The 144,179-nt window shown below is 43.4% G+C and overlaps 1 protein-coding gene across 3 annotated transcripts; it reads right to left on the bottom strand.

Moving 5' to 3' along the window:
• Positions 1–30,704: 30,704 nt before the first annotated feature.
• Positions 30,705–109,431, bottom strand: CACUL1 (CDK2 associated cullin domain 1). 3 transcript variants are annotated; one of them, XM_090057745.1, is made up of 9 exons: positions 109,017–109,430; positions 101,605–101,731; positions 95,527–95,629; positions 78,322–78,417; positions 67,842–67,944; positions 53,289–53,378; positions 43,614–43,752; positions 35,338–35,381; positions 30,705–33,391 (listed from the first exon to the last, which is right to left on the bottom strand). In XM_090057745.1, exons 1-9 carry the CDS (start codon positions 109,279–109,281, stop codon positions 33,351–33,353), a joined length of 1,008 nt encoding a protein of 335 aa, XP_089913871.1. In that variant the 5' UTR covers positions 109,282–109,430; the 3' UTR covers positions 30,705–33,350. The 3 variants fall into 3 exon arrangements, with proteins under 3 accessions (XP_089913871.1, XP_089913873.1, XP_089913872.1); XM_090057747.1 differs by lacking the exon at positions 43,614–43,752 and having other exon boundaries at positions 109,017–109,431; XM_090057746.1 differs by lacking the exon at positions 78,322–78,417.
• Between the last annotated feature and the right edge of the window lie 34,748 nt (positions 109,432–144,179).

The raw sequence follows: 144,179 nt of genomic DNA, 5'->3' as shown, positions 1-144,179 counted from the left end.
ACCATTTCATCCCACCAGCAATTCAGTGGGTTGGAGCAGACTCATTTAAATTGCACATGCTATATATTGTTTAGATGCACGTTACAAAATGGCATGAAAAAAATCTCTGTCTCATTAGGTTAGTCACGTGTACAAATACACAGAGTATTTTTATCACGGTAGGTTTTGTCAAAGAAAAATCTTTGATCTCCCCCGATGGCAAAAGGTCAAAGGCTAATGCAACGTACTTTGTAATTATAGTTCTGCATCATTACAAACCCTCCCCCATAGCTTAAATGCAAAACACATGCGCAGTCGAGCTGGCATGAAACCTAAGCAGACAAGAATAGGCAATCCTTTAATTATTCATTTATTCATGCCTGGCGTGCGGTGATAGGCCACCCTGCAGACTATAACTTTGGAAAGATTTCCGCCTTCGGTGGAGAGCTCCGTACACACCCAAGAGGTTCAGTCAGTGACTTGGCCAGGTGCTGACCTCTCTCCGCCGCCGTTAAAAGTTTTCAGGTGCATTTGTTCTGCCGGCTCGTCTGTCCTTCTCGTAAAGAGGTCTCGGAGGTCTAAGGACCAAAGGGATCTGTATACTTTGCTTAAAATCTGCATCAAGCAGTTTTGTAATCTGAGCAGCAAAACCTCTGCATGCTGTGCTAAATAAATCAACCTCTCTTCCTACGCTGGGACCACAACTTCTTTTCCTGTGCCTCGACCACAACTTCCCTTCCTACGCTGCAACTATCTGTAGCATAAGTAAAATAAACTTTCTGTGTAACCAATACATTTTAAATCTCCTGACTCCGACTCGCCGCTACTACCCACCTGTCTGACCACCTATCCCACCCATGCCCAGCCGGTCATGCTGACCAAGGCTCACAGGTCAGGGGTACGTCGGTCATCGAGGCGCGACAGGTTTCAATTTATCATGACAAGTTAGACCACCTCCGACATGTTTTAGTTTTACTGTAGCCAATTGTTCCACCAAGTGTAATTTTTATCTTGATACTTCCATTACGTGTATTCTTGTACACAGCTAAAATAACCATTTTCCCAGTTCTGACACCATTTGTCCACCAGGTGCTGCTTGGATTCACTGTAAAATCCATGTAATTTTTGGTTTGGCTGGTAGCATTCTGGTGTAACAAGTGGTAGAAAGGATCACAGTTGTTCTGCCTACAGATCAGGCAGATCATCTCCTCAGTGCATGAATCAGGTTAATTAAAATTATTTTTTTGTCCTGAAACCATTTTTTGTTAGTACATGTACTGTACTTATAGGCTCAGTAATATGTGTTGGTGGCATGAAGAGTGGGCATCCCAAAGTATGCCAGGAACCAACTTTATCACAAGGCCCCCTGGTTTCTTATTTAAGTTCTCTTGTGGGAAAACAATTTACTTTGCTCAGCAAAACATTGTTATTGTCCACTGTGTTCTCCGTTTTTATGGAGCCATTTCTCCGGTGCTGTAGGTCAGGGGTTCTCAATGTTTTCACATTGTGGACTAGCAAATTGCAGACCAGAAGTGATGGCAGACAGGTTTGTGGACCAGAAGAGACCACGGACTGGCAAACTGCAGTCCAGAAGTGACTGGCATACTGTGGAGTGGCAGCCAACCACTCCACAGTGGTGGTTTTATACCGAGTATAAAAAAGCGTTGGCTGCTTGTCCACAGTATGCTGGTCACTTCCAGACTTCTGGTCCGGCAGCCAACCCTCCTGCGAACCAGCAGCCAACCCTTCATGGCCCCATACTGGACCATGGCTTGGGGGTTGGGAACCTCTGCTGTAGGTGGCCTCCCCAACCATATATCTATTTCTAGATACATCTAGGTCTCCCATCACCCCCTGTTCCTTAGGCATGCCAACATTTCAAGTCTTTATAAATTGTCCACTCATCAGAACACTTCTACATCTGCATCTCAAATTAAAGCTTTGTAAACCACAATCACAACCCCCACATCTGCCAACCACAAGGCATTTGCCAGTCCTTGAATTGACTGTGCGCACACACAAAAAGTGATAAGTTATTAGCCTTTACACTTTGAATGGAAACTTATATCCTTGTGGTCCCTCTGTCCAATGAATTATTTTCCTTCTCCTTACACCAGTATGCCCAGTAGTATTTTTCCAAACCATCTTAGAGAAAAACTCTGCACTGTTTTGCTGACAAGTAATCAGCATAGGGTTTTTGAGTATGTCTACTTTGAAGTCGATCACAGCTGGAGCTCAAATGTGAGAGACACACCGCCTGTAGCCTGACATCTTCATGCCTACACTCCCCTATTACCTGTTTTGCTAAACCTAGGACAGGCCAGTGACCGAGCCAAGCCCTGAAAGAAAAAAAAAAAAAAAGATTAGTTAGTTTTCTCCCAGTTGAGCAAGCCTGAGACAATTTTGATAAATTTAGGTTGCACTTCCTCGAGGAGGCATATCCACCAGGTAGAGAGTTGCCTTGCACCATCTGAGCTGGGGCTGGTCCTACTTATTAGGTCTGAATTGAATTGGAAGCCTCCAAATCGATTACAAAAAATATTCAGCACTGATTCGGAGATTTGGCCATAGACTGAACAGGCAGCAGTCCTCACCACGCTGGACACAGCTGCCTCCAGCTGGTAAGTCTGTTGTGGTGGGCAGAGCGGGTAGGAAAGGGGTGTGCGGAGGAGGGGCAGATCAATGCCCCCACAGTGAGGGAGAGATTGGGGCTGGGACAAGCTGCCCAGCTCAGACAGGGGGGCATGGGACTTGGGGAGAGGGACTCCCACTAGGGGCTAGCAGGAAGACTGCGTACCACCATGCACCACTGGTCTGGGAGGGCATGAGAGTGGGTGTGCACCCTCAGATCTGCACGGGGCAGGCTGGGCTGGGCTGGGCTGCACTCTGGACAGGCAGCAGAAGGCACTAGGAACAGGGGCTATGCCTTCTCACCACTTGCTTAGCCTCCTTGTACCTCCCAGACAAGCCATGACTTTGCCTTGGCTGGGTGAGCAGCACCAGGGCATGGTGGCAGGTGCGTGTACCCAGATCAGGGTGGCACCCTTGCTCCGTGAAAAGGTTGGGGACCATGGCCCCCACCCCTTGGCTACCCCGCACCACAGCTCTGGAGGAACCATGGGCTCCGATTGTCCCATGACCCAGCCGGGGTCTCACTCACCATGAATGGGGCCCTAGCTGGGCCGGGTTGTGGGGCAATCAGAGCCCAGTGGGTGGTCCAGGAATGTGCAATGGGGGAGCAGGGGGAGGGAATGAATGTGCCCCCTTTCCTGGCTCCCCTGCAGTGTGCATAGTAGCAGGAGCCACCCGCCCACACCCCTGGATGAGCTGCTGGGTTCCCAATGCTCCACAACACGGCTGGCTAGGGCTCCATTCCCCATGAATGGGGCCCCGGCCAGGCCAGGTCAGGTCATGGGACAATCCCCACAGTGCAGCAGGGAGCAGGGCAGGGGTAGGGGTGAATGATTCATCCCTGCTCCTACTCTACTCCCTCCTATACCGTGGGGGTCTCTGTCCGACTCCCCCAGGCCCAGGCAGTCAAAAGAAACTTACCAGCATGCTGCACTGGGCTGGCTGCGATCCCAGCACACCTTTCCCCTCTGCTGCAGCAGCGTACAGCTGGGCTCCCCTGGAGTTTGGGAGGGCTGAACCCAGTTAGCTTTCCCCTTCCACCGCCTATGCCCCAGCCCCAATCCCTCCCTCGCTGTCTACCCCCCACATGCCCCTTCTCTCCCCGCATCCGTCCACCGCAGACTTACCAGCTGGAGGCAGCTGTGTCCAGTATGGTGAGGACTGCTGTCTCTTTAGTCTATGGCCAAATCTCCAAATGGACGCCAAATCTTCGGATTCAAATCAGCCAAATAGAATCAGGACACAAACCGGCCGAATCCAAATCCAAAGCAAATGCTTGCCACTTTGCACAGGCCTGCATGCTTATTCCAGAGAGACCCCTATCATTCTGTGTGTCACGCACACACAAATCAAACATTCAAAACAAAACCCATAGATACCAGCCTGCACTGTGCTCAGTATATTTATTGCTATCGGCCTCCCACTGTATACGTTGTCTATGGAGGCAGATTCCATCTAAGTTAAAGTTCTTATCAACTGAAGAAAACCTGTCTCTATAGTGCACAGCAGACACTGAGCACTGAAAAAAAATCACGTAGAAAAGCCTACTCCTGTACTGGGGGATGACAGATATATTCCAATTGATTGGCCTCATGCAATTCCCCACCCCTACAGTTCACGTGAAGCAATATTTCTTCTTTTCTCAATCAATTAACTTTTTATTAAACTGTCTTTTTAAAAAAACTATTCCAAACCCTGTGGCATTTAGTATAGGCTGGAAGTGTTTGACAGCACATCTGGTGTTCTCATAGGCTTTATTTAAAAATTTTCCTAAGAATATATTACTGTCAGTCAACTGCATTTAGATTTCCAACAGGATTCAATGGATTTGATCAAAAGCACATTAAGATGAACATGGGCCGGCAGTGTGGAGAGGCAGTAAGGAAGGCCAACCACACCTTGTCATGCGTCCACAGATGCATCTCGAGCAGGTCCAAGGAGGTGATCCTCCCCTTCTGTGCAGCACTGGTCAGGCCGCAGCTGGAGTACTGCGTCCAGTTCTGGGCGCCGCACTTCAAGAGGGATGTCGACAGCATGGAGAGGGTCCAGAGGAGGCCACTCGCATGATCGTAGGGCCTGCCCTGCTGTCCCCTGAAGAGAGGCTATGGGACCTGAACCTATTCAGCCTCCACAAGAGAAGGCTGAGGGGGGATCTTGTGGCCTGTTACAAACTAGTCATGGGGGACCAGCAGGCACTGGGGGAGTACCTGTTCCCCCGAGCACCACCAGGAGTGACCAGGAATAACGGTCACAAGCTGGCAGAGGGTAGGTTTAGGTTAGATATCAGGAGGCGCTATTTCACAGTCAGGGCGGCTAGGGTCTGGAACCAGCTTCCAAGAGAGGTGGTGCAGGCTCCTACCCCGGGGGTGTTTAAGAGGAGGTTAGATGAACACCTTGCTGGGGTCATTTGACCCCAGTACTCTTTCCTGCCATGGCAGGGGGTCGGACTCGATAATCTGCTCAGGTCCCCTCCGACCCTAGAAACTATGAAACTATTAAAACAGCCTTTCTGCTGACTTGATTTGCTTCAGATCACATCCCTAGTGAATCCCCTGAAGATCCAGGCAGTGGAGGACGCCCGTAAGCAGAGATACCACGGCTGGACCCCGGAGCGATGAAGTCAGGCCAGGCAGGACCCTTCATCTGCAAAGAGGTGGGAAAGGGGGATGGGAAGAACCAGCGAGGTCAGCCTCCTAGCTGGGCAGGACTGCTCCTTGGGAGCTTAAAGAAAAAGTATATGATTTTTTTTTTTCCCCCTGTTATTTCCCATTTTCTCTGGAGGACTACTTTTTTTCTTTTTTCCATTTGTACTTACCTCCACTGAAAGCTTATGTTTGTGTTTGGAGTCTGCACCTAAACGGGCCAGGGTGACCCCAGAGGGGCTAGGAGGAGGACTGGGATCCAGGACTGTGGGTCTGTTAGAACCAGGCTTAACTAAGCCAGTCAGGAGAAGAGAGTTACCAGTGCTCGCCGTGTCAGATCCAACAACGAAGGTGTGGTTAGGCTGGGGTAAAGGGGAGGAAGGTGCCCCACTAACTGGTCCAGCCAAGGGCCCAAGGTGATTCTCCCACTGAGAACTATCGTCCCAATAATAATCTTAAGAAACACCAAAAATGCAGCAGGAAAAAATAAAACATTGGGGAAGGGCTGAAGGAGGTAGTTGGTACACCTCCTGGCTTGCTAAGAACAGGGAAGATGTCAACGCACCAAGGACCAAAGCCCTACAGCACCTAGCCTCAACATTACCCAACATCAATTCTTCTGTCTTATGTGAGTTGGAAGCAAGGCAGTTGAAATACATTCAGGTCTCATCCTGCCTACTATAGAAAGCCAAAACTATGCTAGCAGAATCCCAAAATGTGTTCAATTGAGTGTATAAACAGCCTCACACAGATGCAGGTGGATACAGTGCTCTTCTTACTGCATGGGACATTGCAGCAGGCTATTTCTCCTTTATGATGACAGAAGGGAACGGGGAATTGATAAAGATATTTTTAAAAATTCACAGCTTCCTTAAGAATAGCATTGGAAAAGCTGTAGCAGAGATATCCCAGGGCCATTTTCAAAAGCAAATAGCCAGCTTGAGAGGGGGAGGAAGAGGAAGAGGAATTAATTTTTAGGTGCTCAATCTGAGTTTTAAAAGCCCTGAGACTGCTTGCTAAAAGGAATTACTAGGCTGCTAAGGATTAATCTAAATCATTTCTATTAAATACAAAGTTGCTACTTGAAATGTTACTTTATGGAAAGATTTAAATCAAGCATACAAGTGACCTGACTGACAAAATAGAGAGAATACCCCATGTCAACATCTTCCTGTGCTATGGCACACCACGGTAATTATTATTACAGGGCACATTTCCAGAAGAGCCTTGGAGAAACAGCTAACAAACACATACTGTACAGATCATAGAAGGGGCTACTTAACGCTGTTACACAACTTCTTAAAGAGAAAAATCAAGTATATTCATGACACTCAAAAGCTGATGACCAAATGGAGAAGTTTGCTAATGTTAAGCATTTAAAAACTATATACTTCAAGAGAATTAATTAGAATTATATAGTGAAAGGAAGAGAAAAACTGCACATAAATTAAAGAGTCAGAAGTCTCATCTTTATAGGGTTTAAACTCTTAGAAAAATATTGCTAGCTCAAATGAACATGTAGAGGATCAACCTACAAAAGAAACCGAAGATTGCCCCATAGAAGTTTTATTCTCAACCTAAAAATATTTGTCAATTTAATATATGGCTGAACTCTGTTGTAGAGTTGTACTTATTAGGTGCTGCTGTCGTTTCCCAGGTCCCAGGTAAATAAGGTTCCCCAGCTGTAGCTACAAGGCCTGGTATTTCCAAAGATGGAAAACTGAGGCTTGTGCAGATAAGTTATCCCAGGACAGAGATAGGTCTGTTTCTTGGGACAAGCTGTGGGACAGCAGAAAAACTCAGGGCTCAGGGAATACTCCACAGACAGGTTTGTGACAGAGGCATTTGTTTAAAACCAGGCATCTGAAGAGGTTCCAAACAAATTACAGAAATGGTACTATATTTAAGGAGATATAATAGTTATATTTTTGCCCCACAGGGAGAGCCTTAGTAGAAAGTAGGGGTGTCCAAGAGGGCCCTATTCGATTTGGATTCAGCCCAAATCAGGGACAGCGATTCAATTTGACGACTCAGATCACTGTCCCTGACTCAATTAGGCCGAATCTGAATCTGAAGATTTGATACCGATTCAGGGAAACAGCAATTCGGACATAGACACAGCTTTCAGTGTTTTTTCTACATGCCTTAAGATACCAGCACAGCTCGTGAACACTGCAACGCTGGGGCGGATGCAGCGGCCCACATGAATGCAGAGGAACCCCCCCATGTACTCAGCGGTGAACCTGGAAGTACTTCCAGTCCACTTACAGGTCTGCCGGAGAGCATGTGGGGGGGGGGGTCCCCTGCACCTCCATTGTTCAGCAATTGGCTGCAGGGGGCCCCTAGGTGCCCCTCCAGACCCAGGAGGCACCAGTCACCATGCCAGGAGGGGCACAGGTCGTAGGGGAGAGGGGGCTCCCAACGGACCCAGAAGTGGACTGGAAGTGCTCCTGGTCCACTTCTGGGTCTGCTGCCAAGCGCGCTGGGGAGCCCCCTGCACTTCCACAGGACACTCCATGCGCCCCAGCATCGCAGCATTCATGAGCTGCCTGCTACCTAGAGGTATGCAGAAAAAACATTTAAAGCTGTGTCCGTGTCCGAATCGCCAAATCTTTCCGAATCTCTCCAAATCCACTGGGAAGGTTCCAATCTGATGCAGAGAGATTAAAGTGTCTTCCAAATTGAATCGGAGTCGGGGCAAACCAAATCCGGGACCGAAGCTTCGCACAGCCCTAGTAGAAAGCTCCTTTGACAAACCTTGTTGCAACAACAGGATGGGTTCAAAGGATGCCAATTGGGCAAGGAGTCTTCTACTCCTAGTCTATAGCTAAGACTTGGCCTAGAACATTTACGGGCACCTCAACCACCTCTGCAAAATTAGCTCCGGTAAATAACATGGTCCTTAGGCCTGGAAGTCAGGACCCTGAGTTCTCACTCTAGATTGGTCCTGAACACATAATTAAACCCCAGATAATTTCCCCGGTCTGGTATTGTAGAATTGAGAGCATTATACTTGCCCCTCTCTTTTTCAACATTAAATGGAAAAAACAATGGGCTAATTAGTTTTATTATTACTGTGCCTTCTTCAGACATGCCATCCCACGTGGCAATCTTCTCTTCATCAGCAGCGCAGGCAGGAAATCATGCTGTAGCGAGAATGGAAGCTGAGGATGATGGAGCAAGCCCCTGCTTCAATTATTTTATTGTCCGTGACGACATTAGTAAATATCTATCCGTTCATAGCCTGAGAAAAGCAAACCTGCTGAAGGATTAAAATGGAAAGGTCCCCTTCCTTAAGGAAACGTCTACAGAAGCACCACAATTTCCAGTTTTGATGGGGGGGGGGTTCGTTTTTTTGTTTTTCAGTATCATCCTAATATGTCACAGCTGTGACACCTTTTTTGTCCCTTTTCCTCAAACAGTTCAAAACCACCATGCACAGCCAAAGCTAGATGATCATTTGAGGTACATGAATGATTTTCTATGGAAAAATCAGAGCTACAGTGTTTTACACCTAGCAAGATTATATCCGCCCCCTCCCCCCCCCCTCCTATTTAGGAACCAAATTATTCTACAGTAAGGCTTGCCATGTGACAGGACTGCCAAGCCAGCAAAACCTGATATCAGATGTTGAGATTTCTCCAACACCTTCTTGCCAGAGGTCTGAAATTGGAGGAAGGAGGATGGCAAGTTCTCACAGCAGCTATTGGTCTGCTGTGAGGTTCCTCTTATCCTCCAACAAGAAAGTGCAAAGTCCCCCACATACTGTCTGCTACACGGGGCCTCCCCCTAGATGTGCCAAGTCAAATGCTATCAGCCCACCCCAAACTGCTGTCAACAGCCTGGATACTTGGTGTAGAGATTTAGATGTTCATTAAGTCATCTCATTCACCTACTATGTCATGCAGAGTGTTGAGAAAGCATCAGCTGTTGCTTTGAATATCCTCTTTTGTTGCTGAGTGACTGGTTTTGATTGCACTGAAATGAAACCTTCAGGCAACTGCCAGCAAACACCCAGCAATACGGAAGCATTGCCATCGAGGACACCACGATCGGACAACTCTGTGAACATGCCACAAGTTATAATCTTCACATTGGACAGTTGCTCTGCAAGGGAAAATGCAGGGTAAATGAGACCCACGAATCATTAAGGAATGTGCTTTATTAGAATTCAGACATGCTGAATAACTGTTCCTTTAAGCAAAATGTCTATGCAATGCTTAAACATAGCAACCCCCCCCCCATGAGAAGTATTAGCTGGAATAATTATTTGCACTATATTAGATGCATCCAGTTAAATCTGGACACTGTAAACACTTAGGAAGAGAGTTTTCTCAATTTAAAGAATATCCAAGACAGACTACCCGGTGAGTAGGGAATAGGAATTAGCAAAAGCAGAGTTGAACTACAAACTTCAAAAGAAGTTTGCGTAATGAAACAGCAGATGTTTTGGCTTCAGAGCAAATCATTTACCACGTCTGCCACATGTTCTAGAGGGCAGTATGCAGGCCTGAGTCACTAGAGATCAGGGATCTCAAACTTTTTAGACTCAAGGTACCCTTCAGAAAATGCCAGCTCTTGGCTTTCGTTAGCTTTCACTCATGTCTTGACTACAGAAAAACAATAAATAGTTTCTTCTGTTGCAAAGAACTCAGAAGTAGTCAGAAGGGTTTTGATACTATGGATTCCTATTTGAAGTATCTAGGTTTATCTTGTGAATCGTGTGTAGGTGTTTGCAAACCCAACTGTTGTTTTAAGGGCACCCTACTTCACCCTTAAATGGATCTCACCAAACCCAATTGAGAACCATTGAACTAGACCGAGGTTCCAACCTTCTGCTATTGACTAAATGTACAGCTTAAGTAAGTTACTTCACTGCTCTGTGCCTCAGTTTCCCCAGCTGTTAAATGGAGATAGGAGGCCTTTGAAATGTACTCAGAGGGGAAAAAAAATGCTACAAGGTTTTATTGTCATTATTTTATACCTCGTGCATACAAATCTGGAAGCCACATCAATAGGGTTTAAAAACAGGATGTTCTGCTCCAAAGAGCGGCGGTCCCTTTATTTGTTACTATTATATTTTTCTCTTTTGCACTAAGAGCACACAGCCGTATAGTGGAAGCCTCATGCCAAATAGATAATCCATCATTGCTCCAAGAAGCACCACAAGTGAGATGCACAAAATATATAGACGAGACATATGTGAGGTACCCATCAAGAACGTGCAATACTCTCTTCACCACAAACCCAGCCCTGCACTCATCCCCATCATAGTTGAGGAACAAAGGACAAGTGCAAGAACACAAGGAAAAGGCAGGTTGACAGAGAGGATAAGAAAACTTGGCAGGGGTGGAGGGGTGAGAATCTATAGAAAGAGCATGTACATAGATCACCATCATATTTGAACACCTCAATCTGATGCATGTATCCTCAGAAATACCCTTCAGTTCGAAATACGCATAGCATCTCTACTGGAAACAGCAAAATAAAGAAACTAAGGACAAGACTATTAAAGGGAGTTTGGCATCTGACAGTATCAAAAGACACCTACTGAGATTTTGAAAAGTGATTAGGCCTGGATCCTTGGAACTATATAGGCTTTTAATTTCCATTGGTATCACACACACACACACACACACAGAGCCTGGGTGCATAAAAGTCTCTTTAAACAAAAAGATGCAGAAGAAACGTGGGACAGAAAGCCCAGGACTCTAAATAATTCCAGATTAGTGTCTTCATCATTAATTGTCCTTCCTTTGAAGGAAGCTACAAATGAATGGCTGTAATTATAGGTAGGTAGGGAAAGCAGAGAAGTGAAAAGGATTAACTTGGATTGTTGGAGATCTCACAAAAGGACAGCAGAGAGGGAGAGAAAATGAGATAAGAAATCAAAAGAGCAGGGAAAAGTGCCTTGAAAGAAGGGGTAGGGAGAGATGAATTTGGTAGTGCCGTAGCACAGTGGGCAGTTGTGGTGAGGCTTATATTCCTTGTGGAGAGAGAATCTCATGTACCAAAGAGCTGCTATGTTACAATTCATAAGCCTTCAAGCAAGGATTAGACATGTGCTTAGCTTCATACACTTTGCATAGTCCTGCTGGCTGCACAGGATAGGAAGTAAATCTGCAAAATCAGAGCCAGAAGTACACATTTTATTCTGGAAGTTGCAAATATTAAAAGGGATTGTCATTCACTTCTAATATTTGCGTGAAGAAAAACAGATCTAGTTTTTTCCAAAGCGACATATTTGTTACAGAGAAATAGTAAGAGAAAAGTATTGTTAAATGTTCAGAAAATTGCATTACTTGATTGCTAATTTTATTTGGAAGCTAGTGAGTTATTGCGGTTTATGTATGTTTAATGAATTATACTGAATAAGATTTGATTTTCAAAGGAGGAACAGATAATTTGAGAGGAATATAAATGTCTACCTCATGTTCAGACAATAAAGTTTAAAACTTACATTTATCATCAAAAAGGATGGGTTTGTCGTCGTAAAGATTTGAAACTCAGAGCTTTGCATGCCCCACGTGTTCTAGTATTAATATGTTCACTACTAATGGTAGTAACATAATTTGTTTGCAATCTGGAGATGGCAATTTGAACAGACAACATTTTCATTACTTAACTGCATGTCAAGCCACCCACAAAACATTCTGATTCTAAACCAAATACAGGATGCTGAATAGGGCAAGCAGAGATCGGAGAGAAACTACTGCAGGTGTGGGGAAAAATAATTCGAAAAGGGAGCCATTGTCCCTTGACGAGGTAAAAAAAAATAAAGTAGCCCTCTGCCCATTTGTGTTACATTCACTGTAACCTGTCACACTCTTAAGCTGCCCCCCCCCGCAAAAAAAAAAAAAAAATCTTGACATTATTTTCAGTGAAGACAGAGGGTGTCCAAAAGCTGGAAAGTGGAGGGGACAGAAACACAGGCTAATTTGGAGACCAGGGTGAAGTTCCCCAGGGAAACAGAAGTTTGACAGCAGAGAACAAACAAAAGGTATAACAAAGGAGGTAAGATGAACATTATGGCATTATAAACTGTGAGTGCAGTATCAGAAACAGGACTTACGTAGGTATCGTGATGCTTATGATTTCTGCTAACTAGAGCAAAAGCAATAAAAAGTTGTGCCCATTACATAAAGCTACATCTCTCTCCAATAATAATGGTCAAAAGTATTCGCTGGGTTAAAGAATGAGAAAGTATGTGTGCATTACATTTAGAGAGGTTGTTAGCTATACACACACACACATTATACATACACAGCCACACACACACACACACACACACACACACACACACACACACAGAGTTATGACAGTGCTTGCCAGCAGTCACTCCCACAGGCTCAAATCGTACACCATGCTCCTATGCTAGATAACAATTCTCTTAGCAGACTTTTGTGCTATGCTGTGTTGCCAAGTAATCAACATTGCAAGTCACCGGCTTCCGCTACACTTTTCCTGAGAACAGATAGCTGTTACCTGATAAGGAAATCAATAAACCAGCAGATTGCGATGCCCAACAAGATTTGATAACCTTTGCTATTTCATCCCAAACCAATTATGCATTTACTCCATTCTTTCCTTTACCAGCTGCACTCGGCAGAAACTTGCAACAAACAGACCCCTTCCTCCCCACACCCTTCAATCACAGGCACTGTGTATTCTGCAGATATGGCACTATAATGCAGCCGGGCTGCTACATGATTGATTTTCCTTTAATCTTATTGGCATTTTCATTTTTCACAAACTAAGGTCCAAGAACAATTCCAAGTCATGTTCCTTTTAGGCAAGGTGAGCTCATTTGTCACTTCATAAAGCAAGCTATTGTCAAGGGGGGCGGGGAACAAAGCAAATCAAGATGAACTGGCATAGAAGCGGGACATGGAGAGAAAGTACAAAAGCCTCCCACAGCTCAGCTCTTGCATCTCAGGTCTTTCTTACTACCCACTCAATCTTTTATCACTTGATACTTCTCAAGACACCATCACTCATCTCACTTGTCTTTCATTAGCTAACCCCCTCCAAGTTCTGAAAGAAATACTGTCCCCGACATCAAAACATGTTTTTCTAGAGCTCTCCTAGCCTATAGCCAAATCCTCATCCAGCGCAGATCAGAGGAACTATACAGATATAAAAAGAACAGAAGATATGGCTATATTATCTTTTGATTTTCACTAATATTTTCTATTGACAAACGCTAGTCTACCAATCTTTGAGAATTTTGCTTTTCAACAGCCAAAGGGCCAGCCATTCTAGTAACAGATCTCTCCCTGAAAATGCCCTGCAAGCCACACACACACACCCCCCCATCTATCAGCACATATTAAACTTGAGTTATGCTTGATGAAAAAGTGGAAGGGCCTTAAGTACAGAGCATTAAAGTGGTACAAGGATCAAAAGCAGTCCGTCCTCTATGTTACAAACTGCATGGGGAATCATGGCATTGCAGTCTCAGACTTAACCGCAAGGAGCAATTAATTTGGACTGAAACGCAGGCACGTGTCCACAACACAAGTAAACTACTTAGGAGTGGGAACTATCCACGGGATGAAATGCAGGCTGCAGGGCAGCGTGTGGAGGATGGGCTAGGTAAGGGGAAGCAATCCCTGCACAATCCATTTTCATCACCACTGGTTTTGTAACATAACTGCATTGCCAGGCCTAAGCCCCATCCTGCCTTTAAGCCCTGCCTAGGGAGGGCTGTGTTACTTGACCTATAGACCAATGAATCTCAAGTCTCCCCCTTCCCCCCCCAAAACGTGCCGATTTTTCAACCGGGCACTGGTTGCACAGAGCTCCAGATTTATTACCGAGAAGAATTTTAATGGCTCCAAATTCCCTTAGCTGAGGGAAATTTTCTGGCTTGTGATAAGGCACCTGTGACCGTTCACACAGCAGCTCTGATCAGCTCTCGCATGCTGTCCCCATAGCCTGCTGCTGCACTTGACTGACAATAGCAGGTAGGAAGGATTCAGAGCTCCACAATTGCTCCGGCCGGCACAATAGCAACATTTGTCCGATCCCGGTGAACTGCCTCGTGTCTGGAGCCATTCCATCTTTTCTCCCTCCTGGCCATGGTCTAGCTTTCAAACCGCTGCTGTATAAACCTTGGAGTGATTCATGATAGCACTGACTGGAACGCCGTGTACGTTTCCTTTGTAAAAAGCCACCACCCTCTGACCGTAGCGCTCCTGGGGCAAGAAGGCACCGCCAAGGCAAAGGTCTCTACTTGGCTCCACCCTGCAGACAGGGAGCCACTGCCACCTTCCCACCCAGCAACAACAGGGAAGTCACCCGTGGCAAACTCAAACCAGTAGTCTCACATCAAGCCTACCTTCCTCCAGGGAGGTTTGGCAAGCAAGCAGAAGTCTCTCTAGCCAGTTGCTGGCCTCAGTGAAGCTTCTTGCACCAAGTAGTAGCTACAGGTTGCTCTGCACCTCCCAGCAGCACCCAGCTCCCTGGACTCTCCCCTTTCACCTGATCCTTCCAAGCCTGAGGTCTCACTCAGGCGCAGCAGGACTGATAGCCTGGAGAGGGTCCAGAGAAGGGCCACTCGTACGGTTAAAGGCTAGCCATTACTGGGACAGTTACCTGGCTTTCTTTGGGAGCGAAACAGTGGTAGAGGATGATTCAAAAGAAGTGGGGCGGGAAGTGTAATTCGGCATAAAAAACCAGGTATGTTGTAATAACCTCTTTGGAAACAAACCAGTGCAGTTTAAGTCACGTCTCACTGTCATGCCCAAGTGTTTGCAGGATTCAGGTCTATATTGTTAGGGTAAAAATATATGCTCCAAATGGGCCCAACTAATATAATCCAGAAAGCCCTGCTGATTATACCAAATAAAGATTTGGTCCTTTGTTTTTATTCCTTCCCTCTCTACTTCAGTGCAAATTGCAAAACCACGAAAATATTCACCAGTTTAATGCCACTTCCCCTTCAAGCAGTTGCTGGGGGAAATGTTTTTCTTCCAATCTGCCTGATTTCCCCAGAAATTTTCACTGAAACAATATATTAAATTTATCCTGTATTATACTTGCAAAAATAGTTCAAAAGGAAAATAAAGGAGCCAGAATGTAAATGCAGTCACTAGCATAATCCAAGGTAAAGCAGACCTATAATTTACATACTGGCATTAACAGCTCACTGAAGAATCCCATTACAAAAACAAACCTAGTATGACATGGTTGAATAAGAAACCACCAATGGTAAAATCCAAAACCTTGCGTTAGATACAAAGCCTCCCTGTACTACCGGCAAACAAGCAAGAAGAAGCACAGCTGTGTAGCCTAGTAGTAATACACATAGCTATAGAGAGTCCCTGCTCCCGAGATTAGTGTGGTTTTATCCCATGCCTAAAATATAGGGACCAGAATCTAGACCTTCCCCTCCCACTGGGGGCCCAGCTTGTAACCTAGTCAGGCTTCCTCTTCTTTATCCCATTTCTGGCCCCAGGAATCTGACATTTCTTTTCACACAGTGGGTGCATCTCCATGAGACATTTACTGCGGAGTTGCCCAATTAGCTACACAGTAAATATCTTGGCATCTACACATGCAGTTCTATTACGCCACAGGAAAATAATAAACTCCATAGCAGGTTAGTATTAGCTGGGGCACAGGTACTGTCCTGCTGTGGAGCTTTTTTTGTGAGCAGCTACACACATGTAGACACTGATCTGGCTGGCTGGGGCATGAGGGTACTTCAGTGTAAAATTGATGTGGTTAAGACATTCCTTTACTAAGCCTACATTGCTTGCTTGCTTGTTATGGTGTTCATGAATATACTGACCTACAGGCTGGGGGTGCACTCCAGCTTAAATGAAGGTCAAAGAAAGCATGTGTAAATGACTATTGGGCACAGGAGGGGGCAGAAACTGGTTCTGGGGTCCCAGTCAGCTGGACAGTAATGTCCTCTCCTCAGAAAGGCTGTCAGACAGAGTTTATGAGCCCAGAAGCGTACCCTAGTGTTGCAGGGGTCAATCCTGAGTGGACTCCCAGCCCCAACAGACTTGGAAGCAAGTGAGGTCTAGTGATATATAGCAGGGCATTGGGCCAGGTTGTTACACCATTCATTTGTAAGGATCACCTATGCCAAATTCCTTTTCCCCCATCCTGTGGTTAATAATCTACTTTCTCTCCCCAGTCATCCCATTTCTCAGAGAGCACAAGCCAACAGGTTTGTCTCATTGTCCAAAGAAATTCAACAGCTTCATTGATATTAACATATACATAATTCTGCAAAAAGTACAGGCAGAAAGCAACCTCATATTCAGAAATTTTGGGGCACTTTGTTCTTTACTACACTCTGGCTTGATTTGGTTAGACCTAATGAAAAAAGTTTTGCATCTGCAAATTGGTCCAACACTATCCCAATCATACAGTTACTCCAATACAAGATATCACCATTGCCTTTCATGGACTTTAGCCAGTTTTGAACAACTACCCTGCAATGAGCTGAGATGTGTCATAGTACCAGCAGCCCAGGAGATGAGTATGAAGTTCTACAGGTTCTGGGACTATGGGTCTGCTAATAACAATTTTAAAAAAACCAAACACTTCCTCTCAGAGGTACTGGACAACCCTTTTCCCATTTGAATGGCCAAGACTCAGCCATGGCTTAATACCAATTTGGGAAAGTATGAGGCTGGATTTTTTTTTGCAGATTATTTTTGTTCCTTCAGTTGGATTTACAAGTACAAGCAGAAAGCTCCCAAGGTACCCATATAAACATGAAGACCCGTTTGTTTGTTTCAAGCATATTTATGAAATGACGGGAAAGATTTAAGAAAATAGGACGCTGCTGGGCAACAGCACATTTTCAAATGAAGCCAGTTAAGAGCATAACCTAAGTAACCTTTTAAAAAAAATCTGATGGCCTATAAGCTTGGCTCCAGGATTTCAGCTGCTGGATGCAGTACCAGACATTAAGGAAGCAGAGCAGTACAATGATTCTGAATACTCACCTCCAACATGCAGCAGTAACTAAAAAGCTAGATGCTAACTCAAGGCTATGGATTCTGTTTTCTATGTCAGATGCCTAAACGCTACAGACTGCAGTGATAAGTGTCACCTTAACAAAGTCCCTATGTGGATCACATCCTCTCATGGGATGGAGATGTCTGACCCAACTATTTTAAGACCCAGGGGTTCAGTTTTGCCACAGCTATTTTAGAGATAAGTAGAGCTAATGCACTTGGACTCCAGCATGACAGCCATCATTTTCCCTTTCTTTCATAATAAGTTGTTCCACCAGCTTGTCTGACTTTATTAATAGAGACGGAAGGGAACAAAAGTATGCTTTCGTCGTAGAGTTCTACTTTCCAACCTAGGAGTTTTATGCTCAGTTTCATGGGCTACCACAGACTTCCCGGATGAGCTGGGACAAGGCTTGTGTGCATCTGGCCTCAATTCTCACTCTGTGAAAAGGAGACACTTCCCACAGGAGTGTTGTAAAGATGAATTCCATATTTACCTGAATCCAAGATGAGGATGAGGAAAATCCAATTGGCATAAGAAAAACACCTGTCATCTTGGATTTGAGTTCCAGCCTGGGCCAGGCAGCGACTCAGCTCCAGCTTTGGTCCCAGACTTGGGGCTGGACTAGTGCCTGCCCCAGGCCAGAATGGCTTGTTTGGCAGGGGAGGTGGGCACATAGCTGGGTAGACCACAAGGTGGTGGTGGGGAGGAAACCTGCAACCTTCCCCCGCAAGTCTCTACCTGCATCTCCCACCTGCTGCTGCTTTTCCCCCCCAGTTTTCCCCTCTTCCTTGCCCTCTGGTCCCTCCAGCCCCAACCTGACTTTAAGCTGCCACTTCTCCCTTGCAGGGCTGGGGCAGGGCCACTGCTGCTGCTGACTGCCCCAGAGGAGCCCAGCTACAGCAGAAAGTAGGGGACTTTGGGAGGGAGGAGGAGGCAGGCTGCAAAGTGGAGCAGCAGATGAGGGAGGAAGGCTGCAGGGGGCTGAGGGGGAGACAGAGTGAGGGGGCAGGCACAGAGGAGCAGATGGCATGGGAAGGAAATGTGGGGGACAGGCTGTATGAGGCAAAGGGTGCGAGGCAGACACAGGCATACAGGGGCAGGCAGAAGAGGGGACAGGCACAGAGATGCAAGCGGTAGGAGTCTGGCCCCTCCCCACTCCTTTCTCCATCAAAGTAATGGGGAGACGCCTTAAATTCCAAGTCATCTTTCATTTGGGCAGATATGGTATTTGGGAGACTGCTTTGCTGGACGTAAGGTAAAGAAATAAGAAAGAGGGACTAGCCAAGTAATAGAAAGCTTTTGGTTGTAAAGTTTTAAGTATTTGTTGTATGCAAAAGAATCAACTAAAAAGAATCTACTTCTTTTTCCCCCCTGATGAAAAGGTAATTAGTTAAATTAACTGCTTATTCAATGTAAAGTGTACTAGAACAGTGGCACAAGTGCCCAAGATACTTTTGCTTCCTTCAGTCGCTAGTCCTCTCTTGGAAGATAATTCATGCCTTTTTGACAGCTTATTTAAAGAGGTACTCAGAAACAGACATTTCCCTTTATCTAGCTATGTGAAGCACTCAGTATGTTGTCAAGTCTATCAGTCTATTTATATGGTCCGCTTTTCCACAAGGTCCGAGTGCCTTCTGGACATCTGTAAATTGGTCCTCACAGGAGCCCAACAGAGTATTTGCCTAAAGCAACTGACCATCCTGACATTTTGTAGGACGGTCCTTGTGTCCCCAAAGAGCCCCCGAAAGAAGACGCTTGTCCTGAATTTGAAAACTTGGTCCTGAATTGCCTGACACTTCCAAAAGTTCACACGGGGCTGGAAACTGCCCCAAATCATTATTATATGTTACTTCACTGTCACTTCTCCTATGCACAAAAGTTGTATCAGTTTAACTGTCTTAGTATGGCCTAAGCAGTACAACCTACAAACACAGATATAGTAATACCAGTGTAATTGTGCTTACATCAGCATAGCTTCAAATAAACTGGTGTAAGGTAATTTTATGCCAGCATAACGGCAGTTAACATTACCGCAGGTGGTATAACGATTTCAGCAAAAAAATTTCAGGAGCAGGGAGATGTAGTTAGTTAATCTGAAATCAAGTAGAAGGCAGGATACGTTTACACCTTACAGACGAAGCAAAAAATAGAGGGGGAGAGAGAGCACAAGCTTCAATGAGCTTCTGAAAGTTCATGTACTCACGCGCACAAGCACATGCACTTTGGTTAGTCTATCAAGGAACAAATTTAATCTAAACAACTCTAAAAACTTGCATACTGAAATCAACATTGTTAAACCAGTACAAGATGTATAACCAGGTCTAAGAAGCTCAAGTTTGTATGTCTGCCCTTGTTGTTAAGAGCCTGTGGAAGAGGGAAGAAGGGGTTATCTATTCACTTTATTGAAATAGTTTCTCTCATATCTTTTCATCATCTGTTACAATACTACAGTTGTGGCCAAAGGTTGCTGAACCCAACAATTTCCCTTTCAAATCTCATTTTTCAGTGATTTAGCACCCAAGAAAAGAGGCCCTATTAAAGTTTTAGCTGCTTTTCACAGCCAGAAGCAGCAGTGGGTTTGGATGGCGTTTGAGGAAATACAATTTAAAACAAAAAAGATAGAGCCATTTCATTTTGAATAAAAAAACCCACTGCCACTGGCCCTGTTTAGTTTCATCAGACGTGTATTACACTGAATAATAAAAAGACTGCTAGTGGAGGAATCTCATCTACTGTAAGAATCCTTGCATCACCAGCGTCTGATTGACAGAACAGCAACTCATAGTGAATAATAGACAAGCAGCAGCAGATTTTAATATATTCCAATTAATTCCCCACCCAACCTGAGAGAGTCATTAAGTCTACAGTTGAAGCACAATCCCTTTATTCTATTCTTGACACTTCAAGGTGTCAATATTTTAGTCTTTCCTGTTATAACATAACTAGCAATAATTAAATAAAGCATCTAGAAGTCGTGTCAGCAAGCTCTTGATATCAACCAAGGCAAGATAAAGAGATTAGGATTGTAGCTACCCCTTCCTTGTCTCACTCAGCAGTGGGCACGGATACAGTAACTTTTCAGCTACTGCCAAGGCAGGCAACTCAGAACAGTGATGCTCAGGTAGCTCTTATCCTTCTTAAACCACCCCCCTTCCTCCTCCTCTCACAGGAGTTAAGGCAACCAAATGGTGGACTAAGATAGCCAGACTAGTGTTATGGGATCTCGGGCCATGCTGCCTTCCTTGAATAATTCCCTTACTTCTGCACACACCACCTCCCTAGCCCTGTGCACTTGGCCAACGCAAGGGCATGATGGGGATTTGACACTCAATTCATTATGCCTGGGGATGTAGTCGAAGAGACATTTGTGATCCATGTGTTGAGGCCAGTAGTTTTACATTTGAATGGCTAATGATGACGGTAGCAGAATTTGCAGATGCTAAGTACCTCTCAGAGCAGGCTTTCAAAGGACTAGAGAAATGCCTAAAATTTGACCCCCCATGATGGAAAACTTTGGCTTCAGTGTCCTGGCATGGGGAAAGGCTGTGCTTTAATTCAACCAGCTGCTTGCGAGGAGGGCATAGAAATCACTATAGATCAGCTCATACATTTACAAAAGAGCATTAGTACTCCGAGTACACGATCAATGACAAGTCCCCCCCAAGGAGTGAGTGTTCCTTGTACATTAAATATCGAAAAGCAGCATGAATTCTCCTATGCAATGAGCCTGGGGTTTTAAATTATTCATAAGTTCTTCATAATGCTAAAAAATTAAAGTCTTCAACCCTACTATTGAGACCCAGTTCTTGCAATCCAGTTAGCTATCAGTCAGCCTGGAGAAAAAACGTTTTTCCTTAAAAATATCATTGTTTTGTCCATACTGCCATGAGGACAAAGATGAGTAAACAGCTATAGGTTAACAGCAAAATAATTAATCTAGAGAGACAGAAAAACTTCCCCAAGAAAAAGGAATAATGTTACCAATGATCAGGACATTTTGTATTCCACCCATGAGAAATTCCCCAAGTGACTTCACTGTACTGGAGTGGAGGGGCTGTTGCTCCAAGCAAGTCACTTTGATACAGAATTATATTTTCCATAGGCAAGTTGGCTCTAACAAGCAGAGCCAGCCTTAGGGATGGGTGACTGCCCAGGGCATCATCCCCCCACACTCCCACCCCTCTCCCCAGGGAGCCCTTGTGCCTCCTCCAGCTGTTGCCAAGCTGGGTAAGTGCCCCTCAGACAGGAAACGCACTGGGTGGTGGGGTGGAGGGAGGCCACCCCACTCCCTTCCTCCCTCCCACCCACCCACCCGTCTCTGCAGGCTGTGAGCCTCCCTTGCTCCCTTCTGACCCCAGCAGCTGCCATCAGTAATTAATCGCCTCCCAGCAGCAGCAGCAGCAGCAGCAGCAGCAGCAGCAGCAGCAGCAGGGTGTAGAAGCAGTAAGCATGGGTGGGTGGGTGGGTGGGGGAAAGGAGGTGGTGGTGAGCATGTGCGCAGTAGCACCCAACGTGGCCAGGCTTGGTTCACTGCAGCTGCCTGCAGAGCGATGGTGCTTCCTGAAAGCCTCTGGCACCCTGGCCACCGTGTGGGCAGGGCTGCTGCCGAGGAGGACACGGGAGGACGAGGAGAGGCTGGTGGGGGCGGCTGCTGGGAAAGTGGCAGACAATCAAGTGGAGCATCCAGGGAGCCTGTGCCATGCTCTCCAACTGCCTCCTGCTTGCCTGTGTCACCACCATAGGCCTCAAGTGCTTCTCACTGGGCTCCAAGCTGAAGGGGAGTCATTCTGCCTGGGCATCTGTGTCAGTCTCTTCTACTCAGGGCTGCTGCTCTCCACCAGGCCGGGGAGGCACCAAAATGCCAGTTTGCCCAGGGCACCATTTTCCCTAAGGCCAGTTCTGCTAACAAGGAGCTACATTTATCATCAGACAACAGTAAAATAAGCTAAAAATCTATAAAACTCTTGAACTGGAGAACAAACTGTGCTCTGAGCAAGACCCGGATGTATATAAGGACTTGCCTACATTATGTGGCTGCTGTCACCAAAGTTTTGCCAGCATCACCATGGTGGAAATGAAGCATCTGGTAACAGAAAGGATTCCACTGTCAACTTTGCAGTACCACCTCACCGGATGACACTCTAGAGTTGGCAGGAGCCCTTTTCTGTCAGTACAGCTGTATCCAAGCACTTTGTCACCCGGTAGGTATGATCTTTCCACACCAATGCCAGCAAAATTGTGGCAGCTATGCTATGTCATGTTGACCAGTCCTATCTATGCAAGAGATTGAGAGGAAAGGAGGCCTTGCTTCCTTGCTCACTGTAGTAAGTAGAGGTGCACCAATATATCGGTCCATATTGGATCAGCACTGATAAAAGGGAAATTGACATTATCAGCAATCGGGTTTTTTTGGCCAGTGTAGCCAATAAATGTCACCGATAAATGCCACAGGCATGCACAGAACAGCAGCATGCATGCAGTCAGGAATGCAGCCCGACAGCTTGGAGACAAGCGTCCAGCCGTAAGTCGGGGGGGGGGGGGCGGGAGAGGGGGTGAAAAAGTGGGGTAGGCGATTAAGCCTCCACGATGAGGGAGGAAGTGGGGCTGGGGCAGGGACAGGCACTGCCCAGAAAGGGCAGGGAAGGGCATGGGGAAGGGGGGCAGCTCCCTGTCCCTGAGTGCACCCCTGAGGGAGTCATGGGGGGCATGTGCCCCCCAGATTTGTGCACAGGGCTAGGGCAGGCTGCCAGCCATGGGTTTGGGGCCAGGGGATACACTGGCCTCTTCCTGGCAAGGGGGGCTAGTCTGGGACTGCACTCAGGACAGGCAGGTGGGTGGGCATGAGGCAGGCAGGTATGGGGCAGCCAGTGGTAGCACTGGGAGGGGCTACAGCAGTTATCCCAAAGCACCCCCTCCCAGTGCTGCCACTGCTCCCCTGCCCCGAGCACAGCCTCAGCCCAGCACCCACTGGGAAGTCTGGCGCAGCACATCTTAGCCCTGTGCACAAATTCAGGGGAATGCACCTCCCCTGGGGGTGCATATAGCAGCAGAGAGTCACCTCCCCCCAAACCCCCAGTACCTCCCCCCCCCGCCCTCAGACAAGCCACCTACAGGCTCTGTCCCATGCCCCACCCTGGCCTGGGCAGCTCCTGCCCCAGCCCCAGCCCCACTCTCTCCCTCATTGTGGGGTCCTTCATCTGCCCCCCACCCCACCTGCACCCGACCCCTTCCCCTCCACAGCCCTTCCCTACCCACCCCAGACTTACTGGGCCTGAAGCTGCTCTCCAAGCTGCTGGGCTGCATATTGACCATCAGACTCATATCGGACGATATAGCTGGTTAATAAAAATCAGCCATTGGTATCAGCCAAAAAAAAAATCTTTATCGGTGCAAGAAAAAGATATGGTAGCTTACAGAGAATTATTAAAATGATAATCCCACAGTGACTTCTTCAGTGCTATACAAGCATCAGTAGTAGAGAGCCATAATTTAGATATCCTTTGGAATAGCCCTCAAGTGGTACATACGGAGCCAACACAAAGTTCATTTTAGGATAGATAATGAGACAATTTCTAGAATTCAGAAGGAGGTAGTTAGCCACATTAGTCTAAAGTTACGAGGTTGCTATAACCACAATAGAGTACTAAAGAGTTAGTTTTTTTTTTTTTTTTTTTTAAGGTGCCACCCTGCCCTGCCTAGAATTCAGTCACTGGCTAGAACAGGTGGGTAAAATATTGCACACAGATCCAGCCCACCATGCCATTCCATCCGACCCACGGAGCCCCTAAAAAATTTAAAAATTATTATTTATTTGCTCCTGGCTGTCTGTCAAAGATGACAGGAGCTAGGGGAAGCCGGCAGCACCCAGGAACAAGGCCAGCTTGGCCCTGCCCCACTATCAGAAGCCCCTCCCATGCAGAATCCTCTGCTTGCTGCAACTTTCACTGGTTTCCTGCTGGCTCGCCCTTCCAGCACCACGTCCCCCACAAATGCATCGCTGGAATGTGGGACCGCACCAGTACCCCGGGCCTGGAGCGGGGGGGGGTTGGGGGGGTCCCGTCTGTCTGTGCAATATAAGAGAGAGATCATAGGGTGAAGGACTTCGGGTGGCAAAGGTCACGGGGGTTAGGGGGCAGGAATTCCAGTCCCAAGATTGCAACCTGCGGGTGAGACACCTGTCAAGGGGCGGGGCTACCCACGCAGCCATCAACAGCTTGCCAAAACTCAGTAAGCGTCCCTCCACCCAAAGTAATTGTCCACCCCTGGATTAGGATTACATGTTAAGAAAAGGAGTCAACCTTAACCAACCACAAAGAGAAATGTCAATGCATCATAATCATTATTTCATCTGAAGAAGAGAATTCTACAGTAATGGCTGCAGATGTAAGAGCTCAATTACAGCCACTCCAATTCTACTTTTATGCTTCATTAGTCTGTTCCATTTTGTTTGGGTTTTTAATTATGATTTTAAAAAGATGAGTGGTCAAATTGACAACATCACAAGCAGAACTAAAAAAAGCACGCTCATAACCCAGTATTCTCACACCAAGACCAGCAAGTCACTGTTCAGCTGCCAAGGATTTATTTTCCGTTTAAAGGAGAATAAAGGAAAACAATTAAGCATCATGTTAATTGCACTTCTTCATCAAACAGGAATTCATCACAGAAGTAACAACATTTTCATCTCTCTTCTTGCCAAGGAGATCTTATTCATCACATGTATGCCCCCTCTCTCTTCTCTTTGCTTTATATATTTTATTCTGCAGCATTTGCTTTTCTTTTGGGAAATCAGTTAGGTCCTCTGGAAACCAAAGATGGGCTTACCCAACTTGTTCCTGAAAGGCCAAGTGAGCCCTCCTTAAGCAAAGGAGTCTGGCCCAGATGTAAAAAAAACAGCTCTCCTGTTGGAAGTTCACTTACACAGCAAGACTCAAGGCTAAGTGCACTGGGAACGGTCACGGGCATCAACCTCATGGTGGGGGATCTCGAGTAGACTAGTTCACATCTCTGTGCTCCTCTACACATCTGTCTTTGTGTATTTTACACTGGAAGCTCTTCAGGAGATGGCTCCTGCCCTTATGCACTTGTGTGTTGCTAAGCACTGGCATATATTCTGCTAGACTAGGGGCAGGCAATTATTTCAGGCAGAGGACCGCTTACTGAGTTTTGCCAAGCAGTCAAGAGCCACATAGGTAGCTCCACCCCTTGACAGCTGCCCTGCCCCGCTGGTTGCCATCTTGAGAACTGGAAGTCCTGCCCCCCAACCCCAACCTTTGCCACCAGAAGTCCCTCCCATTGCCCCCAGAAATACTCCTTTCAGCAAGGGGTTTTACCATCTGAGGAACAGAAAAATATCAAATTATATTCTAAAAATCAAACACCTACAACTTTCATTAATTTGATTTCAAAAAATATTTTTGACCTGATTTGCATGAGTTAACATAGTGTATATAGAGGTGAATGCACAATAGCTTAACAAGAAGTCTTACTCTTGTATATTGTGGGGGATGGGGGGCATGGGGATACATGGGGTGTGGGTGCATGTGTATGGCGAGGTGCGTGTGTGTGGGACTTGCCCTATGAATACACACACTCCTCCCGCTCCTGGCCCTGGGATACCAGCATGAGCCCCGTGCTCCTGCTGTCCAGGGATGCAGCCAGGGGCCTATGTAGTGCTGGAGTAGCCTAAAAGTTGCGGCAGGCAGAGACTTCCAGTTGGGGGGCAGTAGGGAGAGGCTGGAGGTCGAGCAGGGCTGGCCTGGCCTTGCCAGTGAGTCTTGCTGGCTTCCCCTGGGTCCTACTAACCCCGGTTCCTGTCATCTTTGACAGGCAGCCAGGAGCAGATAAATATACATTTTCTAAATTTTTTAGAGAACCTGCAGGCCAGATAGAATAGGCTGGCGGGCTAGATCTGGCCTGCAGGCCATATTTTGCCCACCCCGTGCTAGACAATGCTACATCAATGAAAGCAAATTATTAGTAGGAAGATAATGAATTCATCCAAGTACTTAGACATGAAAAAGGCAAAGTACCTCATTTGGATGAGGCTCTTGCTTCATTTAACTTTTTCTATTGTTACTTTTGACCTGAGGGGTGAACCGGTACTTAAAGTCTTGCAGGTTCCTTCCTTCATGATCAAGACATGTTTGGTTATTTACCAAAACTGTTTCCATGAACACAGCAGGCATTAAATAGCAGGAGAGAGTTTCTCTGCTCACACCTGCAAGCTTTTCAGTCAGCCCACAATCTCTAGGGTCTCTCTCGGGTCCATATTCTCTTACACAGCAGTAATGAAACGCATCCCTCAACCCTGCATTTGTTGTGAAACCCCTTGAGAAACTTCCCAGAACACATGGCCCAGCCAAACCTCAAGCATGCATGCGGTACACTTTGGATGGTGGTTTTTCATTGTTCCAGCTATAATTAAAGAAAGGAGCATGCAACTGGTTCCATCATTCTGCCTGAATAAAAGGCAGTGATCCAGCCCATCAGATTTAATGAAATTATATGATTACCACTCACCAGCATAACAGTGTTACAGTTCATAACATACAAATCAAGGCTGAAACAAAGCAGAAGCTTATCGACGAAAGCAGAGCATTTTAACCCGCTGTGGCTCTTTCCAAAACCTTTTATATCATTTTCCAAAAAATCATTTGAGTTTTCATTCCAATTTAGGAGAAACGATGATTTTCAAAATACTAGAATTTCCCCCAGAAAGCAGATTCCACATTTCAATCAGCTATAATTAAACAAAAATTTAGATAAATAATATTACTAAAAGTTGAAATTGAGCATGATGAAGAGGTACTGACCACAGAAGCCTGATGCTCACAGTGACAGTTCCCCTTTACAAATCATCTTCAGTACCATACCTGGGATTCCCTGCAAGTCACAGCAGCTATCAATTAGCATACTATCTGCTTTCTGGTTGCTGTTCCACTGGCTAAAAGGCTCTCACAACAGTTGTAATTCTTGAAACAAATACCATAATACGTTTATTTGCATTATAAGGAGATGAAGCACTAGACCATTAATACATCCCTTGAATGGAAATGGATCACCAATGTGGGTGAAATTTTACCTGACTCAGATTCCAATACATTGAAGAGTGGCCATCATTAAAGGCAATTTTTCCCCTTAGTATCAACCTCCACAATAAAAGGCATGTAACCAGAAATGTGGACAGTCATGAACCCCGGTATACAAAACAAGGTATATGTTTTGAAGAATTGAAGGGTACAATATCTTCAGATGCACAAAGGCAGAGATAATTGGATAACTGACTGGATTCTAAAGGATTTGGATTTCACAAGCAGCTGGGAAGCAGCAGTTCAGTGGGGATTAAACATGAAGTTAGTGTTGGAGAAGGAAGTAGAAAGCATTGTCTTCTCCTGCTGCATAGACAGGCAAGTCCTTCCCTGCAAGTCCTACCTCCAGCTCCCTCTGGTGAGGAGGGTGCAGAAAGGCCTACAACTGTTCCCCTTGGCCAGCAATCCACAGGAACTCATGCTTCAGGCCACAGGAGTCTATACCCAGGAACCCAGTTCCACATTGCTCAAGTGAATGAATTGTTGCTATTGACTTTTTAGGAGCAAGATGTTGCTATCCCATTGATAGATGGCATAGACAAAACATAATGCTAGCAGTTCCCATCCATCTTAACAGAGCCAAGGAAGTTCTGGGAAATTCCCCACATACAGGTCCTCTCACATCAACTACCTATTTTCTGCTTACAAATGACAAGTAGAAGGCAGCATTATAGATAAAGTAATTGCCACCCTTAAATCCATTTTATCCATTGTTACAGGAATTGGCATTTCTCATTCTATGCTCCTGCTAGAGCTCAGGACCAGGGAGAAGGCGGATGCACCAGCAGAACTACAGGGGGCAAATCGGATGGAAAAAGGGCCCGAAGGGAGGCTGTAAGGGTCTGCACATCAGTTCTGAAATTCCTGAAGTCCCTTAAATCACACATTCAAATCCAGACAAGATAGAGAGAGCTTTGAATTCTCCTCTTTCCTGGTAGGCAGGGAACCTCACACCATGACCAGACTTTAGAGGGAGTTTTCAGAGGAGACCATGATCACATAAGCTTGCCTGGTCTGCCTCAGTGTTGAATCCCACAGGTTCTTCCTGCAATAGAAGCTAAGACTTTCCCTACAGAATTGACATAAAGCATCTGGCTAGCCTTGTTCACTTGAAGGCTGCTGCATTTTAGCATAGTTTAAATGTGGACCATAGATCTTAAACATTTTGGGGCACAGGCAGTGTCTAATTCATCAGGTAAGCAAGGTTATTGATGGTACTCTACAAACTATGGAAGTAATAAACAATCATTTGGAACAGAAGTGCAAATAATCCAGAATGTCCGGGACAGGGCATTAAAGCTAGCTGTCCAAATGGGTTACGAGAGCAGGATTTGCCACAATATGTATTTATGCTTAGTCACCAGTCTTTTTAGGATAACTTCAGAAATATTTATAGGAATTAAAGATGTACGCATCACCAACTTGGATGACTTGTGGTGGGAGATGGAGGCAAAGCTTGCCAAGGAAAATTGTGAAGCTATCACCCTCAGCCAAAATCAAGCCAAGGCAGCATCCTCCATAAACAGGAATGTTATTGGCACGTATCCTGGAAGTTCTTCGTTACGCTAAAAACTTTTCACCTATGGTAACAGAGATGGCAAGACAGTACTTACCATGCTTGAGATCTGCTACGTGCTTGTGCACCACTTCCTGACCAGGCCCATCCACAAACAAGTCCTCAGACAAGTCACCTAGGAGCATCTTTTACTTATCCACCTGTGTGGCATGATACTTGGCTTCCTGCTCTATGGTGTGCTTCTGAGAATCCACACCACTGCACCCTAGGGTCCTGTGGTGATGTCCCAGACCTTGCTCACCTACTCCCTCCAATCTACAGAAGGGCACATGAAATGGAAGAATTGAATCTTGCAGGCTCTTCTCCAGAAAGGGAGAAGGAAATTAGTGCAATGTGCTCAAGGGTTTTGAGGTGTGATAAAGAGTTTCACATGGCAAGCCTGAAGTAGATACATCTACTGTGATACAACAGCACAGCCATGACTACAAAATAAAGAACAACCTTATTTTGTTGGACCTTATGGCTGGACCGCCATAAGGTTGTTTCTGCACTATTCTTGAAATAAAAAACAACCTTAAAACTTGTGCAAGAGATCAACAGAGACTTACCTCTATAAATGGAAACCTAAGTAGGTGCTGCCACTCTTACGGCTGCTGCTAGAAGGAAAGTGCCAGGAGAATATTGGTGTGGAAAGTGCTGTGCTCCAAGACATCCCCAAGCAGCCTTTGGTGGCAGGTGCTGCTGCTACTATTAGAGTCCACAAGTGAAAATATCCCTGAAGCCATTATAAAAACTTATACTGAAAGCTGAATAGCTGCCACCAGGGCTTAGGTGTTTGTGTCATGAAAAGGTGGTGGAAAGGCATATGACTGAAGCCTATGCCAAGCACAAACAAAAACAAGTCCAGCAAGAGGCTGTGGTCACCAATCTTTAAAGATTATTTTACATGGTTCTCTAAATATCCATTCCCTTCATGGAAAATTCCACATTATATAGGACAAAACATTTTTTGGTTATTCAGAACTTAATTTTTGTAACTCAATGATCCCTGTAAAAGGCGAAAGATGATGAACTGTGCCTCAGATTTTAAGAGAGATACACAGCATCCTGCAAAGCCAGGCGTTTCATTTGATGTTTTATCTGATGTTTGCAAAAACTAAGTATTGGGCCAAATTCAGCCCTGGGTAACTCCAATGAACCCGGCCAACTGGATCTGCTTGGAAAAAAATCAACTGAGCACTCATGTGCGTTATGTTCCCCAGCCAGCCACAAAATAATGGCCCAAACCCAAAGTCTACAAAGCTGAGTACATTCAACATTATTCCACAAAATGTGATCCACTTATGACCCCATCTACTGTTTGATGCCAAGAACTGCCTTAATAATGTGTGAAGAACTTTCTAGCAAGTTAACTCTTAGCTAAATTTAACTCTTAAGCTAAAAATTTGAACTTCTAAAAGAAAAAATATAAATGAAACTCATCTAAAAATACTTTAATATAGCAAGTTTTCCTAAAGAACCAATGCAACATAGAAGAGAAGAGAACACCCAAAGTATAACCCACTTTACTGCTTAGTCTGAACAGAGTAAGCAACAGATGCAACGAATGTAAATTTATCACAATGGATTATTATTTGGTTAGAGCAACTACCGTAGCTAGGACCATGCTGCCTTGTAGTTGTGGCTTTACAGTACCAATACTCAAATTGACCAAGTTCGTTTTACTGCAAGTAAAATATAAATTTACAAAGAGACAAAATAATTTAGTATATAATGTCATATCCTATTCCATGCTTGGTTCACAATGATAAAACTTCAAGACAAGATGAACATTATTTCAGCATTAAGTTCATAATGCCAAAACATACAGAAATTTTTAATGCCAATTTACAACATAATACAAAGCTTTACAAGGAGATTTCTCATGTTTTGTTGACCAAATGAGAATGCTACATAGGGGCAAAAAGCTTTCAAGTACTGTTAGTGTGCATACATTGTCCACATTAGGAGGATTTGTTTTAACCTTAAGGAATTGCTGTTCTAAAAGGGATTATTGTTTGTAAGCATAACACAACAGAAAATGAGTAAGTTAAAACCATTGTCTCAAAACAGGAGGCATAATATGTCCTACACGTTATTTACAAACCCTAGATGAGTAAAAATCTTTTCAAAATACAGAAACAAATCATGACTGCTTGATAGAGCCGAGAGCTTGTGTACTGTATTATATAAAGTAGAATGGTAATGTTGTAGTAAACTTTAACCAGTTAATGTATATATTTTTAGCTCAAGAATATTTGCCATAACAACACACACTATAATTGTAAACATGAGGACACTGTCAAAGGTTTCATTTTGAAATCTGATTTTTTAAAAACTCCATTCTTGATCACACTTAAACGCCGGCAAAGTCAGAATCAACTGTATGTTCCTTATTACTGCTCGTTACTTCCTCCATTGTGTATACTCGGGTAGGATTTTCAAAAAGCTCTTAACGTTGGCTTACTTCTGCTTTTAAAATCACAGCTGACAATAGTACTGTTAACTTCTGAGGGAGTGGGGTTATGGCAAACTCTGAATATCTCACCCTGAGGGGTTTGCCTTTGCCAAATTGCTCGTGAAGGCTAGGTTGCTGGCATTATTCCAAAAACAGGCATGTGGGGAAGGAGACAGGACAGGACGGGACTCAAAACCCCATAACACTAAAAACATTTATTTTTAATTTAAAAAACTCCCAAGAATTAAACAGGCTTTGCAAACATGCAAAGAAATATATAGATAGGTCAGACTCTGGTCTGCCAATCTTGACAGTGTCCTTTCAGTTTTCCCTTCTTTGTCAATAAAGGTATCCCCTATATGGTAGATCTGGACTCATTTAGATACAAATCGGTCTACAGAGCAAAGTAGAAAGGAAAAGAACGTGTTGTCCCTGCCGCATGTCTATTTTTTTTTTCTACTGCAATCCGTAGAGAACTCATGCAAGCTTGGAGAAGTCTCTGAAGGTGAGAGAGTGGTATGTGACTGAACTGCAAATCTTCTTTTGCTTCAGCAGAGAAAGACCTGATATAACCAAGATAACAAGAAATCTGTGTAGCTAAATTGGTCTTTCAAGCACCTTTCTTTCAAATTAAAAAAAAAGAGTAAGATAGCCTACACTGCAAACAGAAACTCACCTCAATTATTTCGGATCCATACTACAGGTCCACATCTAGCGGACCAGTCCAGCTGAGCTCAACAAATCTGGAAGGGGTCTGTGTGCGTGCACGCACACGAGAGAGTTATCCCTGATCCTGAAGGCTGATATGCATCTTACTCTGCCTGATTAGGAGCAAGGGCTGAGGTCACTCCGGCCCCCATCATGCATATGCTGCTGTGGCTAACAGTCTTTTGTAGGTGCAGTCACCCACTGACCGATTAAGACCAATTTAAATCTGCTCAGTGCTGAAATAAAAGCACATAGCAGGAATAACAGACTGGAGAATCTTGCCCATAATCCATTCTAAAAAAATAAATAGAAGACTTAGCAGTGGCAGCTAAATGACACTTAACATAAAACATCTCAACATTGCATTCATTTTGGAGTACTCGCAGGAATCTATTGCAAATACTGTGGAAGCCAGTGGAGTCAAGGAAAGGTTAAAGGGGAGAAAGGTGGGTTTTCAAGAGTTGGTCCCAACATTAACACCAATATACAAGACAAAAAGGGACAGAAGATACCATTATTTGTAGCAACACTTAGAATAACCTCCTTCTTTCCTCCTTAAATTTATATCCTAGCTATACAAAAGAAACTTGTGACTTTGCAGCATGTTGTGAACAGATGTCACAAGTTTTTTTTCTTAAGAACACATTTTGCAGTCACAAAATATGGTCTATTAAGTTGCAAAGTGCACAAGCTGAAGGCACAGAGCACAACAGACACAGGGAAACAGGTCTCCTAAAACGTGGAAGCAGGAGACATTTTTTTAAAAAAGGATACAAATCTGGAATTCAAAACGCCCTGTCAGAAGTTACATTTGAATAGGACCAACTCTTAAAGGCGACGCCATTTTGTATTCAAAAACAAATACTGCAAAGTAATGAATCTTTATTCTTACCTTGAAGTTTTAAAACTAATACACTGACATGTCAGACTAGTTTAAAGAATGTCCATAATAAGAAAAGAGTGCAAAAGATCCTTCCATTCTAACCTTTTTGGAGGAAGCTGCTGATTTTGGCTGCCAATTTCCACTTAGAAAGGATCATTTCTCAAGGCGCATTCCTCAAAGAATCGCAGAGTAAGAACTTTGAGAGACTAGACCAAAGAGTAACATCTTTTGAAGTCATCCCAAGTGTAGCAGCAACTGACATTTTATTACATAAAGAAGAAAGTCCCAACTCCTCTTCCAGGCATAGTTTATGATAGAGCTCCTGAGTATCCGCAGTTGCCAGCAGAGGCTCTGGATACCATGTGCGCTCCTCCAGTGTCTGTTCTGGCTAGGAATAAAGGCTCATCCAGTACATTCACTATCTGTATCCTCTGGAGCTTGCACATGCTGATGAGCCATCTGAAACACAGACAGAAGAAAAACAGGTCAAAGAAAACTCATATTAATTTTACTTCCACTCTTACAGCACTGTCTTTTCCTGAGACACCCTAAAGCAATATGTTACCTGTAAAAACTGTGTACACAGAAATGGACACGGCAACTTATAAAAGAGTCATTTCAGGCAGCACGCCCTTCTGTGGCTGTGCCTGGCATGATGGGGCCGGCAGCTCCTCTTCCCCCAGCACCCTCTCCCACTCCCCGCCCTTTGCTCTCCTACACACAGGCGTGTGCCCCCAGCAGCCTGCAGGAGGATGCGTCAGAGCAGGCTGGACAGAGAGGAGTGGGGAGGAATCTGCTAGGCTTGCAGTGGGGTACAGCAAAAGCTGCAGAAGGGGCTCTTCCCCTATCCTTAGTGTGGGGATGCCCCCACTCACTGCAGGCAGTGAAGGTTATGTGGGGGGGCCCATGGGGGAGGGGGGAAGGGGAGTGTGTGGGAGGAGAAGTGTGCACCAGAGGAGGTCTCTCCTCCTCCCCCCAAATACATACCCTGTCCACCCTTGCTCCATACTTCCACCGCCACCCTGGGCACAAGCCCCAGGCCCTGGGCTCTGCACTCCCACAAGTCCCAGTCCCATGCTCCTGCCCAGCAGCAGCTCTCTGCCCTTCCCCACTACTACTTCAGCAGCTGCTCCGGGCAGCAGGCAGGGAAGGCCAGGGAAGACAAGCAGGTCCCCCAGCAGCTGCAACAGTGGCAGCAGCGGCCTCACCCAGAAGCTGTGTGCTGGCCAGGCTGGAGGTCTCCCACACACAAAGGTGGGAGTGAAGCACACAGATTGGGGGGTGTACAATTAATTGGTGGGCTCCCGTGGGCTGGATGAATTTGCCTGGTAGACCAGAGCCAGGCTGCAGGATGCATTTTGCCTGTCCCTGTGCTAACAATAACCAAAAGCCTCAAGGGATTTACTAACAGGAGATACAAACTTAAAAAAAAAAGATAAGGCCTGATTTCCTTCTGTACTAGAGCTCTATTCAGTACAAAAAAAGAAGGGTAACAAGCTGTCTCCAGAGTTATGTTTATTCCTATCTGAACAGCATAGAGACCGTTTGTCTTGGATGCAACTTTGGAGCCTTTAGTCAAGTTGGTCATGCTCTACTGGTCCTGGGCACGACCGTAAACTGCATCCAACAGAAGGATCTGGTAGCAACATGGTGGGGCAACTCGTGGCAGGGTAGCTCCTATAAAATCCCACAATGTTGCCACCTCCACAGTGAGGCGAGTATAGAGCCCCTCAAAACCCTGCTCCACACTGCCTTGTGGGTACTCCTTGACTGGAGAAAAACTAAGGGACATTACCCTAACGAACGCACCCTTGCTGTTGCAGGCAACAGCAGTTCTCATCTGTTGCTCTGGCAGAAGCTACAACCATCGAGGCACTGAGTGTCTGAACTCAGTCTGGCCTTTGGATTCTGTCTCAGCAGTCTAAAAGAGGGATGGTAGGTCCTGAGCAGCCACCACTTATCCATACTCTTGCCTAGGTGTACATGTCCAAGGTCTTGGTGTGATGATCACAAGACTCTGAATAAGTGGATTCACCAGGCCCTTGATTAAACCTCTTATGCATACACCACGATCTAGCGGACTGACAGTGGCCTTCTACTACATGCTCTACACTAAACAGCAGTTTTCCGCAGGCAGAACCAAGGGTTACATTACCAGTCATGACGTGGAAGATAGCCGTACACTGTGTATCATCTTTGATACTGTGACCAGCTATCCTGTTCTCTGTGTTTAAGGCATCAATCCCCTGCCCATAAAAGAGCTACATGGTTAGAAAGTGATATTCTCTCTCAGTTCACTGGTTTGAAGCATCCAAAATCCAAGCTGGGCCAGCACTGAAGCAGCTCAAAGGCCTTTACATTTTGACAAAATGTTATAAACAGCAATCAGTCACAGAATTACTTACTATAAGTTAACTCCTCTCCAGCTCGCTTTCGGGACTGGTCACCTCTGAGGAAAAAGGGAGGAAAAAAGAATCGTCACCAAATCAGAAAGAAAAGCTATATATCCTTGAAGCACAACGTTAGCATGGGGGTCATCAAATTCTATGGAAACTTTTAAAACCATATGCAAATATTTTAATGATAACAAATTAGAAATGTGAACGAGGAAATAATCCATACCAGAATCTATGGGCACCTACACATGCCTGATGCCTTCTCCAACACATGCTAATTAGTCAAACAAGCTTTAGCTAGTGTCCCTGCCACCATTTTGAAACAAGGGACAGTGAATACATGAGACACTGTAGGTACTTTAATTACAGCAGCTCCCAAGAACCGCTCTCATTAAAGCCCCCCCTACCACTCCAGAGCATGTGTAAAGATGCCTGTTATTATAAAGAATGATTCAACATGCCTGTTATTATAAAGAATGATTCAACTATTATGCAGTTTATTTACTTTATCTTTATTCTTAAACTTGATTTTAAAAAGTGGTTGAATTGTCAAAATAATAACACATCTGCTGTTAAAAGAAATTTCTCATCTATACTTTCATCATGTTGGAAACAGTTTCATTCACATCTGAACACTTCAAATCAGTTTTTACAAAACTACCTGAAAAGTTACCAGACCAAGAATTGCAGAAGTCTGGCGCTGGCTTTATTATTAGGTACAACTTGAGAATATTACCTCTTTAAACAGAAGTTTTAGCAAAACTCCCACTCATTTCAAAAGGTTCAGGATTGCATCCCATTTCATTTGTGTCATGGTAGTCCATATAGACAAGGAAATCTACCTAGTTTCTCATTTTATAAGTGCTTAAGATCTTGAAGCAGTCTCCTAATGATAAACAATGGTGTGGGATGTACATTAGTGGAGATGCCGACAGTTTGGCACACTTAGAAAATTGAGCAAGATGTGGTCCTAAACCACACACTTCCTTCCATAGAAGCATAGAGAAGTCAATATATTTTGTAGGACCCTCACCTGTAAGTTCTTGCTTCAACTTCCATGGAACCATGAGTCTCTCCCACTAGTTATTTAGGACCTTCCTGACTTGCTTTCTTATTGTAGTAATAAACAAAATAAGAGCTACATTTTGAACTACTACGTTTCAGAAACAATTGCAAAAGTTTACATAGCAAACCCACAGAGCTTATTTCAATATCTTTTGCCCATGTCATGTTAATAATTATAGCACAAATAATTTAAATTCTCTCAGTAAAACATTACATATATGCACAACAAAATATAACAGTATGTAAATTATGAATTTAAATATATTAATCCAAGATGAAATGGTACCAATTATCCAACCAATCATTCATATTATCCAAGCATTTTAAATTTAATAACTAAAAAGAAATCAAGTTACTCAATAAAAACAAATTGCATCAAAGCATATTCTAAATATAGATGCTTAATCTCATTCATGAAATAGGCATGGCACTTTGACTTCAGAGGCAGTTAGCAAAGTTTATAGCATGATAATCTACATTTTATAAAGGAACTAATCTTCAATTTAAAATATTAAGCAGCATTTAGTAAGCTTAGTCTTTAAACGTAGGAAATTACCTACAGTCTAATGCACATATGCCGAAGGAAACTTAACATTTATTTGACAGAATAACTGTCTCATCTGCCTGAATGTACATTACACAAGTCATGAGTACAATTAAATTATAAAGTCGCTAATATGGATTTTTGCAACTTCAATACCTAATCAAATTCAAGCCTGTAAGCCTCAAAGCCTAAGGCTTTAAGAATGCTAGTGCACTTGAACAGAAGATGGCAGATATTCCCACATGCAAAAAAAAAAACAAAACGCAACCAAAAAAAAAACCAAACCCTGTCAAGAACAACAGTGAGACTGTCTGAACTGTACCTCTGACCATTAAAATTAAGACAGTTTTCTGGATTTTTTTTCCCCTAAAAGAACAGGAATTGCCAAACTATAGTTCAAAGGATCACTAGGAACCTGGAGTGCTTGCTGGCAAGTCTGTGATGACAAGACGGTGGTAAGATGTTGTCCATAAAGGCCTCCTCTCTGGAAGGTACCCCCCTCCACTGGTCTGCCACAACATGGCTTGAGGAAACTTTCCAGTCATATTGCTAAGGAAGTCTTCTCTTAAAAGGGTTGATTATGTGCAGATTGTAAAATTGAGGAGGAGGAGGTTGTTATTAACAACCACCTAAACTTAATGTTAGTTGCATATCATAGTCAATTTTTTTATTGCTCATGAATTAAAGTTATTGATGGAGCAACCAGAAGCCATTGTTTGGCTGTTTTTAAAATATAAAAAAAGCAAGTAAATTATAGTTCATTTATAGATCAATTCCAGTGTTGACTACAGAGGCATAAGTCTTACTACAGGCTAGTACTTTCCTGTCAGACACAGTATGCATATAAGCCATCTTTTTTCCAAGCATATCCATCAGACCTTAGTTTTAATTATTTCTTCCCTACTGTATGTTAATATTTGCAAATTAAAAATTATTTATATTAGAAGTTATGACATAACCCAAAGGCTAAGCCTACTCAGTGTTCCCTGTTCAAAACGAATCACTTTTCTCCCCCACAAGTATTATTTGTTAAATCAATTAAAATTTCAGTTAAAAGAAAATTACTAGATTGAATGTGCTCAAGTCCCATTACGCAACACATTTGCAAGTGAAAAAACACACCTAAGCAACTTGTCCATGGCCACAAGTCTGTAGCAAACCCAAGAATAGTTGAGGAAAGTTATGCCAATAATTCTGAAGTCCTTTACAAACAGGTCTCCTTCCTGCAAACAAAATGCATGTCCTAGAAAGTATGTCCTAGCAACCACATGCATCTCATTATAGATCAGGGCCAGAGGGGTATGATCCACTCTAAACACAACAGATCTTTTCAGGTAAAGAAAAATATGCCAGCAGCATTCTCAGGACGAGCTATGAGAAGAAGTAGTAAGAGATGGGGAAAGGTGGAACAGGGTACAGACCTGAAAGTGATGCCAAGCAGTTAGAATCTGATGAGGAAGGCAAGGGAAAACCAGCGAAGGAATATAAAAGGAAAGAAGCAAGAAAGGTGGCCCCAACATCAGTCTTTGAGAGGAATGTGCAGGAGAACTGTGATAATATGGAGGCCTAAGAGAAAGACTGGTGTGGGCAAGATAAAGAGAGAGCTTTGAAAGATCTCAGAACCCTGATTAGCAATTAAGATGTTCCAGGTTTATATTCCATGCTCAACCTCCAGTCCAGATCTGGTCCCTGACACTGGGTCATCTGGCTTGCAGAGCTGTCCATGGATCTGTGGGGGAGCCCCATGGCTATGGCCCTGCCTCGGGGACCAGATCACACAGGGCCACACAGGACAGAGCAGGGCCCAATCCACACCATTCATCTGGCCCATAGAGCCAAACCCATGAGCACCACTGTACTAGACTAAAATTCTTATCAAATCACTCTGACAAAACCAACATCTTTCATTTTCTTGGAACATGCATTTATAAATATGAGCAGCCTGGTTAGATTTGGTGCACCTTTTCCGAGTTGACTAATCCTCTGGAGGTCCAGGGTGAGGCCAGAAACAATGCTGAAACAGCTGCATATACAAGCCTTTAAATGTTTTCCTTCCCTCAAACCACTGTCAGCATTACCTGAAGGGGAAGAGTTAAAATCTTTCCAATAAAACTATGAATCATTAATTATTGACCTATGCCATCATAAAAAAATAACTTTCAAATCTAGTTTATTAGCCCCTGGCATATTGCCAGCGTCTAGAAAGCTCAGCAAAAGCTTGCTTATGCATGGTCTCTGGAGAAAAAGAGTTTAACTTCTCAATTATATATTTTTAATCAGGTTTCCAGGTTTAAGTTATTAGATGTAATTGTATCATTTCAAATATTTTTACTGGCAAAAAAAAGAAGGAAAACTTAAATATCTAAAGTCATTTTGTGGATAAATGCCCTTAAAGCCCTTTTCAATCTCACTTTCTAAAATCTAGGGCAAACTTAATGAGGGTCTTATGAAAAGGGCCAATTCCACTTGTCTTTGCAAAAGCTAACTCCATAAGCACAACTGGTAACAATTCACTTTACATGCTCATTTTACATGGGCAATTATCAAATCAAATATAAGCCCTTCCCTCCCAAAGTAAGAGACCTCCCCATAATCCAGAACAGACCATAATTTGAGAGGCTGTTAGGGGCAGGGGGCATCTTAAATGACTTTTCCCTCAAAAACTGAACTTGGGTAATTCTGCTCCACATATGAACTTTGCAAATGTATCAACCTGAGAAATATAAGTTGGCTTGAATTAGCTTCCAAGTTTATATAAACATCATCTTCTCTTTCCTTGAAATGAGTAATTTACAAGCGTCCACACATGCAAGCACACGTGCTTGCAGCAGCTCAAATAGAAGCAGTACAAATTTGAGCTGGGGCTTTTTGCCTCCACGCACGTGCTCAGACGTGCACTTTGTTGTGGGGCGAATTGTGCACTTTGGGGCAAAATAAGCCTGCCTGGCTCCTCCCGGATCTGCAGCCAAGGGGAGCTAGAGCCCAGGGCCAGCACACGTACTGTCCCCAGCGGTATAAAAAGCTGCCCTGGCAAGTAGCTCAGGACTACTAGCTCTAAGGAGCTTCTGGGACCCAGCCAATTGGTACCTGGAGACACTACCCCTTGTGCCAGCTGGACTGCTGAAGCAGCCATGAGAGTTCCCTGCACCCTCTACCCACTGCAGCAGTCTGACAGTGGGGGCTGCTGCCTGGCTGTGACCTGTTGCACACCTGCCAGACCTGGATGGGGACTGCACAGCCAGTAGAGGCATCTGCCCCTCTGGGCCAGCTGCCAGTAGACTGTGGTTGCAGGGCTGGCCACTGAGCAGCACTATTGCCATGTGGGCCCCCTGACCAGTCATCTGGGCAGCTATTGCCCGGAAGATGTTCCAGGTGTGGCAGATAAAAAAAAATCCCAAAGTCACTCTATAAAATACCCCCAAATCCATGTTCCTCCACAAGTAAAACAAAAGACCACTATAAAGAGGGAGAGCGAGTGAAACAGAGACAGCAATCAGTTGGACAATGTTTTATTGATGCATCTTACAGTGTTAATGCAAGTCTCTTATCATAATAAAGTGAACTCTAAATACGTTTCATGAATTCATGAATACATATTTTGCTGCCCTCCCACAGGGGCAATGGCCCCCACACAGAGGTTACAGCCCCCCCCACAAGAGGTGCAGCCCCCCACCACAAGAGGGCCAAAAGGCCCCCACAAGGGCTACCACCACCCCCTGCAAGGCCCACATGCCCACACCCCAGCCCCCTGATTACCGTCCCACCTGCCCCCATCCCCCACCAGCTGCTGCAGCCACCCCAATCGCTACCCCACCCAGCCCCACCCCCCAACTTGCACCCCCATGGCTACCCCCACAACTCCAGGCACCATCACTTAAAAAAAACCAAACAAATAAAACGGAAAAAAAGCCTCTGCTTACCTTAGAAGCAGGGGTCGGGGGGGGCTCCAGGGCCTCCTGGCAGAGCCCCCCGCAGGCAGCACAGGACAGCGGGGGTGGTCAGCAGGGCCTGGGCTGGGGCTGTTACCCTGCCCGCACTGTGCGGGTGGGCCCCCAGTGAGCCAGATGACAGGCAAACTGCAGATAAGTGGCAGGGTAGGGGGGGTTGTTTGATTTGAAAAACTATGGGGGGGGGCAGGGATCAGGAACCACAGGGGGCTTGGGGAGATGAGGCCGGCCAGGGCAGGGGGAGGGCCCAGCCAGGGCAGGGGCCATCAAGGGTCCCCCTCATGGTCCCCTTCCTCCTCCTCCAGCCTCCCCGACTCCTTATTCACCGGCACTGGAGCCCTGGTGCTGAAACACACGGCCTGGCTAACTGCGTGTTTCAGCACCAAGGCGAGGGGCCAACCATAGAGACGCTCTGGCAGCCAGAGTGTCGCTATGGAGGACCCAGCCTCTGGTTTTTTAAACTTCGATTTTTTTAGACCCCTGGATATCCAGGGGTCTAAATATCCAGGGATCTAATTTTCTCCCTGCGCTGCACATTTTTTCATTTCCATGCATGCCTCTTGCCCCACCTCAAAGAGGTTTGAGATGGGGCAAGACAAGTGCGTGCTCGCCTGGATGGGCCCTGTGAGTCTTTGAAGTGTCACTTGAATACAAAGGCAATAGGCACCAAAAATACTTAAGTGTATCATTAGTACTTGGTCTTACTCCTCTTAACATTAAGATCAGGTGTAGCCCCTATACATAATTCAATATTAAATACTAAGTGCCAACTGCCCTAACAAGATAGGTAAATGAACACTCTTTGGCATTACCAGTTTGAATTTAAAAATTACCTGGATTTCTATTTCACCAGCCAGCACCCACATCAAGGATATTTAAAAGTAGCCCAGAAAGCTGTACATTGACATTTTGACATTTAGACAAAACTGGACCACTTCTGACTACAAACCACTTGAAGATACCCACATCTTAAGACAGAAACTTTGTTTTATAGCTATTTTGTATAACGGAAAACAGCTTCACACAATACACTACCCTGACAACCAATGCACAAGACAGCCTATTCTTTTAGTTGAGGAGAAATAATGAGTTTCTCAGAAATTGTGATAAACTGACATATTGCAGTATTATTTTGACTAATAATCAGCTGACTTGGAGGACCCTGGAACTATATAAAATAATTACATTTCTACAAGGAGATGTTCTATGTGCCACTGTTATATGTAACCTCTAGAATTATTATAATTGAGGAGTGGAGAAAAATAAAATTCATTATTGAGTGCATTTTCTTGCTGTATTTATACTCGTTTGCCTCTATTCGGATTTGTTTTGTTGACAGTCTCTTTCATTTCATGACTCATGCAACATCACCCACTTTCCTGACTCTCCACTGACTTGCCTCCACTGTGTTCTGCATGTCACAGTAACTGCAGTGCAAGAGCCATGCAGCGGTTATAAGACACAGGGAACACCGGGCACGTCAGTTTCAGTGGCACGGATACAGAAGTAATCCTGGTAAGTTTCTAATATAATAAAAGGCTTAGTCTGTCTGTCTGTCTGCAATGCTTTATTCGCAGTCTGACTGGTCATCTCAGCAGCCGACCACAATTATGACTGAAACAACCAATCGGAGTGCTCTGCACAGACAGACACACATGGCACAGCACCATGACAGCAGGGAACGAGGGGCCAAAGCCCCCTTGGAGGCAGAGGGGGACAGCAGGGATGGACTGGGACAGCAGAGCGCAGAACCGAGGGGTGGAAGGGATGCAAGCTTCCCTTCCTTCCCAACACCTGGCAAGTGGCGGCACTGTGGGGGGGGGAGAGGGGTGCACAGGGCCGGAGGCAGACCGGCAGCAGCACAGGGCAGTGGGTGGCAGCACTCCATCCCTGCCTGCCCCCTCCCCCCAATCATTCAACAGGCAACTGCCTAGTACCCTGAAGTAAACCTGAAATGCTCATCTCCTTGGTGCTTTTACTTTCATACAGTTCATGTACTGTTTACCACCAAGTAAAACATTCTCTTCCAAGTGCGGACTACCAAACCTCCTTTTCAAAGGAGCAAGATTTGCTAATTGTTATTTCTGACTCCTACAGATAAGCTTGGGGCAGTAGAGTCGGGAAATGCAGGGGTAGAAGTTGTATGCTTCAACCTTCCGAGTTCACCAAAAAAAAAAAACACAAAACACTGGTCGAGAGGCAGCCGTGAGCATGGACAGAAAAAAATGAGAAAGTGAAGGGTCAGGCGTTGCTGACACCAGCTTTCTGACTTGCTCAAATTTCCCTGCTTATAGTCCCTTATAGAAAACAATTCAAAATATCTACTTAAAATATTAAAACAGTATTGCCAATTGGCTGAGCAGTGGAAAAGGTTAAAAGCAATTTTTTAAGCATCATGTATAGACAACCACACAGCTATTTTTCCTGAATTGTCAAGATGCCGACATTCCAAGGATAGTGAAGATCTGCTTTATGTCAGGTATTAAAGCAATGCTGATTGCTGGGTAATTCCTATTACTTTCTGTGGGATATGCAAGTACTCAAATTTTCAGGGAGGGGGAGAGAAAGGAAGAAACTCACACTCACTCACCTTTTTTAAGCACTTGAACTAAATTAAGCAGCCTAATTTTAGACACCCAGACTTAAAGATTTTGGCTCAAGTCTAAAATATTAAGATACACGCAGTATAGTAGTGTCTACTGCAATAGCTGTTGAAGGCAGATTATTACCTGGTAAATCCATTCTGCATAAGCTCTCTTTGAAGTTTCTGGTCTTGGGCAGCATATTCCTGAAGCTCAGATTCCACAGCAGGGGGAAGAATGTTTGGGATGAATTTAGAAAATAAAGCTGGTGCCATCTGAACCCACTCTGTGAGGAAAGGGAAAGTACTAGTGAAACAAAGAATAAAGCTCTTGAGAGTTTATTTTCTTATTTCATCTTCAAGAAACAACTATCGAAAGGTGAAGCAGGGTTCTTAAAAAACATTATATAAATGGTCAAAGATCTTGAATACAATTCACACACATTTCTGGCTAAGACCCTGAGCCTTGGCCAACAGGAGTCGATGTTACATGGTCATCTAAACCTGTGCAAATAGCATGGGACCTATTTGCTTTTGCCCTTCATCTTATAAAGTTATTTACAGGAGTGCAACTAGGCTGTAAAATGCCATTAATTCTGACTGGAAGTGATCCATACTCCTTTTGTGTGGAGAATCTCACCTGTAATATTTACACAGCTTTAAGGGTTGCATGATGCTAGTCAAATCTTACTAAAGAAGAACAATCCTGGAAATCACACGTAGCAATGAAGTAAGGGACATTCACACTAAAGACTCAATTGTCTGTAGAGGTAACCCACGTAGATGGGCCACATGCGGCCAACTATGTGCATTACAAGAAGCAGTAGTGGCCAAAGAGAGACTGCCCAGCTGCCACGATCCTTCTTTGCACTAGTAGGTCCTCCCTACCATCATCTGAACTGGATTCTGTTTCTTACATAGAAGGTTGTTTTAAATGAATCTATATAATCCAAGATTTAGGGCCCTGCTCATAACCGTGAGCTCAATGTCTCTAGATGATAGCAGCATATGCCACTGCACAGGTCTGCCAGTCTGACCCCTCCCCACAACAGAAATGCTATAATTCTCAATATTGCAATTTGCCAAGGCTCCAGGGTGAAATAATGTGTTCGTTATATAATTCTCAAGCATATCAGTTCAACAATCACAGTTAGCAGGTTTAGAAAAAGAGACACGAGCTAAAACATTACTTAACAATGCAGCAACATCCAATGGCTACGATAACCTGGGTCCATGCAGCAAAACTGGCCAGATTCTCTTTTGCCCAATGTTATATTCCATACACAAATCAAAGACTAGGATCAAAGAACTAATGACAGCTTTCTAATTCTCAAGCCACCCTGATCAAGCATTTGATGCAAATTACTTCACTTGTAACTTGAGGCGCACTACTGAAAACTAGTACCAATCAATGCCGCACGCACACGCGTCAGTGCGGTGCAATATTTTCTTGCATACAACATGGCATAGAATAACACACATACACCTTGTTTTGAAAGGCAGAAGAAAGGAGAAAAAAAATTATTTGTTATAAAGTACCTGAGTAGCAATGTAACAGCAGGTAGGGAGACAGGCCTGCTCACTGTTCTGTTCCTTGCAAGTCTCTTGCAAATTTTACTTTTTCTTTTGTTGGTAACCAGCAAAAACTGCTCTTACTGTAGTTTTTAACTATATGATCATAAAAAGTAGGACTGAAAGGGTGCCCTGCCTAACTCCCTTCCTCCGTTCCTCCACCCCCCACCAGAATCACCTGCGGGAGCTGCTCTCCAGACTGCCTGGTGGCCAGGTGTATGTACATACCTACATGCAAATTATTACAGGCGCATTTATTTCAAATATCAGTGGTTTTGGACCCTTGTGTTTCAAATTTGCCCCTCATTTCCACATGCTCAGGGAAGGAAACAGATTCTGAGCAGGGTCTGAAGCGGGGGAGAAGGGACTACAGGCAACCCCCACTTAATGCTGTTTTGCTTAATGTTATTTGGCTATAACCCTCATTTTAAATTGATACCCGATTTCACTTAGCAAGTTTTGCTAGAACACGCGCGGGCCACCATCTTGGGTCAATAAAAACACTTGCAGTCAGAATCTTGGGTCAAATTCTTTCAGTTTCGCTTAACGCTCAGGTTTTCAGGAACCAATTAAGAGCCCTAAGCAGGGGTTGCCTGTACAAGGGAAGAAGCTGGGAGGCCAGAAGGCAAGGGGGGCACCTGATCCCCCCAGCCACTTCTTTCCCTGCTGTAGCAGTGGGAATGGGACAAACTCAAGACAAACCTCCAATAACTAGGTTCTATATCTGAAAAATTATAACAAACATATACATTTTCCATATATAGAATCAAATTGTTGGGGGGGAGGGTCATCTTGAATTCAGGATAGTCTTAGAATCAAGTAAATACAGTAATTCCTAACCTGGTCTGCCATTAAACAGTTTGTCTCCTTCCCTATCTCTGCTGTCAACTGCACATCAACTGGTAGCTGCCCCTATTTGTGAAAACCAAAGTAAAAAAAAAAGGCATTAAATACTTTTAACTTTCTTTGTATCATCTCTGATCAGACTGCTTTCCACATTCCACAAGACAACAGTTCTCAACCAGGGGTCTATGGCCTCCTGTGGGGCCACGAGCAGGTTTCAGAGAATCCGTGGGGACTGCAGATCTGGTGCAACCGTGATCTCCACGGTCCACTGGGGCGGCTCACACCCAGGCTAAACCTGCTGCCACCACCAGATTCATGGAAAAATACAGATTTTTCTCCTTTATAAAAAGATCATGGAGTCTTCTTTAAAGGAGAAATTCACAGGAAACTGCAAGCTTCCCCTTGCCGGCTGTCAGTGTTCCAGCCTGCAAGTGGCTGTTGGGGCCTGGGGGGAGTGGAAGAAGGCCGATAAGGCAGGAGGTGCCATGTGCATGAATGCACGTGCATACATACACGTGGCACCAGGCAGCAGTAGAGAGCAGCTCCCCCAGTACTCCTCAGATAAGTTGGTGGGGAGGGCATAGGCAACGCATCTGGGTAGTCTGGGATCCTCCAGGGGGGCATTTGCCTGCTTCCTATCCCCCAATTTCTGTGCCCACAGTGGGCATGGGGCTGCAGCCTGACCGGACCAACCAATGGGACCCAGCACAGGAGGGCAGAGTGGGGTGTGGCAAGACTTGTTGCCGCAGCCGCCACCAGGGCCACCTCGCCAGCCGCACTGCTAGCAATGGGAGGAATAACAGACCCTGGCAGGGGAGAAGGGCCATGCTGCCCTCACCTCCTCCCACTGATGGAGGGGAAGTGGGTCGGGGGCAGTAGAGTGGCCTGAAGGAAGTGGCAGTGGCTGGGCCATGTCCCCTTGCCATGGGTTGGGAGCGAGGGACACTGGCAGCGTCAGAAGGCCGCAGGATGGGAGCGAGGGGGGCCTTGAGTCCAAAAAGGTTGAGAACCACTGCGGTCAGATTCCATAGGTCTCTTGTCTTCCCCTTACTTTTGAAATACCTATAAAATCCCCTTCATGTCCCTTGCCAGCTGCATCATAAAATGTTCCTTGGCCTTCCTAACTTTCTCTTTGCGTGCCATCTGATACTCTTGTACCCTTCCCCTAGTACTATGAACAAATTTATACTTTCTGAAGGATTCCTATGAATTTCAACTTTTGAAGAGACTGCCGTCTAGCCAGACTGGTCCCCTGCTGCACTTCCTATTCTTCTCTCTCATTGAGATAGCTTCCTTCTGCATCCTTAAAAAGGTGTCCTTGAAAGTACAGCTAGCTCTCCTCAACTCTCCACCTCCTCCCCAGACTTGTCTCCCAAGGAATCATGCCCTCCAGGTCCCTCCATTAACTTTTCTGAAATCCAGTGTCCTTACTCTGGTGCTCTCCTTCCTTCCTTCCCTTAGGATCTTGAATTCTATCATCTCGTGGTCACTGTCACCGAAATTACCTTCCACCTTCATATTCTAAACCAATTCTGCCCTGTTTATGTGCAGTAAGTCAAGAAGAACTTCCCCCCTCATTGGCCTCTCTACCATCTGAATCAAAAAATTATCCCAAACACCCCCCAAGAACTTGCTGGACTGCTCGTGCACTTTAGTTATTGGGATGTCTAATGGGAGGGGAACATGAAGTGCCCCATGAGAAGTCCTGCAATTCGAAAGCTTTCATCGCTTGTTTAAAGGCCTCATCCACCTCCTCCTCTTGGTTTTGAGCCCTGAAGCAGATGCCCACCATACCATCCTCCCTGCTGCTCTCTCTTCTGAACTTTACCTAGAGGCTTTCAATTGACAAACCTTCTACTTCATACCACACCTCTGAGCGCATGCCCTTATATACAGGGCAACACCACCTCATTTTTTCCTCTGCCTATTTCTCCTGAATGAGAGTGTATTCCAATCATGAGAACTATCCCACAACATCTCCACAATCCCAATCCCATCATAATTCTGTGACTGTACTTGGACCCCCAATTCTTCCCTTTCTCCCCTCTATTTCTCACTGAACAAGTTAAGCTAAACTGTATTTCTTTATACAAGTTCTACTGACAAGCTCTTTTGTGCCACTGCAACAGTGGCATGGAATAGCTGACATGGAAATAGTTTACAGGCTTAAAAAATAAATCCTCTAATGAAAGCATTTAATAAAAAACAGATTAGTACTCCAGTTCTTTATCAGCAAGGGCAACTTCCAGGTAGCAGTCAAATGCACTGGGCGAACACCTACATATTCTTTTACAAAATATGCAGAGCAAAAGAATGCAACTGCCCCTACACCATGCAATATTGATAGCTCCCAACTTAGCTCACTTCAACACCAGACCTTGACAATTGCCTTTTCTTCTTTTTCAGTCCAAATTTTCCTCTCTCCCTCTCATTTTTTTCTCTCCGTCTGTAAACACTGTTTCATATTCCTGCTGGTAGTTCTCCTGCCTCTTTCACACATCCCCGGTACTTTGACCTTCCATGCTCTCCCTTCCCTTTGCCCTCTCCTCCTGTCCACATTTACTAGAGTGGATTTTGCTGCTGGAGAAATCTGCAGCATCTCCCACAGGAGTGATCCACATCAGGCAGCGAGCATAAAAAGAAATGATTTGTCCCCTTAAAAAGAGATACCAGCCATTTTCTGTTCCTTGGCTTCAGCCCACATTGAGAACATGCAAGAGCATGGCAAGTTTCTCCAGTAGCACCTTCCTTCTTTCTGTAAACCTTGCCTGCTATTCTGCCCACTACCCAAGTCTCACAGGTACATTCAAAGATAGAAAATTAGGGAAAAGGGCAGTTCTTGTAGCTCAGACCCCCCTTAATTTTTCCCTAGTGCAGACCATGTCTTTTTTGTTTTTGATCAGCCCCGGCCTGCTTTCGTGTTCTTTGTTCTGGTTGCTTATGGTAGCCATCTACAAGTGATACTGCTTTCAACATTTGAACCAAAGGTCTCAGTCTCCCAAAGCATCTGCTCTTTTAATATTTTCTTAATGCTTCTCATCAAGAATTGACTACACCAAAGAATCTCTTTTAATACAAAGAACCTGTCTTCCCTAACAACCTAAAGTACATCTTGTCTGGCAACTCTGTTATCTTCCTTTGTTCAACCTACTCTTAATTTTACTAGGAGATATAACGTATTATTCATAAAAGCTATGTTAAAGCTGTCTCTTTGACAAACAGAACTGAACAATTCTAAGTACTATATAGCACACACTTAATATTCTTTCCAGACTGCAAACCAAAGACAATCTGTTCTCTAAAAGATGAGTATTGTTCATAGCTTGGCTTTCAGTGGCATGTGGATCTTATAATTATCACCTGTTTATAAATGAAATCTCACTTTAAAAAAGGTTGTATGTATCCAAATACTTTATTTGTAATAAGCATCTAAACAATTACACATAGGACTATATACTACTAGTCAAGCCAATGGGAATGCAGATCAAAAATCCAAGTTCAGGATCAGGGTGGATAAAACTCAATGATCAAAAAAAACACAAAACAATTTTTTAATTTAAAATCAGCTTTTTTATTTAATTATATTTTCTGCTACAATGCTTTTAAAGAAAAAAACATATAAAGAAATTTAAAAGATGTTAACATGCAAAGATATCATCCTGGAATAAGGATTATAACTTCTAATTATATACTATTTGAGACAATATATTCATGTAACCTTTTTAGAAGTTTTATAAATAGGCCACAACAGGCCATAGGCTATATTAGGGGGCCAACTTTATGGAGTTCCCAGACGCTCCTCTATAGATTAGGAAAGATTACAGAAAACCACTGTACCCAAAGCTCAGTGCTCAGCTTCTCTCATTAAGCATCTCTGTGATGCTTAGTTTCAGTTCTCAAAACTGTGGATTTGTCTCTCCAGAGTTCACAGGCAGACAAGGTTCTTTGAGTAGACGCAATATCTTTTATTAGAACTACTAAATAATTGGAAAAATTGTTCTTTGCAAGCTTTTGGGCAAAAACGTCCTTCTTCAGGCATAGGGAGTTTGTTGTCTCCAGAGAGAACATCCTTGTTAACAACAGTACATGGAGATGAGAGATAACAGACCCGATTACCCACCCATCAGCCCTATTGTCTCTCTGTAAGTTTGTGTACACACAGTCAAGCCCTTGCCTTTCTCTAAGGGCATTTATACATGCACTTTTTGTCCTGCAACCTGCCAGAGATCTGCTGCTTTGGAGCAGATGCGATTACTCAAGTCTGCTCCGCACGTAAGCTGATGCAAATGGCACTGCACCGCATGCAGTTGTATAAGTGGCGAAGCACGTGTCAGCGCACAGAAAATGGCAGCAGCGTGTTTTGAACTAAAACACCTCTGATGCGTTTTAGTTCAAAAGCATGCCGCCGCTATTTTCTCAGTGGTGATGCACATTGTGCCACTTATACAACTATAAGTGACGCACACAGTGCTGTGGCGCTTGCATGTGTAGAAATGCCCTAAAAGTGCAAAGTTTCAAGAAGTTAAATGAATAAAGGATATCAAACAGCAGAACACACTTTTTGTAGAAAACAATGCTTAAATTGAGGCATCCTGATCAGTGATTTTAAATCAAAACCACCCCATTCAGGATTTAAAGTAAAACATTAAAACTTATCGTTACAGTGTTGTCAACAGATGATTATACTGAAAAATCTGGTTTGGAAATGTTTGGCACTGCTCTTAGAGCCCAGATCCTCAACTGGGAGAGTCTTAGTTTTCATCTTTGTAAAGAAAAGTTGAAATAGTTTACCTTTCATCATCATTAGGGCTCATATTTAATCTTTTTTTTTTTAAACCTTCATTCTTCTGCAATGATTAAATTATTCAGATCAGGAAAAACTGACAAAAGAAACAGGCCTGTGGTCAAACTGCTTATTGTGCACATGCACAAGCATGTGGACAGACACGCAGACAGGGCAGTTTGTGCAGAGGGGGAGGACAGAGGACAGCATGTTGGGGGGGGCACAGACGGAGCAGGGAGGAGACTGGATGGTGCGGAGGGAAGGATGGGGAAAAAAGCGAGCATGAGACAGTGCAATGTGTAGCCCAGGGGATGCACAGGGGAGACCATGTGGTACAGAGGGGAAGCAGAGGAGATTGCGTTATGGCACAAGAACTGCTGCAGCTCTGGCCCAGCCCCTGCCCTGAGTTTGGGGCTAAAGCTGGAGCCAGAGCTGCTATTGCTGCTAGCTGGCTGAGCCTGGGGCCAGGGTCCCCACACATTAAGCAGCTATAGGAGTTGAGCTACCTGTCCTCCTCCTGTGCCAGTGATGGAAAAATTTAAGAAAGCTCCTTAATAATTATAATTTTCAATGTATAAAAAGTCTTATTATTGGGTGGCTGTCTTAAATTTGAAGTTATCTTGGATTTGGGTACATACAATACATATATAAAAAATATCCATGTACAGAGCTCATGAATGTCTAGGCCACAACTCAATTTTTAAGCATCTGGCACTAGGAAGGTGACAGCCAGCCACTTAACACGAGTCTAGTTCTTTAGTTCATTTTTTCTGGTCAAATGATGGCATGATGGATGACTCCTGACAATCTAATCAGAGGAGGATTAAGGGAGGGGCTTGCCAAGTGTTCTGACCCAGGAGGTAGAAAAGATTACAATTAAAATCAAAATATTATTAGTAAGCTTTTTTCCTAAAGTAAGAGCTTAAATTCTGTGTAAACTGATGGTTTATGTCTTCCTATTGAACTGAAACGATGTTGTCAGAAGGAGTGAAAAGGCCATATTTCATTTGATACAGAAAAGTAAAAATATTCCTGTTTCAGACACAAGAATTTCTCAGCATCACCAACCCAAATTTTCTTCCATCCTTACAGTTAGATACAACTGATGGTAGGGATATGTAATATAAACCAATCATAAAAGCTTAACAAATATAATGTTGCTTCAACATTGCTAAAATTATACACTTTGTCATTAGATGGCAAATGGAAAGCACTAATTGGTGATAGCTACCTTAAATACCCCTTGCATTGTTAAATGGCATCTGAATACAAGCCCTAGATAAGGGTTCCTTTTAGCACTGCAAATTATATGTTAGAGATCTGTACCAATTAAGCTTAATGCATGAAAGATATTCCATACCATAATTGTCTTGGCTTGTTGATAAAAACTACTGCTGGACACAATGTCTGCACTCTAATACACTCTACCTTGCAAGAGTGAAATAAAGCTTTTGCATGTAATAATAAACTGCTTATTTCTTTGTTATACCAAAGCTGTCTCTGAAATCCCAGGATCAAAGAGAGAAGGGCCATTTGAACCATCTAATATGATCCCAGGTCTCTTGCAGAACTAACCTATATCGCTCCCACTAGTCCATCTATCCTACTTTGCAATAGTTTCCATAACTGACCACTGAATAGCTTCATCCCTTCTTATTAATACAAAAGCACTAACACGTGAAATCCTCTGCTTTTACTTTACACTTAAAGAACTGAGGGTTCTGATAAGGTGAGAAGACAACTTGCATCCATCTTCCTTGTGAAGCTAAACACAGATGACACTTTTACACATGCTCCAGAAGTGGGTGGGAGGGCACTTCAGAGTGGCTCCGAGAGCCACTTTAATTAAAAGCACCCACAGCATTTCATGTATCAATGTCCCCACGCTTCAATATGGTGGCAGGGGCACTTAATTAAAGCTCATCGAACATGTTTTAGTTAAAGCACCCCTGCTGCCATTTTGAAGCACCAGGATGCTGATACTCAAGATGCCAAGGCTGGCTGGAGCATGCTAATTAGCACATTCCAGCACACCAGATTAATCGAGTCTGCATCGACAGCGTATCAGAACAGCCTCCCAGCATGCCTACAGGCACCTAGAGATCTTCTGTAACTACAGCAATGATTTCAATGTGCCATTCCATAACCCAGCTAAATATTAACAGACTGGATCGTGACAGTCCAGGGGTAATGCATAGGTGGTGCATGTGCACCCTGTCAGGCCATGCTCCCTGTGTAGCCAGTGGGCAGGGGGGCAAGTGGGAGCACCAGTGCCCCCACTGCAAGCGCCAGCCAGGGAGCAGAGCTACCAGCAGAAGCGGCTGTGTTGCTTCTGGAAGTGGCTGTGGAGCTCCAGAAGCAGCGTGGCGGCTTCTACGGTGAATGAGACTGCCCCTCCCACCCCCCCCCGCCAGTGGGATCAGCCGTTGGGGGACCCCACCCCCCTAGTCACTGCCTGGTGTTGGTGGGGGGGAGGGTACGTGACCCCGCTGACTCAAGAGGCATCAGACACCAATGTGAGAGTCCATCAAAAAAATACAGAATATTTAGTTAACAACTGCATAAGCTGTTCTGACAGCACAACAGAATAGGAAATTCCAGAAAGCAGCAATGAATATTTACCTGGTCTTAGTGTATAGAGGCCTTTCACAATATTTGCCATGGTTGAAGGAGTGATTTGAAAAGGTGTTGACTGAGCTTCCAAAAGTAAAGCTGAAACAAAGAAAAATCTGATTAGGCATTTTCAAGGCAAATACGAGATGTAAGCATATATTTGACATTAAAAGAAAGTTTTCTACTGTCACCCAATGTTTCTAAAGAGGAAATCAAACAGACAACTGAATGACTTCATCCCCAAGTCTCCTAGAGCAGGGGTTTCCAACCTTTTTTTAATAAGTGCGTGGCCAGACATGGAGCAATGGCAACACAGGGTGGTGGGTGGCAGCGGCAGCCCCCACATGCGAGCTTCCTCCCACCCGCAGAGGAGCACTGCTGCCCTTGTCCCCTTGGCCCTATTCCTGGGGAGCAGCAGCGCTCCATCCCCACCCACCCATACATACCCCCTAGGGCATCCCTGCGTACCCCTGGTTGACAACCCCTGTCCTAGAGTATAATGCATAAAGTTGCACAATAAAAATGTAAAATACTTTATTTTTCTTCCTTCCAAACAAACATCCAGGACTTAAAACAGGCAACTGACAGAATTAAGTATTCAACACAGAACTGAAGTAGATACAACTTATTTTTAGCAGTACTATTTACCCTTGCTATGATAAACATCTCCAGTTCCACTAATTCTTTCTTTCAATTTTTATAAGTTGGCAACAAAATCTGCTCTGGCTCTGAAATCTGTACATGAACACTCGCTTGGAAACAATAAAAAAAGCTAGCTGTAAACATGCTTTAAAATGTTGTTTATTGTACATGGGAATGAACACTTACATTTAGTTTCTAATTGTTTTTGTGAGTTTATACGAAACTGGCAGACGTACCAGTAATCACATCTTCCTTTGGAGGTGCATGGTCTTAGCTGATTTACTGCTGTTAAAACCATTTTATAATTTAAGCATGAATTTGAACATGCACATTAAATGCAACCACAAATGAGTTATAAATGGTCCTCAAACTATACCTACCACTTGCCAATCTGTGTGCGTCTTACAACCTATTGGCCCAGTCCAGAACGGATGGCAGCCAGCTATATAAAACTCGTCTTTTTAACGCACTCTGGAGAAATGCATGATATTAGCTATAGAAGCTTCCCCAATTCAATGCTCAGTCATTACCTACAATGGCAGTGAACGTATTTGCTATTACGTTTTCTTTTCCTGTTCATGTGAAAGACTTTCACAAAGCAGAGCTAACTACAGAAATCTTTTTCTCTTGTGTTTCTTACATACATGGTATTATTCGCAGCTATTCTAAGGAAATGAGTTTCAGAAAGAAATACAGTCGGGGGAAAAAAACCCAGCATCGTTCACCTGTAGCTTTGTGATGTGTGTTCCAATGACACAATCAATCTCCTACAGACTGTTCTTGAAGCAGCCTCCACACCAGTCAAGAAAGCTGGATGCTTTGACATCACAAAAGGCTAAGGCTTTATTAGGAAGATATGCGCAAATACTGAAACACGCTCTATATGTGACCTGCATTCCTATGTTCAGCTGCTTAGACAAGCAATTTTAAAAGTGCTTCTTTAAATACTAGAGAGAGACCAAAATACAAACTAGATGTCCATTGAGGAGAAATAACTTTCAGTTACTCTTAAAAAGTTTTAAGAGAGAAAATGTATTTGTAACCCAAAACCAGAATTGTAAATGTGACACTTAAAAGCCGGAGAGTTCCTAGCTAAAGGCTCTATTTGAACATGTAAATGCATGACATTTTCAAGGCAGACAAGGTGTTTTGGGTAAATCCAATATTTTTTATTAGACCAACTCAAATAGTTGGAAGAATAGCCAGTTAAAGCAGCCTGACGCCAGTACGTATGCCAGAAGACCAGCCAGAAGCCGCGTGGGCAGGGCGCACTGGGATGGGGCCTGGGCAGAGCCGTGATCCACTCCCCACAGGCCCCTGCCCACACAACCCACCCGTGGCAGGGACGTGTGGGCAGCGGGCCGCAGCTGTGCCCTGGCCCATGTTCTCACCGCCGCACGCGTCTGGTCGTGGAGCTGCTCCCCACGCAGCTGCTGGATGGTCTCCATGGGACCAGGCTGGGTGCTGGCAGCTGCACAGGCAGGGGCTGCTGGAAAATGGAGTCTGCCACAGGCCTGATCTGGCCTGAGGGCGAGACTTTGCACATCCCAGGGTTAAAGCCTGTCGCTGGGCTGCGATGAAAAAAGGGAGATAAAATGTATGGTTCGTTCTCAATTTCTTTTTTCATCTCTCATGCAGCCATGTAAGGAAGAGAAGCTATCCTTTGCTATACTGTTCCCTTAGATGCTAGCAGAGCTGAACTCCTACATAGTTTCCTGAGGGTTTGTGCAACCTAGCAAGAAAGGAGGCAGTAGAGCAGCATAGCTAACAAAGGGGGCATACAACAGGGAAGAGACAGTGATGAGAGTGCTTCCAGTTCACATTAACCACACCTGGGGCTACTCCTGAACAGATGGTAGACCCGTGTATAGATGTTACCACCCTACTGCCTCCCCTGTACAAATAGGGCTAATTCAACCAATGCTAAAACAAAAACATAAATCACAAACCTGTCTGGTATAGCTTGCAAAATGCAACCATCTGAGGACAGCAAGTAGGTACATCCACCCCCCCAACCAAAGGCACGACAGCATTATTTAAGTATGGCAGCTCACAGCATAACCAACCTGCCAGACCTAACACAGTCGCACTTAAACTTGCTCAAGCAATTCCCTGAAGTGAACAGACTGAATCCTGCAGGTTTAGACTATTTGGATGAATAACAGTTTGTGGGCCTGGGCAACAGTTTGGCAATTTTTAAATTTGTCCACATTATTACAGCTGCTGACTACGTCCGTTTTCTTTCTTACACTAAAACCTTTTTTCCTAAATTGAGCTACAATCCTATTCTACAACATGCTACAATTCTGAAGGCTTAACCAGACGCATTTACAACATGGAGCAAATAAAAATGAGCAGCAATTTATTTCTCCACTGAGTTATTGATTACTCCACCTACCTTCATAAAACAATTTTATTTTAAAAACAGTGGGATAGTTCACTTGGATGCCAATCCTCTCATTAGCACAAATGTAAGAGTGCTTTCCTCTACTACCTTTATTTCAATTTGGCGCACAAATATTTTTCTTTTTACTATTTATTTGGCAGTCTGATTGTAACAGACGCTAACCTGAGTTTAGCCGAATCATTTGTGCATTAGTCAGGTACACTAGTGAATTCTTTTATGCTCAACATTTTGACAAAAAATGAATGGTATATTCAATACTGTTTTTCTTTACATATAAAGCCAGAAAGATGTTTTACATTGAGTCTTGATGCAGCTATAATTCAGGTTTTCTTTGGAACATACCCTTCCCCCACATTTCAGAAATGAAAGCCTAATAATGCTGCAACAGGAAGTTTCAAAGAAGGAACTAGTTCTAATAGAAGAGGTGTAGAAATCTCAAGAACTATGATGGTTTTTATAGCTAACAGGTTCGGCTACAGTTTCCTGACAAACAGCACATCATACTGCATTTAGACCCATGTTTCTAACGTTTGACAAACAACTGAAACCATGAGGGTTTAGAGTATGTGCAAAGAGGTTACGGCATAAATACAATGAGGTTAGCAAAACAGGCTAATGTAACTATTGAGTACTTGTAAGAGATCTTTTGTAATAAGCAAACATTAAGGCATTGCATTTTTTTAAATTAAATTACTCAGCATCTATTACAGAAGCTAAACAGGCCACTCTTGCCTACACTGGAACAGATTAACGCCCTCTAAAGCATGTATACAGCTAAAAATTATGGCGTGGGAGAACCTAATGGTAGAAAGCAAGTAAAGCTGTATTCTTTCCATTTATTTGCACATCACTGTAGTATTTGGATTACCTCAGCAACATTAATGACTCAACACATTTATGAAAGAGACATTATCCCTTAGGCGGCGAGTCCTTGGCGCAGTCATGAAGGAGACGTTGAGTTCCTGTCAAGGGGCTTGACTGCAAAAGCATCACTCCTCTGCCCTTATACTAATAAATCAAAAAATTCCAAGCTGCAAGGCAAAAATCTGCTCAAAAAATAATGGACATTAAAATATTCCTGTTAAATATTAGTGCACAAACACTGCAATATTTACTGTCAGGAATTACAGAGCCACAGACCGATCTGCTGCAGCTGCACTGCAGTAGCTCTATGGGAAGCCAGTAAAAAAATAAAAGACCCCACACAAAGCAACAGAAGCAGCCCCTATCAAAGGATTCAGCTAACTACAATATCTGCAGTCAGCTAGGGTCAGTACCAACTAACTTTGTAGCTTCAAATCCTACATCGCTCAGAGTCCTGGAGAGTAATGAAGATGAGTTTCTAATGGAACACATTCAAAAAGAAAAATTCCACTTAAAGTTACAAAATGGAGGTGCCCTTTACCATCAGTACAAACAATTAGTTCAGCTAACCAATATATCAAATCAGTGGTTCGCAACCATTTTTACTCCCGGGAATATGTCAGTTCTTCGCTTTCATTCATTTTTCACAAAAAAAAGTAACAGAGCAAGTCAACTGTTGCAAAGATCACAACAAGAGAAATATTTTGACACTATGGGTTCCTATTTGAAATCTCTGGCTACATACCATCTTGCAAATCACGTAGGTGTTTGCCCACCCAACAGTGCTAATATTATGTCACCTCATCGTACCCTTTAAAGGATCTCCCATCACACCAGGGTACTTCATCACCCTGTTTGAGACCCACAAGACTAGATGTTTCACATTTCTCCTGCTGATATTTTCACTCAGGCCTACTTCCACTGAAGTAAGTGGTGAAGCTTTCATGAAAGAAGAACTGGTAGATAATAATAAATACCTCCAAAACAGAAGAAGTTTAATGAAGAGGATAATTCCTTCCACCACAGCAGCTCTATCCTACTGGCTCTGTACCATTTAAATCTTGCATGGCAAATTTTATACCCCGAGTGCAATTCGATTGAATATAATGGAATTACATGTCATATGCAAGCAGGACTGAGCCCCAGTCCATATTTAACTGAAAGATTTACACATGCTTAACAAAAGCAACAGAACAGCAAATAAAATATTGGTTCATAAATTTAAGTGCACTTTGCAAGATCCGGGCTTTAATCTAATGCAGATATGCATTATGTGCAGAGATTTTAAGGGTCTATGAACTATGGCAAAATTTTCTCTAAAGACAAGTACACAAAAGTCACCTTCCTCACATGATTAAGCTTCAGTTTTACCATTACAGAATAATTAAAACCATGATAAAATTATTTGTTTTTTCTTTGGTTTCTGAACTAACTTGCCCTAGACTCAGGTAAATCCTCCAAAAGTTTAGAAAAGGAAGACTACAGGGTAGATTAAAAAAAAGAAAGAAAGAAAGAATTCCTATTTATTCCTGACCATTTGCCATTACACAAGCAGTAAAACCTACAAAAATACTCTTTATCACCCAAAATGCAGATAAAGTATCTAATAAAAATCCTAAAAAGCCTATAAAACATTAATATTTTAAAAACTAATAGCTAAGAAAAAGCCCAAAGGTAACTAAAAGGCAAGCATTTGGATTCCTGTAAAATGAAAGGATATTTTAATGTTAACATTTAAAATGTCATAATTCAGAATGAGATTTTTTTCACTTATTTCCCAAGTACCAAATTAAACATCTGAGTCATGATATTTGAACACACAGCCTCAGTAGGAGACTCGAGCTAGGGACAGACATCCAAAAAGCCAGAGCCTAACTTGATTCAATCTTCGCAGGTTAGTCTAACCTGACTAGGTTAAATCACTTTGTACCTGTATAGACATCCCAGACACACAGGCACATGCTTGCAGTGGCTCAGGCTAGAAGCCAAGGGGTGCTAAAGCAGCCCTCCCCTGCCTTGCACACTGCTGAGCTGAGGGGGCATGGCCATCAGGATTAGGGTGGGGTCCGCCCCCCCTTGATAACAGAGCATTTATCAGCTCTGAGTCTCACCAGAAGCAGCCCTCCTCCGAATTAGAGAGAAAGTGTGTGGACACAGATGCTTCTAAAGTAACACTAGCTAAAAAAAAAAAAGAAAAAGTGTAGTCATGACTTGATGTTAGTCATAACTATAGTTTTTAACATTCCTTTAACCATACCAGGACCAATAGTGTCCACACAACTTCATTGCAGTTTGAGAGAGGGCTTTAGAATGATTTTGGTTTATACCATTTTCAATGGCAGACAAAGTGGACTGCTACTGCTAAGGAATAAGACAGGTATTTTAAAATAAGATAAACTAGCTCTTGATCATAGAACTGCAAAAAAGAATGACTAGTTCTCCACCAGTTGCACAGTTCTTTTCACATCTCCTCCTCTGAGGAAAAAATGGAGTAATTTGCAACTAGACTGTGCTCTTACGAACAGTTTAACATTTCCTGGCAGTCGCACTGGGGTCTGCAGAGCTCTAGCCCAACTCGTTGCCGGTGGTGGGTGCATACATGCCTCAGGGAGGACAGTGGGGAAGGGGCCCAGGCTGCTCTGCTACAAAAAGGGTTGGGCCCCTTGCGGGTCCTCCATCATCCAACCCTGGCATGCCAACATCTTCAAATAGAGGTGATGGGTGTTTTTGGCCCAAAAACATAGCTGACCCTGCTCTACTGCCTAGTTTCATCTGCTGTAATGAACTAATATTCCTACTGGTGTCCTATGAGAGGTTTTTGGTGACTAAGGTTTCTGCTCTTGCTTCATCAGTTCAGACTTTCTTCTTGCTTGATGGAATTCCTCCTCCTTTGAGCATGAACTTCAGCTCTAGCTTTCAACCTGTAATTTGCAGTCTTCAGGTTTTTAAAAAACATTAAGTGATCTAATATAAACATCTATAGATTTAACAACGTAAAATATAGCAACCTGCAGCCTCATAGACGCAGTGTGTTATTCTTTTTTTGATATGGCACACTATCACACACAATGTCTAGGAACTCAGCAACATCCTATTTGTCATGTTAAAGAACAAGAGCTTGGAGTTATCAACCAGTATATCTTTTTAGATAGTAATCCTTCTGATAGAACAGCTAACTTGCTGCCCATGTCTTCCAAAGTGCAAGAGTGATTTCAGTTGTCCAAATCCTTCAGAAAAACCTTAAGCTGTAGTATTTGCAAGACGAGTGCTGCTCAACCTACGGCCTGCAAGCCAAACCTTGTCCACAAAGCCATGTCACATCCAGCTTGTGAAGTTCCCCATGGTTTGGGAAATTTGGCAAAAAGAGAGTGGTAGCAGTATTAACTGCCACTGTTCCACCTCTGCCAAATTTCCAGATCCATGGGAGGCCCTGGGGGCCAGACAGGCTGGACACCAGTGGGCACCACAGTGCAAGTGTTAGAAAGACTGGAATGCACTTTTTAAAGCTGCAAACCTCAGTACTTAGAGCTGGTGGTTATAACTGCAAACCTCACTGACAACATTTAGTTAGATCTTTAACCCAGAGGATTTCAGGGAAAAGCAGAGGTGCTTGGGTCAAGACACCTACATTACTAAATATTTCCTTATTGGGTAAAAAGCTAGAGGACTGAAACAGCAGACATCCATAAATATGGAAAGTTTGGCAGAGGCAGCTGAAAATCCAGAGGGTCTCTTCTCAGCGGACACCTTTTCAGACATGCTCTCCTGCGCCAGGGAACTGCAGGTTGCTTTCCGCCTGCCATCTCACCGAGGCAGAAACAGACATCACCAAACAGAAGTGGAACAGCTGTGGCAGGATGCTTCCTGCCATAGCTGATCTGCTTTACTGAATGAAAAGTCACCTGATGCAGGACAACAGTCCTGGCAACAATCCCCTTGCTGCCCTGCACCTCTTTGCAAAAACCTGTACCAGCTCATGCTTCATGTGCAAGCACAGGTCAGCACAGGGCCCAACATGAAGCAGCACAGAAGCTGGGGAACCCCCAGTACCCTGTGCCTCCAGGCCAAAACCTGCAATGAGCTGTGCTTCTCACAGATGCATGGGTCAGCACAGGTCCCTGCATAGAGGAAGGAAGCACCAGGAATTTCCTGGCTCCCAAGCTGCTGTGCCACCCCACCACACATGGATCCATGCTCACCCGGGCCTCCACATGAAGCACAGGTCAGTGCAGTACCTGGTGCAAGCCCCAGCATGGAAGCAGGGGCTTGCATGGGCCCCAGCGTGGAGACATGGGGCACTGGGGACTCCCCAGGTCCCTTGCTTCCATACCAGAACCCATGCGGGCTTTCCCCACTTGCAGAGATGCACCTCTATAAGTGGGGAACCTTGACTTTCCCCACTTGCAGGAGATGTGCTGCAAGATTCCCCAAGGCACATCTCAAGCCAGGCAGGTGCTCTTGAAGCTTGAGCGGCCTGATCCTACCAGGGTGTGCACAACCAGACTCCTCAGGCCCCTGAAATACCTGCCTGCAGTGGCTGGAGATTACAGGCAGCTCCAGACTACCCACACTCTTCCACAACACAGCAAATAAATGTCTGCCGCAACACGGCAGCACAATTTATTACTATTTTATTTTTTTAATTTTTAAAAATATTACCATTACTACTACTCTTGTGGGATGAGAAAGGGTAGGGACAGCTATTTGCTTGTCATTTATGCTGCCATAAAAATTCTTACGGCAACACAACTATGACGCCTGATAGCATCCATTTCTACCCTGAGAAATAAGAGTCATATCAGAAAATTCACTGGCAACATCTTTGGGCAGCAGCAATATCTTTCAATCTGATTTACCTTGGGAAGGGCAGACAATGGGAAAGGAAAGTAGCCTGCTGCTGCAACGGCACAGCCAGAAAATCTTGGCATTAAAACTGAACAGCTCTCAGTACTCTGTAGAGACCTCGCTAGATGGGGAATGTATTAGCGTAATGGCATTATGTCATATTATTGCATTGTCCTCTGGCCAATTGCTTAGAAATAAATCTGTGTATTCTGGTCCACTGAAGTTAACAAGCCAACTGATGTCAGGATAGGTCAACACGTCTGTTAATAATATACATGTGTCCGCATGAATCAGGCAACAAACCACTTCTGGATGTCAACTGAGCAAGTTATACATCAACGAATGAAGAGCCAAAAACCCTGGCAAAACTGAAAACTTCTCCTGCTACATGTACTGACCTTCAACTACCTCACCTTTTCTACATTTTTATATTATACCCAACTTTTTAATCTCCTGTCACATGTAATAAAGGATAATCTGAGTGGATTTCCTTGTCAATCTCTAACCTTTTTCAATGTTCAGGCCCATTTTCCCACTGCTTCCGAGAACACACAATAGTCAAAAGCCTTCCTTCTCCCTCTCTATCTTTATAAAAGGAGACCCTTCTGCAGCATACTGCGTTCTCTTATCTGATGATGAAAGAGCTGCACGTCTTCAAATGAAAAGGTGAATGGTGCCAGACTTACCCCCCAATGAATCTGAGGTGACATGACTGGAAAAATGGAGGAAAAAAAATGTAACAAAAGCTGTCACACAGAAAAGGAGCCTTTTACTAGACAGAAATGCTTAGCAAGTACGAGTCCTGAGACTAAGAGGAAGCATTCCCAGAGGCAGAAGAAAGGATCCATGCACATACAACAGACCACTGTCAATCTGTAGGCTTCAGACTTCAGAAAAGACAACAGTACAAATCCCTTACACAAATTAGGTTTGTAACAGGAAGTAAAAAGAAGACTAACTCCTGCTTCATTCTGGCCAACGTCAGGAATCTCTTCCAGACAACTATTTATCTTGATTTCACCATTAGCAAAATAAAAATTCATCTTAAATACTATAAAATATTTATAGTACTTAAGCAACAGTCTATAAACTTGCTATTTAGAATCAGTCAGCCTATAGATAACAAAACTGCTAGACCAAATGAGTAATCTTTAAATTAGCTAGTTCAATGACTGCATAGGGACATGTTAGGACTTGGAAAATGGGATATACTAAGAATAAAATATGGTACCAGCTAAAAAGAGAGGTTAAAGCTATATCAATGTTTGAATCTTCAGGAGTTGTGTATCTTTCTTTTCCAACCAAGAACCTGGTTTCAAATTTGGCTCGGTGTATTTCTTGTGGAAGCCTTTATTCAGAGGTTTCATTATTTTATGCCCGAAGAAGGATTTTATATGGGTAACAGATGCTGCAGCACAGTTCCTTTTCACATTACGGTACCTTCCTGGCATGCCTAGTAAATTCTACTACACATCTTTACCAACAAGCTGATGCCAGTTTTCCTGTCTCTAAACCAGACAACTCCTTCCCTCTGTCTGATCCATTACTGAGAAAGGGCAGGTGAGAAGTAAGAAAGTATGAATACTTAATCCCCTTCCAGCCAGCAAGGGGAAAGAAAGTAGGGTATTGAAAGCAGTGTAGAGGATATTAATTTTTTTTCCTAATGGAGAAAGTCTCTCTTTTTAATAGCTGCTAAATGACTCTGCTCAAGAGCGACTGAAAATGCCCTTCAGAACCATGTACAGGTTTCCCTCGCTTTGTGCTATACATGCCTTCCTGGAAAACTGCACATAACTTGAATTTGCATAAAGGGAACCTACTTTACAATGTAACAAATAGGGATATGTTCCAAGACTTCAGCTGTACTGACCCCCAGACCCATTTCTACAAGACAATTTTGGTACCCACCAACAGCAAACAGTGCACACAAGCACAGGGCACCGATATAATGGGGATGTCAACTACAGAAGCACATGTCACAGACAAAGAGCGAGGAGCGCAGATCCACACAGATCATATTTTGGCGCGCATCCGTCCCACAATGCACCGCACAAAGCAGCTGACTGCAGGCTTCCACCGCATCATGGCACAAGACTGAATTTACCTCGCATACAATGAATTTCTGGTATAAAAAGGTCATTGCATAGGAGCAAATTCGCACATACAGAACCCGCATAAAGCGAGGGAAACCTGTAGTTTAGATCCAGAGATCAATCTCTTTGTCTTTGGAAAGCTCCCCCCACTCGGCTGCACACACCACCCACCTTCAGCACAGGCCAGCTCTCCTCCTTGGCCACACGTGCAGTCCTAGCTATCACAGCAGGAGCAAGTGGGGAGGGAAAATGGGGTCACAAGTTAATGCTTTAGGAGCAGGATGTGACCTGCAGGCCACCAGTTGGACGGTCCTGCCTTTCAAGGTAATTTACAATATTCAGCTGTCTGTTTTTAATTTTATGCACCACATCTTTGTTAAAAAAAAGAAAATAAAAGAAAGACTAAAGTCTAACCATCAAAGAGAAGGGCAGTACTCCCCTGAAGGTGAAGAGCAACCCATTATTTAAAAAATGAAAGGGGACTTGTAACTTATGGCTTCTTTGCCAATAAGGAAGGTATCTAGAGTTTGCAAATTCCTTATCTGTGACAGACCACAGAATTTCAGGTTGCTATTATAAGCTCAGTCCACATCAAGGACATTGAACTTTTTTGTTTAAAAGGTTCTCTAGACGCACAATAGGGCCAAACAGCAAGACTTTTCAAATTCAACTATAAAAAGAGCTGGATTTCTGGATTACAGTCCACTAAAAGATATGACGACTGTAATGGGGGAGGACTCTTGTGCTCCGAGATCAGAAAGCACTTATGCCAAGACAAGAGTCTCTCCAGTTTTGAAGGAAAAAAAATCATTTTTCTCCTCTGTCTATTCCCAAGCATTCAAAACAGAACAGCTCAGCTCCTAAAACTAAGAGGACAGACCTGGAAGTTTGTATGCTGTTGTGTTGGGAAAGAATGACAACACGAAGCCTTCTGAAGAGGTACTTAGGTTAAGAAGCACTTAAGTGTGAAGATTGCAACTGCAGCCCAAATTAGGAACTATTCCTAATTTATTGTAAGCAGCAAAACTCAGAAAGCTCATACATAACTGCTATCCACAACAAAAGGAACATACTTTTTCTAAGTAAAGATGAGGAATTATCTGCATCACTTTATATTAATGAGGCTTTCCTGAAATAAGATGTTCCATCTCTGCTTGTTATACTCAGTTAAGCAGTTTTGCGCCAAGTAAGTGGCCTACTAACCACTTAAAACAGCTGCACTGAAGGCAGCCTTATCAGCTGCAGCCAGCTTCAGCCTGCATAAAAAAAATAATCTGGTTATGTTCACTTAGTTTAATGTATCCTCACTTTACGTTAAAGAACTCAGCCATGACAAATATCTGCTTTTGACAGAGATATTTATACACACATGCACAGATGGGTCTGTATACTATAGCACCATTTTTAATAAGTATCATAATATTATAACAGTTCAGAAAGCTTTCTGCACCAACAACCCAATTCTGTAGTAGACAATCCAGCTAAGTAGGTATAAATGTAGGCAAATTTTGACCAAACAAGCTCACTTATCTTATTCTTTTTCTGCAAAGAATGACTGTAAACCCCAACACCTTGCACTGATCACAAGAAACAATTAATTCTATTTGCAGATGTTCCCTTTCCTTCTGAAATCAGATATCATATATTCTCCAACCACAAACAACTCAACCATTTCCTTAAACCAGTCCTTTTGGATTGTACAATTTCTGCTAAAATTGGAAACGGGATTAGAGTCAATTTTGGTCAATGGGAACATCATTCAGGATCAGCTCAGAGGAGGAAATTTCCACTCTACTTCTATCAGTGCTATAGCTGAAGAAGAGCATTAAGTCAAATATACTTACTCTTCCTTTTGACATTTTTATTTCAACTGCCATTCACCTCTCGAGATACTATTAACGAAATGCATTAAAAGAGCAATTTAAAAAACTAGAGTTATTTATTTTCCTTTGTGTTGAACCTAGACTATATAAAAAGAACCAAATACTAGTGTAAGAATGAGTTTAAGATGTTAAAACCTAACAGCTGAATCTTTGATTCCTGTTTCCTTTAAAAAGCTACTTTGAACACATTTATTTTGATATCACCATCATACTGAACTAAGATAAACCTCATGGTTTACATTAATTCAGCTTATACACACATGACTACTTGCTAATATATTTTAAGAACATTCTAAACTCACAAAGGCATCACATTTAAATGCATTGAGTGAGCTTTTTTTCAAATCTATTAGACCTAGGACAAGATAGAATGCATGTCAGAAAGACAGATCACAGTAAGAAAAGCTTATTGAAGTTTTAAAAATATACCAAGAACTTAAAAGGTTTAGCTCTAATAAGACTAAGGGAAAACCTAACGAGGGCACTAATTTACAATACCCACTACATTTTTCTGCCACCTGCAGTTTATACTTTTTTAAACCTTTTACAATAATTTTTTTTTAATTTGATTTCTGCAGCTCACCACAAAACAGCAGAGGAGAGAAAGAGAGAGATAACCTGTTGTAATAAAAGGAAAGCTTCCCTGTGGGATAAATTCCATCTATATATAATCCTTGCATCACTTTTGATATTTTTATGAATTAATTGTAATAAATTATATGGTAAAAAAGTTCAGGAAGTACTTTTTTCCAGAAGATTTTAGAAAAATAACACGCTACAGGGCTTTACTCGCTCACAGAAGGTCATACTGAATTAACTTACATAATGTTTTCACTGTCTTGAATATGCACACAGTGCAAACTTGATATATATGTTAACCCCATGCTGAGTCCAACTATGCAGAAAGTAGAAATAATGGCAAAAATCAGAGTTGCTCTCATTACTCTGAGCCAATGACTGCTACAAGATCCCAAGCCTGCAACTGGCTGCGTTGACACCCACTAACTTCAATAAGTTTCTTTAGAAGAAACAAGAGTTCCACACATGTAGCATTAATTGCAGGAACAGGGTTAAAAAAATTAAATATGTCAACAAAAGTTCTGGGGAGCTGTCTGATCTTAAGAGTGTTAGGATACTATAGCCATTCTACTAGCATTAAGGAGCAAGCTCTATAAGAGTATATACCGTATACTGGTAACTACAGTCTTAATCTTGCCCCATCATCAATCTCATCTCAGGGCATGGGGACTGACCAGTTCTTGAGGTCGCTTCCAGCTCTACATATCTACAATTGTTGCTGGTGGGGCAGGAAGCGGGGCTGATGGCTGGGAGCAGTACATGACAAATGGTCCAGCTTGACCCCAATTCTGCCAGCTACACTACAGTCCTGTTTCACCTATCAACACTTGTCAATATGTCGACACCAAAGCTAGAAAACAAATTTAAAGTAGAACAATAAGATATTAACTGCATCATAATCATCAAGCCCAAAAGAAAGAGCAGCGTCCTTTCCCTCATGAGTGAAATACTTTGGCAACTAATTTCAACCATCATTATGTGGTGGGTACTAATACACCAGCTCTTCTTTCCAGAACATTACTACTTCTATATGTGTTCACAATTTTCTTACACTGTATTTTCTAATGGTAAACCAAATACACGGCGTGGCATCCACTCCTGTGCCTTTCAGTCGCGTTCTAAATTATACAGACCCTGAATCTGGTCTTAAAGCTAGTCATTTGCCATTTCGTTCCTACCTGCTCCACTTCTCCCTCCCCACCTGGTTCAAGCTGATCGCTCCCACTCTAAGTTCAATAAATTTACTTACGCATTAGGTTGTAAATGTGCTTTTCCGCAACATGTTCCGTAAACAGCTTTATAAGGTCATCTTTTAAGTCTCTGTTAAGCTTGGTTTCTATGTAAAATTTATTCTGGAAAACAAGACAGACAGAGGCTTTTATATTTTGGGTTACAGTAGCACACCAAGCAAAAAAAAGCTGAACTGCTTTTATTCAGAGCTAAAGCAAATTCTTCTTTTTTTAAAAAACTACAATTCTGATGTTTGAGCTCTAAAATACCTACTTGCTATTCCACTCATATTGCAAAACACCCTGGACCTACAAATGTGCATCTGCTTCAAGTGAAGCATGTGAATAATATCAATTTATGTGCATAGATGTAGCATACTTATTCCTGCCGCTCCCCGTCTCCACCTACCGGGCCAGTATTTATGGGGATGGGGCAGGAAAGGGAAGAAATTTACCTACATTTTATTTTAGAGCTTTTTACAGCCTATAATGAATACTTGGGTATTATGTTATTACAAAGATGAATTTCATCAGAATCTATCATTCTGCTATAAATTACTCACTTGCATAGAGTTGGGGGAGGGGAGAAGGGGGAAAGGGGCTTCCAAACACTAGCAAGTTAAAAGGCTTTCCAGCAGCTGCATCGCAAGGGTGGGGAAGCAGATTTTGCACCTGGGCTGATACAGTTTCAATAAGGATTCTGCATTAGAGATAATCAAGTTGTTTAAGGAACTAAACCAACTTCAAAATTACACTCAGGCTACAGAGACCATGTGGTTTCAGGTTTTTCCAGTGGGAGGAGGGATTTTTTAAAAACGGTTTTAACCCAAAAGAAGAGGTATCAGTTACAGAACAGTTACTGATTACACTTAACCCTATAATATTTGTCTTTGTTACAGCAATTAGCCAGCAAAAAGCACAAGTCAATACATCTTTATTCCTCAGGTGTATGTTTGGTTTAAACAAAACTGGGTAAGAGCATTCAGTATACTGTACTCCAAAAGAGAAGCTGTTGTCTTTTCACTGGAAAGAAAGGAGGGAGGGAAACATCAAAAAACAGCTTTTATTTCATAAACAGTAATTTTGTTTGGGGCTGTGCACTACTGAAACAGTAGTGAATATGAAAGAAACTTAGAAAAAAAAGGAAACCCACTACAAACTGTTTTGCTTCAATTTGCCATCTAAGAGTGTGGACACAGGTTTATAAAGGAACAAGCCACTCTTGCACAGACATAAGCAAGGAGTGGGCACAAAAAACATGATCTTATATCACGTAACTTACTAAGCTTGGGTGAATTCACCCCTGTAAAAAGCAGAGGTAATACATGTGATCTGAACTGGAAAGGCCAAGGAGTGAGAGCCAACACCTATGCTTGGAGTATGTGGCATGTGTCTGCTTCAATCCTAGGTTAGCTGTTTGATCAATGCAGCCAAGCTACTATTGGCCTCCATGTTACTCAATGGCAATGTACTGTAACTAGACCTACTGCAGCAGCTATCCACTCCAGAATACTGCTAAATTATACCAGATTAGCAAATCAATCCAAGTTATAGTAGCGTTAGTGTTGTGTTCATGTCCAAAGAGTAATTTGAAAGCAGCTTGTTCCTAGATCAAAAACTTTTGGGTGTTTTTGCAAAAGTTACCCAGGACTGACTTTGATAGAGTACAATAATATTTGTTCTCTATTCTAGATATCGACCTAGAATAAAAAATAAACATTTGTAATTACAAACAAGTATGCCTGCAGCATGTTAAAATTCACTGCCACTGAACTAGAGGCGTTTACTGGAGAACTCACTGGTGCAAGGGAAAGAATAAAGGTTTGAGTTTTCATGGCAACCATCAATCCTCTGGATCACGGTGTACACATTAAAGGTTTAGTCAGATGCCTGATGAATCAGCTTGTGGCTGACAAATCCAATCCAAGAACGACAGCTTGTTACAAGTTTTACAGACCCATGTGCTGTCTGAGCTGGAGTCCAAGTCTGCAGCACACTGCTTTCTTCTTTCTCACTTTACTTCTACCCTCTAGTTCAAAGCCACTTTATGCTGAGCTGCACCAAGTACCAGAAGGTCCCTCCAAATTGGATGGGACTCTGTGCACTCCTCCCAGCTTTCAACATTGATGTCGAATGACTTCATATTTGTTGCACACATTGTGGTACCGCCATAGAGGGCAACTCCACTTTCTAGAGCCATCTTGAATCTCACTGGACAAAATAGTCTTGAGAATATGATCTCCGGTTCTCCTGACATGGCCAAGCCATCACAACCCGCTCTTCTTGATGGTGGTTTCTAAGTGTCAGTCCTGCACGCTACAGCACCTCTATGTTTGGCATTTTGCCTTCCCCAATTATTTTCAGGATCTTGGGCACGCATCTCAAATGGAAGCCGTTCAGCGTCCTGATGTGCCCAATATATATAACCCACATTTCTGAACCATAAATGTAGAGTGGGTCCCCCTCCCCGCCCCCCTTTTAGAAACTTTTAGGACAACAGCTCTACATCAAATGCCCCCAATGGACACCAAACCTTTTGCTAATAAATGTGGCCTTTAGCACATGTAACTTAAGCCAGTTCCCCAAACATGGGCTTTGCCCTCAACTAGAGCCAAGATTCAGGGAGATACCAGGAGTGGGACTGGAGGTGATGCTATTTTTCCCTTCCTTACCCAGTACCAATCCACCACTAAGACAAGCGATTAAGGGTCCTTCTCCCACAGACCCTTCTCCTCTTTACAAGACACGAGCTGGGCATTTTAGCCAGAGTTGCTATTACAGAACTACAGTGAAGATCCCTTCCAAAAAGAAAATGCAAGTTTAAGAGAAGCATAATTTAACTTGAAAGATTTAAAATAACCTGGTAATAAGTTTTGAGGCACAAGGGCCTTGTAAGAGGTACAGCTTATTACTCCCCACTCCTAGCATCAGCTTCCCCAAGTCAGGTAGTAATACAAGTCTGATTATAAACAAAACTACTAAGCTTCCTGATTAAAATCTTAACACACAACCACTTCTGGTTTGATACCACCACAAATATGCACACAAAGGTACACAAAGAGTCTGTCCACATAAACCTGCCCTGCCAGTTTAGAGGTTTGTTTTCTTTAAATAAATATTTTTGTCCTTTATTTCCCTGGAGAAACTGCTGAAAGTATGTGGGGAAATTTTATTTATTTCTGTACCATAGGAAGGAGAAAATAATTCAATTAGGTCTCTCCAAGCAGATTCCCAGGCAAAAAGAAAGATACAGAATCCCTCTGAAAGCAGGCATATAAAATAACCTGCATTTACAGACATGAAACGTCTGGATGATTTAGTTGTTGTTCTTCAAGTGATGTCCCCAGAAGCCTGCTCTTTCAATATGACTTACAGTTCAGGAACAGCACTTCCTTGACCTGATGATCTGTCTTACTGCAGTGCATGTTGATAGGTTCAGCCACTTACCAGATATCAAAAACTAACTACCTATTTCTAATCAGCAACAATTTGAAATGTGAGTACCACAGCAATACCTAGAACATGCATAGTCCAGATAAATGGAATAAGACCCCACCTCCATATTAAATCATAAACAGGTTAACTCAACCTACATGGCATTATCAACAGGAAATTCTACCCTTCACTATTTCTATATTTACCCAGTCAAAGCTGCCTATTGAACACAGTGACACCAAGGAAAAGGGACATGATGTGGCCATTTTCAAATATCAAAAGAAAAGGGTCATTCTGACAATAGAGGGCTTAATTCCAGTATCCTTACAGGTAACAAGAAATACCTCACTGAAAACAGCCCATATGAAGTCAAGGTAGGACTGGGCAAAAATGAAAAAAGAATAGTAATAATAAAATAAAAGGAGGGAGGGCCAGGAGGGAGTTAAGGGTTCCCATACCAAAGCAATTTTTTTCATTTTTCCTTCTCTCCCCACAACAGTCACAGCAATATTTAATCCTAACAATTTCAAAAACAACATTAACTAAATTAGAGTAGTTTTTAAATGGTTTCTGAAATCTGTACTCTAGATAATTACTGAAACTGCTGAAAGACAATAATAAACCCACCATTCTGAAATAATCCCATTAGATTTAAAATGAAACATTCATATCAACTACATCTTAAAACAGAAATAAAAGAAAACAAATAGCAAAGCTATCATTAGTTGAACATGTACAAACTTGGAAACAAATCCTGCCTCTACTGCAATTAGAGTAATGATATCTACTACAATCATGGTCATTCTTGGCCAATGGCAATAAAACTTAGAACATTTTTTGGTTAAAAGAATAAAGAGTATACATAGTTTTCTTATCTTTACTGCCATTCTTCAATTTACTTCTATGCTGAACTTTTATTAAAAAAGGGGAAGACCCTCATGAGTGCAATGCATGAATCTACTTTATATAAACAGGTACATTTATGTTCTGAAAAACCTGGTGGCAGAACACTTCAGCCTCCCTAGACACTGAACTGCTGACCTCAGGACTGCTGCTCTCAAGCAAAAAAATTAAAAACCAGTTTGAACAGGAAACTGCAGAAAAAAAGTCATCCACAAATCAGACTACATTAAGTCTAGTTTAAACAGGGATGACTTCATTACCTGGATTAGTTTTTGGACCTCCTCCCCCCCGCCCCCACAAGGGTTTACTACTCCTTTGCTTGTCTTTCCCACTGTCCCTGTCCCCTCATCTCTCCCCACTTCCCTTGTCTTTTGTATTTTAATTTCTCTGTCCTTCTTATAATCTGCTTTCTAATGATGTAAGCCTGCTTTCACAAAAGCACCTTTTCTTATATTACAACCCCTCCCCAATTAGTCAGTCTAGATTGAACCTGTAACAAACTGCAGTGATGTTCAGTGTTTGGGTGACTAAGACAGGCAGAAGCTGGCACTGGCCCAGGCCAGATTCCTGGGGGTGCTCCCATGCACCAGGAGCCTGGGGGTGCTCATGTGCACCATCCCTCGTGGCCAGGCTGTCTAAGGCTGCTGAACCAGCAGCTCAGGCCTACTTGGCAGCCAGTGTCAGCAGGGGAAGGGGAACACCCACCACAGGTTGCCCCCTTCCACCCGCCCCAGCTCCCACCCAGGCTGAGATCAACCCTGTCCCACACCTTCCCCAGCTGTCAGCCTCTGAGAGGAGAGTCCAAGGGAAGGGAATATATTCACCCTCAATCTGCACTGATGCCCCCCCACCAGAATCAGCCTGGTGCAGGGGGAAAGCACCCACCTGGGCACTTTGTGTTCCCACAGCTCAGAGCTGGGATGGATTCATCCCAGACCCATCTACTCCTCTACCCCTTCCCCAGCTGGCACGGTTGAGCTGGAGGATCCCAGCCGGGCTTGAGCTCCTGGAGGGAAGGGGATGGGAGGAGGCATAGAAATCCCCCTGGTGGGTGCAGCAGCAGCAACAGGTGGGGGCGCACATGCCCAGCGGCGTGCAGCTCCGGCCAGCGCTGCACCTCACGGCGACGATCGCTTTTGTCACCGTCGCTCCCTGTCCTGCACGTGCAGCCCCCACACTTGCATAGCACTGGAGGGAAGCCCCACATGCAGAAGCCAGCTGCCTTCCTTGTCCCCTGCTGCACAGGTCCTAGGACTCTATAGGGAATCAGGGGCTGGGGCTCCCCTCCACTTTCGGCAGAGTCCCAGGACCTGCACAGCAGGGGGCAGGGAAGGCAGCAGGCTCCAGCGCATGGCGCTTCCCTCCAGCGCTGAGCAAGTGCAGAGGTGGCAGAGGTGACCCTAGGTGCAGCGCTGGCCAAAGCCGCACATCGCTGAACACCAGTGTCTGTGCCGAGCACAAGTGCCCCAAGTGCCCCTTGCCTGCTGGTGCTGCACCCCCCCTCACCCTCCCTCACACCCTGCCCACCTGAGCTCCATGCTGCTGCCACCCCCTGGGTGAGGGCTCTACATCGCTGCCAGCTCCAGCCCCAGCCCCATGCTCCTGCCCAGCTGCAGCTCCCCCTCCCCACACCCCTGCCGCTTTCCCTCCTGGTGCCCTGAGTGAGTGAGATGCCAGGGAAGCCAAGCAGGTCCTGCAGTGGCTCCAGCAGCCCTGCCCAGAAGCTGCGTACTGGCCGGGCTGGGCCCTTCCGCCCATGAGGGCAGGAGTGAGGCAAAACAGGGTTTGCTGGCAGGGTGGGGGTGTATACATGGGTAGCTCACTCCCACCCTGGTGGCAGAAGACCTGGGTGGGGTACAATTAGTTGGTGGGTGCCTCAGGCCAGATGAAAGAGGGAGGAATACTGACAGGTGGAAAGGACCAGATTGCTAACAAGCCTTTTGCATCTCTAATGCAGATAATTAATTGAGACAAGAGACATTTTACATGCATGGTAACAGATGATACTGTAGAATAAAAGCAGCATTTGTTTACTTGGAAGTGATTTTTTACTAGTTACAGTCACTGTGTTTCTCCAAGACACAGTTATGCTATAGTCAATAAGTGTTTCTGTGCCAATTTAAAAGTGCTAGAGGAGGGCTCCGCCCCATTGGGGAAGAAGCTGGCAGATTTTTCATAAAAGATAATCTCCAGCTAAAAGGTATTATTTGCCATTCCTTGAAATAAGCACAAGTGGCAAATCTGTTCAAGAGTCTGATAGATAGGTGGGAAGATGAACTGATATGCTGCCTATGGAATTCAGACACAGCTACTCATCTCCTATAACCCCACCCCCCCCTTCCAGAGCAACGTGATAAACTGATGCACATGAAGCTGTGCTCGCGCCAGTTGGGCGAAATCTAAGTGTGAAATTCAAGCACTGCATAAGAGTACTGACTATACTCCATGCTTTAAGTTTTCTAGTCGCTGTACATCAAGCTACGGAAGTATCAAAGTAAGAGACGGGGAACATTTGAGAAGAAGCCACAGTGATGTCCACAAGTGGACCAAAGATGCCTATTTCCTACACTTTCATTTTTCCCATGCACATAATGCGTCTTGAGCACACAATACTGAAATCAACATTTTACCATTTAATTAACGGATGCAGGATCATGCCCACAGAAAGATACAGACTCGTTCCCTTTCCAATACTGCTAAATCAAAACAGGAAAAGCATGTTCAAACTGTACCACATTTCTAGGAACACGCACATGAGTTGACTTCTTGGTTTTCTAAAATAAATAGTTATCCTTACTAATACAATACTTTGGTGCAACTTGATGCACAAAAAAAGAAAAAAAAAAATCAGTTTTATCAAACTGCATTTCAGTGCTCTAACTACCTAACAGCGATTGGAAAAATCTGTTGCCCTAGAACAAAAGCTTTTGCAACATCTTTTCAAGCTCATAATGGTGCAAAATAGATATAAAAAGGCTTGTATGTTTGCATTTTAATCAGATTACCTCTCAAAGATATATTTCAGCATGCATTTCTTTTTGGGAGTTGGGAAGAGGGAAGGCCTATCAAGAACTACTGGTAAACAAAACTTGAATATACATCGCCATGGGAGAAGCAATCCCAAAACATGAGAGAAACCATTACAAAACTGGATGAAAACATTGTCACATGCATAATTTTCCAAGTCAGTGGTTCTCAACCTTTGCAGACTTTGCAGACTTGCTATTAAACAGAACTACAGTTTAAATGAACCCTTTTAGACTAAAAAAAACAAAAAACCTTCCCTGTTGTGGTAGAATGACTAACCCACAAAGAGCTCATCTAGTCCATTTCACCTCTACGAGAACAAAGAGGGAAAATGATTCTGTAAAAAGTGCTTTTAAATCTATACAGTAAGACTTCAGAAAAAACAACTTCTCTCATCTCTTCCAGTTATGGCAATTTTCATGTTATTTGCAACACTAAAAAATAAACTGTTTTCAGAAAAATCTTGAACTTAATATTAGCTCCCAAATAGTTCTGCAAGGTCAGCCCATGACATTACCAGTACCACAGCAAAAGGGAGCGGGGGGGCAAGCGAGACAACCTTTCCAGGCACCAAAGCGAAGGGGCGCCAACAGGCGCTGCCCAGCCGGGGCGGGTGCAAGATGGAGCCATGAGTGGCTCGGTTAGAGAGGGGTGAAGGGATGGGGGAAGCATGGCTCCCACTGCTGCATGAGCTCCTGGGAAAGCATGGGAGACACACACACACACACACACACACACACACACACACCCCCCCCCCCACACACACACACACACACACCCGGATCTGTGCATGGGGTGAGGGGAGGTTGCCACTGCAGGTTTTGCCCCAGGTGCCAAACTTTGTTGCTACGCCACTGAATATTACATACTTCAATGCTGGAAAGCAGATACCTGTGCCACTTTGCTCATACTAGCAGTCCTATAAGTGTTAAGCTACACGTGCTTAAGTGCTGGCAAGAATGAGGTGCAGTGTCTGAACGATCTTACGCTGAGCTCTGCAGGAGTGTGTGGGGGCAGGGAGGGAAAAGGGGAGACGAGCACGCAACTTCCTGGGTTCCAGATCTGTGCAGAAACAGCAGCTCCAGCAGCCATGGGAATTAAAACACCACTGGCCACAGGGGCTCCAACAGCTCTGGCGACAAGTCCTATGGGCCACCCCATGAAAGGCTCCAGGGTCCGATGACCCACATCCAGAGGATGACACTGGCCCATGGGCTGCGTGTTTCACACCCTTGCAACAGACCATTACTTGTGTCCTAATGAGCAAGGCTGGGCAGAGGAGAGGTTGGGGCTCTTCATGTCGCTTTGTTGTCACTTCATGTCTTTTGTTCTTGAGGAACTGAATAATCATGCCATTTTTATCTATTTATGTACAGTAAAAGCTCCGTTATCCGGCATCCCCAGGGAATGGGGGATGCCAGATTACAAAACGTGCTGGTTAATGACCACTTCTCTTGCCGTGTCTGGGGCATCCCTCTGCCGCATTGCCGCCCTCCCACGGGCCCTGCGGGTCAGGAAGGAGGGCCCCGCACGGCCTGTTATGCCCCCGGGCCGCAAGGGCTCAGCAGTGCAGGCATCTTTTCCCCGGGCTGTGGGGGCTCAGAGAAACCAGAAGTGCCACGGTGGGCACTTCCGGTTTCACTTTATCTTACGAGCGGGCATGCCAGTCAGTGAAGCATGCCTGCTTGTAAGATGCCAGATAGCGCAGCTTTTACCGTATGTGTTTTTGGTAGAGCCCTACTGCTGTTTATGAACTCTTCCTTTGTTTTGACTATTTTGAGATTGTAACCGGTGTCTAAAGACAGAGAGGGTAGGGAAAGCTATACAAGAATCAGACCCGGTCTTACGGGAAAAGTTTTTGCCATTATTACCATTAGATAGCAGTAACTTTTGCCTGTTCTGCAATGCCTGAAATGTAACCCACTGAAGACAGATTTTGGCCAGGTTTTTCCACAATAGGTATGTCTTCTGGTGATAACACTCAAACATTTTTATCATTTATTTTAAAGAAATGGGTACTAAAATTCAGAGGATTGAGGAGCTCAAAGTATGATATGACTCTGATTGCAGGCAGTGAGCACTGCAGGCTTTTAAGGAGACCTAGCTAACTGCAAAGAAACATGTGGTTAATCAAGTGTAAGACTCACTCTCTCCTTACGGTTTTCACATTACTCTTCCTGGGATAGAATGAGATAGAAAATGGCCCAATTCCCTTCATAAACCTGGGAAATCTGTTTGATACAATCTTTTTAAGATGGAAACTATACACGCTGCTATACTCCCACTTCCAGATCCTGCCTCCACAAGCCCCTGGCTTACATGAGGGGGGCATGAAGAACACCAACTTCCTTTTATAATCTGCAGGATTAAAGAGTTTAGTAATGACTCCTTAGCTAAAACTGCAGCAGGTGAATAAGACTATCAGGGCCACACACATTTCTGAAGCAGTCAAAACAAAACCTGAATTATACATTCCAAAAAAATATCAGTCTTGGGACTTCAAAAGATCCCAACAGATTTAATATAAGCTTCTTCATGGTTATTAAGGAGCCTGTAACTTCTACAGGCAGGAATTTATGTAGTCTACAAGTCAGCTGACATTCAATGAATTTAGACCAGCTGCAAAACATATCTGGGAGAACTTAAAAGCTCTGTGAAGAAACTTGCTTTGGTCCAATTAATGTCCAAGTTTCCCGATCAAAAAGGCAGCTTACAATCCCTTGAAAACAGAGATAACGGATGTGCATGCATGTGTTGTAAACTTTGGAATTGCATGGTACACAGACTGCAAGGAATAGTTTCCTTCAAACTAGCAGACTAAGATGCAACAAGCCAACAACTATCCCAATATGTTTGAAGACTCGCATAATAGTTTCGGTGTTAAACACACAAAACAAGCTTTCCATAATGAAAATTAGCAAGCCAGAAAATTATGGCAAACAACCAGTATGCACCAGTTTTCTGTACTCCTCAATTGATTGCAACTGTGCTGCCAACAGCAAACGGGGGAAAAAAAAAATATATCATCCTAAATTCTGCAGGAAAAAAAATGACTGAACTTACAACTGCCCTATATTCAGTTCATATTTCATGTGCATGGAGGTGTTTTATGGGGAAGGAATGTTCTAAACTTACCATATATATGAAAAGAGGCACAATGCTCTGCAATGCTCCCATATATTGTCCAAGAGCTATGTTAAATCGTTCAATATAGAGATCTGGAGGGCTGGCCTGCAAGAAACCATAAAAGGCTGTAAAAATTTAACTAGAGAGAGACAGAAAGAGAGAGACAGAGAGGCAAAGAGACCACAAGCTACACTTTCAAGTTAAAACTCCTGCAGCTGAAAGTGGATTTGATGTTTCATCGAAGGGCAACCAAACATCTGAAAATTTACGTTTCCAATTACAAACCCCGCTAGCAAAAATACCAGCAAAAAACCCCCAGGCAAATAAACAAAAAATGTAGTCTACAGTATCCAATTTTCTCATAGGGGTCTGCATCATTGCCTAATATATGACATGTACAGCAATAAGTCTAGGAAGCCTAAAACAAACTAATATACAGCATAACCAAGTCAATTTACTTTGAAAAGTTCTGGCAAAAATAGACCCTGCAATTGGGTTTGTTCCTGCATGGATCCACTTGCAAAAAACAAAAATAAATCCTGGAGATAAATGGTGTCATTAAACTATGGCTCAGCAATCAAAGTGGTCGCAGGCGCACTGTCCCAGCTCTAGGAAGCACCATGCCACCATTCTCCCCCCCCCCCCCCAAAAAAAAAAAAACAACCCAGAGAAACACTTTGCTATTTTTAGATCTTGCAGAAGGAAGGAAACAAGAAAACAGACTTGGTCGTAGATGTTGGGCCATGCCTTTCTCAAACTTCCTGTGGTGCTTTAAGGAGTGTAGTTTTGCCTGGCCTAAGAGGCACAAATATTGCAGTTTGCTGTGTGAAGAAGTGGGAACCTGCCCTCTTTTACAACAGTGCTAAACCCAGGCAGCTCTTAAGGCTTTTAGTCAGGGAAACGCACAGAATGAAACATAAAGAGAGTAAAAGTTGATTGCCCAAATAGGATGCAGCACTATCTGATGTATACTACCCTGTCATAAATGCCCATGGTGAGATGGACAATTATTTAACTGCATTTCAGCCTCATCTCCACAAGTCAGAGGTTTTATCTCCTATAAAAGGTGATTTTTTTCACTGCTGAAGGATATTTGTAAAAGAAAGGTACTAACTCCACAACTAATATTGTATATGCATTTACTTACTGAAAAAAAATGCTTGCTTTTTATACTGTCCTAATTTTCTCTCCTAATATACTTAGTGAGTACAAAGAAAGCACTGGTTTTCACAGCAGGCTTCTAATGGCATGTAACAGAAGGAGGGTTAAAAGGTAACTCTAATGCCATAATGGAATAAAAGGGGTTTTCAATACATTGTAATCAGTAAGAAGAGATACATGATCAAAAATGAACAAGTAACAAATTTAGGAGGAAAGTTCTGGATTTAGTTCTCAAGACTGGCCAAGTTACTTTTAGTATCAAATGTACACAATGCACAAAGGCACGTTAAGTTGAGCTTTGAGGAGTCCTCTCTCATACACATTATACTCAAAAAAATGCATTTGCTACAAATGATATGCCACTAAGTCTCCTCTCCTAAGCAAAAGGTACCTCTGCACCCTCTAAATCAGGAGGGGCCAACCTGCAGCACACATGCCACAAGCGGCACAATCAGCCCACGTGTGTAGCACATGGCAGCTCAGACAAAGAGCCGACAGCACAAGGGAGACCAGGCAAAGAGCAGAAAACAGAACAGTTGATCAAATAAGAGAAGGGAATCAGAGTGGCATGGGGCTTACTGTATTTATTTGAATCCAAGGCAAAGTTTTTCCACGTAGCCTGGGGGGGAAAAAAGGTCTCACCTTGGATTCAAGTACAAGCTCAGGCCCTGGCTTTGGCCCCAGGCTTAGGGCTGAACCTGGAGCTGAACAGCCACATGTCCTGGGCTGGAGTGGTTGGTTTAGTGGGGAAGCGGGCACACAGCAGGGAAAGCACAGGGAAAGGCCATGGGGAGAGGGCTGGGGCATACAACCTGCTCCCCCACTCCCTGCCCTTACTTTCTGCTGTAGCTCTGCTCCAGATAGGGGCACTTGGCAGCAGCAACCCCACCCAACCAAGCCAGGGAGCCATGGCGGCAGCTCCCAACGGGCCAGACTAGGGTTGAAGGGACCTGGAGCAGAAGATAAGCAGGGAGGGGCAGCTGGATTGGAGGAAGGGATGGGGTGGGGAGCTGACAGGCAGAGTCATTGGGATTTTTTTTGGCCGATACTGATGACTGATTATTAACCAGCCATATCAGCTCATACCTATCCAATAGCCAAAATGCAGCCCAGCAGCTTGGAGAGCACCATCTAGCTACTAAGTTGGGGGAGGAGGGGGGAAGAGGCATGGGGGAGGGAAGGGGTTGGAGGTGGGGCAGATTGAGGCCCCCATGGTGAGGAAGGGAGGGAGTGGGGCTGAGGCAGGTGGTGCCCAGCCTGGGGTGGGGCGCAAGACAAAACTGCAGGCAGCTCGTCACAGGGGGTGTGGAGGTGTGGGGGTGCTCCCTGCTACACACACCCCTGGGAAAGATATGGAGGGCATTTGCCCCCACCCTGCCGGATGTGTGTGTGGGGTGTGGGCAGACAGCCCACTGCAGGCTCAAGGCCAGGGGATGTACTCAACCCCCCCGCAGCAGTGGCTGGGCCAAGGCAGAGCAGGTAGTGACAGCACTGGGAAGGGGGGCTGTTCTCTCCCAGCACCACCGCCACCAACTGCCCACCCCCAAAGAAGCCCCAGCCCAAACCCCTGGGCAGGAAGAGGCCAGCACAGCCCCCAGTGGGCAGCCAGCCCTTGCCCTGCACACATATCAGGGTGCATGCAGCAGCAGGGAGCCTCCTGCCCTCCCCACCCCCAGCTCCCCACAGATGAGCCACCTGCAGCTCCACCCCATGCCCTGCCCCGGCTGGGCAGTGCCCACCCCTGTCCCACTCCCTCCCCATTCCTGGCCGCATACGTGCAACATTTATCAGAAACGTTACTGGCTACACCAACCCAAAAAATGCCAATTGCCAATAATGTCAATTTTCCTTTTATCGGTGCCAATCTAATATGGACCGATATATTAGCATACTTCTAACAGACACAGGCACGGAGGGGAAGGCAGGCACATGGCAGGGAACAGGCAGCAGGGGAGCAATTGGAGTAAGGGGTCTGGGCCTCTCACATCCACTGCTGCTTTCCCCACAACAGCAGTTGGGGGGACAAATTGAAGATGTCCCCCAATAATTAGATTCTTTAGATGGAAACTTATAAATTTGTTATAATTGTCGATGTATAAAATCTAATTATTGGGGGATCATCTTGGATTCAAGTAAATACAGTAGTTTGTGACAAACCTGCCCAAAAGGTTGGCCTCCACTGCTCTAAAACATGCACCCTCCATTTCCCCACCCCAAATAGTCTTCAAAGGATAAGTCCACTTGTGCTACCTGAACAAGTGATTTCCGATTTAAGAGTTGGTGTATAACAACTGAGGAATGTTCTAAAACAAGACGCTTTGACGAGTCTCTTTATTTGTTCAACATCTATCTTACGTTAGGCATCTGTCCTTCTCACTTGAGTAAGCAATTTCACAAAAGATTTTCTATTAAAAAAGTTCTGCAAGCTATTTGTAATATACTATTCCTTTACATCTGAACACTCATTCAATATATTGTAATCTAATCTGCCATTAGTTTCCTGCATAGAAGGTTTTAGTATTTTCCCTCCAAAATGAGCATAACCTTATTCTCGTCTAACGAAACACTTGTCACAAAACTCTACTGATTAATGACTTGTCCATCTCTAAATGCTACTTGGCTCTCTAGAGTCCCTAGGATACCCTAACTTCACAAAACTCAGTAAACCAAAAATATATAAATTCGGTAACCATTAACTCCTTATAACCAAACAGAACATTATGGGTTGGTTTCCAATCCAAAGAGATGACTCAGTGATTTCAGCAGAACTATACATGTGCTTTAAGATGCAAATGTCTAAATAAATACTTGTTAAAAGGCTACACTATCAGCCAAATATACCAATTCCCACTGTTAAATAATTAACTGAGTAGATTAACATGTCCATGCTACCTTTCTGCATATTTACAGTGGCCAAAGCATCTAACAGTAGGAAGGACTGAATATCAAATGCCATTTCCTTCCGAAGAAAGATCCTTGCAGTTAAAATAAGCTGCACTTTTCCTCAAAAGGATTTTTCCCCTGGTTACCAATTAACACAAGCAGCTCCAAACTTACGAGAACAGCATTACTGTAAATTTTAAAACTATTTCCTCCCCTTGTTGTTCACAATTCCTTAGATGTCCAAATGTAAATTTATATATTCCACCAAGCTTCTTTCTACACATTAGACAATATGTTCGGTAGAAGAGTTGCTCGTAACTGTCAGACTTCAATCAATCTGGCTTCAAAGACTCTTTCCACTACCGTACATCTATAGTCACATAAATAGCCCCAGTGACTTCAGTAAGCGTACTTGCATAAATGACTGTATTAGCTTACAAAGTCAGGCAGCAACAATGGATCCAGTACCTACCAGCCTTGAGAAGGTCTGGTTAATTAGACATCATTAAGATTAACCTAGAGTGACTGAAACAGATTGGCACTTCTTTTTAGAACACCTTTATCATAAAAATAAAGATATGATTCAAGCCAAAATTTCCCATTCTTGGTCTTAGTCGAGAAGCAATTATTGAAAAGATAACAAAAATCCATTCTGCCACTTAGACTGTGGAAAAAGTAGTGAAGTGTGACAATTACCTTTTTACAACTAGATGAAGCGATTATGAAAGTCTTTAAGCTGCCATTTTCCTTTAACTAAAGAACTGTAACAGCAGTAACACTGAAAAGAAAAGCAGAAGATACCATTGCTTGGGTACATACGAATTAAAACCACCAAAATTCTACCACTAAAACTTACTTGGTATCATCATCACAGTCTCCTGTGCAACCACACTGAATTTTGAGTTCTGCAATAATTCCCAAGTTCTTGATGGTCAAGTTAAACTACAGCCTGGATGAAGTAAATGGAAAATTGCTAAGAGGATTGCATAAAATGCATGGGTGGATGCTGCTATATTACCGCAAAGAATCCAATTGCAAACCTACAATGCCCCTGTCTGCAGAACACGGCAAAGGGGGGGGGGGAGAGAAAGAGAGAGAGAGGTGGAGTACAGCAAAGTCAAGAAGCAAAATTCAGACAGAGGGAAGAAACAACAGTCCTGCTGAACGACAAAGGAAGCCAAGAGAAAACCTGGAACAGCCTCCCCACCTGAGGCTCAATGGTGAAGGTGTACTGACACAGAGCTCTAGGATGAGCCCCCAAGACAATCCCAGTGGAGTCCAGCTACATACAAACGTCGTCAACCTTAACAATTGCCTTCTTTGGGCTCCTGGTACCTTCATAAGCAACACACGCCAGCCAGAATCACTAATGCCTGTAAAATGTTTCACACAATTTTCTACCTCCAGCCTGACATGCTCTGTTCTACTCCCTTCCCATTACAGCCACAGGCTTTGAAAAGTGCCCCTCTATACTCACTATGCTGAGAGCTGCTGAATTGTACAAAAGCAAGACTTATCCACTTTGTTAACTCTTTATGGAAAAAAATTCAGAGGTCTCATTGATTTTTTTTCCTTGTAGGCCAACCCTTTAAACATTAATGCATTCAGGTGCCTTAGCAGGGGCTCCAAGGCTTGAGCACAGGAAACTAGGGATCAGAGGAAATGCAAAAAAACTGAGAGGTTCATTGGAAAGTACACCTAGACATTATGCAGCAAGACAAACATTTTACGTGGAGTCAAACACCCACAGGCCATACTGAATGGACCTCAGCTCTCGACCTCTCCACCAAAGGGACAGTATGGCATGTCACAGTATTCCTTCCACCCATCATCAGTGGAAAATAAGGCACATTGTTATGATAACTCATACACTGACCTGAGATTCATTAAAGAGTTGCATTTAAGCAGTTTACAAGCATTCCTGCCAGTTTTAATTTTCTGAAAGCCTAGATTTACTTTGTCTCACACAACTGATATGATCTCCAAATCATAACTCCTCATAAATCATTTAAAACCCATCTACAACTCAGAGTGACGATGCCATTCCCATCATGCTCCCAAGTCCTCACTCAGCTACACGATGCACTCCTGTACCAGTCCTCATGCCAAATCGTTTAAAAACAGCAAGCAATTCTTTCATTTCTCCTTTTCACTAGCCTTTCCCCCTTTACTTCAAAACTTTCATGTTAAGCACAACTATACACAGCTCATGAGCAGGGATCCAAGTTTTCCTTTCACCGTGAAACAACACAGGAAAAGGCAATTTTCTCATTTCAAGGAGAAAAAGGCAGATTTTCTCCTTTAAAGAAGAAAGGAAACAGAGGGTTTCTCTTTGCAGGCTGGCAGAGTTCCAGAGCTCCCCAGCGCTGCATGTACTCCTGGGGAGGGGGGGCACATGTCCCCCAGATTTGTACATGGGGTGGGGGCAGATGCAGAGCAGGGACCCAGATCCACAGCCCCCTGCACCCCCACTCCCAGCAGCACCTGAGCCCTGGCTACTGCCCAGGTCAGGCAACAGCTGCTGCAGCCCAAGCACAGTGCAGAGCCCGGCTTCCCCACAAGCGGCACGGCTGGAGCAGAGCCCATGGGGAGGGGCAGCTGCGGTCTTGGGGCTCCTCACCCTGCTGCCTGCTCCCCAGATGCCTCCACAGCCCAGAATGCAGGACCCAGCATGGCAGGGCAAGGAGGCTCGGTACTGCCACCAGGAGCCCCGCGACATCATGGCGAGGTGCCCCTTGCCCACTTGGCAGCAGTGGAGGTGGCAACAAGGAGTTGTGCCCCAGCTGCTGCTGGGTGGGCAAGGGGCACCTCCCGGTGTCAGCACTGGACTACTGGCGGCAACACCCAGCCTCCCTGCCCCGCTCCACTCTGTCCTCCCGCACTGAGTCCTGTCCAATGGGCCACAGAGGCCCCCAGGGAAAGGGCAGCAGGGCAGACAGCCCCGAGCCTGTGATGTGGGCTGATAGCCTGTTTCATAGTTTCAGCTACTATGAAACAAGCCATCAGCCTACATCCCCCCACCCCACCATGCCACCCATGGGGGAGGGGGAGCCAGGCTCTGCAATCCTCTCCACTACAGCAGCCGCTGCCTCCCAGTGGCAGCAAGCGGGCCTCAAGAGCTGCTGGGGGGGGGTGGGCCTGCAGACCCAGGTCCCTGGCCCTGTAGCCCTGGCTGCAGGGGGCAGGAAGCTACAGGTGGGAACTGATGGGTAGTGGCCAGGGGACTGAAGGTTGGGAGTGAGGGGCATCAGCAGGGCTGGGGGGCTGTGGCTTGGGACTGAGGGGCAATGGCATGGGCAGGACACTAGCATATCAGGGCTGCTGAGCGCCACAAAGGGGGGGGGGGGGGGGGGGACAGCCACAGGTGAACCTGCATCCTGGTGAGTGAAAGGGGTAGACAGAGCTTTGATTTTCCATGATAAAAACCCCAAAATCAGATGCCAACATTTATAGGTATTTATAACTTACTATATTATAGTGATTGAGCCACTGGTAAGCGCCAAACTACTTTAAAATGGTAACTATATCAATAAGACATTCTGTTCAATTGGACACACACACAGACACACACTGACATGTCACTTTAATTTTGGAAAAATGCAGATTCCGGGGGTTTTAATTAGAGAATGTGCTACAGAGAAAACCAGGATCCCTGGTCATGAGGCATCTCCAATGACTTTTTAATCTACAAAATAAGCATTTGTTAATCATGCCACTTCTGCTAAAGCAATAGTCCAATTTTCTTTGTTGCCATTTGTGCCTCTGATGTAGGGTTTGAGACATGGAAGCAAGGGGGATCTTTAATAATATAGGAGTTTCTGGAAACAAAAGACATTTTCCCCCCTCACATCATTACGTCAATGACAATGACAATTCTGGCAGACATCAGCAGTTACCACCAGTTTCTTGACTGTCACAACAGTTCTCTCTCTGATGTTATCTGCACCAGACAGCTGGGGATGCACAACAGGAATTAGATCCAGTAGTTATGCAGCCACTTGATTGCTCCAGATTTGTAGCTGGATTGGATCCCTTTGCTCAGTACTTGTTGTATAAATCCAACCATGTACAGCAGGCAATTTTTCAGGGTTCATCTCAAGACATTCAACCTCTGCAGTCTCATTTCTACTGCTACAGAACAGTGGCAGTTGTGGACATTCCTCAAATACAGAAGCTGCTCTAATATTTTGCTCTTTGATTACCTATATTCTTTTATGATTATTAAGCCTCCTGATAAATCCACTTAGACATAAGGACAGAGTTTTGATAAAACCCTTTATTAGATTTCATAGACATTAGGGCTGGAAGGGACCTCGAGAGATCACCGAGTCCAGCCCCCTGCCCAAAGGGCGGGAAGTCAGCTGGGGTCATAGGATCCCAGCAAGATAAGTATCCAATTTGTTCTTGAAGGTGTTCAATGTAGGTGCTTGAACCACCTCCAATGGCAGGCTGTTACAGACCTTGGGGGCTTGGACAGTAAAGAAATTCTTCCTCATGTCCAGCCTGAAATGGTCTTGCAGGAGTTTATAACCGTTTGACCTCGTCATACCCCGGGGCACTCTGGTGAACAAACGTTCCCCCAGATATTGGTGGTCACCCCAGATAGACTTATAGGTAGCCATCAGATCGTCCCTGAGCCTGTGCTTTTTCAGGCTAAAGAGCCCCATGGCTCTCAGCCTGTCGTCATAAGCTCTGTTTTAGAGATATCACAGAGAACAGTGTAAACATAATTTCATAGCCTTGAACCTCCCCCTCTACCTCCTACCCCCATTTATAACTAGTTTCCATATATCTTCTCAGATTTCATCAAAGTGCAAATAATGGCACAAATCTAATTTGAGCCTTTTTTCTGATGATCTACGTAAGTCAGGCAAGTACGGCCAATATTATATTTTCTTAAGACTTCTCAGAAGTCCTCAGAGCAGAAACAGCACTAAACTGATGGTGGTCTCTGCTTTCTGTACAATAGCAAGCACACTGTGGCATTGAAAAACCACAGAAGTTATGTTCTTCACCAAGACTAGAGTGAAGTCCATGTCTGATGTCACATTTAAGGCACAACTGACATGTAAATGTGTAATATGTTGCTACCTGTCACTTTCAACCAATTTATGGCACCATAAAATGGCAAGCAAACCACAAAGATATTATGTATATAATAGAACATCTTTGTGGCTGGTTTGTCCAGTGCCATAAATTGATGGTACGACTCATGCCACCTGATGTCCCAGGCGCAACAATGGGCTGCTGAGCATACAGGTTGAAAGGGAACCCCCTCCTGAGAACCTTGCAACCCATGAACTCAGGCACTTTAAGGCAAGCTGGTACATTTGCAGTCATGTCTTGCCAGTCAGCATGCCAGGCCCTTGGCTGCCAGACACACTGGGTTAAACTCCCTGGAGGGGAAGAGCCCCTAAGGCTGCCTCCATGCCTTCCACTCCCCTTCCCCCCAGCATCCTGATAATGACACAAAGAACATGTCTAGGGAGTGAAGACTACACAAGAAATGGAAATGTCTAAGCACAGGCTTACCTAAAACTCCTAGGCTGCTTACAGACATTAAAAACATGCTTTCCTGGAAGCAGCACATGAGTTCAACCCGTCTCTGCAGCATCTGCATAGATCAGGCACTTCAGCAAGGGATTTTTGGCACTTTTATCTAACAACCAATTCAATCAGCTATTAGATAAAAGCACCAAAAGAGCCACACTAAAGCACCCGATCTATATGGGCATTGGGCAAGCTGGATCCAACTAAAGTGACACCTCTTCAGGGCACATGCAGGGCTAATTGTGGGTGTGCATGGGATTTAAAGTAAAGGGCCAGGTGTGTTTTGTTTTTTTAAATGTCTGTAAGCAGCTTTAATGACAAAATTCTAGTCATCACAAACTGACAAGAGTCTTTATAGCAAAAGATGGAAAGTTGCTCTGAAGTGGAAGATAGGGATGAAAATAAAGCTGCTAAAATCTGAACACTGTAATATTGTGCTAGAAAAGATTTGACATTCTGCCACAAACTCTAAAGAACTGGAAAGATACAAATACTGCCCTTTTCACATGGTTTTTATCTAGTCAAGCTACTTTGTGCTGGTTTTTAAAAATCATTCTGTTTGCATAAAATAACCTCATTTATAAATTGTAAACAGTCTCCACAGATCCTCACACAGTCTTAATTAAGTGATTCGACAGTTCAATTGCTTTTCGTATGGTGCTGTTAAACGTATCTAGAACAGTAAAGTTCAAGATCAAAATGAGTGCGTACAATGTTTCCACTCTGACAGCCAGCAACATTTTCATTTCCAGGTTGAACAAAGGAAATACAACAATTAAAGCTGCAAATACAACAATTACAAATGCAACAATTAAAGCTCAGCCTCCTTCAACCTTGCTGCTTAGTCTTGCACTTCCATTTTATGTCCACCCATGAAGACTGTGGTTACTCCAGTACAGAATATTTAAGCAGGACTCAGCAATCCATTTCTAAAATGCAAAAAGCAACAAGTACAAAAGCAATGCATGTCTCATAATGTGTAAAGCTACAAAGTACATGGGGAATGCAAAAAAGCTTTCAAATAGTTAATTTGCAAAGGAAAAACTAATTACAAATTTAAAAAAAAAAAAAAAACCTCATCCACCACAGCACTATTTATTCTAAAAAGAATGCTACTGTGTAGTCCATAAGGCTACTGCAATAAAGCACTGTACTATGCTGCTTTCAAAATAACCACATATCTACACTCTATTGCCACCTACAGTGCGAGTAATGAATATCAAGTTAATTGCCAACTGTACTGGAGAGACGTTAGTTTTGTTACCAGAGTACAAGACGAAAAACCCTTTACCAATCTGACTGTTACCGTTAAAAACTGTTCAACTAAAGTAAACAGAAAGAGGGACGCCTTAAGAGACCAAGCTAACAAATATTTTCAACAGCAATGGTCTCAAGTCAAAAGTGAATTGCAATGGGTTCAGAGACGAGGATAGATTTTCATAATACAAGGAACTACTAGAAAAGAGGAGACTAGAGACACCCAAACTGTTCAAGTGTTGTTTAGATATTTGACAATTTATTTTTTTTGTCTGGGACAACATTTTAAAGGTGCACCGATATATCAGTGCGTATCGGATCTGCACTGATAAAAGGAAAATTGACACTATCGGCAAACGGCTTTTTTTGCCTGGTGTATGTAGCCAACAATGTCACGGATAAATGTCATGTGCATGCATGCAGCCACAACATGCACCCAGCCAGAAAGCATTATCCAGCCAGTAGGTTGCAGGGGGAAGGGGGAAAACAGATTGAGGCCCCCACAATGAGGGAGGGAGTGGTGCTGAGGCAGAAGCAGGCACTGCCCAGCCAGGCAAGGCAGGGAGCGGGGGCAGCAATTCGGAGGAGTGCGGGGGGGGGAAGCAGCTCCATGCCACACAGCTACACACCTCCGAGGGAAGCAGATTTGTGCATGGGAGGAAGGCTGACTGCCCACTGCAGGCTCAGAGCCAGGGACTGCGCTGGCTTCTTCCCAGCATGGGGGCTGGGTCGGCTGGGATGGCAGTCAAGCAGCAGCGACTGGGGGGGAGCGGGCTACGGGATGGGTTATGGCCACCCCAAAATTCACTGTAGCCACTCCTCCCAGAGCACAGCCCCAGACCAGCCACAACACCAAGAAGAGACCAGTGTAGCCCCTGGCCCCAAGGCCACAGCGGGCAGCCCACCTTTGCCCCATGCACCAATCCAGAAGGCACATGCCCCCCATGCCTCCCCCAGGGGTGCACACAACAGCAGGGACCCCCCCCAGCTCCATTCTGTACCCCACTCCAGCTGGGAAGCACCTGCCCCAGAGACACTCCTTCCCTCATTGTGGGGGCCTTGATTTGCCCCCTCCTCTCCCCCACCACAGACTTACCAGCCAGACGCTGCTCTCCAAGCTGCCAAGCTGTATATCAGCTAATGGATCAGCAACAGCCAATATAGTTGGTTAATTATTGGCCATTGGTATCAGCCAAAAAAAAATCTTTATTGGTGCACTCCTAAATATTTTGCTTGCCTGCCATTTTATCTTGTTACCCTTTTTGGCACAAAGCTGCAATTCTCCTGCTTTGTGGTGGGTCCCATCACATCAGTCCAGAACAGTGTTTACCTGCCATGGAGGAACTACAGATATCCCCAACTGTTGCTTCTGCCATCATAACCATGCCAATACCTCCAGAAGCAACTAGCAGAAAATTTCAGGCTTTTATTTGGACCGTGGCTCCCCTTCTTTACCTTGGCATCTTATCCTTCCCTCTTTATAAGCAGCAACTACTTTCCATTTCTTCCAATTGGTCTTTGAAACGCACTTTTACAGTGAATAAGCTCCAAACCAGGGGTGCACAACAAGACCTCGAGGGCCTCACATGATCTGTCATGAAAACCCTAGTGGCCCACCCTGTTTATTAAATGAAAAGTATTAAAAAAAAATCAAAATAAGTCCTGAAATTTGTATGTGTGCCAACACACACTGCTCAGTTTCCCTTTAGCAAGTATGCCATGAGCTTATATCCAACTCAGAGCAGATCCCATGAGTGGCAGCCCTCTATTGGAAAGCATATCCCACAAACAGCCCTCAAGTCAGAGCTATGCACCTCTGCACTACTTGCTGCTCACTAACAGGAAAGCTGGTTCAGCTTGTTTAAAGAACTTGGAGAAATTCAAATCATAGCAAGCAAAACTGAATGAGACAAAATTGAACTGGTTTCTATAAAAGGCAAAATTTTAGTACCCTGTGATGGGCCCTGCCCCAGATATGGCCTGGGTGCACCCTCAGGACATAATCCCAGTGTGTTTCTACATCTTTGGGAGAGAACTGAGCAAGGTGCTCCAGAGGCCAACTCCTTGGGGAGGGCTGAAACACCACAGACCATCTCACTCAGACTTTGCCAGCCCTTAGCAGAGGGGATTTTGCCAACTAGAATGATCACACCCTTGTCTGGTTATGCACTCATAAAATAGAGGGATCCCCCTTTCTGCGGAGTGGACAAGTCTGAATGGTCAAAATACTCTGGGATCATAAAGTATCGGTGACATCAAGTAGGTTACAATAAGGTAACTAAAGGATTTGATATACAAAAAATTAAGAACAAATATAAGAAATCAGAAACCATGTGCTGAGATGCATACAAAGATACATGAGGAAAAACAAAGGAAAAAACAAAATCAACCTATTCTTAGCATGCCCCTAATATCCAAGGATGTACTCCCTAGTCAGCTTCCCAGGTCAGCAAGCAGACCCTGCCTCTGACCTCAAGCTGTAGTCTTCTACATCTGTCAGCCTGTCTGCGTAGTCTGCTTTTCTCTAGCTAAAGCAGTTGTTCACAACTTTTTTAGACTGCGGATCGACAAGCTGCAGACCGGAAGTGACTGGTATACTGCAGACTGGCAGCCAACCCTTTTTTATACTCAGGATAAAAAAGGGTTGGCTGCCAGTCTGCAGTATGCTGATCATTTCTGAACTCCCAGTCCAGCAGGTGACCCACGTTCCTTCGTGGCCCGGTACCAGACCACAGCCCAGGGGTTGGGAACCTCTAGACTAAAGGATTCTAGCCTCTCCTGTACCCAGAAAAAATAAAGCAAGTCATACCTTTCTTCTTGCTCTCTCCCACACCGACAGGTACATGCTTATCAGATGAGAAATCTTTCCTGATACAATTAAGACCAGGAACATAGCTGTATCTTTTCAAACACCGATATTTGCTAATCCAATAGCCATCTGTCTTGTAATTGCCCCTGAGTAGGAAAGTTCTCTCCGTATCTAGGCGTTACTCTTGGACACCCCTTCTTTAAAGTGGCTATTTGAGAGCAAACAATGCTTGAAATGCTAATTTTCAGCCACTGTCTCTTCTAAGCACGAATAGTTGAGGATCACTCAGGTTAATAAGTGCTTTCCTAAAACAGCCTTGGGTGTGATGTAAAGATATAATCACAATTACATTTGTATCAAGTACTATAATACAGACAGACAAAAAATGATACAGCTGAACAGCTTCATACAAGCTAGAAGAGAAGACTAAACAGCACAGAAGTAAATCTAATTTAGGAGAATATCCATACAGGTCATACCACCAAATCCAAAGGGCAACTTGGGTTTTACGGTGAATTCATGACACCTTACAACTGTATTCATATTAGCTTTAAACTAAATCTGTAGTTTAAATATTAATTACATTGTCGTAGTTTAAGTCACTGTCTTAATAGCTTCCACTAATCCAAAGAGACAATGCTGATACTGATTTAAGTAAAACCAGTACAAGTTGTATGTATAAATGAGGCCTTAGGGAGAAATCACATCTTGAAGTAGAAATATTAAAGAGTGCCCAATTATACAGAACCACGCAATTAACTCATCCATTTAATCTACACCAAATACAAATTGCACTTTAAGAACTTAGATTCACGGAGCTGGAGGGAAAAGTAATTATGAACCCAAAACATTCAGGGAGAATAAAAACAAAGAAAATAGTTAACATGTCAGGATACGGCTTTTTCTTGTTGGAAGATTAAGGGTCGATATTAAATGTGTTCCTCCCTTCAGTGAGTAACCAAGGAAACACACACACACACTATACATATCAGCACCTTAATTTAGCTAAACAGAGGTTAGGAGGATCGAATACGCTGCAAAAAGTGTCATTTTTAACAGTAAATATTGCAGCTATTACTTTGAAATATTTGGAAATAGCTGAAAGCATATGGGAACACTGCCCTACGGAAGGAATCCAAAGCACATTTTACTGCATAATAAATCTTTATAGGCAATTGTACCTGATCACTCGATAAACACAGCCAAGTCAAAGATGCTTTGAAAAAGAATTAAACTGTGAAAATGAAAGATGGCTAATTAAAATGTCTACCTCCCCTCCTGCTTAATTATGAGTACATATAAAAAAAATGAACACACTGTTGAAGCATATTTTGGAATTCTCCAAATGCCAACATACAAATAAGCTGGTAGAAACGGACACAAGTGCTCATCGCAATAACTGCCAATGAGTTTTGCTGCACAGAGGTCTTGTAGGAAAAAAGAGGCCAAACAATGGGTCTTAAAATCTGCAAGTCTCAAATCATATGACCGATTCGAGACAAAAATCATCTAACAAAGTCAAAGGTCACATCATGCTCTGTTATAATCATCCTGTCACCTGCCACAAGGTGCATCGAACCTATGCCAAGAAGCTGTTGCAAGAACACAGGTTGCACTAAGTAGTTCTCTCAATTATTCTTGCAATAGCCTATGTCAAAACAGCACCTTTGATTTTAACAGGAGCACTGTAATGCATCTAGGCACAGCAAACTTTAATCTATCTGCCTCTATAAATTCTGAAAAACTCGAACCTCACAGTTGGCTGTTTTGGACTCTTAGTTTCAAAGTATAGATAGTTTTGCAATATAAGTAATTAATAGGGGTGTGTCCCAGCACATTCCCTCTTTCACCATAGGGGTCTCGATCCACCCCCTCCCTACGCTCCCTCCCCCACAGATTTACCGGCCGGACACTACTCTCCAAGCTGCCAGGCCGCATTCCTGGCCACACGCATGCTGCAGCTGTGCACATGCATGTGGCATTTAAATCGGTGACATTATTGGTTATGCTGGCCAAGAAAAGCCTATTGCCAATAAGGTCAATTTTCCTTTCACTGGTGCCATGCCACTGTGGACCAATATATCCCTGCACATCTGTAAGTCATGTAATAAAATGGTATTACCTGCACTGGCTTAGACAGTTTTATAACAATGGTCAACAGTGCAATTCAAGCATCAGTTGTAGCAGATGATCATAATTAGGATCTACTTAATTCCTGCTGGGCAAGGCTGGGTTTTTCTCCCTGACAATTCCATGCCAAAAATCACAGTGATTGCCATTTTTGCAGGGTTCACAGAAACCACTTTTTTGTGGATTCCAGGAAATCATGAATAGTCATAATACCTATAGTGGTTCTTATTGGGGAATTAAGACCTTATGAAGACTTTGTTCTGATTTCCCACTTACTTTACAGCCCTGAAGAATACAGTAAACAATTCCTAGTGATCAAAATAAAAATCTACATACCAAACAACACCTTGCTTTCCAAATTTAGTTTCAATTTTATGAACTAAGCAATATTAGGGAAGCTGTGAGTTATTGTCACTATGACTGCACTATTATATTTTGATGGGTCCATTTATTTAACAGCCAAAAGTAAAGCAGATCCAAATAATATTCAAAGCTATCTTACAATCTAGTTGTCACTTATCCAAAACATTGTTAAAAGTAGTTGGGTTTTAGAAGGAAGTGAACTTTCATTTTGTTTCCTTGTCTCCTGAATATTTGGAGTTTATGCTCAACTTCTGCATCACACCATTGACATATACTCTGTTCTAAAAACTGAGCAAGTCAGACACCCAATTACAAAGCTCTTTACAACTTTGGTTAAACTATTAACTATATGTTGGTACATAGAAATACAGAAATATATATGGACAGAATGACCTTAAGAAGAAAAATAAAATATAGCAATCATCTTCCATTTTCAGTTTGCCATCTAGACTATGGTAAACGCACTGTCAATACTGTGATTATTTAAGAAATATTAACTCAGAAGATGCAAACACTCAACACATACAAAGAAGTGAATGCAAATTTAAGAGAAGTGCAGAATGTGATAGGATCATATAAACTGCATTAAGATTGCTATAAACCACTGACATCTAGGGACAAGTATGAAAAATACACAACTGTCCCTAACACAATCCATATTAAATACTACCCAATTTATACCGCCCTTCCAATTTAATACTTGCAAGTTCTCCTTACATGGAACAGATCTTGCCTAAATGATATTTATGTAACCCATACTATGGCTTTTATTTTAAAAGCACAACCAATTTTAGCCCTTATGGTTGGGATGACAACCCATCAAACACGAGCCAAATATGTAAAGCAGTGCTGTGCAATTTGACCTATCCTGTGTGTTACTGCCTAAAAACTCAAAAGCCTCTTGGTATTTTTTAGCGTTATACCAATTTACTAAAATTGAAACCAGTAGAGTCTTAGTAGCAACCCCTCTTTATAGGCCATTTATGCTCTGTTCATACTATAATCAAAAGATCCTAGGGGGAAGATGGGGGTGGGGAAAAATAGATTGTGCAGCTTCTTACCTGCAGCTCCTTTGAGACTCTCTCTAAGTGGTTAGTTATCTTTTTTATTAGGTCACTATACATCTGCTCCGAATGCTGCTGGCATACACATTTATACACACAACTGCAGAAACAAATATAGGAACAAATTATGAATTTACACGCTTTGCAATGGAGGGCAACAGACTTCACAATATTTTGTTCAAGTCAGTTTAGGGGTGACGAGGCAACTCTGACCAGGGTGGATTTGATTTAAATCACTGGTCAGAAAGCCTCAATTTAATAACTTTCTACAAAAACAACAATTCTCATCGTTTGATATAACCTTAATACACAATTCACAACTCAAAGAGATAGATGTAGGTTTCATTTTTAGAAGGTACACATTATACAATTTAAAGCAGCAATTTATTTTGATATTTTTCAGATTAATTTTGAAGCTACATCAGAAAACTGAATTATGATTTGGTTATTTTATTTACCAAAGCTAACTGAAGCTGATACTTGTGAAGTCACTGAGAGGTAAACTATCTCCAATTCACTAGATTAATCATGGATTTGGGGGGAATACTTTTGCCACACTATGACAGGGGAATATCAAATGAGTGCTGTAGCGATATGCTATTAGATTGGGGCTTTCTTCACTTTCCTCTAGATTTCTGCTCATCTGTGATTTCTTCTCTCTTTTATGGTCTGGCAAACCTGCTGCCATCATACATTTTCCCTTCTACCATACCACTCCCTCACTAGATCTCAAAAAAATCAAGGGAGAGGCTATACTCAGAAACCTGACCCTCAAAACTTCTAGAATATTCTGCTCAAAATGTTTCTGTTTTGTTTCTACTACCCCTCCCTCCTTGCATTTATCTCCAGACTCCCTCTCCTTGCCCAGATCTACTCCACCCCCAACAATCCTCTATTTATTTAAGTTCTTGAAACTTTGCACTTAGGCAAGGGCTTAGCTGTGTATACACAAACCTGCGGAGAGAATAGAGTTGAAGGGTGGGTAATTAAGTTTGTTATCTCGCATTCCCATATACTGCTCTTAACAAGGATGTTATCTCTGGAGAGACAAATCCACAGTTTGAGAACTGAAACTAAGCGTCACAGAGTACTGTGATCTTCTAATGGGATCTTCTGGACTGAGCACTTGAGTCCCACTGGGTAGAGTTGTTTTCTTCAATCTTTACTAAACTGTAGAAGAGCCTCTGGGAACCCCATAAGATTGGGCCCTTAATATAGTCCATGGTCCGTTGCAACCTATTTATAAAACTTTTCTAAAAAGGTTACATGAATATATTGTCGCTAATAGTATATAATTAGAAGTTATAATCCCTAGCCCATGAGGATATCGTTAAGATTTAATACATCTTAAATTACAAATAACTCTATATAGGGTTTTTTTTTAAAGCATCTTAACAAAATATAATAAAAAAAATGAGATTAAATTAAAAAATCTGATTTTTTTTAAATAGTTAATTTTTAACCACCCTGACTTTGACAACCAGTATATTAGAGCTACAGTTATGGTCTCAATCCTACCATGAACTCTGCGCTGGAAGACCACTGAGCCAGCATAGATTAAACCCTAAAAGTATTCTACCTCATAAAATTACATAAAAATATATAACACTGGTAGTCATAAAGTTATAGCAAACTAGCATTTACATATGCTTTAAGCCATCAAAAGCCACAAATTTAGACACAAGGATAAAACTTGGCTGGTCACATCTCAAAATCAGAGCACATAAATTACCACCCATTGTCTTGAAATGCAGTATAAATCCTCATCTTCACAGTAATATGAAGACTTGAAGTGAGGAAGACAAAGTCTTAGCTCTGCATTTTATGGTGGGGCCTGATTAGAATCAGACTATCAATTTTACGTCTGATTTTTAAAATGTTTCATTGTTCTTCCATCATGTACATCTATATAATGAAAATACACATAAAACAGTGCACATAAACAATGTACATTGCTTACGCCAAGATGATAAACTAAGCTCATCATGAGACCAGTTTATTAAAACTTTTCCAATTATTTTAATAAGATCTGTGTTCTTTATCCATGCAAAGCTGCACTTTGAAAGTGCAAGTCAAATTAGTTATAGGTCAGACAGGACACAAGTCCTATTCCTGGTTCTAGACATCTCCATGCACCTGTTTCTGGTCCCTGTTCTCTTGCCTATTAGAATGCAATTAAGTTAAGGCGCCTCTTACTATGCACTTGTACAAGTATCTATTACAAAAGGGTCTTGTTCACAAACTCTAGGTGCCATTTTAATTTTAAAAATTTAAAAAATGAAAGGCTAAACCCAGAGATATAAACCTTCTTTACATCCCTGATAAAAAGCACCCAGTTTCATCAACTCCAACTCCTTTGTTTCACTGCCACCTGCAGCAAATGTGCAATATAGACCACACTATGAACCGAAGAACAGGACCTCCCAATAATGCTAGTGAAGTGGTAGGGGTGTAACCTACAGCTTCAGAGGCAGAAAAGCAAAACATCAATTACCATTAACCTGTCTAGCTACTAGAGAATAGTTTTTGGTAGGATTACCATTAACAGAGACAATGAGCCCTTTCTGATGATGTTCTTATTTTGTTCCTTTAGAAGCACTAGAAGGTATGCCAATTTACTAGAGAACACATTATATATATGTGTGTGTGTGTAGGTGTGTAGGTGTGTGTAGGTGTTCTCCAGCAGCCACTTTTGCAGCCACTTCCCTATGAAGTAGGGAAATCTAGAAACCTCTGCTTGTCCTGCTTTTGCGTGCTTCTTCTCAATTTTCTTCCATGTAGTTTCCACCATTAGTGCCTCACTAAGAGACCAAAAGAGTCTACTGACAGCAGTAAGTCTGAAAATAGCCAGATGCAAACACCTTATGATACAAAATGACCTATTACACCAGCAAGCTGGAGTGATGTTGTAGCTATGATGGTCTAGGAAATATTCAAGAGGCAAGGATTTCTCAGTGATCTAAACCAACCAAATAGATGAGAGATGAGACAAGCTTTTGGAAACAGAGTGCACTTCCTGAAATCTGGGGAACATGCCAAGGTGATCTGAATCAGAGGAGAAAGGCAGATAGTATAAGAGACAGAAGGATTGGTTTGCGGGCTAGTGATCTCTTGCAAACATACCAGCTACACAGATAAAGAAAATGGCTTTGTGGTTTCTTTAATAAAAGTGCACAGTATAAGGTCACATCCACCCTAAATGAAGAAGTCAAGCGATTCATTCTGAAATACTATGCAATTATACTGAATGCAATGAAATTATGTGATACTTTACAGACCAGTACTCTAAGCTTTTGCTGCTCTGCACTCCTGTAAGGCCCAATATAGTTAAATACCAGCCTGCATATGCATTCACGTAGATTTTATTTTTTACAAAAAATATTTGAACTTTTCTATTTTAAAACTGATTTCTATATTTTCATATCCTGTTTTCAGTTCCTGATTGCAGTTCGAGTCAGACTGCAAATCCTTTTGGCACAGACTTGCACCTCAATGAGAAATCAAGTTCCCAGACAGAGCACTTAGATGACAGTTGAAAGGAAAATGAATACCCCAGTACTGCAAAATTCAAGTTAATTTGATTAGATTTAAAAAGCATTTAAAAAATTCCTCAAAGTATAACCTACCCATTTCACTTTTTGTCCACTACTGAGAGAGGCTCTTTACAAAAATTTGCTTGCTTATTATGAGTTAGAAATAAATAAATCAAATAAATCATGTACAAACAGACTTTAAGAAGGTACTTTAGTTATGCGTTAAGGAAAGATGGCCACTTTGGTCAGTGTACCTTACATTTGAGGGTCCAAAAGCTCCCTCACACAATGAGAAAGGAAGAGATGCAGCAATTCACTCACGTCCAAAACGTGCAATGGCTATCCATAGGGGGGTCTACCTAAAATCACAGCGGAGCTTGTCAATTTTTGCAGGTTGATTGCGGGCTAAAGCTCCAATTCCACCATCGTTTTGTGACAGCCCCACCCCTCAGCGCTGATTGGTAGAGAGGCTCTAGCAGCAGGAGGGACAAGAGAGCGGCTGCTATCTTATCTGTTGCCCTTCATGCCACCTTCATACATTAGCGACAATATATTCATTCAAGCCAGCACCTTCCCTTCCCAGCAGCCAGGACGGCTGGTTCCCACTGGGGAGCTAGCATTTTATTTTTATTAATCTTTTTTTGGTTGATTTTGCAGACAACCCCAGATTTTGCAGTTTCCACAAAAAATTGTGAAACCGTGAATTACGTAGGTCCCTAGGTATCTGGGTTAAGGTGCTAACTGAGAGAAGAGGCCCAAGTCAAGTCTTGGTTCTGCTACAAACTTCCCATGAGTGCTCAGGCAGGCTAGTTTCTCTCAGTATCCCTGTTCCACAACTTCTTTTCCCCTACCCTCAATATAACTTGCTTGCTTAAACTGAGGCACGTATTTTCTGTAGGCCTGCCTCACCGAGTTGGTCCTAACTTTAAAGTTGAGGCATTCTTGTTTTGGTGCAATACCCAGTTATTCAAAACAGTTACCATGCTTCAAAATTCACACCCTACTTAATCCATGCTATCACAACTGTCGATATACCCTTGTGTTTACCCAGTGTCTAAAACAAGGAGGCTCCAGTCTTAGTTGAGGTCTTTTAGACATGACTCTAATACTAATAAAAACGCAATTCAGGAACTTAAGAATTACTTGGAAGAAGTTTAAAGTCTTCATTCATACACAAATTTATTGACTCGTGACGACATAAGTTATTATTCTTTCTAAGAGAAAAGGGGAAGGAAGTCCAATTATCTGAAAACCACAACCAAGTTTGTATTTGCTCTGTGTATTAAGCCATTTACTTAGTGTTCCTATTGTATGTCGGAGGTCCAGGCTGATAGATGCTTAGCCCTTCTTTACCTGATGGCTATTTTCTAGTTTGAGATTTCGAGATGGGAAGATAGGAGACTTCTGATCAATTCTGAAGAAAGTATCAGTATTCAGTAATGCCGCTGACCTAGCCCTTCCTAATTATTGACAGAGATACTGAGGCCTAGAGCCCGTTAAGACCTATAAGTAGGATTCTTTTTAATTATTTTCAAATTATTGAAATATTACCAATATATTTTAGGTAAGCAGTAACAAGCAGTGTTCCAAGTAGCAGGTGTTTCAGCTACCCAGTTTGGCTCTTCTGTCTAAGGGTCTAAGGAGAATATCAGGAGGGAGACATAAACAGCATAGGAGATGCCAGAGCAAGAAGCTGAAAACTGCATAAAAGTCTGCATTGGAAGTCTGAATTATTTTCACCACTGCTGAGTTCCCCAGTCCTCAGACTGAAAACATGAGAAGTGCCTTTCCATCTACTGGAGGCACCAGCAAGGGTCAACAACTTACCAAGTAAAAGCAGCAGTATTCCCTTCTACTGCTCCCCTGCTCCCTGGGAAACTACCAGTTGCAGGACAGGAACTCCCTTTCATCCCAGATACAGAAACCACTGATCTTCTACTGAAGATTCAGCTCCTTGCAAGATCAGATCCCTAAAAGTATGTCTAAACTGCTTCCACACTATCCCCAGGGAGCACACGCTCAAGCTCTCAGGGAACTTAAACACAGAAACATGAACACGCTTAGCTTCCCCATCTCATTGCCAGGGACTGGTGTTCTCAGCATTCCTGACAGCACCGAGGAAACAGTATATCTATATCCCAAGAGGTCACTTGCGGCACTCACTCAGACACTTACCATACCACCTTCCTCAATTGTCATAGTTAATGGAACATAGATAAGATGCATTACATATCTTGCCTGATAGCAAAGAGAGATGCAGGGGCAGTTATTTCACTATTACACTGTTCTTTTCCCATTAAAGAGACTCTCATGGCTTTGGTTTAACCAGTAAAGCACGAATGCATTTGGTTTCTACTGCATTTAATCCTCTTGACAATGGATGCAATGGGGACAAAAATAGACTCTGCAGCCATGCCAGTAATACATAAAAATTCAGTCCATTTATTGAACACAAATTAATGCCATAATCAGCTTATACATGAGAACTAAAAACATTGCATTCAACTAAAAAGGAGTTATTTAGCATTAAGATTTTTCTTACCTGTATATTTGTTCATAGGAGATAGGGATGTAGTCACCAGGACTCTGAGTTAAAAGCTGATCTATGGCACTGTCCAACTTTGGCCAATATGTGCTCTTATAATCTTCAATTGTTATAACATTCATTACTAGAAAGAAAAGATAAGTCTGTTTACTTTACTTTTAGATAAAGAAAAGATCAATTGTCAGTAGCTTAAGATCACAGTTAAACTGGTCAGATGATTTAACAGTTTCACTTCAGTATTTGCATAGTCCCAAGCAATATCCAAGCATTTCTGCACTGAAATGAGAAAATGCCATCTCAGCAGCTCTCTGAATATCAGGGTAAAATGAAGAGAGACATCACAGTGCCTTGATAAGGAGAGACCAGAATTAAAGATGCCATTGGAGCAGATTAAAAAAAACAGTTTGGTGGGCATGACAGTTTCTTATTATGCGCCCTATCAGCTCATGCGTGGAAGAAATATATAAACAAACCATCTTGGAGGATGCCAGCAACTCCTGTAGCCACAGGATCCATAGATATTACACAGCTACAACTTAGCCTCTCCAGGCAAGAGCTACAAAATGTATCAAAGTATCTCACTTCTCAGGCCTCAGTTCTCCCTCTATACAAGACATAATAATAATAATACACTCTTCCCTTGCAGGGGTCCTGGGGGGACGGAACACATTAAAAACAGCAACATATTTTACTAGACCAACCGAACAGCTGGAAAAATTCTTCTCTGCAGCTTTAGGGCACAGGTGCCCATCTGCAGAAATAGGGAGAGTCCCTATGCCTGAAGAAGGGTGCCTGTCCCTGAAAGTTTGCAAAGAACAATTATTCCAATTATTCTGTTGTCTAATAAAATAGATCACATTTACCCAAATAACCTTTTCTGCCTACATCCCTAGATCAACACAGCTATAACCAACACCCCCTAAAGACAGAGGCACGGTTGCCATTACAATAATATACAGTGGATCTGAATTATTCCACCTTTGTTTGTAGTGTCCTCCCCTCCGCACACACTTCATTTACCTACAAACAGAACAGCCTCCAGTGTGAGGCTGTGTACGTAGTTAACTAAACGTGGCTTAGTTCCAAAGATCAGCCACTCTACAATGGCTAATACCTCCCCCCTCAAAGACAGAAGGCATTACTCTGGTAAGACCACTTTGCTGGCCATCCATTCCTCTCCTCCCCAACTTATATTTAGTAAACAAAACTAAAAGTACTTCCATGTTAATTCATGTCCCAATAGCCACAAGTATCTGACCTGAAATATTTGATTAGGAAAAAAAAGTAAGTGCGGTACACTTAATGTGGTTTAAATGTTATACTCAAATTCAAAGCTTTATGTGGAAAGAAATGATTTTTATAGGAATACTTGTAAAAATGTAAAGACAATACACAATAGTATGTACTTCCCTTACATTGTTTGTTTAAATTTAAGGAAAAAACCCAAAAGCATTGAAAACTGTTGACACACTAATTTTAGCACACCCAAAGACCTGTGCATGATATGCTGTGCTTTGGTTTTGATTTGACCTGCAGAACCAATTAGATGAATTCATAACCTGAGTTTTTATTTGGATAATGATGTGAGGGATAATGATGTGAGTGTATTTACAAATCCATAAAACATATTTGCACTCTCTGACACACTTCCTAGGGATAATCACCTGGAAAACATTAATTACAACTTTGAAACTACCAAGCTCACCTAATATTGTATTAGCATCCATTCATTGTTACTAATGAATTTTATGAAACAACACATTTTTAGAAATGGAAAATTTTCCCACAGAAAAATTAAGCACTGGAAAATTTTCCGCCCCACATCTCTCTGTTTGAATGACAAAATACAAAAAACAGTCCTCCATGTAAAGGTCCAGTACATGCTTCCTTTTACAACTTCTAGTTCTGAATCAAAAGAGCTGTCTGATGGTAATATTACTGCCATACCACCAGTTCAGCTGGGCAAAACTAAACATTTGTTCACATGTGTTGAAACAGCAGAACCTGGATCATTCATATCCAGTTCATTTGCAACTCAATTCTTAGCAGGTGGCCAAATTAAGAATAAGTCACTTGCTTGTCTACTGTGTCACTTTCCTGATTAACTGGAGCTCACAAATGGTCCTGTACACCTGAGTTCCTGAGGGAACTGGTACCCTTTGAAGCACAAGCCAGAGCCAACATACAAAGCACCTTCGTTGTTTGCTGTTGCTACACGTACACACCTCCAGTTAGCTGACAAACCTTTATCTTTGCAAGAGGCAAAGAACCTGACCTGTAAAGAGTTCTACTGCATGAGTTATATTCACTACCACGGGAAAATTATGAAAAATGAAAAAAAAGTGACAAAGTAGCAGCAACCTGCAGATCTAACTGGCACAGGACAAAGGAAAGACAAAGAAAGTTTTTTATTAATAAACCTGCAGTAGAAGCAAGAAGTGCAATGTACTGGTGGACTCATATCTGTAGGTTTAAAGCTGTGACGATAATTCTACTTTGAAAGCTATTACAAGCACTATTTCTGTCATTCAGAAGTAAAACGCACTTGTTCCAACAATTCATCTATGAACTAAACCAACCAAAATCTTTGTGTATTGAAGCATCTAAGGACTACTCGTTGCTCAATCACCAATAGCTTTATTCTTACAAATCAAACCCAAAAATTAATCTGGAGTTTGAAAAACCTTCTTGTTTTAATTGTATTCTTCCTTCACCCCCGCGCACACGCTGCACACAGCTGAATAATATGAATAACCACTGGGGGTGCACTGATAGAGATTTTGGGGGCTGATACAGATGGCCAATTTTTAACGTGCCATATTGGCTGATACTACCAATCTGATGGCCAATATAGAGTTCAGCAGCTTGGACTGGTAAGTGTTGTGGGAAAAGGGGTGGGGGGAGGGAAGGGGCATATCAAGGCCCCTGCAGCAAGGGAGAGAGGGAGTGGGGTTGGGGCAGGCACTGCCCAGCTGGAACAGGCACAGGACAGCGATATAAGCAGCTTGTCTGGAGTGGGGGACCCCACAGGAAGTGGGGGGAGAGCTCCCACCAATTCACGCACCCTGGGAGGGCATGGGGGCTGCTAACTGCCTGTTTCACACACACACACACACACACATACAATAAAAAGGGATAATCAGCACTGACAAACAGCAGCTAGTCATATGATTACTAATCACTCAACATGACTATGTTCAAACAAGTAGTAGAAAACAAGGGAATAAAAGGATTTTAGTAAGCCAATATATTTCTAATTCAAATGAAACATTTGAAAAGCAGGAAGATAAAAGGAACTCCTATTTTTCCTTTAAAAAAAAATATTAAAAACGTTATTCAGGGTCTCCGAGGTAAAGTGTGCCATCGAATTACATTTCTCTACTAAAGCAAAAGAGCTGAACACTGATGATATTGCTGGGTAACCAATGCCATGGTCACAGCTGAAATCACCCAGTCCTGTCTGAGGTCTACCAGCGTCATTAGGAAGCTGAGATCATTCATCATGTCAAAAATAAATTTGAAGTTGATAAGAAAGCTGCAAGCTTTTTATGGAAACAACTTTGGCACAGCACAAAGTGATAATTAAAAAAAAGAAAATGAAAAAAAGAAAAGAGAAGAGATTGAAGATTGCCAGAAATGCACTCTTCCAGACAACTTTAAATTAACAGTCTGATCATTATATCAAGCAAGAGCAGTGGAGGAAAGTTTAAACAAACACTGATATTAACTAAAGATAGTAACATGAAAAGTGACCCAATGCTGGTTTACAGGTATCCATATAAGAAGAAACATGGGCCTATTGCTGTTATTAAATCTATAACCAAAAAGAAAAACAGCAGATTGTTGCATCCAAATTGTTCAGGATTACTATACAAATAAAGGGTGAGAAAAGATTATGGCATTTGCCCAGACAACAAAAAATCATGAAGCCAAGAGTGTCAACAGAATGAATAAATCCAAACTTCTGACAGGGCGGATTTGTTTTAAATCAAATTGATTTATATCACGATTTAAATCACTGGTCAGGAAGCCTCGATTTAATTATTGCTTTCTATGAAAAGTACATTCTTGTTGTTTAATATCCTTTATTCATTTAACTTCTTGAAACTGCATTTTCAGAGAAACTTGCAGAGACAAAAGGGCTGGCTGATGGGTGGGTAAATCAGGTCTGTTAGCTCATCTCCATATACTGCTGTTAACAGAGCCGACCCCAGGGGTGCGCGGCCAGACGGAGTAGTGGCAACCTCAGCACATGCCTGTACAGCACCGTCTGCAGGGGCTCTTCGAAGTGCAGGGCCCAGGGCAGTCACCCCAATTCAGGACTCCCCCACCAGGGACAGCTCTGGCTGGTAACAAGAATGTTCTCTCTGGAGACAACAAACTCTCCCTATGCCTGAAAAAGGGAATTTATGCCCGAAAGCTTGCAAAGAACAATTTTTACAACTATTTAGTTGGTCTAATAAAAGATATCACATCTACTCAAAGAACCTTGCCTACCTATGATCTCTGGAGATACAAACACACAAGGTTGAGAACTGAAATTAAGCATCACGGAGATGCTTAATATGATCTTCCAGGCTGGGGTGGACTAACTACAGCCTGCGGGCCAGATCTGGTTCACAGCAGGTCCCTCATCCCCTGGCCCAGGCACAGTCCAGCCATGGCACACCCTGCTCCCCCTGAGCACACAGTGGGGCTGGGGTGGCTCCACTGCTAACCATTTTCATTGTCTTCCGTACAGCACACACAAACCTTACGGAAAATGTAGTAAGATACCTAATGCAAGCCTAAAGCAATGAGGAAGCTTACATTCTTAAACAGCTTTCCTATCAGTTCAAAAAAAAGCCTTCCACTCTTGCCAACACCCTAATGACTGAGCAGTCAGCTGTGTTACTAGATACAGGAAGAGGTAGCTGGAACAAGTCATACTTTGGGCAATAATTGAGTATGGCTAAAAGAATTCCACCTTGATTTGCACTGCCTCACAGGTAACATCATACAAACATACACTACCCAGGTACAGCTGGGACATGAGATTTTTGGCCAATGAGTTTTTTTTTTTTAAAAAAAAAAAGCTACTCTAGTTTTCTCCTACAGTCTATAGTCTAATTTACTTAGGATAAATAAATATTTTTTCTTTTCACAAGTGTTCTAAGACCCTCTTCTCTCTATCATGCTCCATATAAGGACTCTGCCTCTAAGAAACGCAGTTTTTTATGAAATATCTATTTACCATGCTGGTGTTTTAAAAAAAGGAAATACAGAAAGTTAAAAGGCTCTCCTGTGACTTTTACCCCGAATGTGTTAGCATGATGCAGCAGTTACAGATCCGCTTTGCGGTTGAATTTATTTCACCATTTCCCTATTCTGTACTCAGAAGGAGTTAGCAAAAGTAAAATGCAAGCCCTTTTTCTATTCAAGTGAAATGCATATAAGAACTGGTCTAAACTTGACACACAGCAGTATTCCTGACACCTGTGTGTGCTGTCTGAACTACACAAGGACTTAAATTGAGCAAATTCAATGAACGTCCTCTGCAAAGAGGGCAAAACTCAAAGTGCATACAGTTTACAACCACATGGGGTGTGCAAAATGGAGTTTGAATCTACATCTTCCGCCAATAAGCAGGCCGTAATCAGCAATGTAGACAATTCATTAAGAATTTAGGTTAGATGAGTATAAATTTCTAATGGCTTACAGTTATTTATTTGGGGAGTTATCACTCAGATTATACCACAGAACTCCTTCAAAATATTTTCAAAGCATCAGAAGGATCATATGAAATGCATTAACAAGCCTAATTTTAATCCAGGGTGGGCAATTATTTTCGCTCGAGGGCTGCTTAACAAGTTCTGGCAAGCTGTTGCAAGGCTAGCCCCACCCCTTAACTGGTGCCCCACCCCCTGGTCACAATCTTGGGACCAGAAGTCCTACCCTCTAACCCCTGACCTTTGACATGGGATGTCCCTCCTCTTGCCCCCCCCCCCAAAGTACTCCTTTTGAGAAGGGGGTTTGCCATCTTGGAACCAGAAAAAAAAGCCAAATCATTATATACTAAAAATCAAACACTGACAATAGCATATTTTAATGTTATTTTTAAAAATATTTTTGTCCTGATTTGTGTGCGTTTTGTTGTGTATATAGATGTGATCGTATAATAGCTCAAAATGAAGTCTTACTCTTGTATATTGTGGGGGGAGCACCCTCACCAGACCCAACGCTTCCTAGTGTAGCCACCCAGAGCCTGCGCCAGGTTGCCCTGCACTACTCCATGTCACTGCCACCTCTGGGCTGCCCAGCACAGTGGCAGCACAGAGTAGACACAGGGCAGCCCAGCATGGCATGGGCTCCAGACGACTATGCCAGGAAGCGCCAGCAGCAGCAGAGGGTCACTTCCCCCCCTGCACTGAGCAGCAGCTTCTGCCCTGCACTGCGACATGTTAAAAGTATCAACTTTTTTTCTCTAGACCACAAGATGAGTCACTCCAAACAAAGGTTTTCCTCCCACTCAGGGTTGGTACTGATTTATTTCACAGATTTTATATGTAGCTAAATTTTAAGAAGGACTAAATTACTGCTAGTGGTTATTACTACTAGTTTCTGTGTTACAGCAATAACGTGATAAAAGAACTGTAGAACAGATGCATTGCTTTCCCTTCCTTGATCTCAGCCTTTGGGCTCAGACCAAGTGTGCAGTTCCTTGCATTCCTTTACATGCATCTGGGCCTACCACAATACACCCCCAACCCCCCCCCCCCGGTGTATTATGTTCCAATGGATGCGAAACCACCTTCCCAACTCTAACCAGACTGTCCCACACACTCCTTTCCCTTTCAAGAGCCCATGTTTTCCACTTGTAGCAGGCAAAGGCACATCCCCTCTAACAAACTAACTCCTGTTTCTTAAGCGTGGTCTCCAAAAGCGGCTCCACGCCCAACTGGGGACTGTCCCAGCGTGCCCCCCTCCACGCCCAACTGGAGACTATCCCAGCGCGCCCCCCTCCACCTATACCAGCACACCTCTCCACATCCAACCAGGGGCTATACTGGCATGCCCCCCTCCATGCCCAAACGGGGACTGGCACATCCCCCAAACCCAAACAGGGACTACCCCAGCACACCCCCTCCATGCCCAAACAGGGACTACCCCAGCACACCCCCTCCATGCCCAAACAGGGACTATACCAGCGCACCCGCCCTACCCCGGCGCGCTGGGCTCCCTCCAGAAAGGCCGACCAGACCCGCTCTTCCAGTTTCCAACCTGCCTCCAAGCCGGCACCCGGCAGCACAGGCCGAGCCCGGGCCCGGCGGGGCGGGGGAGGCGTGGCAGCGGGGCAGGGTTGTCTGCGGGGCCTTGCGGCCCGCAGGGCAGGGCAGGCGGCGGGGCGCACCCGGGGCAGAGGCACTCACGGAACTTGGAGGCGGACGTGTTGATGCTGATGGCGGCAGCGGCGCCCGCCTTGGAGGCCGCGTCGCAGGCCTTGAGCAGCCCGTTGGACTCGGGCAGCAGGGGCAGCGCGGGCTCCGCGGCGGGCGACGAAGCCAGGCCCGGGCCCAGCGCCTGCCGGTAGCCGCCCGCCGTCGCGGCCTCCCAGTTGTTGTGGTTCTGGTCGTCCATCATGGCCTCATAGCTGCTGCTGCTGCCCCCCTCCTCCTCCATGCTCTCCTCCTCCATCCCGCCGCGGGCTGAGGGGGGGGCTACAGCCGACGGCCCATGCCAGGCGTCACATCTCCGGGCCGCCGGCTCCCGGCGCAGGGCAAGGCAGGGCTTCAGCCGCAAAGCAGCACCGCCACCGCGACACCTCGCGACATCCCGCCGAGAGGCACGACGGGAAACATAGTTGTTTGCCAAAGGCGTGGCGGGGAGGAAGAGGTCAGCGATCACGTGGCGCGCGGCGTTGTGACGCAGCACGTAAAGGGGTAACGCTCAGGAGACAGACATTTCGCAATAGGTTATGAAGAAGAGGGATTGGCTCTTGCCAATGTGGGGGCGTGGTCAGAGACTGAGGGGCGGTTTCCTACGTTAGGACCCCCTCACAGCCTTGCCTGGGCCTGGGGAGCAGCCAGACTGCCAGGAGCCCCAGCTGTCAGCCCCTCTGCCCCCCTCTAGGTTTTAAGGCAGACCAGGTTATCTGCATGAATGTGATATCGTTTATTAGACCGACTTAAATAGTTGGAAAAAAAAATTAAGTAAGCTTTTGCGTTTAAAAACCCTTCGTCAGGCTGAGGAAGTCACTGCAGTTGGTGCACATTCTTCCTGGGTGCAATGAATAGCAAGGAAGCGAGGCTGGTCTGTGGGCAAGACAGGCAGTCAAAGATGTAAACTGAGGAGTCAGTAGGTGAGAGACAGGCTGCGAGGCAGGGGGCAGGGAGAGAAAAGGGGGATGAATGAAGCAGGTAAACAGTGGAGAGGCACCTGGGAAGTCAGACGTTCGTTTATAATGTGTCATAAATCCAATGTCTATATTTAGTCTGTGATTTTTTCGTACCCAGGAGGTTGATGAAGTGAAGTTCGTGGGCTCGTCTGTGAAAAGTGTTTTGTAAATTTTCTTTGAGGATCAGAACTGAGAGATTGGAGAGAGAGTGGTTTTCTGGTGAGAAATGTGCCCCCACAGGTAATTGGGTATTGTTGTCTTCGATAGAGTTCACTGTGGTGCACAGTTGTTGTTTGGTTTCTCCTACGTATTTTCCATCAGGGCATTGTATGAGATGTATTACCTGAATCCTGTCGAGGCACCATGTGTGGGGAGCCAGGCCTCCTAGTGCCTGCCAGCTACCTCCTTCCACCACTGGGTACTTAACTGCCTTAAAGCCCCGGCTCCTGGAGTCCTGGGACTCGAGCAGGTGTCAGCTTGGTGTTTGGTTTTATTTTGCTTAAGTAAATGTCTGGCTCAAATACTGGAAATAAAAATACTGCTGCTCAAATCCTATCACATGCTGTTCCACTAATTAATTTGACTATGTGATGATATAAAGCCTTGCACCCAAGTTACCTAAGAAACCATTTTTATCAGCGTGTCACCTTATATGTGGCATAATGGTTTGGCTCTTGGTTTTTTCCTTCAGCACCAGCAGAAGGGGAATCACAAAAGCTCCTTGGCTCCTAACAACAGCATTTGCTGCAGGGCTTATACATAAAATACAGCATTTCTAACCCACGACATAATATTCAGAGCTGAGACAAGCAGCAATGATTCTTACCCAACTTAGAAGTGGCTAAATATAGACCTTTTGAGTTATGTAAGTGTACATTCGAAAGGGTTTTTCTCTTCTACAGCTGAAAATTACATGCAAGTTTATTACATGCTCTTTTTTGGTTCGAAAGCAAAAAACATCTGAAAACTAGCTGCTATGTGTTTATGCCACACAAAATTATGTTGCACCAATGCAAATACTATATTTGCATAAGTGAATAGTGATTCCATGTCTGTTTGCAAAATAGTGTATGTAACCATATATTCAGTAAAAACTGCCACAAGAGAACATTCTCATTGTGATATCTGAGCAACTACACATTCAGCTCCCCAAACAGTGAAAGAAACACCTCAGTACATAATAACCCATGAACAAGAACAGTTCTGGGGCTGTTCCAGGTGCATCACGTAAGTAATGCACACATACATATTTATAACTATGAAATGTTTCTTTTCTAAAAGGTAGACTATCAAATCCAGCTTTGAATTCCTTGCCTCTTTTCAGAATGTGGCATAACCTTAAGTTATTTCATATCAGGAATGGTTATAAGAGAAGCAATTGCATTTGGTTTCATATTGACTGTTGACAATTTTGTTCATGCATTTTTTCCACTGTAAGAAGTCTGCATGGAGAACTTGAAAATACGACTTTGATAAGAGTAAGTAGGGATGAAGAAGAAAGGTGTTAGGCTATAGGATAAACAGACAAATGATTCTATGTTGAAAACATGAGCGGATTACAAATTTGTTCAATATAGTGATCGACAAGGAAATTATTTGAGAGCATAAAATACAATTGAAAGCCTGACTGTAAACCAATGTGAATGATCTTGATTTGAAGTTAAGAGGATTAAAAGAGTGTAAATAATTCAAGTCCCAGGGGCTGCATTTAGAGATTATTTTCTTACAATTTATACATGTATCCACTCGGGGGAGTGCTTTCCATTTGGTATTCCTTTTAATGTGCATTTTTGTTCATTCACTCTTCCTTGATCATGATGTCAGCTTTCTACCCGGTAGACAGAGTAGGAGATAAGTATTCAGGAAACCAAATACAGCCAAACAAGGATGATAGAAAGAGACCTGGGAACCCTGCTGTCCAAAGAGCTACTAAGTCCCTTCCTAAATTTATGGAAAGAAAAATCTGAATACATGTTAGAAGTTCAGCACCTGCTTGGATACCACATTATGTTAACTCAACAATGCTTCTCTCTCATATAGATTTGTTATTAGTGGCAAATTAATGTGTCAGAAATCTAAAGAGTCTATACATTTATCTGAATTATATTGTTAATTTTATACAAACAAAACTACAGCCCCTGCTCATGCCTATACACATAATATTACTATATCTAAGCTGTCTTTCCATTTCCTTTCAGCATTAGTTTCCTATCCAATTTTTATTCATCTTTTGTCAGACTATTACAGAACAATGCCAGTCATCATACTGAGATCATGTTATGCCTCTCCCTTAGCTCAAAATAGCTCGAATGTCACTTTAGCTGTAGGTTGGAACATTTTTGATGCATAGAGGGCTCCTTGGATGACACAGAAGCATTACAGGAATATGGTGGCCATTGCAGAGTGTGGCTGAAGGACAGTGAGAGAGGCTGAGTTTCATTCACCTGCAATTCTACCAACGTCATACACACCATCACTCGCTCAGAGTACCTCTCTGCTGTCTACATTGGACCAACTAGGCAATGCCTACGTGACAAAATGAAGGAAGGCCAATCTGACGTACAGAAAGATACACAGGCCTAGACAGAATACTTTAACCTCCTAGATATTATATTGCTGACCTGACTATTGCAGTTTTCAGGCAGCAAACCTTTAAAAACCAATTTGAACAGGACATTGCAGAGCAAGAAATCATCCACAGGATGATTGTGTTGAGTACAGTGAGCGGACATGGAAGACAGCATGCAACGTGCATCGTGGAGACCAACTGGCAGCTTCGGGAATGGTGTCTCGGCAGGCTTTGGCTTCCTGCTAGCCGACACCAACCCAGACGTAGTGGGGATCACTGAAACGTGGTGGGACCCAACGCGTGACTGGGCGGTGAATATCAAGGGCTATGGGCTGTACAGGAGGGATAGGACAGGGAGGAAAGGTGGGGGTGTGGCGCTCTACATTAAGGAGGAATATGTCAATTAGCAAAGAATCAGAGACGGGGCACTCTGAAGTGCTCTGGGTTAGAATACGAAGTAGTCATGGCGAAAGTGACTTAACAGTGAGGGTCTACTACAGACCACCCAACCAAGGGGAAGAGCTAGACCAGGAATTCTTAAGTCAGCTTACGGAGGTAAGGAAGTCAAAGGATGTGGTCATCATGGGGGACCTGAACTTTCCAGACATCTGCTGGAAAGAGCTGTAAGCCAGATCTGACTGCTCATGTAGGTTCCTAGCCCAAATGCAGGACCTCCATCTAACCCAGGAGGTGCACAGCCCCACCAGGGGAGACACCTTGTTGGACCTGGTGCTGGGCACAGGTGACGACCTGGTGAGGGGGCTGAGGGTGCTCGACCACCTGGGCAACAGCAATCACCACCCGCTGGAATTCACCGTCCAGCGCAAGGTGGTAAAGGGCTACAACAAGGCAGCAGCCCTAGATTTCAGGAGGGCAGACTTCAATGAGCTAAGGAGAATAGTTGGGGAAGCACTGAAGTCCCAGAGGGGAGGGGAGCCAGGTGTCCAAGAAGAGTGGTCACTTCTTAAGGAGACAATCCTCCAAGCCCAAAGGGAGGTAATCACAGCACGGAACAAAGGGGGCAGGAGGGCACAAAAGCCCCTATGGCTCACAAAAAGCATCCGGGAATGTCTCCTAGCTAAAAGGGAGGTGCATACCCAATGGACAGAAGGGGCCATCACCAGGGAGGACTATACTGCAGTTGCTCAGGGATGCAGGGGGGCAGTCAGGAACACCAAGGTAGAGATGGAACTGGGACTAGCTTCCTGGATCAAGGGCAACAAGAAGTCCTTTTTTAAATACATGGGCAAAAAGAAGGTTCTGGGTAATGTGGGGCCCCAGCAGGACACAGTAGGAAATTTGGTCGTCACACCAGATGACAAAGCCAACATATTTAACGATTTCTTTGCCTGCATTTTCCTGAGCAGGGACTGGAACAGTCACCGCCCCCTGTGGGCCTCCCCTTAGACCCCAGGGGAGGTGCACCTAGGCCAAGAGTTAGTGAGGAACTAGTGAGGAAACTTCTGGAAGGACTGGATGTATTCAGATCAGCTGGTCCAGACGATCTCCACCCTAGAGTACTGAGGGAACTGACTGAGGTCATTGCGGGACCCCTGGCACAGCTTTACGAGCACTTGTGGTGCTCTGGTGTGGTGCCAGAGGACTGGAAGAGGGCCATTGTGGTTCCCATCTTCAAAAAGGGGAGGAAGGAGGACCTGGGAAACTACAGACCACTTAGTCTTACCTCAATCCTGGGCATGTTTTTCGAGAAAATGATTCTGGCACATGTCCACGAGGGGCCAGCAGGGGAGATTTATGCTTAGGGGCAATCAGTACGGGTTCATTAGCAGCAGGTCCTGCCAGACCAACCTGGTGGCCTTCTATGACCAGATCACCAAATCCTTAGATGCAGGGGTAGCAGTGGACATAGTGTTCCTGGACTTTCGGAAGGCCTTCGACACTGTCTCTCACCCCCTTCTCATTAAGAAACTGGGGGACTGCGGTATCAACACCTACAGTCAAATGGGTCACCAGCTGGCTAGAGGGCCACACCCAGAGAGTGGTGGTGGATGGGTCATTTTTGACCTGGAAGGATGTGGGCAGTGGGGTCCCCCAGGGCTCGGTCCTTGGGCCTACACTGTTCAACATCTTCATCAGTGACTTGGACAAGGGGGTAAATAGCACCATGTTCACATTTGCTGATGACACTAAGATGTAGGGGGATGTGGGCATGCTAGAAGGGAGGAATAGACTACAATCAGACCTAGACAGCTTACAGGGGTGGGCAGATGAGAACAGGATGGGCTTCAACACCGACAAGTGCAAAGAGCTGCACCTGGGGAGGAAGAACCAGCACCGTCCCTACCGGCTGGGGAACTCCCTTCTCATCAGTGCAGAGGAAGAAAGGGATCTTGGAGTCATCACTGATGCTAAGTTGAACATGGGCCAGCAGTGTGGGGATCCAGTCAGAAGGCCAGCCGCACCTTGCCATGCATCCACAGATGCATCTCGAGCAGGTCCAAGGAGGTGATCCTCCCCCTCTATGCAGCACTGGTCAGGCCGCAGCTGGAGTACTGCGTTCAGTTCTGGGCGCCGCACTTCAGGAGGGATGTGGACAACATGGAGAGGGTCCAGAGGAGGGCCACTCGCATGATCAGGGGACAACAGGGCAGGCCCTACGAGGAGAGGCTACGGGACCTGAACCTGTTCAGCCTCCACAAGAGAAGGCTGAGGGGGGATCTAGTGGCCTGTTACAAACTAGTCAGAGGGGACCAGCAGGCACTGGGGAAGTCCCTCTTCCCCCAGGCACTACCAGGAGTGACCAGGAATAACGGTCACAAGCTGGCAGAGGGTAGATTTAGGCTAGATATCAGGAGGCACTACTTCACTGTCAGGGCGGCTAGGATCTGGAACCAACTTCCAAGCTCCTACCCTGGGGGTCTTTAAGAGGAAGCTAGATGTACACTTTGCTGGGGTCGTTTGACCCCAGTACTCTTTCCTGCCATGGCAGGGGGTCAGACTCAATGATCTGCTCAGGTCCCTTCTGACCCTAGAAACTATGAAGTATGGTTTAAACAGGGACTATGGATTCTTAGCCCATTACCTGGATTAGTTTTTGTGACTCCTTTGTCCCGTCAAGTGTGTTGCTTATATGTTGCCTCTCCCACCTCTCCTCTCTGTGCTTCCCTTCTCTGCTTATGTATTCAAATTTCCCTCTCCTTATACACAGGTTTATGCCCATTCTTTTATAGCATCTAATGAAGTGAATTTCAGCCCACAACAGCTTGCTATAGAAACAAACACACATTCACTCTTGCACCCATACACACACTGATTAGTCTATAAGTTGCAAATCTACTCTGCCTTCTATGAGTACTTGTACCCTAGCGATTCTTGGCTGCCATAACCAGGATTGATGTACCACCAGGACTGCCCTAAATGGAGAAAGGCAAGAGCAATTTTGTGTCACATCTTGAGCTGAGCTCACAGCCCTTTAGCCATAGTTGAAAACTGAGGGCACACTGTTGCTCATTCATTTGATCCTCAATTGTTTTATTTAATACACTGATGTCAGAGTGAGTCATACTTAATTCACAATCAATCAGTTATTCCAGAACTGAGTTTTTATACACACTTCAAATATATTATTTTCCCAACAGTATCAGTCCAAGAAGTAAATTTAAATGTGCGTAAGATTTATAATTCTATTTTCTGTTAGCAATATTGGAATAATCTGAGTGATTTGTGAACATGTCACAGTTGAAGAGGCAATAATAATAATGGCTAAGAATGAGTTCCAGTCCCTATTGTAAACCCTTATTTCACATCATAATTAATCATATGATTTATTTCCTCACTTCTAATATTGTACATTCACTAATACAAAGGAATATGTCTGTTTTACAGTTGTTTTATCACATTATTGTTTTAACACAAACTAGTAGTAATAACCGTTAGCAGTAATTTAGCCACATATAAAATCTATGAAATAAATCGGTACCAACCCTATCCAAATGGTGAGAAAACTGAGGCACAGGCTAAGTGGCCTGCTTTCACGCAAGGATTTCATAATGGGATTAGTCTATCATATACACTTCATGCAGCAGTGCCTACCGTTTTTAAAACTGACTTCTGAATTCCATTGTAACATCCTAGTTGCTTTTTTGCACTATTATCTTTCTAAATAAATTCCTTTTGGAATGAAGTTTTTCTTACTGCAACTCAGGCTCAGGTCACAGTTGTGTATGTTCAGAAAGTCTGAGCATAATTGGCCCTGTCACTTGACTTACACTTAAACACACACGTGCATGCACACCTGCTTCCAGGTTCTCATCAACTGTATTGTGTCTTGATAACGGCTGTAAGTAGTAACAATAAACTTAGATTTGTATAATTCATGCAGAGCGGGGAAACAAGCCAACTTGGAAGAAACTTGATTTAAACACTTTTAAAACTCAAATTTATAAATGTGCAAAAGGCTTCATATAGTGTGCTATTACGTTATTTCTGATCATACTGAAAAGTTGGAATGAGCAGGAATTTGGTAGTTTGGTTCTGAATCAGTGTAAGTATGGAGACAGTTAAACTGAATGGTTGAGAATTTGAAATTGCTGCACTCAGAAACTATTGTCGACAGCAGTCTGGTTACACAGGTGTCAAGCCAAGTAGCCGCAGATAAAAAACACATCTGTGCCCCTTATTTTGTAAATGATTATGTACATGCCTAGTTCTTTGCATAAGTACTTCCACTGCAGTCTTTGGAATGCTCTGTTCAGCAGTTAGGTTAGTATACTCACCTGGAAGGAGAAAGTCTTTGCTTGAAGGACTATTCAACATGAAATCTATAATTTGTCCTTGGAGTCTACGTGAGCAGTACTATTGACTTCAGTGGAATAACTCAGCTGGCGAAAGTTTTTCACATGATAAATATTTAAGAAGTTTATATTCCCACTTCCCAGCTTCCCCATGCTCTGACTGCGAACAAACATTGTCCTTATGCCTTTGCAGACATGTACCACAGATTGAGGCACAGCGCCAGGGACACCAGATTAGGCTCCTAAAACCCTGGGAGCTTCAGGCGCCCGACCCTACAAGGCGATGTCAGTAGACACCAATGAAGCAGATCAGCTGTGCCAGGATACATGATACAGAATAGATGATTCTCATCCAAAGACAACATCTGTTTATACCCTTCATGAACATTTCTGGAAATTTTTCAACCCTCATACTGAGAACTCAAAAATTAAACAGTCAAGATTAGACTTCATAGACATTAGGACTGGAAGGGACCTCGGAAGATCGAGTCCAGCCCCCTGCCCGAGAGGCAGGAAGATATGAGCTGTTCAGACAGAAGGCTCCTCATTAAGTCTGCATCCTCATGCACATATCTGGAAATGCAGTGAAGCAGATCCTTTGTCTTGTTCTGCTCCCTTTGCGCTCCAGTCTGAACAGGAACCAAGAATGTAGCTAGGAATGGATGTTTGAGTGCACACCAAAGGGCTAGAATATATCACAGCAGATCAAATTATTACACCGCAAATTATTTAAGACAAAACACTGAATATTGCCCCCTGCATATCCTGGAACCCACAGAATACCAAACGAAAGGAAAGGAAAAACATTCCTGGATTGTTTAAAAAAATGGTATTCAACTTTGCTTATTTAAGGAAGGTTTCAAAATTAACTGAGTGGGCAGTAGCCTAGCTGGAGTCTCTCAGACATCCATTTTTTGGTAGAAATGGATGGAAACCATCCATAAAGGCTTGCTAGAGATTCTCCTAACGGAGTAATTCCCAGTGATCAAAGAACTAGCATGGTTTAAAGGAAACTGAGGAACAGGAAGTGCATGCTCCCATTTATCCCCTCAATCTAGAGCACGTAGAGGGATGGGGGGCTAAGTGGTAACTGTACAGCAAGCTCAAGACAAAAAAGCTCTCCAAGCTCAAGCAACAGAGGTGAACGTACAGCTGCAGGGAGATGATGTGTAGAGACAACACCTCTTGAAAAATTCTAGTCATTAGTAAATAATTCATCTTTTTCTTCTTAAAGTCACTTCCATCTGTTTTTTTTTCTGCAATATGTCTTTGAAAATATGCCTCTATTGACAAAAGAAATCTTTTTTTTTGGTCTATGATGAACAACTTAATAATGCTATGTTTGTCAGAAATAAAAACCTACACAGCCTTCCTATACAACCTTACAGGCCTACCACATCTGCTATGTTACATTACGGTGTGATGCAGTTTCTGTATATAACCTGGTAATATAAGCAAGTGTCAGGTTCCTCTAGCTGTGATAAAAGGCTTAAAGATATTCCAAATGTTATTTTCGAGATGAAAGTAGAGATTTTAGTCGTGTCAGCACATGTTTTTCCAAGATTCAGACCACCCACATGCTATTTTCCTTACCAAGTAAAATGATCCCTGCTATGCTGTGCTTTCATTACAGCTACTTTTTCTCCCCATCTTTGGGCACATAGTAACACGTCATTTTAAAGAAGGAAAGGGATTATTATAACCGTAGCTTTCTCTGGAGTGTTCATGAAGGTGCTACAATGACCATAAAATGTATTTGTTGGTTTATTCACCATAAATAAATAAATGAACAGTAATGCCCACATCTCTCCCTACACTACATCCCAAGAGTGTGCTTTCATTTTCCAGGCAGAATTCCTTTAAGGTCAAAGTATCATTTAGTCTTCAAGTGCATTCACAACTTGCTAAAAGAGTGTTAGGAATTCAGTCTTCATGTCCATTCAGTCTTCACCCTTCATGCTAACTACCAGTAAAGTGTCTTCCAAGGGATCCCAGATACTACAGTGCTGATGATATGAACATTGGATCGCATGTATAATACTTAAAGTTGTTTCATACAGGCCACTAGTTAATTTGGGGTCAATACCCGAACCGACAAATTCAGGTGAAATCCTTCATATTAGGTGTGAGAATAAACGTGTGAGTGAAAGACTTAAACATACAAAATTATACATTTAAAATACATTAAGGTTACAAAGCCAAGCACTCAAAAGTTAGGAAATGGTAGAGTGAATCTGTTGTCTGGGAGTGGGTACCTGTGATACCATTTTTGATTATATGACCCCTTATTTTTTCCACCAATCCATTTCATTCAATGTACAAAATGGCTGTGCTAATTTAACGTGTACACTCATTATTCTTTCTCTTCATTGCTCACTGAGTGGCCTTGAGTCTCTTTTTATTCTACAGTATCTACCCTCTGCTATGAAGACAGAATTATTTATTTCCTCATAGGCTTTGCTGTGGTATTCATGGCAGTACGTGACTGCTTTACTAATATCAATTTATTTTCACAATAACCTGTGAGATGAGGGCACAACAACCCATTTTACAGGCAGAGAACTGATGTGCAGAGAAATAAGGGTCAAAAGTATTCAGTCGTTTTGGACAATCAATTTGAGATGCCCAGGACCTGATTTTTCAGAGTCCTTGGCATTATATAGCATTTCTTATATTCAAATTATTGGCCCCGTGGTTTCATTGCAAGGGCAAAAAAGCATTTTCTATCAGACAGTTTTATTAATCTTGATATTTTTCCTTTTGAGGGAAAACTTTGAATTTAGTTTTGCATATCTCTATTCCCAAGGCTCTGTCTACACTGTGGACTTCTGCCAGCATAGCTCTGTCATTCAGTGGTGATCCCAGATGGACACATCTGTGTCGGCAGAAGTCGTGAGCAGTGGCAATGTTACAGTGGCAACATGGAGCTTTTAGGATTAGAGCTTCAAGTGGCAGGAGGAACAGAGAGAGGTCATTTATTATGCAATACAAATTCTGGTTGCCAGTAATTAGTTGCATCCTCTGCTGTTCCTATCACAGCGAAGCACTCCTCCTGTATACCATTGTACTATACAGTCCATTCAGTCCCATATGTTGCTATCATAGGAGCTTTGCACCAGATGAATAATTAATACATTTTATTGTTTAATTCACTGTTAATTTTACCTTAATGGTTTCTTACAAAATGAATCTTCTTACCTTCTGCCACTTTATGCACACATTATCCATTGCTGCAGATCTTAAAAGTTACAGCAATTGCCTCTCCGCAACTCTGGGCTAATGCATGCTCATTGGTAAAGGCCTGTTCAAGGCATTATAAAAGCATCTGAGCGCCTACCAAAAATAACTGAAAAACTCAAGTGCAAAGGTACCTTGTGAACGAACATCAGTGCTTATGAATTATGGAAGTACAGAAATCAAGGAAGTTACCAGGGAATGCTTCTTGCTTCTAAAAGGTTCTGGGCTGAGCCCAAGTTTGAAATATATATAGGCATATTTTGAAAAGCCAGTGTATTGTTCAGAGCTCCAGTGTCCTTCTCGGCTTCAGCTTGATTAGATAAAGTGACTGTCCTTTATCGTGTACTCTTTGAAAACAAGATCAAGTAGGGCTGATAGCATGTTGGAAGTTAAAACATGTTTAAATATTTAATGAAATCAGGAACTCACATGTGGTGACAGTGATGCCTTACTAGATGAGCCTAAAGCATGCTTGGTATTTTCCGTTAGCTGGCATTGCCACCAGGGGGCCTTTACGTTTCACGACTGAAATGGAACATCTTTACACAAAATTAAAATTGTTACATTATGCAACCGGCATACACACTTCATTTAAATCCATGGCTTTAAACCCAGTCTGCTGTAGGTTTCTCATTCAGATTTCCATTCTGAAAGGCTAGCTGCCTGTCAGAAGCTTGGCTTCAGCTCACCCCGGCCTGATCAAAATGAGTTGGCCTGATTTCACTGCATAATATGCACCACCTGTGTTCCAGAGGAGCTGAACTGGCACCAATTTATTTTCATCGGAGCCAACCTATATATATCATTTTGGTTCCTATCACACATTTAGGCTTTTCATGAGAATCCCAGTAGGGCTTACATGACAATATACCACAGATAACATTTCAAAATTTGAAATGACATGATTTTTCATGGCATTACATTAGACATAGATACAGCTCACTATGGTCACCACTGGGTTGGCTAGTGCTGCATAAGTCATTAGCAGCTGGAAACCAGGAGCACACTTTTATGCTGTATAATTATGCTACGAACATCAAGATGGCCATGGTCTTATGAATGCAAAGGAGATAACCCAAACAATATGTAAATTTTGTGCTGTTTCATCATGTTTTCTAATTTGACTTGCTCCATTATCTCCTGGTAATCTCTCACCATTACTAAACCTTCATTTGTGTGTCCAGTCTATTGCAAGATTTCTAAAAGCACACCATTTATCATGCAAGTCCTTCTTGACTAAAAGCAAAAGAAAAGAGAAACCCTAGCCTTCTCAGAAACACAGTATGTTTCTTGTACCTTTAAGTATTTCATTACTTTCTCACAGTTTCTTATTTGGAGCCCACACATAAGTTCCTAACAAACAACTTCCATTCCAGTAAAATAAGGTTTAATGAATGGAATAAATTAGGTTAAATATTCTTTCTGGGAGTCTCTCAGTACTTTTCGTAGTGGATTTAGTTGCTTGATTTTTCAATTTTTCTTTCTTTCTGCTTTCTATCTGCCAGTTAAGGTATAAACAGATTTTGGGTGCCAAAGCAAAACTGAAATTATACAAAGAAAAATGCTGAAAGCATTTGGAGTAACACTGCTGAGAATAAGCTTTTCTCACCTAATAAAGTATTCATTTAAAGGGGTACTGTAAAAAAAATTCAGCCAAAAGTTTGAGAGATTTTTTTTCTCTGATTTTCCAAGGTTATAGAAGCCCAGCACAAAGTAGTTAGTATTTGGTTTTTTACCAATAAAACAATTCATCCTTTCCCCATGCAAACGCTTGGAAAAGCAGTGTTGTGGTGACTCAAGAGGACTAAACAGTGAAACTGAGTCATCAGGTTTCATCTTCCAGGGCAAACTAAGTGTAAACAGCAGCAAAATCCACTAAAGCTAAACTACACTTTACCACTACAGCTGACATCATCATTCAACTACAGAGTTAAAGCAGAGCAATCTTGGCCTCTGACATAGGCACCAACTTTTTTTTTTGCCCGGGGTGGGGCCCTAAGATGATGGACATGTGGAAAGTTTCTTTGATTAAAGACATTTGACGTATTTCAAGTGTAAGATCAAGTATAATGGTAGTAAATCAATATGTTTCGTTCTGGAGCACTGAACAATGAAGTCCAGAAGAAACAGAGTGATCCATGAACTTCATTCATGAATTCTGTATGTGATTTGTGGTGCTTCTGCACCACAGAAGACTCCAGGCTGGGAAAAAATACTTAATAGAAGAACATGAACAATGCAAATTGCAACAAAAAGCCTGATATACCAAAACACACAAGCTGAATAATTACATGACTTAAATGACAAGAAAATGTTTGCACCCAAGCATATCAGCAACCTATCGTGTCATCCCAAAATTGGTCTGAGACAGTATGTTAACAATGTGAGTATTACTGAAATGAAATTGGCTTGCTATTCAATCCCAACGGGCTTATGTTCATCAAGAAAAGATAATAAAATGGGAAGTCATATTATTTTTTAACTGCCATTTCTACTCACCCCCCAAACCGTCCCCAGAAGCAAACAACAAATTAAAAGAACTTTCTTTTATACTGGGCATAAACAAAGGTTCACTCTAGATGGTAACAACAACAACAATCATCAAGTCTGTACCCATATTTAAGTTACTTTTTAAAAATACATTTAACCTTTCCACAATAACCACAATAACAACAGCAACCTTCCAATATAAATACAACTCAAAAAGAACTGAAATAAGAGGTTTAAAAGGATGCCCCTCACTCCCAACCCACAGCCCCTTGGCCTGGCTGGTTCCCCACACTCCTGACCCACCAGGCCCCACCAGCCCTGCTGGTGCCCCTCACCCCTGACCTGCTCCCTCTGCCCTTAGCTATCTAGTTTGTGGGGAACAGGGTGGGTGTGGACATAGAGGGGTAGGAGGGGGCACAGGTGACACAGCGGAGGGGTGGGGGGGCACATGCCCCTTGAGATTTCTGTGCCTGCAGCAGGGCACAGGGCTGCAGCCAAGTCGGACCAGCTCCGGGCAGCAGCCAGCTCCACAGCCCAGCAGGTGAGACCACCATGCTGCCATGTCTGCCAAGGTGAGGCACCCCATGTCCACCCGGCAGCAGTGGGGACACAACTCTGCACCACTGCTGCTCCTGCACCTCACCTAAGCAGCCATGGTGGCTGGGCTGGCTGCAGCCCTGCACCCCACTGTGGGCACAGAAGTCTCAGGGGGCATGGCCTCTCTGCCACATCACCTGTACCCCCTCCCCCCCGCCGCCGCCCCATAGACTTACCTGGAGGGAGCTGTAGGAACTGCTTGGCTGCCATGTACATGTGCATGCACACATGCTTATGGCACCTCCTGCCTCTGATCGCTCTCCCTGTTCCCCGCAGTCCCAAGCAGCCCCTTTCAGGCTGCAAGGGGAAACCCACAGCTTCCCATGTTTTTCTCCTTTAAAAGAGAAAATCCACTTTTTTCCCCATTAAAGAAGAAAATACATTTTTCCACAGCGAACCAAAAACCCGGATCCCTAGTAATAGCTTAGGAACTCAGTCATTATTCCTAAGCATGTCACCTTACTTCCAGCATCCTCAACATATTAAATTAATTATCAAATTAATCCATCTTTCACAACATAAAACAATATAGAAATAATATAGAAATATTACATAATTCTCAGGTTTGGGCCCTGACAGCCATCTTCCTGAGGGGGGCCAGGGCCCTCAGGCCCCCACATACCCAGTGCCAATGGCCTCTGAGCAAAAAGCATGGGGACACGTTTAAAATTTAAATTATACAATTTTTAAAAAGAACGGGAGAAACTGTAGCACATTATGGAGTCACCTTTTGCTCCTTATCTCACAAAAGTACACTCATGGGGCATATTCAGACAAGTGCTCACATGCAGTTTGCAGAGCATCCAAACTGTCTGAGGTGCCACAAACCACACGCAACCCATGAGCAAGCATTTTCTATGCTGCAAATGTGCAGTGTGGTGCCAAAATTTGATACCAGGAACTCCTGATATAAAAAAAAAAAAAAAAAAAAGAACACTGCAAAGAAGAAGCAGTGTGGCACATATTCTAGGAGCCTGCACTGGAGCAACTGGAGGCTGGGTCCTCCAGGGAGATGCTCTGGCTGGTGGCCAGAGTGTTCCCACTGCTTTAGGTGTCCCCCAGCCCCTCCACCACCAAGAGTCTGGAGCAATAGGGCAATGGCAGTTTCCCCGAAGCACAGCATTTTGCTCCACAGCAAACCCCATGTGCAGGGGCATGTGCAGCAGCAAAAAGCAGTGGCACAAATTTGTGCCACTGCTTACTTGTGCTGCAACAAACAAGCATGCCTGCATATGGGAATGTGTCCAGGGTGTCTATCTTGAGCAACACCATACATGTTCAGCCCCATGTAACTTTTCAGTTGTTTCAAGAGTAGGTCGTTTAAGGACAATTCCAATCAATTAGAGAGAGTTTTATGGTACATATTTTGCAAACACTTACCATTTTTGTGCAAAATGCCCAGCTGCTCAGCAACTGTTACAATGGCCTGGGTTTGTATGAACTGCACATCAAGTTTTCTGCTATAGATACTTTCTCTGAAAATACAAGTTGTGTGAGATTCCTCCTCCATAATTGAGCATCAGTGGATACCTCAAGCTGGCAGGCAGTAAGAAAAAAGTGGAGCTTTTTCACATCTAGGTTTGAAGTTTGAGTCCTTACTCTCTTTTATTCCATGCACAAACCAGAGAGAGGAAATATTAATCACATCATATGTTCCCTTTCAAGAAGCCTCAGTGTTGGTGAGCCTGGGTCTCAGAATCAGGTTTTATTTCCAGTCTCTTTAAACTAATCATAAACATTGTATGTGATTTCCTGCTCCAGTGTCAATTTAGTATTTATACTGCTCAATGTTTGCTACGATCCAGTCCAAAAATGTAGCTGGCTGCACTAGTGTCCTGTTTGAAAAGTGCTGTAGGATGAAAGGAATTAACACAAATGCAAGATATTATACAGATACACTCTTAGAAAAAAAATAGCAACAGTAAATGCCAGAATAATTTTTCCACTATACTTTCAGAGCAAAGACGCATAAAAAGAAAAGAATCAGGCTTCCGCCTCTTGCATTCAGCTGAAACTGCTCTCTCCAAAGTCTCTAATGACCCTTTTTTCACCAAATCTCAGAACCATCCTCAAGTTCGTCAACCTGTCAGCTACTTTTGACACCATAAATTGCACTCTGATTGCAACAGTGACCCCCCTTCCATGACTGTTTTCACCTGGTTTTCCTCCTAGCAATCCAGTCGTATCCCTATGGTTCTAGTTTGCAAGGGCCTCTTTTCTACGTGGCTCTGTCCCCAGTCCCCTTCTCTTCTCCCTCTGCTCTTATATTTTACTAATCCCATCTACAAATGCAAAGTCAACTGCCATTGCTATGAGGATAACTTACAGATGTGCTTCTCCACACCTAACACATCTCTTTTGGCCAAACTAAAAATATCACTCCACCTCTCCTACATTACTCTGTGGGCGCCTACCCATCAGCTCCACCTCCACATGGATAAGAGGAAGTTCTTAGTTTTCCCTCTCATCCCTTCCCCATTACCTCCTTTCACTGAGAACAGCAGCAGCACCCTGCCTGGCACTCATACCTAAAACCCGGACAGCATCTCCAAGCCTAGGTTCTCCTATCTAGGAGTGGAAGTCTTGCAGATTTTTTTTCTGGGCAACATTCAAAGATTCAGTCCAACCTACCCATCCATCCACCTAAATCTTTTTTTCCAGACTCTGACCATCTCACATTTCTATTATGGTGACAAAAATGAAATGAAATATGAAAATAAATAGAAAATATGAAATTCCAAAATATGAAAATAAATGGAAAAATCATGTGAAGGCAAACCAAGAAAAAAATCTGTACCATAACCTTATTTACCTGATTGCATATTTAGAAAAATACAGTAAACAAAACGTTTTCCATAAGTACAATTGATTGTTTGAAATAAGAAATTAGAACATTTGAAATTAAAACAGTTCCATCTGATAAAGTGTGTACACAGAAAAAGTACGGCTGGTTACTGTAATAGCAGGAAATCTGAATAAAATCTAATTATTGCTAATGTGTTTTTCTTAAAGTATTTTCCATTGAGGTGAAATGTAAAGTATCATACTGTGCAAGTGAGATTCCTGCTGCTTTATAAAATAAGGTAACTGCCATGCAAAAAAAAAAAATCACTATTATGCATTTAATTTCCTTCACATAATTCAGGCAAGCACTTAATAAACTATTTACTTAACAGAAGCAGCCTGTGGCCAGTCACTTGGAATGGTTTCAAATACGAGACTGTCCCTAAGTTCCTCCTGGATTATTTGTATAAGCAAATGTTTTTTAAAAAATCTCCTGAGAAGAACAAAGTAAAATGGCCTGATTCCCATCTCCTTTTCCTTGGTATAAGAAGGAAAGCTCCAATTTGTAAAATATAGAGAAAGCAGGGCATTTGCTGCTGAAGCATGTATTCTGCAATTCCTCTGACTGCTTTAGGCATCAACCATAATGCTCCTCCCAACCACCAAACTCAATCCATCTACCCCCAGCTACTTGCTGTGTGCACTTTCAGACCCATATTTTAATGACTGTTTTCACTTGGGAGCAAGAAAGATTCTCCAGATACAGGCCGATGCATATGTTTACCCAGTCTACTCATAGAATGAGCCAAACTTGGCCAAATTCATCCAGAGGATGATTATGATGAGACTACTTTTATTTTTACATGTTCATAAATGCTTAGCTGAATTTGGAACTTACACAGTAAGGGTCAAAAATTTCAAAACAACTTCATAAAAATAAATTAGCCCTCAACATACAACAAGAGGCAAGTAATTCTTTTGCTTTCAGATACAGGTGAAACTAAGGCAGAAGTTCAAAGCCACACATGGTATAGGCTTAGATTTCTGTTGATTCTGGCTCCCACTACACCTGCTTGACTATCTAGCTACCTAATCCAAGATTGTTACTCAGAGGCCAGAATGTCAACAAGCACCTCATGACCCTTTGTCTTCCACTGACCAGCAAACAACATACAACAGTCATCATCAGACATCACGCAACAGCATAGTTTCTTCAGTGCGATCAAAGGCCAAGCACACAAAGAGCTGTCCCTCTGAGGTCTTAGGATGGAACAACACTTCTTAAAGACAGTTCCACCATCAACACATGGTGGAAGTAACCCTCCAAGAGCTTTTGAACTGATACTCTACTATCAAAATTAATACCACCAAAGCCATTCCACAACACCTCATTAAGGACTACCTTACAGATCCACCAACCTACCAAGAGGCCTTGAAAGCCATAGAGTGGATGAAGAACAACAAAGCGTGTGGTCTTGATGGAATACCAGCTGAAATGTATATGCATGGTGGAGAAAAAAGCTCCCTTACCAACTCCAAACCACTATTCTAAAAATCTAAAAACATGAACAAATTCCCAGTGCCTTGAGAGATGTCAGGATTGTAGCCATGTTCTAGAAAGAAGAAAGATTGGATTGCAACACTTTCTATGGCCTTGCATTCCTATCCATAGCAGGGAAGATTCTTGCCTACATTCCTCAATAGAGTCACTCCTTTCACCAAGGAGATTTTACCCGAGTCCCAAAGTAGCTTCAAACCACTCAGAGACATGATCTCTGTTGTTAGACAGCTGCAGAAGAAGTGCCATGAATAATACATGAATAATAAAGAGACCTTCTCATGGCCTTCACTGACCTAAGGCCTTTGATTCAGTCAACAGAGAGGTCCTGTGGAAGATCCTGATGAGATTTGGATGCCCACCAGAAGTTTTGGACTCAATGTCAATCCTCCATATGAACTGGAAGGACAGCAGAACAAAAGGCAGCATTCTGGCTCAAGTAAATACCACCAGCATCGAAGCCATGTTCATACAGCACGAGCTCAGTTGGACAGGACACAGACACCAGCTCCTGAAATGGGTCCTGCACTCCAGCTCACTTTGGTTACCACTATAGAGGTAGGCAAAAGAGATTCAAGGACACTGTTGCAGGGCACTAAAGAAAACTGCCTAGGGCCCTAAGAGCCAGACAGGGAGAGGGCCCTAAGAGCCAGACAGAAACCCCACAGGTGCAGGTTACTATGGCACCAAGCTAACAAGGGAATTAGCCTGCACCTGCACCCGGTCAGCTGATCGGAAGAAGTCAGGGCCTTGGGTACATATATACCCCAGGGCTGAGTTAGTTCTCTGGCAGCAAGCAGCCAGGGGAAGGAGCCTCCAGGCAAGAATTGCCCAGAGATGCTGGTGGAAGCCTGATATACTGCCTGTAGAGCTAATAGGTCTCCAGGAGCTCACCAGGTACCCTGGCCTATAAGGCACTTAGTGCTGGGAGGGAAGTTTGACTCTTTTAAAGAGACAGAACACATCCTGAACTGCTTGTATTATGTTATAGCCCAGGGGCTCACATTTTGGTTGCTGTTTATAAACTGGTGGACCAGACTGCAGCTATTGGGGGAGAAGGAGGCCTTATTGGGGGCCCACTACAGTGTGGAGACCCCAGCACTAGGTGGGACACAGTAACAAAGGGGGTGAGCAGACCCCAGTGCCAGGGGGCACAGAGACAGGGCTGCGAAGAGCCCAGTGATGACTGGAGGCTGAGCTAGGCTAGGGTCTCAGAGAGACAATTTATGAATGCCATCTGTGAGGCTTGGGGCATGGTAAAGGGGTCGTTTTGGAGCCACGCATCTAGCCCATAAGGCTGACAGTGTCCTGTGAGGCATCCATTTTGAGCTGGACCCAAAAAAGAGTCCAAGAACCCACAGGGTTCAATGAGGTCCATCAGGACTGTGTCCAAACACAAATTCAAAAGCAGCCTCTCTATTTATTATAATTACTAGCAAGACGTGGCAGGAGAGGAAATGGGTGCCCATTCAGCAAGATTGGCATGGTCACGGAGCCCTAGAGGCATCACAGCCATCCCTGGGGACCCCATCCCATGACAGACACCTAGAAGACTAATATGAAGAAACTAGCAAATTGCCCATCAAGAATGATGGGGGGTAGGCAGGGACAGAGCACTGCTACCCACCACACCACATTCCTTTCTTCTGGAACTGTTTGCCGTATCTACAGCTGAACATGCAGATCTTGGATTGGCCTCTTCAGTCATCTCTGGACTCACCAATGATTTCCCTTTCTACTGGAAGATTATCTTCTCCTGGAAGGCTGAAAGGGCAGGAGTCATGTAGATGGGTAGGAAAAAAGTCAACAATATTTTGTAGATTTTTCCCTTTTTCCAAGTTGTTGTCGCTCCTGTGCAGTGCTCAGACTACTAGGACCAGATTCTATTCTGCCTATTAGGCATCTAAGTGCAATTCTATTCCACCCTGAAAATCAAGTAATGCATTGACTTTTGTAACATACTCTTAAGATTGCATCACAAAAAAAAACAGTGAGGAAGAGGAGGACCCATCCACTTTTCATGACTTGTTTTTCAGGGACTCAAATTAGATGGAATGGAATCACACTTAGATACATAACTCTACTTATGTAGAGTACCTACAGGTGCCTAACTGATGGAATAAAATCTCACCTCTAGAATCTACCCCTCTCTACAAAAGCTCATAATGTTAAATGTTTCCAGCGTACCTAAAATGAGAAGTCCTTTTTTAATTTTCATAACACAATAAAAGAAACAGGGTGGACTGAGAATCCAGATCTTTGACTTGCTGGGCATGTTCTCTTACAACAAGGCTATTGGTCAGAAACCTAACAGTTATGTTCAAGAGGGAATGACGGATGCTGTGCCTTATTGTAAACTATGCTGTGTTGGTATGTTAAGTTTTAGATCTGCTTGCTTTCCTTCTAGCCTATGAATCTTTCACTCTTAGCTGCCCAACGGGCCACCTTCAGTAAGTGAGGTGGAGTCTCCCAGCCCATATAGGGCAGTTTCCTGGGAAGTGGGAGATGCTTTCTAAAATCCTGCAGAGAGAGATGAGTCTAGAGCTGAGGTCCCCCACTTCTGAAGCTCTTACTGCTGGACAGGTAGAGAAAAGATGGCCACATCTCATTATCTTTCTACATTAGGTATGATATCTAGCCTCATTAGGTATCAGGAGGCACTACTTCACAGTCAGGATGACAAGGATTTGGAACCAACTTCCAAGGGAAGTGGTGCTTGCTCCTACCCTGGGGGTCTTCAAAAGGAGGCTAGACAATCACCTAGCCAGGGTTGTTTGACCCCAGCATCCTTTCCTGCCCATGGCAGGTGGTCAGACTTGATGATCTACTTCGGTCCCTTCCAACACTACCAACTATGAAACTATGAAGAACCAGCCAAAGCGACCAGGCATCCTTACTAGCTGACAGGAACAACCCATTAAGGCAACCTTGATCTACTGTGCACATCTTGAAACTGGAATGTAGTGTAGCTCTGTCCCACAAGGCTTACAATGTAAGTAGTACCAACAAAACAGAGAAGCAGGATGGAGGGAGGATGCTCATTATGTGGAGTATGGTAAAGTTTTGGGATACTTCAGACATTGGCACACCAAATTAACTATTCTGATCTGAAACGGTGCGGTAGGCACTAAGACTAAAATGGCAATTAGTTACATTTTATCCACTTATTTTCATATCTGGTTCTTCATCTTTCAAAATGAGTAAGTAACTAATATGTGCAGCAGCAGCTGCTACTCCTGATTACAGTCCAACTGGCTTCATTTCGAAGAGAGAAGTATTCCCTTCAGGAGCTTGGCATCCAGCTAGGGAGGGCACTGGATTTGTTCAGAGCCACCTCCTGATCAGAGAGAATTAAATTTAAAAGGTCCACTTCTGAGGCAGCTGCTAGACAGGGAAAGCTATAGGAGACTTCACATTTTCACAAAGAAGAACCTACCCTTTTCTTACCAAAACGGACTTGATAGAGTGCAGAGTAGCTCTCCTGTTGATATACGTTTTTTAGAATAAGAAAGGAAAAATTGATATTCTTGTAACTGTGGAAAGAACTAAAAATGCATATTTCAGTTTCACAAAAAGCAAGTGAAACAAAGGATTTTATTTTCCCCTTACCCTCTTTCTTTCCACCAACCCCCCCAAAGATGCTGACATACACATTTTTTGCTTTAATATCACAAATGCAAAAATATCTCTGCATTTTTTTCCCTTTTGTTGCATCTTGACAAAAATTATATCTGCTTTTCCAGCTAGTAATAATGGAGAGGGAGCCTGAGATACATTTTCACAGAAGAAGACAGACATGTTATCCTTTAAAGTAATTGCTGCATGAGTTCTCTTTTTTCAGGATTAATGTTATATCTTTTCAGAAGACCTTTAGGGGGAAAAAACCCTGTTCTCCCTTCTTTTCAATCACACTTCAAAAACTAGTTCTTATTAACTAAACAGCTACAACTTCCACAAGAAAAAGAAAGATGGATCATTGGATAGTCATCAATATACATTTAAACTTCATTTTTAACGCACATTTTATAATCCACTGCTTTCCCCATTAGCACCAACAGCATACAGAATATGTTCCCAAACGTTCACTCTCCTACCACTCTGTTTCCCCCATGCTATGATTTTTTTCCCCCAACAATTTGGGACAAAATCCAGTCACTTCAGTCAATGAATGAAGAGAAAAACACAATTAGAAATAAGGTGCACACTTTTAACAGCTTTTTCAAGGCTGAGATTTTGACCTGTATTTCCCACTAAATTTATTGGATCCAGGCATCCAAATCTCCTAGGTGGCTTTGCATATCCCAGTCTCTATGTACCGAGGACATCATCATATTGCTTCCATTTGTGCTATGGATTATCCTGCTCAAGATTAAAATGGCAACACCTTGCTATGACTATGGATACTATTATTTTTCCTACTCCTGTTTGTCTCCTAAGGTCAGCAACATACCTGCCAGGTCTCAATGACGTTAATTCAAAGAGATTTTGTATCAAGTGAAATGTCAGAGTTTGTGCAGTGAAAATAGTGTTTATACCCGCTTGTCAACAGTGATTTATTAAGTCTTTGCTGGTCCCTTCTTCTGAGGAATGGCATCATTCCAGAATGAAACCCAGTTGATAATGCAACATTGCAGCATTTGGAAAATGAAAATGAACTCGCACAGGTTGGGTTTTTTTAAGTAAACAGTAACAGAATCCAAGTGACATGTCATTGCCAGGTTTCCCCCAGTGATACAACAAGCATAACACATCAATTGCCGATATTATCAGAGGAAACAGCACTTCCAGCCACATGGGACAAATGCCAGAAAAACAAATGGAGCCAAATAAACAGTATCACAAGGAGCATAGGATTATTGATTTGTAGCTTTTCATCTTCCGTTCCTTACAAAAAGTCCCATTTCCAAATATCCACCAGTCAGGTTACTGTATGATATATACCTCCTCTGCTTCCTGGCAAGTAAATACTAGGGCTGTGCGAAGCTTTGGTCGCTGATTCAATTCAGCAGAGATTTGGCCTGATTCGGTGAATCCAAATTGAATCAGAGGACACTTTAATCTCGCCAAATCGAATCAGAACCCTCCGAATTGATTCGGAAAGATTCAGAAAGATTCAGCAATTTGGATATAGACACAGCTTTAAATGCTTTTTCTACATACCTCTAGGTAGCAGGCGGGTCATGAATGCTGTGATGCTGGGGCACATGGAGAGTCCCACAGAAGTGCAGGGGCCTCCCCAGTGCACTCAGCACCAGACCCAGAAGTGGACCAGAAGCACTTCCAGTCCACTTCCAGGTCCACCAGAGAGCGCGCCGCCCCTGCACCCCCAGCTCAGCAACTGGTGCTTTCTGGGTCAATAGGAGACCGGAGAGAGTACCAGCTTCTCTGACCAAAGGCCTCACCCTGATCCCCTTATTCACCTAAGTGCAACAGGATCCTCCACGAGTAGGAGGCTGCAGGGGCAAGTCAATGTCTTTTTATAAATAAATCCACACCATGAAGCAGGTGAAAAGAGTGACTCCAAAGGTTGTTTTCCTTCATATGTATTGAAAAGGAAATCTAAGCTAAGGTTATTCCACACCCTCACACCCTTTCCATGAACACAGTCTTTTGACCCTCTCGCAAACACAGCTGCTCAGGGGGTTTTGCTGCCCAGGGACAGGAGGAGTCCCAGTCTGCTTGCCCCCAGGATTGGCCATCCCAATTAGCACTGATCCATTCCTGAAGGCAGAGGGGTGCAGCACTCCATGAATAACCAATAACTAGAACCCCAGCCCTAAACCACGGTCCACCTGGTCCACACGCCCTGTCTCTCAAGCACAGTTTCAGAGAAGAGTGGCAGACTGAGTTTGCTGCTGCTGATGCTAGCATTTTGCTAGCTGATCTTTAAGAGCTTGCACATCCTCTCTCCAGACACCCTCTGCCCCTTTACTACCATAGGGAATGTCAGCCCGACTCCCTGAATAACTGCCCCCGATGGATTTAGGGAGCAACCATGTGTATGTTGAAAGCAGAAGTCATTAGCAAGTATCTACAGTGGCCAGTGACAGCTGAAACAGTGGAAAAAATGATCACTTAACAATAGTTAAGGTTAAATATATTCCTCCAGTTTATCATCATTCACTTTCTCTAAATGCATTACATCAAGAAAGAAATGTTTGGGAAAAGGACATTGTGAATTACACAGTATGGCAGGCATTACCATCAACAGTAGACTATGCCATCAATGCCATTCTAAATGGGAAGTGTGATAAACAATCCCAGGGATCATTGTATTATATTAATGTCCTCATAATACCAGGCTCTCATGGAGGTGATGTATTGGAAGCTGCTCTCTGAGTCAATAATAGCGCACCTGCCACCATAATGATATATGCAGCATATATTAAGAGATTGGAATAGGGGCTATGCATGACACATCATTTATTTCACTAGCACAAATTTTTCAGCACCATGTTTCTTGCAGGGACAAATAAATAAAGTCCTTATATTACTTATCAGTTTTTATCTGTGGGTTCCTAAACATCATCTTCACTTTTTTAGATGGGGAAAGTCAAGGCATGGAGAATCTATATGGCCAAAGTCATGCACAGCTGAAGCCATGTACAGAGTCATACAATCAAAGGACCAAAAGGGACCTGCAAGATCATCAAGTCCGGTCCCCTGCCATAGGCAGGAAGTTATTGGGCTCAAATGAGCTCAACAAGATGCAAGATCATCAAGTTTAGAATAAAACCCAAGTATCCCAATTCCCTCATCAAGAATGTATTCACTTCACCATTCTGCTACTGATAAATCAAAAAGTATTTTATATCAGATTTCAGTTTGCCTGGGTATGGATTTTTCTGCAAACGACTATCCCTGTGAATTACAATGAGGCACACTGAAAATTTCTTCTGTGACAAGATTCCATTTAATATTTTTTAAAATACCTTTTATATTTGCATGTGAGCAAAAGCAAACATCCCATGTCTCTCTCTTTCCCAGACATTTTCTTTTCCCAATTTACATCTGGGATGCCAATGAGATTTAATGTAGCAAAGCACATTAAAACGTAATAGGAAAAAGAAATCCAATATGTTGGTATAAGGCTCAAATTCTGTCAAGCAAATGGAGTTAACCCATTGGGTCTCTCAATCTGACACAAAACCTATTAAGGCAGGTGATCAGAATATATAATGACTGCCCAGGAAGCCAGAATCCAACAGCCTTCCTCACACTGAATAGTACTGTGTAGTGCTCCAACTGACTTCAGCAGAAATATCTGTAAAGCAAAATATTAGTATGAGTAAAGCCCCTGTAATAAAGGGTAGAAAATGGGGCAGTTTACTGTCTTTTGTTAGGCAAGTAAGAATTTTGCCTGAGGGAAAATGGAAGACTGTGTCCTGCAAGCTGATTCATGAAGGCAGATGTCTTCACTTGGGACTTTGATGGATCTCCATGAAGACAGAAGGCTCCACCCACAAGGGCTACCTTGAAGGATAAGCAGGGCCCATCTCTTCCCCACACATATCAAATGACTGCCACATTTGGGGCATTATTGCAATACAATAATTCATTTGTAGGACTTCAGGATTTGAGGCTACTTTCTGGTCGGTGCCAGATAACCAAACTACGAGTGTTCATATAATTTAAACTGGCCATCCTATTTGCGCTCAAGATTTTGTGCAAGAGCACGAAATCTAGAGATTAATTTGAGAAATACTTTGCAGAGGTAAAACTTTTTTTTTCTAAAGAGGGAAAAGATGCAGGGTCTTCCGTCAAGCTCATCTCTAGCTTCTTTTTTTCAGAACCTCACTCAAAAACTCATCTTAGACCCAATGGGGCAGTCTTGCTAAGGCTCACAAACTATTTTTTAAAGCAGCTCGGAGTCCAGTTCCAAGACGGCACCCTCATTAAACTAGCTCCGTAGCAGGATGAAGAGGCACATTGGCAGTGTGCCAGGAACTGTGTGGCCACATCTAATTTCCATATAAATGTACATAGTATTTTAATCACAGATAAAGGCCCACAGTTATTTCTTTTGTTGTTAGAGAGAACTGAATGTGCTCACACGCTTTACAAAACAACATCAGGGACTGCACTGTCCCACTACCTCACCCCCTGCACTGTGAAACCTGTTCACCGGGGTGTTAAGTGCTACCAAATCAGAAATGGCAACATCCTCGCCCTCTTATGGGCACCGAATAGCACATTGCACAGGTTCAAATGACCACACAAATGGCACAAGGCGGAGGAGAAACAGACCCAGAAAGACAAACTTGGTTTGAATGGCTGCAGAGGGAAGCTTAGTGGGAAAGCTGGCTCTTGTTCTCTGACGCCTTATTTATTCTTGTGGTAGAGTGTGAAATTCGTGGTGAATCTGCATGAAAAGAGTGAGTCTAATTTTCCCCCTCTTCCAAGCTCTGCTCAGTGGGAGGTAGAAAGTGGGGAGGGGGGGAAAAGAGCTAAAGGAAACTTGTCACAGCTCCCTGATTCAGTACCAGCCACGATCCAATACTACACGCAGCAGCTATGAGGCTGCTGGAGCTTATTTCACTGATCATTAAGGCATCCTGTACAAAGAAAGCATCAGCACAACAAATTCTGCTCTATGACACCCCCAGTCTGCACTCAGCCCAAGAAATTTTGGCCAAGAGGCTGTGGGATGGACAGCTGCAACAGGAGTCAGCTCAACTGCCTTTACTCCAGCATGAAGTTTCCCATTCCTAATTATTTGTGGAGATGTTTTACAGCAGGGAAAGCAGACAAATATCATTACCATACTGACATATCCCAAACCCAACTTGCACTGGACATAAAACACTATTAACGGGGTAAGGCAACAAAGAATTGGGAACTAACTGTAAAAATCGAGAGGTCTCTTCGGGACAAACATTTGGGAGCGACTATTTTCAGCACTCATCCTCGCATATTTGTTACTATCAGCGGCATTTCTCCCAAATGAACAAATGTAGTTGTCAGAGGTTTGAATGTGGATTGAAAAGATAGGACTGAACGCTGATGTTGACAAGTAGAGGCTGCCTACTAGAATGCAATAGAGAACCTCAAATCATGAGAGGACCTGAATCCTCAGATCAGCTCACCTTTTGTGGATCTTCTTCCCCTGGGGAGAAGCACAGGCAGGCTCACGCTTTGTCTAGCACTCCACAAATCTGCGTCTGTCATTCAGAATCTGTGCCTTCCTATTACATAACTGACAAAGTGACGGCAATAATTAATCTTACTGTGTACGGAGCTGATTGATATCAAGCAGAATTAAGCTACAGTAATCAAGTTAGACAGTCGCAGATGTGTAAGGTGCTGGAGTTTATCAGATTTTTCAGGCACACAATTTGAGTCTGTATAATGAGGGGGAACTATCCTAACAAGATAGGAGAGGGGCATTAATATGACGCATGATTTTTTTAAAAAATGTTTTGCTCTTAAAAAGTGTCACATTTGTCAGCTGTACAAAAAGTTGTCATGCTATGTTATTACATGTGATGTCAAAATTGTCAGAGTAGGAGCAGCATATTTTCTCCTTGGGAATATGGTCTGCATTTAACACACACACACACACACACACACGCACGCACACATGCAACACCCTTATTGTGAGATGCTGGAACTTCAAAAGCCAAGCGCTGCCGAACAGCAATAATGGGGGTAAAGTGTAGATCTCTAAAGGTGTGAAAAGACGCTGCTAAAAGGGATGTTGAAATAGAAACAAGATTCAACAAGGACACTTATCATCCCCGTCAAAGGCTTTCAGTGATCAGTGTCAGCTGCCATCTCAGTAGGAGGAGGAAAACCTTTCTACATGAATATTTGATTAAATTAGGCCAAGCTGAAATCTCTGGCAGAACATTCAAATGGTGCAGGTTTCCTATCAGCAGAAGGGGTAATTCTCAATTCACATTGGATTTTTTTTTTTTTTTGATGCTGCATCAATTATTTGATTGTTAATTTAAGTTAATTTAAGTTAAGTTAATACTCATGATAAAATACTAGTTTGACAGTTCCTGAGGCACCAGGCCTACCGTGCAGGTGCAGCAGCAGCAAGGTGAGTTTTTCTTGCGTCTATTCCCCTTCCAGTAAACTCCATGTCACATTTGAAGCATGGGACTTCACTCTCCTTATTGTTTCTTTTGCAAGTCACTTGGTCAGGACTGCCAACACAAGAATCAGTTAAAGCCATCTTGCTTCATGCCATTTAATATCTAACCTCAATGTTAAGATCTTCATGGCAAGGGCCTGTTATTGTCTCCTCAATGTGCTGAATGATTTTCACTCTGTGCCATCATCAGTATGATATTAAACAATCATCATCCTGCTGGTAGCCTTTGCAATGTGGACACCTACTTGCTAAGAACCCGTTTCACATGAGTCACAACATAGTCTTAAAGTAATGATGTTCTGAGCCCAAGTAACATGAGCTAGGTTTCACCAAGGGGGCTGGAGGTGAAAGACTTTGTATCCCATCTCAGACGTGCCACCCAGTCGCATATGTTAAAGGAGATCCTAAATAAGTGGAGTATTTTCGTGTAGGTCTGATCGATGTAACTATACTGGGAGGCCATTCAAAACATTCAAAAATTATCAACAAAAATGAAGTTGCTATTGAAAGTTTCAGTTTTTCCCCTAGCTATTTTCCACTGAGAAGCTTTTCAGCTGCCTTTTCTTTTGGTATATGTGTGGGGGGGGGGAAAGGGAAGGTCTACTTTTCATTCTTAAAATAAAATCAATTAATAGAGAAAAGAACGAGTATCAGTCTCTCCACTGACCTCATTGGAGTTGCTTCTGATTTACAGCAGTGTGATAAGAGAACTAGTCCCTAGAGTGCCAGGCAAGAATGGGAAAGAAGATCTAGTTAGGAATAGTTCACTTTCCCTAAGGACAAGTGCAATGATACCTGGGTAATCCTGGAGGCATTAATTCTATACCCATGACACCAGCTCTTTATGGAGTGACTCCACAGGTGCCTGGAGTGGGGATTCAGACCAGGTACTCTTATTCATTCCCGGAAACTGGAGCTATGCTGTGGAAGAGTCTTTAGTACTTTTGCCTATGAGCATGACAGAGAAAACGAGATCGGACAACCCCACCGGGTTCGGCACTCAACAGGGGATGATCTGGTCTACCTAAGAACTTTAGCACACCCTTGTTCACAGTGATGGTGATATAACCCTAGGGGTAACTCAAAAACTTCACCATTAGGAAAGAGAAGCACAATGGGCCCAATTAAAGACGAGTGTTGTGCCTGGTTCACATCTGCTAGGTAGTACCTAGTGATACTTAGCAAATTTGGGGGGATGTAGGGGGAAGGGGCAGAACCATTTTATCCAATTATATATATATATATATATTTGGGCTGGCTGAAATAATCTGTGAATTGAATGCAAGAATTGCTTTGGCTGAAAAAGAAGTCAACATATAATTTTGATCCTTCCAAAACAAGAGCATTTGATTTTTCATGTCATGCTTCATTTTGAAATGAGTCTTCATTTATTCATTACAAACCAGAAGAAAATAAAATATTTTGTTTCAGATAAAACAATGATCTATTCAACTCGAACTGATCTTTTTGTTGTTGTTTTGGCTTTTCCTTTCAGCAGCAAAACTGAATTTGCTGTTTATCCAAGTTGATCCAAAGTGAATATTTTTCAATTTTTCAGTTCAGCCAGAAACCAAAAAAAATCAATTATTCACACAGCTCTAGTGTGCAAGTTCACTAAATGTGACATGCATTCTTCTCAAGTAAGTCATGCTTATAAGAAAGGCATGACACTCAAAATTACCCAGTAAACAAATGACTTTAGCCTAAATCTGAGCCATGCACAAGATAAAACGAAACTAACACCTAACATCCCTTCCCTCTCCAGTCCCCCCTTCCATCCTCCCCAAAATAATAAACAGTAAAGGAGAAATATTTGTCTGGGAACTGGTCTATTTTGTGGACTAAGAAGCTCAATGGATTTTAGGATGATTTTGCTCCTCTAATCAGTATAAATGGCAACTTACTACAGCAACTTCACCATATACAGACGCACAGGGGCTGTGTCTACACAGGCACTTAACTGCAAAGTAGACTAATTAGCTGTAGAATAAAGCACCAGTGTCTACACCTGTAATGGTATTAGATCACAGTAAACTAATTAATGCTGCAGTAAGATAGTACTGTCAGGGATAGTACTATCTTATGGCAAGGTAATTTTCTGTGATTAAATCCATGTGTAGATGCTAACTGCGGGCATAAATTGTGCCTGGTCAGCTCAGCCAGCAAGGGGCCAGACTCCTGCCTACTGCCTAGCCACACAGCACCACACTTTCAGCACCCTTGTGCCCCAGCCAGCCCCTCTACCACCCATCGCCAGAGCCCAGGGCTGACCCCGCCATTCCACCTGCCAACCCAGGCCTGCTCTACTCTAGCTAAAATTGCTGCTGTCCCAGGCACATATGTAGATGCTGCACCCAGGAGCTCAAACTGCTCCAGGGTTTATTGCTTTGTTTTAATTGCACATGTAGATGCACACAGGGCAGGCATGGGAGCATGTATTTCAATGAAACATTTTTGCCAATCTTCAGTATTTTCACATTATTTTAAGAAATAAATTATAGTAGCACTTCATCCCTATTCTTTCTTTGTATTCTAGTTGTATTTTGCACAACGAGATAATTTTAGAAAAGACAGATGATACTTGGGTGGGGAGAGAAGACAGCAATAGGAGCACTGGATCCAGCATTTTTCTTCTCTGTGGCTATAACCTGTACTGTATATCTGTATTTCTACAGCAAATCCCAATATCTGGATGTCCACACTGTGCCAACTAATCTAGTATACAAGCACAAAGTAGGATGTTCTTAGTAGGACGTCAACAGGGTCCCAGTGCAATGCCTAGTGGGGCATGTGGCACAGCTAAGAAACCCAAGGGGAGAAAATAAATAGTTCACAGCCTGCTCTTCCCTAGCTTCCACCCTCTAGCAAATCAAAATAAAGTTTCTTATCCCCACCCCCCTCATTTCTCCCTACTATAGAGCTGGCCTCTAAGGATGCAGACAGACATGATGCTTAAAACATTCATGTTAAACCCCAAGGCCATTTTTACAAGTGCCTAGGGGGGTGGGGAGGAGTGCTTAAAATTAGAGTGGCTTTGAGAGCTGCTCTAATTAAAGCACCCAGAGCACTTCGCATATCGGCATCCCCGTACTTCAAAATGGCAGTGAGAGCACTTTATCTAAAGCCCATTGAATGAGCTTTAGATAAAGTATCCCCACCACTAATTTGAAATGAGGGGACACTGATACACAAGACGTGGAGGCTGGCTGGGGCACAGTAATTACTACATTCCAGCAGACTTGATTAATCAAGTCTGCTCTGACGCGCTATAATTACAGTGCACCAGAGCAGCCTTCTGGCTCGTGTGCAGGCACCCCAAGACCCTAGATATGCATGCCATTTAAGATCACCTTAAACTTCCTGAAACGTTCCAAAAAGCACACCAGGAAAATCAAGTACTGTTTTGAGTCAGTCCTCCATGAATTGGCTCAATTCTATGTGGGGCACTCAGCATTTCATGCCTAGTGTCTGGTCAGTCCTCCACGTATCCCAAAATGCACCACTCCTCACTCTCTTCCCTTCCCCTGTATCTGGACTGCAGCCAAGACTTTACACTCTAAACCCCACTTCTACCTTTCCTGCACACTGGGGCGGGCAGACCATGCAGCAAAAGCAGAAGCAGGGACTGCTTTTAAGTCCCCAAATCAGGTAAGAGTCCCCCTTCACACACAACACCTCTCACCATCCCCTCCTTGTATCTCCTATTCCCCCTTCCCTTGTTCATTGCTACCACCCATTCCCCGCCTCCACCTGCTCCCAGGAACAGTGGCAATAGCATACAGGTTCCTCGTCTCTGCCCAGTCCCACCAGGCATTCCCTGCCAGCCCAGGGAGCAAGCACGGGACGTGACCACCACTGCTGTTCCCAGGGAAGGAGTGGAAGGGTTGCCAGGTGCTGGGGGGGCTGTGTGGCTTGCCGTCCCCTTGCCCCACATGAGCCTGGCACCCCAGAGTGCAAGGTCTCTAATAGGGAGGTGAAATTGAGGTTCAGCTTTCAAACCAGGGGTTGAAAAGCTAGAGATCTTGGGGACCTCCAGAGCATATAATCCCCCAAAAATCACAAACAGGGGCGCGCACACTCCCAAAGTACCTGGCAAGCCCTCCACTCCTCCCTAGAAGGCATAATGGTCAGGGTCCCCTCCCACTCCCTTGTTAACATCTCAACAGCAGTGCAACCCCTGAAAAGCAAGGGTTCTACGTAGAACACTTATTAGTCCATGTGCAAACACTTCTGTCCAGGGACAAATGTGAACTGGTTCCCAGTCAGTCCCATGCTTGGAATGGCTGGAAAGTGTTATGGCTGTCTGCAGCTCAAAAGGAAGCCGCACTTCCAAAGGAACTGGAGAAAACTTCTACAGCCTCTTCAAGGAACAGAATTAGGTATTATATCACTAGTAGGAGAACAAATGCTCCCTATGCCTACTGTAAGTCACCCATTTCCCTCTACCATCCCAATTAACTCCACACAGAGTTCCTCCCAAACTTCTGCTCCCAAAAAGTCATGCAACTACAAATATTATCTGCAGAGCAAATCCATAACTATGCAAATCATCTCTCACAATTTTGGTGGGCAATGGAATAAGGTCAACACTGAGACTTCCATGTCATCCATTACCCTGATATGGAGATGGAGAAGACCATAAAATCTGATATCTCCAAGATATCAGAACATCCTGGAAGCAGATCAAGAACTTTGACATAGCTCTTTGTTCCCACCCCACTTCCAGAATTGGGGCCGAGTATCAAATGGATGGTCAGCTTTTCAACCAGTGGCACCTTCCTGGCAAAACAAAAGTTACAAAGACTGGCATCACCTACCTACAGTATCCTGACAATTGCATTATCCTTGCACACATCAAGACCAATTTGCAATCTACTCTTGACCTTTTCTCAGGTGCCTAGTATAGCCTGGGACTCTCCCTTAACATTGGGAAGACCAAAGTGCTCCAGCCTGCCCCAGCACAAGCTGACCCTCTCCCCCCACAAATTACTATTGGTGGAGAACCCCTAGAAAATGTTGAGCGTTTCCCATACCTTGGCAGTCAACTCTCCCAGTCAGTCACTCTTGATGTAGAAATCAAACATAAGATGTGCTGTGCCAGCATATCCTTTGGAAAGCTGTTTCACCATGTCTTTGCTGGCCAAGATCTGTAGATGGAAACTAATATCCTGGCCTACAATGCAGTGGATATCTCCACACTTCTGTATGGGTATGAGATGTTGGTGACATATCAAAGCCATTTTAAGCACCTGGAATGGCTCCATCAGCACTGACTTGGGGAGATCCTCCATATTACTTGGGAAGATCACTGCATCAATGCCAGCATCCTCCCTGCAGCCAATGTAACCATCATTGAGGCAAAGATCATGAAACATCATGGCCACTGTGTGCAGATGGCTGACACTCATCTCCTGAAGCAAGTCTTCTTCTCTCACCTTAGTCATGGTAAGAGGACCTGCAGAGGACAGAGGAAGTGCTACAAGTACACCCTGAAAGCATAGCTTAAGAAGGGTGGCACCAACCCTACCAACTGGGAAGTGCTGGCTGGCAACAGGTCTCACTACACCATACATCAAGCCACAGCCCAGTTCAAAGAGAACTGTCTTGATCAGGAAGATGAGAAATGACAGGGGGGAAGAAAATCACACAAAGTCCTGGCCAACAGTTGTGCCTCCCCCAACGCACCACCTCTCATATCTGTGGAAAAACTTGCAGAGCATGGATTAGACTCCTCATCCACCTTAAAACTCAGCAGTAAACCCTGCCTCTCCCTCCTCCCCTGGCAGACCATCCTCATATCAAGGGATAGCAGATGAAGATGTTCCCATCCATGTTCCCTACCTGCCCATGTCCTTATCCTCTAACCTGCTAGATACATGTCAGTTGTCTCATCCACAAACAAAGGTAACATACCCAGCATCAGTTCTTGGGGATTTATGTGGACAACTTCCATTGAGTTCTACAGAGTGACATGCAAAAATTACTCCTAATAATTGTAATTCTACAGGAAAGCTGTCACAGTCACTAGTTCAAGAGAGAGAATCCCAAAATGCCTCTTACATTTGGGCAATCTCTGCTTTGTATGTTAATTTACTGGGTCAGCATCAAAG

This window comes from Crocodylus siamensis, chromosome 7 (assembly GCF_052110815.1).
Source record: "Crocodylus siamensis isolate JL-2025a chromosome 7, ASM5211081v1, whole genome shotgun sequence".
Lineage (NCBI taxonomy): Eukaryota > Metazoa > Chordata > Crocodylia > Crocodylidae > Crocodylus > Crocodylus siamensis.
Note: the sequence above shows the minus strand (reverse complement) of the source record. Positions and strands in the feature narration are given on the sequence as shown.

Coding starts and splice junctions, on each gene's coding strand:
- CACUL1 (XM_090057745.1), bottom strand. CDS start 109,281: ATGGAGGAGGAGAGCATGGAGGAGGAGGGGGGCAGCAGCAGCAGCTAT. Junction 95,630..101,604: donor TCCTATGAACAAATATACAG/GTAAGAAAAATC, acceptor TTGTTTCTGCAG/TTGTGTGTATAAATGTGTAT. Junction 43,753..53,288: donor CCTCTATACACTAAGACCAG/GTAAATATTCAT, acceptor CTTTCCTCACAG/AGTGGGTTCAGATGGCACCA.